Raw genomic sequence first — 141019 nt, forward strand, 5'->3', positions numbered from 1 at the left:
TCGCGATTTTATACATTTTTTTGCAAGCCCCAGCATTCACTTTTCCATTCTTAAAGTTAGGCGACTTCATTTATGACGTCACTAAGGTCACAGGAGATTTCACCAAAAAGTCCCGATCAAATTGAGCTAGCGAGTCGGGAAGCCACCAGTGGACTTGTAAGGACCTACCGCATCGAAGAAGCGATATGACCTCCTTGAGTCAGCCTCGTGGCCTGAGTGGCTCTGCCCTGACATGACCTGAGGTAAACACCTTAAATTGACCTCAACAAAAACAAAGCGTAAACTATTCGACGCGTTTGAGCATGCAAAACTCTTGGCTCTGTAACCACTTAAGGTGAAACTGTTTACCAAAAAACGATACCGCGACTTGAAGCACTTATACTGACCTCAGAGTTTATCGGTGGACCTGAGACATTCAACTCGGGTACCAGTTACTGCATCTCATACGACGCACGCGCTCAGTTTTATCCGCAAGGCGCTAGCTCAATTAGGGGCAAAAAGACGGAGAGGGGTCGTAATCGCCCCCCCCCCCTCGGCCGGGGTATATGCAGAAAACCCAAAATTCCGTTGAAGGTTAAGCACTGAAGTGATATATTATGATGCGAGAAGGTATAGGCAAAATCAATCATGCACACGAGCGGATGTGAATTAAACTGTGTTTGAGGTATGCCTTTTTTATTACACACTCGATTTGCTTTAGTTATTGGTAAGAACAGATACAACCAAGAAGAGCGCCCCTGAAGAAAAGGTGGCGCACCGGACGGGTGCGATTTTAAGGTCCAAGGTCAGTCGGGGACCTCTAAGTTCGGATCAAGCGCTGCATGTTAGGGTTAAAACTTAATAAAAAATGGGAGCAAACAAGCATCCCGATTTTGGCAGCATCGTCATGCTTTGTCACGGCACTCATCCACTCCCTCGGCCGAAATATTAGTTCCTTTTTGTATGAGTTCTGGCATAATCCCGCGCTGCATGTTGTTTGCCATGAAAAAAGCATGTTCAGCTACGTTCTACGCAGTACGCACTAACCTAACCAACATCCCATCATCCACCACTAGCCACCATCCCGTTCTGTGATCCGTTCCACCCCACACGAATCAGCCGAGATACTAGTCAGTCGGGCTAGCGCTATCCTCCCCTCCCTTCCTGACTGCACAGCGCTAAAACCCAGAGCCGAGACTTCCCGAGCGCGACCTCTGACCCCACGCGGTCCGAAGGGTCGGCCGATGCCTAAGGGCGCGCCGCGCACCGGCCACCCGGATAGCCTCTGCCGAGTCTCCCTTCCATACACCGTTTACTAACGCGCTCGATTCATTCATGATTCTGTGTTTCCGCGTCCCTCTCGCTAGGTGGCACCATGGATGTCATAGGCGATCCCAGGAAGATTGCGGCCAGAATACCCCAAACGGCAGAAAATGAGGTTTTTGGTGGATATCTCGGAAAGTATTTGGCATACAACGATGAAATTTCACAGTCTCGTGGTAAATGTGCATACACATAATCCGGGTTGATACTTATGCATTTAAACATTATATAGGACCAGATATGTCCGAAAAAGCAAAACCAACAAGACTTTTACTGGAGAGCCGTACGTCAATGCTGGGCGACCTAAATTTTTATCGAATAAACCAAGATTGCGCCTAAATGCTTTCTTGCATACGCGGAATAAAATCCACAGATTTGCAGCGGTCAAGGAAACGCATTTATTATCTCTCTGGTTGACCTTTTCTCGGCCTTTTCTACACCCACGACCGTACTACAGCAATATAGATCACGGCTTGTGTCCCCCCCCCCCAAATAATATAATTATTGAGTCATCTGTGTCGTGCGTATCTTAAATGCACCGTACATGTGTTTGATGCTGCCCCTAGATGGCAGCACAAGGGAGCTAGCTGTTGTTGGCTGGAGAGCGCCATGTTGTTGTTATTGTTTTGTTGTGTACTGAGCTGGTCGGAGTGACCGCTCCGTGTTTAGGAGATGAGCCTTGCCCTTATTCGTTCAACTTGAGTGCTCTGGTGGTGCCGATCATGGCAAAACCCCTGTGTGATGCCCCGCTGCGTCTTCAGCGGATGCTGCTTCAGCTCCAACGGTACGATTTTAAAATTGTGTATCGTCCCGGCTCACAGGTCCCTGTAGCCGATGCCCTGAGCCGAGCCCCAGTCAACGCAAAACTGATCGCCAGTAGTTCTTTTTCCAGCTGGGAGTACGCGATTTCACATGCCGTGAGTGAGCGGGAACAATATGTGACAGGCTGTCCCCCCTGAAGCAGGACGGCGCCGAGGCCATAGCTCGAGGCATCGCACTGGACGGTAGCCGGTGACCGCGGATCGTAGAATTTCAGAACTGGCGCGCTCGTCAGCAGCGTTTTGACCCGGTCAAATGCGCTTTGACACACGTGGGACCACGACCACTCGTTGCGCGACTGTGTCAGCGCGCGGAGCGGCGCCAGGAGGTGGGAGACGTTCGGAATATACGACGAGCCTGCGCCACCCGTCAGGCTTCGTACTACGACAGAAAGGCTCGACCTCTGCCTCCCCTGATTCCCGGCCAGTCGATTCGGATGCGTCTTCCCGGTCAGATTACGTGGTCCCCTGGCATATGCCTTCGCGACGCAGGCCCCCGCTCCTACTGGGTCCGGGTCGACGGCGTTACGTATCGCCGCAACCGCCGTCAGCTACTGAGCACCCGTGCCACCCCTCCGACGTGCCGGAGGCCCTCGCGCGTCAGAAGGCCCGTCAGGCTTCGTACTACGACAGAAAGGCTCGACCTCTGCCTCCCCTGATTCCCGGCCAGTCGATTCGGATGCGTCTTCCCGGTCAGATTACGTGGTCCCCTGGCATATGCCTTCGCGACGCAGGCCCCCGCTCCTACTGGGTCCGGGTCGACGGCGTTACGTATCGCCGCAACCGCCGTCAGCTACTGAGCACCAGTGACCCGCCTCCGCCGCCCCCGCTGGTGGTTGAGGAGCCGCCCGTTTCTCCGCCGGACCGGCCCGTCTCTGAGCCGCCTTCGTATATGCCCCGTGGGACCGATTCGCCGATGTCCTCACCGCCCTCTGCGCGGCGCAGCTCTCTGGGCTCCGACTCCCCGGCCCCAGTACCCCCGGCCCAGGCACTGGACCCCGGTGACTATCGCAGTTCCCTCCGCCGATCGGGGCGCGTCTCCCGGCCCCCGGCCTACTTGGCCGATTATGTGCCGCGATAGCCTCTGTCCGGTGAGATCGTGACTCGGCGCCCCTACATCTGACTTGTAGTATATGCGTGTGGTAACTTGTGTCCCCGTTTTGTCTAATACACCAGGTATTGGTGTTATTGGGCTCAATCGGTGTTATTGGTGTTATTGGATTGTTCTGATGAGAAGAGGAGATGCGTCGTGCGTATCTTAAATGCACCGTACATTGCGCGTGCCTCCGCTGAGTGCATCGTATGTTGCGCGCGTGCCGCGATATGGTGCAGTGTGATGTTGCTTCGAGTGTTGCCGCGATTGATTGTTCTGATGAGAAGAGGAGATGTGTCGTGCGTATCTTAAATGCACCGTACATGTGTTTGATGCTGCCCCTAGATGGCAGCACAAGGGAGCTAGCTGTTGTTGGCTGGAGAGCGCCATGTTGTTGTTATTGTTTTGTTGTGTACTGAGCTGGTCGGAGTGACCGCTCCGTGTTTAGGAGATGAGCCTTGCCCTTATTCGTTCAACTTGAGTGCTCTGCTGGAACTCAATACAGATACTCAATACCATTACGTTACCTTACGTTACATCATCCGTCCGCTTTTTAACCGTGGGGCAAATCCATGTTGAGACGTAAGGCGCTACGAATGTTGCTTACGGATTTGCCACAGCGCGCATCTGATCAGCGTGTTATCTGATCTGATCGTGTTGATAAGCAGTCGCCGTGGGGCCCCTTTGAGCTGACCTCCGGGCCCTTCTCGGCTGTCGCCCCTCCCTGAGCGAAATCCTGGATACGTGCCTGGTTTGCGGGCATAATACTAACCCATAGAGTGATTACACCGTTCCCTTATGGTAACTTCATGAATGCAGTGAAGCCGGTACACCTCCAGAAAATTACATAGGTATAGTCGCAATACCAGCACAACGAACCAAAATTCGACTCCAACGAAAAATCCACAAATCTCGTAAAACTCACAGACCTCGCAGCGAGGAAAATCGAAATTTGACTTAAAATCAACTTTTGGAATGCGATGCAAGGTCGCTCACAAGCTAAAAACGTGCAGACTCGCTTGTTAAATGGTAGTGTGGGTCACTCAGCTTAGACTGTGTTATTTAATTTTGAAGAAACCTGAAAACCCAAAAACTCGCAACCCGCATGCGAGGTCCAGTGTGGGGCGGCCTTTACATGTTATACTAGGCCTGTGTCATCGAGCACGTCAAGGAGAGTAGGATCATTAATGAGCTCACTGGGTGTGCAATAGCGTAGTTTATGTAGACTATCGGGCTACGGTTTTTGACGTACGCCTTCATGTCAGAATAACTATCTTTTTTCTCTTCGGTTTCAGATCGCTTCAACGAAACTCGACCGGCCAGTGTCCTTCATACCCAGGTATGTAGGATCTATTATATGTTACGCCGTTGAGCAGTACTTGCATGGCAAACGCTTTATTGTCATTTCCGTTGGAGGTCCCTATGAAGTCAATTTCTTATTGGGCTATGTTGAATGGGCCTAACTAAGATTTGAATAGGCCAGTAAAGAAGTGGTGATTCGAACACAATCAAGTGTAGAATTACCATGCGTGTTCGCACCAGCGTCCATTTTTGTTGTTGTTGTTGTTGTTGTTTTTTGTGTTTGTTTTTTGAAGGATTGATGAATGTTAACCCTCGTCGGCCGATGGGGGCGGGGGAGCGGGTGCCGCACAATCCATAAGTTTTTTTTTCGAGATAGCTCCGAACACACCGGCGATAAAGAGCTGAAACTTGGCATACCTGACCTTTGATCCAAGCCGCATCTTGTGACACCAACTGCATTTTCAGGTTAGGTCAGGTCACTGACCTATGTCGTCATAAGTGAATCTCTGTACGGACCTCAGATGTCGTAAATTCGCAACGCCCTCAGTGCCAGAGGAACTTTCACAGGGAGATGAAACTTAAAGGATGTAGTATCCTCCATAGGTCTCACAAGTTGTATATCTCGGATTTTCCTACAGGTGACATGGGGTCAGGTCGGTCACGTGACCTCACCATTAGGTATGAGCCAAAGGGGAAAAATGCTATTTTTATTAAACTGCTATTTTAGCGCTGGGAACGATCTCAAACTATTTCAAGCACACGGAATCATGAACCCATGCACCCTCCTTGCAAGGTCCGACGACTCACTTTTGCATTGTTGACCTTGCGTGACGTGTCATTTATGACGTCACTTGGGTCAGAAGTTTTTCGTCAATAACTCCCGATCAAAGTGAGCTAGCGAGTCGGAAAAGCCACCACTGGACTCTGGACTCAAGAAGACCTGCCGAATCGAATGATTTGCGACATGACCTCCTTCAACCAGCTTCGTGACCTAGAGTGCTCTGACCTGACCTTGACCCGAGGTCAACATCTCAACTCTCAAGTTGACCTCACCCAAACAAAAAAAGAAACTCGACCAGACCAAAACCTCCCGACGCACTTGAGCGAGGTGCGTCGAGAGCAAAACTAAACCCGTGCCTAGGGTCACTTGACCTGACCTCAGAGATTACCGGTTTACCTGAGACCTTATAATAGGAAACCAGTCGCTGCGTCTTGTAACGGCGCACACGCTCGTTTTTCCGCGACGCTCTAGCTTCATCAGGGGCGAAATGGCGAGGGAAGTGGTAGGGGAGACCCGGGAGGTATGGGCCGGTTTTGTGAAAAGGCAATTTTCTTCCAGTGGGCAGTGGCTAGACCCGGTTTTTCACTCTGTGTATGTGAAATTGCCTTTCGCCTGCAACGTGTGCCTGATATTAGGCATCTGGGATAAACTATTTTGTCTCGAGATAACTTTCAATAAATCATGTGCTTTTTCGATCCATCAAAATACACCGGGAGGCATGGGCCATGGCCCGGGAGGCACATGGGCCGGTGCCATGTTTCATATTCTTTTCTCGACAATGAGAAAAATACTCATAGCTGGTATCTACCTTGATCTCTCTTAGAGCCCAGGAACCGCATAAGCGGCCAACAGCTTGCTTCATGGAGGTGACTTGGGCCCATATGTATTTTGGTAAACTCAAGCATGCACCATAAAATAAGATCAATAATATTTTTCTGTTTGAATGAAATTTGAAGTTAAAATTTCGACCTTGCGCGACAAAAATTAAACTTATTGACGGGGACATTCAATGAAAGCATCTTTTTATTTATTTAGGATCAACGGCCGGTGGGTGGCCCGAACCTCCCGGTTAGGACGCCAAAATGTGCGTAGCATCTCAGCTCATAATCTTGCAAGAAAGCTTCAAATTGTCTATCCAGTCTTAATTTGCATGCTTTAAACTTTATGTTAGCGATGATCTGACATCCATAAAACGAGCCTGGTTCAAATTTATCACGAATTTTCTGCATGTACCGTATTTTACTCGACGAGGGCAAAAACGCTTTATCACCGCTCATTGCCAAAGAAGACTGAGGAAGATTTTGAAAATCACGTGGGATGTATAACGGAATGGCTCTACCAGTTAACGCCGTCAAATGTGTAAAAATACGCAACACTTCTCCAAAACTGCGATGGCCCATACCTTCAAGGGGCCCATACCTCCCGGGTCTCCCCTACCCCCCTCTTGGCCGGCGTAGGTATATGTAGAAAACCAATAGGTCCGGCGAAGGTTCAGCGTAGAATTACTGCGTGTCGGCATTGACTTTTGTTTGAATGATTGGTCGATGTTAAATGTGTATTAGGCAGATGGTACGCCTTTTAGTGTAGGGAAATGCACTATTTTATACTGCTAGTGCCGCTTGCTTTCAATCGACCAAATTGGATAATCCACTAATACGTAAAAAGATAATGGCCGTTTTCACGACGGGCTATATCCGGCGAGTGCACCTAATTTGACCAAATCTGCACCTAAGCTCTTTTACAGCAAATATCTGTATTTTATGAATTTATTTCAGTGTTTTCATCGATGATACTCTCTGATGATATGACAAAGCAGGCTTATAAGCAATTAGTGCAACCCTAGCTGATAGCTAGTAAGAGACACACTGAACCTGATTTGACCAAATCTGCACCTGATCTGAACAAAATGTGCACCAGATGGGTACCAGATGGCCGTCGTGAAAACGGCTAATTGCAACTATTTAACACAGGAATTTTTGAAAATGATTTTTGCAATGAAAGTCGTGAATACCAGGGAAATGGAAACAAGCATTTTTTCCCATGCAACTGAACACCGCAGCTACGTGGGCATCAGTGGCAAGTATGTGATAGGCCATTGTAATCATTACCATTGTAATGATACTCATATGTACTATGTATGAGTTTAGCGAAACCCTTCTCGTGATGCTGGTAGCTGCACATGCACCTATACATTATCCTTCTCATAGGCAGCGGAACGGGGAGGGCACCGCGGAGCACCGTGCCCCCCTCTGATTTTGGCATTTTAACTTTAGTCATATGGGCGTTGCATAGAAAGAATGGAACCAAAAGTCGGCGGTGCCCCCATAATTGAGGGTTTTCCGCCGCTACTGATCCTTCATAGATTTCAGCTATAAGAGCTTAATAGGAAACACTGATTAAATTTTGTTGTAACTCTAACCAAGCTATCCAGAAAATGTGTGAGATGCACATTACACAATGCTGAGCGGTTTTGATGTGCAACGTCCTAGAGAGAGCAGGGGGTGTTAAACCGCGTCCCGTATAGGGGGGGGGGGGCGAAACGGCTCCCCTGCCCTTTTCCGTGGATATCTCCTAAACGGCTGCCGATATCGCCACCAAACTTTCAGGACCTCTTTGGGTATCAATTTTACACATTTTGACCAAAACCTTCTCCAGAGGCTATGATAAGTTGGCCACAAATGACATCAGAATGACGTCATGTTCTGCCATTTTCGACCCAAAAAAAGGTTTCGCGAGAAGAGCTGTCAGGCCTACAGCTTTGAAGATACAGAAAAATGATCAAAAAATGATTAAAAAATGATCAATTCATAAAAGGCGTAGAATTGACAGGGCTACAAAATTACTATCTTGGATTTTTCGTATTTCTGGATGCTGACCCCCAAAATAAAAAAGTAATTTTTTTTAATAGTAGCCAAAAAATCCCAAAGGTTTTTGATTTTCGAAAAAAAAATTGGAATATATATGATAGTCATAGTTCCTTCCGTGTTCTATCTACATACCAAATTCTAGATCGATATCTCTTTGTTTTGGGCCAAGTTATAGCGAAAAAACTGTTCAAAAATGATGGCGTCAAATTTTCAAACTCAATTTTTGGCAATTCTAGACCACGTAGCGCAAAACAAAGACCACCATTATACCTACTCCCCGTGACGAGGTGCATCGAATCAATATACCCGCTTTATGCAAAATATCAACTTTGAAAATTGACCTAATTTGACCTGACCTTGACCTGACCTTCACTAGAACGTAACCTTAACTGGCCCCAAAGGCTGCCTGACCCACATTATCGCATTTGTTATGTAAAATGAACCATAAAACATGGATTACACGACACTTTCATATTGTGACCCCCAGTGACCTGACCTCTGTGAACTGACCTGTTTTCAGTGACCTCAGATAGCAAAGTATCTGTTTGACGAACAATTTACCATCGATGATTTTCAATAACTTACCAATTTACTCATTTCACAACACATTTCTTGAAATGCCTGTGAACGGTGAAAATCCGACCTTTGACCTGACCTGTGACGCCATCGGTTTGTTTGACAGCGATAAATGAAATTTGGTCACAAGGTAGTTCCCCGGTGGGGCTATCGAACGCCGTTTGAATTTTGAAAATCGGCCGGTAGCTTTCCAAGATCTTAGGGGGGGGGGCGAAACGCCCCCCCCCCCTACGGGTCCACCGATAACCCTACGGGGCGCGGGTTAAACGCCTCTAAGCCTCTACATATGCCTGAGTGAGATTGCATCGTCGTGGCGTTTCTTGTACGCTCGTCAGTTGTTTGTCTCCAAAACGGTGCGCCGCAGAGCGCCAAATTCAGCAGAGCTGCAATAAAATCAAACCGTACAACTGACAAGTTTGAAAGCTTAACCCGCGCCCCGCTGGGGGGGGGCAGAATCTGCCCCCTCCCGTTTTTCGCCAATAACTTCTAAACGCGTTACGCCAGCGACGTCAAACTTTCAGTACCTTATCATTCATCAATTTGACACGTTCCCTGAAAAATTGAGCGAAATCCGTCCGAAAATTATGAGGAAATGACGCTTTAGTGACGTCATGTTCGCCATTTTCGCCTCAAAAACGGCAAAATTTCAAGCGCCGCTAACATCTTCATTTTTAAAGGAATCAAGATGTAACAAAAAGGTTATACGTGATTTTACTTTGTCTATCAAATGGCTATCTCGGTTTTTTGAAAATTTTGGATTTTGACCCAAGTTTAAAAAAAAAATGATTTTTTGGGGGGGGAAAGAAAATTATAAAATCCAAAATTTTGAGTGCATCGAAAAAACGGAATATATGTCAGAGAAGTGGTCTATGTGCACCTAGGTACATACCAATTTTTAGAAGAATCGGTTCAAAAATGTGGGAGTTATTCAAATTTTTTTATGACGTCACAACACACAATATTTTCGAAAAATGAATTTTTTGGAAGTTATAGACCTCGTACGGAAACAAAAATAGCACCATTCAATTCGCCGTGAAAAACTGCATCAGATAGACACCTTTTTAGGCCTTAACAACCAACTTCAAAATTTGACCTCACTTGACCTGACCTTGACCTGACCTCGACCTGAAATCCATCCAGAGGTGGTCCATATCACTTATTGAGTGTGCCTATTGAATTCTATGCGTAAAATGACCCATAAAACATGTGTCGCACATGCCCTTTTCTATATTTTGTTTTTGGTGACCTGACCTGACCTGACCTGAACTTGACCTTGAACTTTGAATGATATTGTATGCAACGAAACTTGTCTTGGTAGCCTAAGAACACGTTTTGGGCAATCAGTCTCAGTCCATTCTTCGGCAACTACAGTGCAAGGCCGATACTGTAGAAGCTTGCATTTTGTACCCTTGACCTGACTTTGACCTGACCTCTGACCTACTTAAGCAAAAAAATAGTTTCTTAAGATCCGCCTTGTTGAGAGCGTTCGATTGCCGTTTTTCCCGTCTTTCTACGACCATCGGTTCGGAAGTTCGACAGGGGGGCAGAATCTGCCCCCCTCCCCCAGCAGGGCGCGTATGGCTGAATAGCCCAGTGGGGCGTGGGCTATTCAGCCCTCGCCGGCACAGGCCATTTTGCGTCCCTCGTCGGCACAAGGGGGGGGGGTTGGTACGACCCCCCCTCGCGTTTGGACCCTGATCGAGCTAGAGCTTCGCGGATAAAACGAGCGTGTTGCCCGTCACGAGACGAAGCCGATGATACCCAATTTTAAGGTCCTAGGTCATCGGGTGACCTTCCAAGTCAGGTCAATGACCCGAAAACCGGGAAAATCGGAACCTGTTAGAAAGTCGTAAAGTGTGGCTGTTATGTGGTTTTCCGGGGTACTGATCACGAATATCGTGTTAGTTTTGATCAGAGATGATGTCTTTAAGCATTTAGACCAGGTCGGGTCAGGTCAGGTCAGGTCAACCGGTAGGGGTTGTGACGGGTATTCGAAATACATGTCAACCGCCTCTGACAGCTTTGTAACATGTTACGAAGGCACCAAAACTACTTCGTAAATGTTCAAATGGTTGCTAAATTCGAATTCAGCTCCAAAAACTAGCCTAGAAACATGTAAAACTCGAAAAAGTGAACCGAGGTCACACGAGGTCACCAAAGGTTGATGACCTGACCTGACCTTCAGGTGACCTTGACAGTTGACACCCACCCAAATGTCTGGAAGCAACATCAAATCACATGTTTGAACGTTTGAAACCACGAAAAGCTTGCAAACGCGCGGCTAATGCGAGCCGACATACGCCGAATCGCGATTCCGGCCAAACATGGTCTCGGAAAAGAGGTCACAGGTCAAAGGTCATTTGGGTCAGGGTCATGAAATTTTCAGGGTAGGTGTAAAATTGATCAATGCTAGGGTACTGAAAGTTTCGTCGCGCTCGGCCGCTTTTTACGCGAGTTATTCGCGAAACACCTTAGGGGTTTTGCATACCCCCTCCTGTGCCGGCGAGGGTTAAACGACTATCTTTAGGTTTTAATTAAGTTATGGCGACACAGTTTTGGTTTGGACAACAATTTAAGCATGCTCCGCATAATATTTGTTAGGAATCATATTGCCGATAATGCAGGCATTTTATAACCGCGTTTCGTTACCGTTTGAAAATTAAAATCGCCAATTGTCTGTTCGAATGTCGCACATTTTCGAGGTTTTGTTCTCAGAATAACACTTTGTGGGACTAATTTCACTTTAGTTGTAAAAAGTTTAACTTACTTTAGAAGCCTCTCGAAGGAACAACAGTGTTGGTCATAATAGCTATATCTGTATCAAGATATCCTAATGCGCCTGGATAAGTCACAACAACTTTGCAAATAATTTCATATAATTTGATTACGGAACAACGCAGTGCTATTGGGAATCAAATGCGTCGCCCTGTGTTACCTCCACCGATAGTTTCCTATTGAATGATAAACTTGGTGAGAAAAGTAAACAATAGTCTGAGTTTTGGGATTAGGCCTGCATTAGGAAATGCAGCAGTCAGACACATTATAACATCTCTGAATGCGTCTTGGCGTTAATTGGCTAAACTTTTCTGCTCCCTGTTGACTGCATCCAGCGCTGTTTTCGTCTGACGATAGATAATGCCTCGGAAAGCCGACGCGGCCGATTCGCTTGATGCGGGCTCGCAGGGGGAGCGTGCCGTAATCGTGGGTAATTTGTTTGCCGCCGCTGCGCCGCGCCGCGTCTGTCGTCGCCGTCGCTCGCAGGGAAGCTGCGGCATTCATCCGACGCTCGGCCAGGATTATAGCGGCCCCCGGCGGTGCGTGGGCCCGCGGCGAGGGCCGACGGAGCCGTCCTGACGTGTGCCCGCCTGTCTGCGACGTCTCACAGCCGGGTGCCGCCGTCTCCGGGCGATATACAGCCGGGCGCCGCCGGCCGGCGCCTGCTCCCGGCGTCCGGCTCCGGGCTTCATTCAGGTCGGCCGGTCGATCGGCTCCTGGCGGCGCCAGCTCCCCTTCGCAGACGGCGCCGCGGCCGGCGATCAAATGGCCCGCCCGCCATTCGGCGACTCCTCCAAAGCGCCGTACGGCTGCCGTCGGTCCGGCCGGGCTGGGCCGGCAGCCGCGGGCGGCTGGGCCGGCAGCGTATGTACGCCGGCGGCGACGGTACCGACGCGCGTGCGCGGCCTGTCGTCGGTGCGCCGGCCGTATCGGCGGCCGAATCAGTGCAGTGTGGCAGGGGGATTTGTCGGGCGGCGCGGGCGGAGCGCCGGTTCCGGTCCTCCGGCCCTCATCACCGCCGGCAGACTGGGGCCAGCTGGAGCCGCTGCTTCTGCTGATAGCAGTGCGCTTTGACGTGAGCGTAAGCAATTGAGCATTCTTCAGTTGTGTTTTGGTCTGGTAGATTTGCTTCATTTTGTATTATTCGTCCATATGTGTTTATTTTTGTGCTTTCCTTGTTCTCGCTTATTTGCTATCCCTTATGATATGTTCACCGCTATGAGAGGAAATAGTTATGATTGCTGCGGTCATGATGCGGTCGTATTCTCTTCGTTAGGTACCGTACTTTCCGCATTCAGTCTCCAAATCCAAGCCGTTATAAAAACCAGCTTTACTTTTGCAAGATAAAGTAAGATTAAAGTACCTATTCAGGTATTCCTGTTTGGCCAAAAACATCAAAATTGCTGAATATCTTATTGTTTACTTTGTGCCTAAATCCCGGTGATATAAGCCCTAAGTTTTCAAATCCGAGAGAGCAACCATTGTTCATTTTTTTTAGTTTGACCAACTTTTTTTGCGCCAAAAACAAAATCAAACGACGCTAATCATGCCTTGCTTGATATCGCTTTGAACGACTTCATTTCAGGTACATAAATACAACATCAAAATACGTGTACGTGTTCGTGTACGTGTACATCTGCTGGCCCACGAAAGTAGGACCTAGCAGCCTACTTTCGTACGCATTTATGAAATAAAAGTAAAAGAGCGCACTGTCCATCGCTAGTTAAAATTCACGTGAGCGGCTATTATAAAAGAGATATGCAATTAGCGGATGACATTCTCAGAACTGGAGTGTCTCATTTGCACCCAGAGTAAAGCCATCAACGTTGGCGGAGCAGTCAGCTCTCCGGTAAATGAGACTCGATGCAGCGTTTGCACTGTATTTATTGGGCCGGTGCTGCAGCGCAATGCAAACACTTGCCTTTGTCGCCACAGGTCGCCCGTTGAACACACTGAGACGCCAGAGTACCATCTACGAGACCAGTGAGAGAGCTGGACCACCGAACAAGCCGTACAACGCTCCTAAAAGGTCAGTCCAGAGCACCAAGGTGATCTCTTGAATGGATTCAGCTCAGTTCAGTTCAGTACAGTATACACTACATATACAGTATATTTACAGGCCATTCCACATGGTGGGTTGATGTCATACCTGAGTCAAAATACATAAATGAGACATCGATTAACCCGCGCCCTGCTGGGGGTCCTGGATTTCCACGCCCTGCTGGGGGGGGGGGTGTTTGAACACCCCCCTTGTAACTCGGCTCCTGGGCCACGTAGCGATACGCGGAAGGCGGCGTTCGAAAGAGCGTAAAAAATAATGACGAAATCACTTCGGTCAATTTTTTGGTCAGGTCAAAGGTCAGGTCACCAGAGGTCATTGAAGGCAAAATTTCGCCGATTTCCAGGTCGAATGTCGAAAATTTCCAAGAAGCCAACGCATAACTCGGGAACCAATAGAGCTACAGCGCCGCGGAAAAGCGCATTCGATAGCCCTATTAACGCCCTTTCTGAGTAATTCTCTCAGATTTGACCTAACGTCAACGGTTTTGCCTGCAGGGGGCAAAAACTGCAAAAATAGCCGATTTTTTTGAAAACAGTTTTTCTGCAATAACTTTTGACCCAAGCCTTGTACGAGCTTACTTTTACCGGCATCGTGTTCCTCTCGTCAAGACGCATCGAATGAACTATAACTTGACCTTGAAAGGTCAACTTGAAAATTTGACCTCAGGTCAAGGTCATGACCTGACCGGAAAGGGTCATGTTGCATATCAGTCGATCCGTATCGTCGAGCTGAACACATCTAAGGCGTTTTCATCGCTCTAGCATGCCTCTATCAAAAGTTATTTGCGAAAAACTGTTAGATACCATTCGTGACCTAAGATGACCTCAGGGCATAAACAAGGGTCACGGACACCATTTTTAAGTTCAGTGTGTCTAAACCACTTGTAATTCGGTGTTTGGGAGTGTTTATAATGTCTTTCATCCAAAAGAGGCGCATTTCAATTTTCTCCCATTGACTTATAATGGGGAGGTCGCAAAATTGACCTGACCTTAGGTCATCGATATCAAAATTCTGAGATATACATTTTGTACATGCTATTGCTCTTAGCAATCGCTGAAGGTTTCAAAGCGATCGGTCACTCGGTGTAGCTATGACAGACATTGAAAGTTTTTATGAGGTGAGGTCACTTCAAGTGACTTGGTGACCTGACCTTGAATGACCTTGGTCTGAAATTTTCACAACATGTGTAGAATTGATGTATGATGGTCGCCGTTTTTGAGATATTCGCGAAAAACCACAAGGGGGGGTGTTCAAACACCCCCCCCCCCCCCAGCAGGGCGCGGGTTAAAAAAGAGTGTAAAAGAAACACGATGCACACTGCTGGGTAAACATAAAAATTAAAAGTACCTACGTTTCGAGATCGTTGCAGATTCGAAAAGCAGATTCGGGATCGTTCCTCTACTGGGCATTTAATTACGTGTCTTACCTTTCCAATTATAAGTTATTGAAGTTCAAAGCTTAATTATGTTATCACACTGACTACCTTTACTGGCTATCTTGGCTATCTTGACAATTTATTTTAGTGCATGTCCAGTGTATACGCGCGGCGTTGTCCCTTCTGGAGCGGACCACGTAATCAGCGCATTGATTGAAGCAAAACCTAGCAGGGAACTTCATTTAATACCCAATTCCTGGTGAAGCTCGCATTTAAGACAATTATTGGGAAATCGACCTCAGATGCGGATGTGGGTGTGATAATTTCCTGGCAGTCTGAGCGACAATGTAATTAAACAGAATGCAGTAGCATCTACCGAAGCGGATTATTTTCAGTAACAGTAGTACAAGGCGTAACAGTAGTTGCACATAGCAACTACTGTGTTTCGTAGAGTTCTTTTTTCGCCTATACCTATCATTTCGACGGAAATGTTTTTTTTGTCAAAACTTGCGTCACTTAAAGGTGCTTTTATCCAGTATCGGAAATGCTAAAACGAATTATCAGCTAAACTAAGAGCTAGGAGCATAACTATTAGCAATGAGCTACAGTGAAGGGTATAGGGCTTTTCACCACCTTGATGCATCACGAACCTTGATTATAGAATACGAATCCTATTTCTGTGCTTATGCTTAAGACTTTAATCTCCGCATCCAGCCGATTGCTCAGGGTTCTTCGCATATTGCACAGACAGTAAGATGCAGGAATTATATATCGCAAATCGTTGTATACCATTTTACATAGCGACCGCCAGTAGGCACCGACTGACATCCAAACCAGTTCACACGATGCATATATAGTTCTTCTCAACATGTCTCGTTTGACGTTGTCGCCTGGCGGTTCAACAACATCGACGCTGAAAATGCGTTTTTAAGTTTTATTTCAGTCTGCCTTTTCAGACGGATGTAACGCACTTTTGTTAGCAGTCACTATCTGGATGCAACTATATTTGTACCGAATTTGTCAAGGCGATGAACCCATTACCGGCAGCAGTTAAGACGATTAGACGGGCATAAATGCTTGTATTGATTGTTCAGTCTCATGCCTTTTCAGACGGATGTAACGCACTTTTGTTAGCAGTCACTATCTGGATGCAGCTTTATTTGTACCGAATTTGTCAAGGCGATGAACTCATTCCCGGCAGTAAGACGATTAGACGGGCATAAATGCTTGCCAAGCATTGACACTAAATGGCAGTTTGCGGTGGCCAACGTCAGCTTAGATTATCCTATCCAGTATCCTTCTTGACACCGCCTAGTTAACTTGGCGTTTTAGCTTCGCCGACACTTTCTCACGCTTATTTCAGTTGGTTATTTTCAGTAAAAGTGGGTTAGTTTTATGACCACCGACAGAGCGTTTGCGGCTCGCCAGCTAACCCGGCGAGCTTGAGTGGGTTCAACAGGACTCGCGGGCTGTTAAGAAGTAGACGCAGCAGGCTGCGAGGGCTCTGGAGGACATTTGGATGTTCAGGCGTTCACCCTTCCATCCGCGGTTCGGTGCGACCGATCAGACTATCCGCGAGTTGCCCCGGCCGCTGTTGTTCCTCGGTACACGACCCCGGTCCCCATGTCCGCATCTGACCGCGCCGATGACCGACGGGCGAGACACCGAGTCGTTACCGGCAGTAATCCGACGCCGCCGCAGCCTCGTTAGTGTCTGTCGGGCCACGGAAAATCAGCATCATCGCACAGCGAGCTGTAATGGCGCAGAGGGCTCTCACTGTGCCTATTGGACATGCAAACTATGCTGAAAATCAAGGTTAAAGTTTGCGCCTGTAGTCTTGCGTTGAAAAGCAGATAAACTATAACACAAATGTTTTTTATAATGCTAGAAAACGACCAAAAAATGTTAAAAAAGTAAAAAATGTTGAAAAATGAAAAATGTAATAGAAAATTATGAATGTTGAAAACATGAAAAAATAGTGTTAAAAAGCGTTGTGATATTTTTTGGTCTTATTTCACTCTCATTTCATTGTATCATGAGCATAAGGTAATTTTTTTAACACCATAATACCTATTCATAACAAAGCTCAAACTAGCCATAGCTCACATTCAACAAATGTTTTCAACTATAAGAGCTCAAAATATGTCCTGGTTCCATGAACCCGAGAGTCACACAAAGTTACCTAGCACTGAATCATCTAGTCATTTAGCACGAAGCCGGGTCCACGTATTGCAAGAGCACCAAGGCACGACACCGTTTGATCAATGAATCGACTCTAAAATCGCTTTACTTTCATGCTTTGGAGCAATCAATCACGTAATGTCACTATAAAACCTTGGAACGAGTATAAATTACGGCAGGCTTAAACCCGCTCTGTGATGTGCTTTTGTGTGGGTTTTATTTTATCCTTTTTCTAAGGTTAATGCACGCGAATAAAGGCACCATGCTGAAGTCTCAGCAGCGCAATGTGGTGGCTCGCGATAGTTTATTTTGTCGCTAGTCGCTAGTCGGACGTATGCACCATCTGGGCTAATGACCTGATTCAATCTTATAAAAGGGATGCGTTTCTACTCACGGCATTTGGTAACATTTACAGTGCAGATGCCAGGGTTGGCCAATGCGCATCCGAGGTAACGAAACCTTACCTCAGATACGCATTGGCCAACACTGGTTTCACTAAAAATTAAACTGTAAACGTTACCAGACGCCGTGAGTAGGTGGAATTCGTTGCATACAATATCATGCAAAGGTCAAGGTCAAGGTCAGGTCAGGTAACCAAAAACGAAATATAGAAAAGGGCATGTGCGACACATGTTTTATGGGTCATTTTATTCATAGAAATCAATAGGCACACGCACTCAATAAGTGATGTGAACCACATCCGGAGATGAATTTCAGGTCGAGGTCAGGTCAAGGTCAGGTCAAGTGAGGTCAAATTTTGAAGTTGATGTTTAAGACCTAAAAAGGCGGCTAGCTGATGCAGTTTTTCACGGCAATTCGAATGGTGCTATTTTTGTTTCCGTGCGAAGTCTAGAATTTCCCAAAAATTCATTTTTCAAAAAATTTGTGTGCCGTGACGTCATAAAAGTATGAATAACTCCCACATTTTGAACCTATTCTTCTAAACATTGGTATGTAGGTGCACATAAACCACCTCTCTGACATATGGTCCGGTTTTTTTTTGGTACTCAAAGTTTTGGATTTTATCATGGTTTTCCCAAAAAGTCAGTTTTTTAAACAATATTGGGCCAAAATCTAAAATTTTCAAAAACCGAGATAGCCATTTGATAGACAAAGTCGAATCACGTATTCCCTTTTTGGTACGTCTTTATTCCTTTAAAAATGAAGATGTTAGCGGCATTTGAAGTTTCGCCTTTTTTGAGGCAGAAAAGTCGTGACATGACGTCACTTAGGTAAACGTCATCTTCTCAAAAAAAAAAAACGACGAATTTCGCTCAAGTTTGTAGGGAACGTGTTCAATTGATGTATGATAAGGTACTGAATGTTTGACGTCGCTGGCATAACGCGTTTAGAAGTTATTGGCGAAAAACGGGAGGGGGCAGATTCTGACCCCCCCCCCCCCCAGCGGGGCGCGGGATAAGATTGGGTCAAACCATCACGCCATTCATTTTTTATAAGGCATGACCTGAAAGGACAAGGCTCGAGATTCAGTTTTTAGGTAGCATATGAAATACAAGTTGTCTCCTGGGTCGTTTCTTTTTCCGCGATCACTGCGCGCCAGTCTCAAAGCAGAAAGCTGTATTGATATTGAGAGGAGCCTTTCCAGTCCTTTTCTCAATTCTGAACTCTCTTTTACATCATCTCCTCATATAAGCGTTCGTGAATGTCGCGTAGTTCTCAGTCGCCACCCTTCCCGATTTAATATTAGCTGATACATACGACAGCGCGAGCGGCCCCTCCTCGAGCACTGCTCATGTCGTATTTCCGAGGTTGATTGCAAACGCCAGGGAACATCGTGCTTTCATGCATCCGGGAAGTTTCGTATTGCTTTAGTTGGTATTCAAGAAGTTGTGCCATTGTGCCACTTCTGTAGCGCAATCGAGAGGCTTGCCAGTTTAATTGTAGCTTTCGAGTTATAGCATCTCTAATTGTTAGCATATACCAACATTATACAATGTATGTAGGTGCTATGTACGTTGTAAAATTGCATATGCACGATGCATTGCGGCGTTTAATTACGAAATTCATGCTGCAATTGCTTTGAGGCAATACAATTTGTTACAATGGACTTGATATTGTGCAAAGTTATGTCCATCGTAAGTTGACAATAAGATAACGGTAGGTATTTATTTAACAGCGCAATTTTGATGACGGTGCTTTGTGAATTCCAAGACTGAGAAGCGGTATAAGACATCAGTGTATAGTGTATATATGCTCTGGAGTGTGTGCGAATGAGAAAAGATTATTTTCTGCATTCCCGATGCATTGCTGGCATAAACGCATATCGCTCGATAGTAATATTGCGGCGCCTTATTTCCTCAGATCTTTGTTTTTTTTTCAGATTATGGCTCTAATGTGTGCGTTCTTTTTCGCCTCCCGAAGATACCGAAGAAATGCGAACCAGCTATTCAGGTCTAAATATGATGGAATGTGATGCGATGTAGGAGCCTCACATCAAACTTTGCCGTCTATAATACAGAAAACTCCTATGGATAGAGACTTGGACAAATCAGAATCTCTATTTTAGGACAGGATATGACCGAATTGCGTCGCTCTATACGACGGCGACGTGCCTACCTGCGGCGATGGGTGGCAGCCCCCCCCCCCTCCCCCGTGGCTATAGTTCGCCTCGACTATCCACGGGGGGTGGCATCGATTCGTTCCGGCTCTGTCGCCGGCGGACGTGATTGGATAAGATAAGTTGATAGCGGCTGACGGCGGCCGGCGCTTGTGGTCAGAACAGACCGACCGACGCCTCGTCCCCCGCTCCCCACCAACGCTCCCTTCTGACCGGAAAGCCGCGGCTGCCTTCCTAAAACTGGCTTTTAAAATGATTGACGAACGTATTGTTACCTCATTGGGATTGATATGCTTCCTGATAACCTCGTCTACAATGCCCGATCGCTTCTGTGGGCGCAGTCAAGTTAAAGCTTGGCCGTTATCGGGTGTGATTTGTCTGATTCAGAAGTTGATAAACCCATTGTGCCGCCTCTGTTCTTGGGGCGCCATTATTCAGTAGCCAGAAGGATACTTACTCGTGTTCTGGTGGGGAGTGTGAGCGAGCACAGCGACCACAATGAATGTGGCCGAATCGCTAGGGCGGGGTCCGTTGGGGAGGTGCCCACCAGCAAGCCGGGGGCTGGTGTAACCAACTGTCCAGCAAGGGACAGACTAAAGAGGAAACTTGGACGGAGCAGCCCTGCTGCAGGCTGACCTTTCATTCTATTAATTTTCCGATTGGATTGGTGGCGCTTAAAGCGGCATCAATCTTCATATCGGCAGTTTCTGAACTCAATTATCTTGGTTGGCCGGTTCGTTAATTCCAGTGGAACAGTGCGCTCGTCAATCGCGATACGTCAAATCACCATACCCTTGAAATGTTTTGTATCCCGCTCTATTGCATCACTCAGTCTTCATCAACGTAGTAATGAAATCGAAACGTTTCTGAAGGCTTCATAAATTATTATTTGGACTCGGGAATACTATCAATAAGCACAACTCCAAGATATTTGGTGAAGTATTCGCTACAAACTATACGCAACTTTGTTTTTGTTTGCGAACTGTTTTTGAATCGCATTATTTTGCTTCAACTCGCGGCTTTCTTCATTCGGAAGTTAAACCCAAACTTATCTCATTAAGTAGTTTCGTCTCATTTGGTATTTGCTGATTTCTCCTTCGCCATCCCGTAGCTGTATCCCATTTGGTAGATGTGCCTCAGTCTCCCTGTTTCAGTAGTTGCATTTCTCCTTCTCTATCCAGTCAGTAGCTGCATCCCATTTGGTATAGTTGTGCCTCAACCTCCCTGTTTTAGTAGCTCGAACTCAGTAGTTTGAGCTATCCAGAGTGAATTTTACTATGCGGTACCATTCGCTCTGCTTCTTTGTGTCTACTTTTCCCTCTCATTTAAAGCTTATCTCTCCAACTTGAGCAAGACCAACCATTTCTTACTGAGAGGCTGCGTCCTGTCCTTTCATTCGTCCGGTCCGGTCCCGTCCCATCCCGTCCCATCCTTTCCCACAACACTGCCGGTCCCTCTGCACCGACTGACAATCTGATACAGGTCGAGCTAACGGTATGCGGTTACATACCCCGGCCGGCTAGACCGATATCCTCTGCCGGGCTGACCGATTCCGTCGGCCAAAGTGACCTTTGACGCTTACCTGACCGCTACTCTGGCTGCATTGACCGATTCCCGCGGCCGGGCTGACCGATGCCGAGCTGACCGATGCCGAGCCACTGCCTGGCTGACCGATTCTCTCTCTCGCGGTGGTGTTCGTCGTCGTCGCTCGCGAGGCACGCGACTCACCTTCGCCATTGATTTTCGGCCGCCCCTCGCGCCGTGTTTCACAGAGAGCACATTATTGGTAGGAGGGCCGGCCTTTGTTGCTCGGCGCGGCGCGCGACGGCGCTCTCTCATGGTGCGATATTGGACTCGAGGCAGGTGAACGAGCCGGCTTATGAGACCGTCGGGGCCCGCGCACCTCCACGAGAGAAGTCCAGTGGCTCCCAATAGCGACATAAAGTTGATATACTGTTGCGGTGCAGATGGACATGTTGCACATTACATGATTTTTAGATGCTTCACATTTTTGTTATACATTAGGCTATCACGTAATACCTGGGCATAGGTTGTTTAGTGATAAACACTATGCGCCGGTCGGTGACTCAGTAATGCATGTACCCATTCGAAGCTCAAAAGTTGAGATACATAAATCAAGAGTTGATTAGGGTGATTATAATCACATTTATTATCCATAGGCTGTTTTGTCGATCGAGGTTTGGCCTTGACCTTTAAGCCGAGTGACCCATTGGATGCCTGACGATTAACGATGACGTGACATTTGAGCTTGCAGCTAGGTGAATGTTAGTTTTATATCCGGCTTAAAAAATTGTCATGCGGAGACCGGCCTTACAAGTGTAGTAAAGTAATCTTGTTACAAGTATCATTTATCGATGATAGATAATAGTGCCGACTTATGGATTTATCTTGCTCTCCGTGCTGATGGCAGTTGAGTCCTTACTCTACTCCCATTGCTATGAAATCGATATTGGATATGCTGCAGGGCTTTTGTAAAGAAGTGATGCGTATCTACATAGGTTTGGAGTAGCCCGTGGCCCGTCTCAACCATGAAAAGTGTCGAGCAAAAAAAAAAGTCGTTAGCACTTGAATTAAACACGGAACTCTGCGCTTAGTTTCAATTAGCCAAATCTGCTCCCTCAAACAGGTGCTTTGTGTGCGCGTTATCGCCCGGTGGTCCGAAGGCTGCACCTAGTTGAACTGGCCGACTTTGCCAGCAGCCGGACGGACCGCCGGCCGGGCTCGCTCGGCGCCGACCGAATGAGCAGGCGCACCACTCCAATTAGTCCGACAGAGGTGTTCCCCTCGTTCGTCGGCGCCGGCATGAGGCACGAAAGGCCGGCGACAGGGCGCTAACTAGCTGCTGAGCGGCGCCGGCCGGCCGACTTCAAAGCGCGCCGGTATACGCTCTGGTTCCGGCGACGTCGCGGCGACGGGCGGAGGTATCAATAGCGGCCATCCACCGGTCGTGTCGTGTGTGTGTGGCAGTGTTTGGAAATGATGGCTCCAGAGTGAAGCTGGCGCTGAATGGAAATGTGACCTAGGAGCTGGGTCAATAAGATCCGGACGCAGTTGGACTAATAACTAGTTGTGAAAACCATGAGCCGACGCCACCAAGGCCATCTATAGAGACGCCACGGACTTCAAAGAAAATCTTGGCTGTAACCTATCTATTGTAGAAGCAGAAAGATACAAACTAATAAGCATAAAGCCTGGCAGTTAAGTGAGTGGATGTTGTTACAACGCTTAGACGAGTTTCCGTCCACCGTGTATCACCTCGCACGTGGATGGATGCCGCAATGGCCTGTCGCCCACCGGGCAGTCTCTCGTCCGGCAATTGGCGCGGATATTATCAAAAGTGGCGCACGTGTGACGATTCATATTGCACATTGCGACGCACGTCCCTGGATCCGGCCGGCGTATCCGGTTTGGCAACGGGAGGGGGGGGGGTCGATAGGAGGGGGGCTCGGGGGATGAACGTCAAGGTGAACACTGAACGATGAGCACTCACTGCTACACGAAAGACATCTAACGCACGCCACCGAGGGGCTAGTACGTTTTAGGTCTTGTATTGATCTGTCAGTCTGTCAGGTATAGCTCCCTGGAACGAAAACCGATGGACTGAGATAACAAGCGTAACTAGAACCAGCTTTTCCTGCTAAATGGCTTCAAAAGTACATACCTAATTTTGGTAAAAAGTTCACGAAGAACATTTGGTGCGCGGGCGATTCTTTGTAGACGTGTGCTCCATGGAGGAGTGACGGAGAGAGTCAAGATGTTGCCGCCTGTCTCCTACCTTAAGAAAATTTAAGAAGGTGTTGTTGTTCCCACTCGTAAGTTGCTGGAGGACAGTTGAGGTCTGCCTTTAAAAAGTGATTGGAAACATATTTTTGTGGTGATTGATCTTTATTACCAGTAAAACGCCTTTTGGGCGAAGAACGAGCGAGCGAGATAGTGAGCCATGCACGTGCAGAAGGGCGAGAGGGTGCTTCCAACGGGCTTGCGCAAGGCACCCTTCAAACCGGTCGCTAGCGGTGTGCCAAATTTGAACGCAATCGGCCCAGCCGTTCCTGAGATCTGGAAGCGGCATTCTGCACGTGCGCACGTGCAAACGGGGTCCAAAATGACTTTTGCACGGCACCCTACTAACTGGTCCCCAACCGTGTACCAAATTTGAGCGCAATCGGCTCAGCCGTTCTCGAGATCTGGAAACGCCCCCTGCACGTGCGCACGTGCAGTAGCACCCTAACCGCAACACATGGGAATGCATTGCCTGGTGGGTACCTACCTGTATGCCAAGTTTCAGCGAAATCGCCCCAGTAATTACCGAGTTACTGAAATGGGAACCAATTTGGCACCTCTTATTGTTGTATTTTGCACGCGCACTGGGGGTGACCCACATGCATCGAGACTATCCTATTTTGGGTAGAAGGGATGCTGCTACCCTACAAAAATTACCGCAAGTCAATCGCCCAAGCGGCTGCTGAGATATGAACCTCTCAAAATCACTACTTTTGCAAAACAGCTTGAACACCCTTGACTTTTCACGTGGCACGTGCCACGACGGTCACTGAGATGTATCAAAAGTAGTCAATTACGGGGTAGAAGGGATGGGGCTACCCAACAAAAAAGACCGCAGGCCAATCGGTCCAGCGGTTGCTGAGATATAAGCCTCTCAAAAGCGTTACAGGCCGGGCCGGGCCGGGCCGGGCCGGGCCGGGCCGGGCCGGGCCGGGCCGCTCATACTGAGATTTTTCCGTTATATTGAAAAGACTCACTTCGCTCGCTGCGCTCGCTCGCTCGTAATAAGACTATGACAGTGAACACCAACAGTCCAACACAAAGGACCCAACATGGCATCTGTTTCAACCTTGCTTCGATTTGCATGCCTACGCTTCTCGACGCTTCAACTTTTATGTCCAGAATCGCATTTTTTTTTTGCAGTGTGTAGCCTCATCGCTGAACCATTTGAGCCTTGCGCAATCTCTAGTCAATAAAATGCCTATAGCTCCAGCGTTACCTAATCACAATGCACGTCCATTGAGCTGTACGTTCATGAAAAAAGGAATAAGACTGAGTCAGCTTACTGCATATGCGTATATAAATTGTCCCACCTGCCGCCCTAGTGCCCTTCAGGTGAGCTGGCTGACGATCCAGTCGATGTAGGACGACACCTTGGTGTAGAGCCCGGGGAACTCGGGGTTGCCGCAGCCGACGCCCGTAGAGACCACGCCCACCAGCTGGTAGGTGTCGTCCGCCAGACGCACCATCAGCGGGCCGCCCGAGTCGCCGCGGCACGCGTCGCGCGGCTCGCCGTCCCGGCTCTCGGCGCACACCTTGGTGCCCTGGAAGCCGCCCGGGAAGCGCGACTCGAACTGCGGCACGCGCCGGTAGGCGGTCTCACAGACGGCCGGGTCGGCCACGCGCAGGGCCACCTCCTGCAGAATGTCCGAGGCGTTCCCACCAAACTCGAGCAGACCCCAGCCGGCCATCTCGACGTCTTGCCCGATGTGTTCAGCGCCAGCTGGTGGTAGACAGATGGGCGATACGTGCTCTGTCAGCTCCACAGGAGTCGCCAGCCGGACCACGGCGAGGTCGTTCTGTGATCCCAGGTACTGCGGGTGGCGCACGACCCTGGAGACGTTCCGCACCTGATGTTCCACCTCAAACTGGAGGTTAAGGTCGTTGTCGCCGATGTGGGTGCCGACGCTACCCGCCTCCTCCGGTCGCAGGCAGTGGGCGGCCGTCAGCACGTGCCGGTCGGTGATGAGGGTGCCTCCGCAGAACCAGTTTCCCAGGCCGTCGTCCGTCCACCGGCCGAACAGCACCATCCATGGCCACTTGCCGAGCTGGGCGTCCACTCCACCCACAGCTTGGACGGCAACGAATTCACCTTCGCCGCTCTCTCCGAGCGCCGCCTGGCGGCGCCTCCTGCCGCCCGTCGGCGGTCCCGGCAGCTGGCCACTTAGCTCAAAACTGGGCGGAGGACCAGTGCTGGGTCGGAAGAAAAACTCCTGGACCCGGGTGTGTCCGCAGGAGATCGGCAGCGGCGAGCGTGTGCCGGTGAGTCCACCGGTCCGGGCCACCGAACAGCACACCAGCGCTGTAGTGCCGATGAACCCGCAGGGCCGCGGCCGGAATCGCAGCACGTCGGCCCGCGTCTGGAACTGCGGGCAGCTAAGGATGCTGATGCACTGCTGGTCGGACTGATGACATCGCGCGTCCTGCTGCGGGAAGGTGAGCGCCCCGCTGATGCTGGCTGCGAAGGCGAGCAGGGCCAGGTAGATCCACCAGAGAGACATGGCGGGAATCCGCGCGGTATGACAACCACCGACCGACTAGCGAGGCTTGCTGATACTAATCTATTCACCGGCCAGGCGGGAAAAATGGCTGCGCGTCATCTACAAACCGGTTCGCATGAGGCCGTCTCTGCAAACGCCACAGAGAACTCGTCAGCTCAGGGCCCAGTTTCACCAAGTGGGGTAATTTCGGCATGGGGTAGATTTCCATTCTACCCCATGGGATAGAATCCAGTTTCACCAGCTCAAACTACCCCAATGGGGTAGTTTCGGCGTCTCTTGTGAATGTTTGCTAAGCAAGCAGCATCAGCGAAACAGCGGAACGTTTTGATTGGTCGAGATTCCGCTGTTGCATTGGGTATGCTTCGTAGAATACAATGTTTATTTTCTTCTTTTGTTTGTGGGCCTAGACAATACAGTGCACAGGTTTCTCATCAAAGGTGAGGCGTTATTCGTGTAATATGTAAATATTTGGATTGTTCTTGTTAATTATAACCTTAAGTTTTATCTTAGTAGTGGTTATTTTGAAGCTTTTTTATACGGTCTTTCTTGATTTTAATTGATTGGGTCTCCAGCCAGACCGAAATGCCTGCCTGTGGAGGAGCTCGCCAACGAAGAGAGGAAAACAAGCTGGAACTTTTCCGGTTCCTAGCTCAGAATAAGTCGGTAAGTAGGTACCAATATTGTAAAAAAGCTTTCTGTATTTTTTTCAATTGAGCTGAGGGACCCAAACCTAGATTGGTGTTTGATTCATCTGTGATTGAATCGATTGGATTGAAAAAATTTAAGTGAACGAATATAGTTCATTATCAACAAATATTAACAATACTGCCATTACACGACAACAAAAAGAACACAACAAATACAATACTATCCCTGATATTTTGTATATTTTATTTTTTAATTGAATCAAAAAAGAATCTTTCAAAAAAAAATTGGCTGAATCAAACATGAATCATTCCTTTTATTGTTTTTTGATTCTCTGAATCAAAAGGAAGCGATTCACCAAATTTGTTGAAGGAATCAAACGGTGATTGAATCAAACAAAAATCAAATGAAGCAATGATTGAATTGATCCAAAAAAGGTGAATCAAAAACCAGTCTGGACCCAAATAACTGAACACATGACTATGCAAATAACGAAGCATAAAGCAAATTTAGATTAGACAGTTAGTGGGGAATTGTGCAATTTTCACAAAGCTCTGGCCAGTGCAACTGTAACTACATTATCTTTAAACTGTATCCCCTAGTGGGGTAAAGCGGGGTTGCTAAGAAATGTCCCAAGCCTGCATGTAATTGGCCATAGCGCCCATAGGGATCTCCAAGTAAATGACAAATAGAAAGGTCCATGTATTAGCTCTAACTTTCCTTTGATGACTTGTCATTGTCTGGTATAAAGTGGTGAAATTTGACCATGATTTTAAAAAATTGTAGGGCAAAGTGAACCACTGTCCACTGTTGGTCCACTTTGCCCCATTTAACCAGAATAATGGTTGCCCTCCTAAATCACTGTATCTACATTGTTCTGAGGCTCGTAAACTATTAAGTGAAAATATTGACAGTGAGTCAATATTTTCATGCTGAAAAATATTGACTCACTGTCAATATTTTCCAGCAAATATAAAATATTGACAGTTAAATAGGCACTTCCAGCATTACAGTAATTAACATATGGTCAACTAAATCCTTTTTCAAATTTTTGCTTGACCACACATTGCTTAGATTATAGAACATGCGATAAATCATGATTGCTTACAGCAATTACAACCCAATTACAGCCATACAAATGCATGTCCAGAGCACAGACATTCATGAAGATAATGGCATATACCTATATGGTAATTATGATGACATTTTTATAACACTCAAATTAGCAGGAAAATTAGAAAAACATTTATGCTCAATAGCGAAGGAACTCGCCCGGATCAGGCTGCCGCTGATCCGGGAAGTGCGTGGATGGGAAACACTTCTAATGGCTATCTAAAAGAATGGACGGCGCTTCTAATGCGTACAACAGGGTGGGTGGTTCGCTTTGCCCCAGTGGTTCGCTTTTCCATATCAGCGTAACAGATATGGAAAGGTGGAGTGAACCTCTGACAATGTGACCCGTGGCGTCACTGGGGTCACAAGCGGTTAATCGACGTTTTCGCCAAACAACTTATACCAGATTGAGCAATGAGCAACAGAGCCGGGAGAGACTTAATGTCTTCGCAATGACCTACGACGAACTAGTGTCTTCTCAGTTATTTATAATACTATCCTCGATGATATAGCTTACATCACGGTGCGAACTGAGTCGGCGACCCTGTGGAACCGGAGGCCATGTTTCAGGCACCACCACCGCATCTTCAACTGGCCGAAGGCCTGCTCGACGCAAACTCGAGTCCTGCAGTGGGCCTTGTTGTACCTGCAACAGAAATGAAGCATTTTATAAATACATCCCAACGAGCAAGTAGCAGAGGCGTGACGCATCACATTTCATTGATAAGCTAGAATGTGGTCATGCTTCCGGTGCTCGACAATACGGTAATTGTTAGTGGGTCAAGGGGCGCCTGGCGGGTGTGCGTGGGGGGGGGGGGACAGTTATTCAGATTTTATGCAGACAACACTCTTTGTGGTGCATGTTTTTTCTCCAACGACTCTTGGTTGTCTCGCGCAATGACTGTATAATGGCGGAAACACTAGTGCTATCTACATTTCTACGCATACGGTAACAACGAACAGTGTTTATATCGAGGTTCATTTACGTTAAATCGATATTAATAATACCTCAATATCAACATTAATTGGCGACATGGTACATGATATGAAACGTGGAATCGTGCCAGCATAGCAAACACTTGCCTCTCCTCCGCTGCAGTCCCGGGATGGTTGATGGGAGTCAGCAAGTAACGCCGACTCGGATAGGCACTGTCCCCGAGCAGAACGCCTCCACCAACCGGCACCAGAGAGTCGGTCTCCAACCTGAAATATAAGTAATTGAAGGCGATTGTCACAAACTTTACTTGCAAGCTTATCTATCTACTCTTTTAGCTCGGTGATATGGTCACTAGAGGCCAGTTCACGTCCCTATGGGATCCGCGGATTTCGCTATACACGCACAAAACTGCCGAGGGTGGCCAAAATACCTAACCCAAAGCGAAGGTTAAGCAGTGCACGCCTCGTGAAAAATGTGCACGCCTGTGCACGCCTGTTGAAACCAAATTAACTGTTTGTTTTTGAATATATTTGATTTGTACTATTTGGTTTATTATTTACATCATTATCCTAACTTGCATGACTCTAATATAGTAGTGAAGCTGACGTGTTTCAATAATACACTTAGTTCATATTGGCTTACTTTTCAACAAGTCCAGAGGTCGCCAGCACCCTTGAGTCGTGTTGGCGACCTCCAGCATGGGCGCTCACGCACAGGAAGCGGCCATCTGCGCCAGCCACGGCCATGACATTTAGTGACGTCCTCTGGTGCCGGTTGATGTAGGCGTTCTCCACGTCAGTGGGGACCCGCAGGTCGATGTGGCAGCCATCGATGCAGCCTGTAGATCACACACCACACATGCACATACAGTTATCTCAATTATCTATTATTTATCTATTAGTTTTCTCAATCCATTACAATACTGTATGTTAGGACAATCAGCTACATAAAACCATGGAGCTTCTTTCCTTGCTGGCTTTGTTGAAATATGCAATGGTTTTATGTTAGTTTTTGTTGGCTTCAACATCTTTACAATGAAAGCATGCACAGCATGTTCTTTGACAAAAACTTAACACTAAATCTCATTTATCTGAATCCAGCACTGGGACATGGCACCTTCCTTTTAAAACGCTGTGCTCCTGTTAACACTGCGGACTTACCAATGACATTTGGCAGCCCTGCTTTCCCATGGAACTGTGCCTGGAGGGCACGGGTCGCCTCATGAGTGTTGGGGAAAGCTATAAGTCCCATCAACCGATTCACAATCGCTTCCACGGCCCTGTGCACTGCGCGGTACACCGTGGCTTTGCTTGGGCCGTGCGCATCACCCACTACGTGGTAGAAACTTCCTGTTGCCAGGAAGCTGAAAAAGACGGATGGGTTCCAATAGGATCAGTACCTAATGAAAAATTACCTTGCTCACAAGGCCATTTCCTACATAAGTTACATAATGTCCTTAGTCTCATGTCCTGAGATTTATTTTGCAACTGCATAATCAAGGCCATGGCTGAACTTGTTGAGAAAGCACAATATACCCTCAGATGCATGTTGGCACAAATTCTGTGTTTACTGTTGTCTTAACAAAAGTTGTCACTAGCACACATTCCATCACTTGCCATCTGGCAGCCACTATCACCTTAAGTGTTAAAAAGCAGGACAATGCTATTGCACCCACCGTAGTGTCAGGAGTAGTTGTTGTTTGGGAGTGAGGGCGTGATTTCTATCGGTGTCGTGCGCCAGGTCGTCACCGATGAAGTGGAGGATTTTCTCCACTACAGCTCGCTCCAGACGAAATCTCTCCCTGAAATTGATGACAGATTTTGAACAGCTCCATTGTTGCTATCAGGGCTCCTTATTGTAATAGCAACCTGAAATGCCGTCAATAATCTATGGCAGCTACAGGCATTCGCTCCAAGAGGACACTTTAAATAACTTCTTTCCAGAAATTCAGATTAGGTACAAGCTTACATTTCTGCAAGATCATGATATCTGTTATCAGTACAGTTCAAATATGAACTATCAATAATTTCAGGACCTATTAACCACTGTTGGCAGGGTCCTGCCACCTTTTACTATCTTCACCTCAGACAATCATTACACTTATGAATTATGATGTGTAGTAGCAAACAACAAAAAAAGCATGCAATCACATAGTGGCGGCAGAACACATTTAATTAGGAGGGGGGGGGACTGCTAACTTTTGGTGCCATTCTTACAATGCAACGCCCATAGGGCTTATGTTAAAATGCCAAAATCAAAGGGGGCACGGTGCCCCCGCCCCCATTCCGCCGCCTATGCAATCACATACAATTTACAAAGGTATCAGTGACAGTTCATGTGTAAATGAAATCCAAATGGTAGGCCTAGGCTGGTAGGTTGGTAGGCTGTAGGCATGTCAATGTATGTTATAGGCTGGTAGGCTGTAGTTTGGTAGGCAGGTCAAGTTAGATTGTTTTTTATCTTCCTCGGACCATTTGGACTTCATCTACACATTCACCGCAGTCAAACATGCACAAGAACATCACTGAAGAATACTTAGCTTTAGGAAGTCATGGGAGATCATTTCATGTGTGTAAGATTTAGTCACTCATTCTGTGATAATCCCCCAACTTTCCTCATATTGCAACAGAACAACTTCAACCAAATCAGACTGTATTATATATGCAACAACTCCCGGCATTCCAATTTGAACAGTTTGTTAAGGTACATAACTTAACTATAGCACCATAAAATGCATCAAAAGCATTTGATTTATAATTGTATTCTTCACTAACATTTCAGTGACATACTGATACATTCTAAACTAAATACTTCACTAACATTTCAGTGACATACTGATACATTCTAAACTAAATAATATAAAACCTACGACATGGTGGTAAGATCAGTATTAAACATGAAAGACACCCTGCGTCAGCCACCCATGTCTAAAAGCATTTCAGGAATTTGTACGAAAAAACCATAAGCATTTAGTATGCGCCATGCCCGATGCCACCGGATAATGAGCACGATGATCCAAAGTTCGAGCATTTGAGCATATTGACTGCTTGATACCACTTGCTCGGATGATATATTGAATCAAACATAGTTCATTCGAAGTGTTTAAACTGCACCGGGCATATTAATGCAAGCTGAGGCTCCGTAACTTCGGATTCGAATAGATCAAATGGCGACCAAACGAAACAGCCACGGCACTGGCCACTAGAATGAGCTTGAGTCTGACGTCTGTCTTATTTACATTTCAAGGTTTTAATAATCATCATCTAGTAGCCAAGGTCACTTTAAAGGAAAACCTTCAGTAGGTGAAAAGGCATTTTACTTTCAATTAAGAGCGACATCTACATAAAGTGGTTGGTACCTGGCCTATCGTAGGTGGCGCAAGCTTCGTACATAGGTGGCGTGGCGTAGGTACATTCATGCAAGAAAATTAGTGAAAATTTGCAGTATGCGGCAATATACTGAAATACTTACCTGAACTTAGTGGGTGAAAGGTCTTCGTCGCCATTTATTCTTGGTCGCACCACACGATTCATCACGAAACGTATCGCTCATCACAGATTACCCCACGAATGTCAGCCGTAATTTTGGTCGGATATTTGGGGTAGAACCCAAGGGCGGATCTAGGGGGTCGTTTTGGGGGGGGTCACCAGTCGGCCGACATACCAGGTCTGGTGAATGAATTCTGACGACCGGGGGGGGGGGGGGGGTAGGGAGCGAGTATGTCGAGATCAAAAAATGACATTTGATCTTCGTCGTTTATAAGATGAAGTTTTATCGTAAGTCACTCGGCTCAGTAGTTTTAGTTAGTGAAACCCACCTATATAGGAGCGTCGCCACGGAATTTTTACTGGGGGGGGGGGGGGAGGCGGGTCGACCGACTTAAAAACCCAGAAGTAGATATAGTTACCTCACTTTTAGCCTAATGCATTAGTAAATAGTAGCATACAGTCACGATCTCTCTTATTGACCTGTGTATGAATCGGCGGCGCGAAGCGCCGCAAAAATTTGCAAAAAAAAAGTTGTCAAAACACAGCTCTAAAACACAAATATTACAACCTTTTTAGCATGCTAGTACAAGCCGGAGTTCCTTCACAGTACACATATGAATTCCGATTCAATTTGACACGGTTGGTGTTATTACAGTCACTGTTATTTCTCTCTTATTGATTGGTGTATAAATCGGCGGCGCGAAGCGCCGAGAAAATTTGCAAAAGAATGTGTCGAAACACAGCTCCGAAACACAAATTTTACCACCCTTTTAGCATTGCAGTACAAGCCGGAGTTCCTTTACAGCACACATATGAATTCTGATTCAATTTGACACGGTTGGTTTATGTAATTACAGTCAAGATTTCGTATTGACCTGTACGTATGTACATAAATCGGCGGCGCGAAGCGCCGCGAAAAATTTGCAAAAACATTTGTCAAAACACAGAGGGGGCCTCCTCTCTACAGAGGACCACCGATCTCTACTGCGGGCCTCCTCTTTTCACAGGGCCTCTTAACTACAGAAGCTACAGGGCCTCCTCTCTACAGAGGGCTTCCTCTCTACTGAGGGTCTCTCCCTTTAAGAGGGCCTCCTTTACAGAGGGCCTCCTCTCTTCAAAGAGCCAGAGGACCTCATCTCTGCAAAGGGCCTCCTCTCTTCAGAGGGCCTCTTCTCTACAGAGGGCCTCCTTTCTTCAGAGGGCCTCTTCTCTACAGCGGGTCTCCACTCTTCAGAGGGCCTTCTGCATTCAGGCGGTCTCCTTTCCACAGAGGGCCTCCTCTCTACACAGGGCCTCCTCTCTACATAGAGCCTTCTCTCTACAGCAGGTCTCCTCTCTACAGAGGGCCTCCTCTTTAAAGGGGTCTCCTCTCTACAGGGGGCCTCCTCTCTACTGAGGGCCTCCTTTCTACAGAGGACCTCCTCTACAGAGGGCCTCCTACCTACTGAGGAGTCAGAGGGGCCCTAGCGGTCAGACACAGACACTAGCGGTTATTCACTGGAGGCCCCAGGAAGTAAGAAGGGCCCTAGCTGTCAGGCTGGTCAGAGGGCCCTGAATGTCCTGACGTGATTTTTGGGATTCCCGTGAATTTCTTTCGCCTCAGACGTGATTTTGACCTGCCAGGGCCCAGGGGCACTAAAAATAAAACAAACAAAATAAAAAATGAAAATAGGACATCACCAAAATTAAGTGACCGAAATCCGTTGAGTTTTTAATTTTGCGTATAGGTAGGGGCACCACGAATTAAATTCATGACCATCCCCTTGGAGTTTTCCTGGATCATCCCCTGGTGCTCGCACGGTTGAGACAAAAACGAGTAAGATTCTGGTCTTCAATACGCCTTTTCACGCAACACGATCCAGAAAAACAAAGGTATTAGCTCAGAAGTGTTTGACAGGTGATTTTGAGCATGCAAGACGGCGTCTATAGCGCATTTAGGTCTTCGGCTTTTGGGGGGGGTCAAATGACCCTCTCAGACCTTTTGGGGGGGGTCATGACCCCGTGGACCCCCCCCAGGATCCGCCAGTGGTAGAACCGACGATAATCAGCTGATTGATTGGCTTGTTCAGTTGCTCACGGACCGTGAGCATCTGTTTGCATGGCAAATTTGGGGTAAAATAAGAACTGCCCCATGGGGTAGTTTGGAAGTGGCCAATCAGAACCTACCCCATTTGGTGAAACTGGTTTGGGGTAGTTTCGCCGAAACTACCCCAAACAGAGCTTGGTGAAACTGGGCCCAGGAGACTCGTGTAGATTCTGAAGCGATTTCCAGTTTATGCAGGATATGATCTTTGCGCAAGATCCAGTGTTAAACCGCGCCCCGTTGAGGTCTAGCAGGGTCCAGGTCCTGTTCGGGAGGGGCGGGGGGGGGCAAAGGGCCCCGTCTTATCACCGGAACAAATTGTCTTGATTACAAAAATTCAGTCATCATTCAAAAGGGCTTAAAAAGATGCACAAGAAACGACATCGGTGACCTTGATATTTTCCCTGTAACGTCACAGGGAGGTCAAAAAAGGTTAAATTTGTAAAATTTACAATGAAGAGAATTCGGTCGTAAGAAAAGATATCTACCATCTAGGTCTCTAAAATGGGTCTAGATGCGATGTACATTGTACAGGGTGTCCTAAAAGTAAGGTCATGATTTAAAACTTAAATATCTCGAGAAGTAAGAGTCCGAATCACTTCCAATTTTAACACGTGCAAGGTACATCCATAAAATTATTTTCTTGCATGCTTAAACCATTTTTGATCATAACTACACCGAGCAAGAGGCATAAAACTGAGAAGGTCGAAATTCAACTCTTAGAGAGGGTACGTCATTAAAACAAAGGGTAAATACCGCCCAGTTTTCGGCCCTAAGCAGACCCTATCAGCTCGCCCTATCTCTGAACTTATGCATAGTTTCGCCTCAACCGGTAAAACGTCAGAAAAAAGGTAAAATGTACGCACAGGGCATGTATACTTAGCCACCTGTGCTTCGAGGTCCTGAGGACGACAGCGGGAATCGGGTGAAAATAAATCAAGAGAGGTGGCCGAGAGTCCTCCCAGTGGTTCTTCCGCTCGTCGCAACGCAGCTGTGTCGACACCATCAACCAGCAGTGGTTTCAGCAGGATGGAGACTATGCTTGCACCGTCCTGAAGATCATGCATTGTCTCCGAGGGTGGATGTGAGATCGCGTAATTTTCAGTCAGGGCAACGCCATTGAATGGCCTCCGCGGTCACCTGACGTTACACCCTCATATTTTTATTCTCTGGATACGCAACGGAAAGGTTGTCTTTAAGGACAACCCAACGAGCCGGGAAGAACTAAAGGATGATCCCTCCGAGCAAACATAAGCGGCATCTCACCAGAGAATCGCTCCAGAATAGTGGAGGAAGTAAAACGCAGTCTATTCGTGCACGCGGCCCGAAATGGTAGCCATGCAGAAAAGCAGCAAATGTGGGGCTACGAGCAAATGTATTGACTCATATGTATATCAGAATAAAATTTTATAAAATGCTCTTTCATATGATGTCTAATTTATATCTATCCATCGCGTATTTTTGGCGGTGTGGCCAAAACAAATGGTGACCTTACTTTTGGGACACCCTGTATATCATAGATCTGACATAAACAGCGTGTGGGACAGCCACGGTGCAACCTGGTCCAACGTTAACGTCTTGTGGGGGCATGGGACCTCCACAGAGGCGGCACCAGCCCGGCGGTCGCGGCCCATACAACTCGTCCACACTATGATGTCACAGGATTTAAAAGAGGTAAAATTGTACCGTTTTACGATGACAAACAATTTGTCACATAAAAGTGACTTTCATTAGGTACGTAAAAGACAGCGCTCATATTTAGTTAGGAAGAGATAGATAAGCACAATAGATATTGTCCTAGGCTGATTTTAACTGCAAATTCGAAAAAAAATGTGGCGTCATAAGAAGCCGCTATTATTTTTCGTCTTTCAAATGGCTATATCTCTGGCAGTCTTTGAGACAAGGCCTCGTCTAACATGTTTACTGGGGGGGCCAAACCCCCGCAGTCATCGACCTGGCCCCCCCAGTCAGGGCAAAAAGTCCCTACTGGGGGGGGGGGGGGGGGCCGGCAATAGTCAAAAGGCAAACGAATTTTTATTTCGAGGCGTGGGTGCACATAAAAGCAAATGCTTAAACGAAACGATGCAATGTGAGCACATTGAAATACCCCATTACCTAGGGCTGTTATGTGTTTATTTTGTTTACCTGAACCATTTTTTTTCGCTGAGCAATACGTTCCATTTCGTCTTTTCAGGCGCCCAACTCCGTGTCCCGGACATTCTTTTTTCATTAATTTAGTCCGAACCTTTTGAATGGAAGGATTGACAAGTACAGAGCCCCCGCTAAGCAGAGCTTTGCGTTGGCCCTGCCCTCTACCCTCCGATCGCGCAATTCGTGATCTATGACAGAATTTAGAGCCCAAAGGTTCGTATGCACATAGCCGCGCACGGCCGGTCCCCTCACTGACTTCGAATGGCTACGGCCTGCCACCAACCGTAACCATACTCGCCAGGAGGCTCATAAAGATCGAGCGATGTCGCGCTTTGAACCTGGACTGTTATAACCGGGACGCGTGCCCTCACCACGCGGAGTCCAAGGCTCCACCGGCAAAAATTTCTCCTTTATGTATCACTCTGTTGTTTCTGTCCTCGGGGCGTCAATCCCTTGTTTTTGCCTATCGTCGTCCTCGCTATGCAGCGTCCAACTTCTGGCTGGACGGTCACCGGTGTGCGGCTAGAGTAGCTCCTAATCGTAATGAAGCAGGCTCCCGTTCTGGGTGGTCGTACGTAGGCGCAGATGCCAGGTTGGTGGTCTGTCTGTGGGGACGGGAACTCTGACAGCTGGATTATCTAAAGAAGTCGGCATGGAGTCCTGGAGGGCAAATGCCAGCCACTTCAGGTCCCAACGGGCCTCAAAGCACTACTATCTTCATTTTTGTTTAGTTTATAGCCTCTGACGACCTTAAGGTTGTGTCGAAGATCCACGGCGATTACGGAGAATCCACCTGAGAAGCCATCAGTCTCCAAGTTGATACACAGGCATTACACTGGTCTGAGGGGCCCTAGTGGGAAAATACGGTCTCCACTCAGATTGACCCTTAAAGCCTGGTATGGATCATATAAAACCAGTGTGGGCTACCATAGAGGCCGACGTAGGTCCAGAAGCTGGCATTAGCCCTCAGAGATCGGCATCGAGCGCTCAGAGGGACCCATCAGAAACTGATGTGGTTCTAAAAAAAATGCGTATTGGCCCTCGACATAGGCTCGGCATGCAAATTCCTTAGACACGGCACTGCCACTCAAACACACGCTCAACAACGAGAAGTGTGATTATTATTGTCTGATGAGGCAATGTGAGGAGGCTATAAACTAATATACAAGAATGGGTCGGATGGCCTACTATTTTTTTTTTAGTAAAAAGAAATATTCATGGTGTCAGGGCTGTGATGAAAAATAAGTGGTCTAAATCCGGTGAGAAAACAGGATTTGCGGGTACCCTAGGTTTGGCTCCTTCAGTCTCTGGCCCCCCTAGTGAAAATTCCTTAGACGAGGCCCTGTACTGGAGACCAAAAGAGATTATGAGTTCAGAGTTGTGACAAATACCTAAAGCAACCACCACGTATGATGTATGCATTAACAGTTAACTATCAGATTGACGGCATATGTGTCAACAAATAACAATTATACCCTGATAGAAGACCGGAGGCTCTGGTTACCCATGTAAAAATGAATACTTCAGACGCGTACCGCGTAGGAATTCAGCCCAGTATCGTTGAACAGATAGTGCATCGGCCTGAAAAAGTACGGTAACGATACCTAATTTTGGGTTTTTAGTCCGCCGATCCGTCCCCCCTGTCGAAAATCTGTGGCGACACCCCTGGCACGTAGGACAAAAGTACGTATCGCAAATGTTAGTACAGTATAAAGTACGCATGGACAAAACTACGTCAAGGCAAAAGTACGCATGGCAAAAGTACGTACAGTATAAAGCACGAATGGATAAAAATACGTCAAGGACAAAAGTACGTATCGAAGAAGTACGTATAGGTGCATTATTAAGTACGCATGGACAAAAGTACGTCAAGGACAAAAGCACATATCGTTAAAGTGCGTACAGCATAAAGTACGTGTGGACAAGAGTACGTCAAGGGCAAAAGTACGTATCGCAAAAGTACGTCGAGTTTTAAGTACGTATGGAATAAGTACGTCAAGGACAGAAGTAGGCGTATCCAAAAGTACGTCAAAGAAGAAAATACGCATCGAAAAAGTACGTAAATTTTAAAGTACGTATATCGCTAAGGTACGTACCCTTGCTGACTTGCATAGCTGTCGCAATCGGTCGCAACTACAGCGAGACATGCAGTGCAAACGGTAGCAGACAGCAGTAGTTTCCCCTACCAAAGTGGTGGTTTTCTACCACAGACGCTCGTCGAGGTCGGAATTTCCAAATACGCCATAGAACCAGTTTTACGGCTCACCAAGATGCATGCACATCAATCTGTAACGCTTAAAAAAATAACTGTATTGAGTCAGAGCTTCCACTTATACCCCACCTGCCGCCCTAGTGCCCTTCAGATGAGCTGGCTGACGATCCAGTCGATATAGGACGACACCTTGGTGTAGAGCCCGGGGAACTCGGGGTTGCCGCAGCCGACGCCCGTAGAGACCACGCCCACCAGCTGGTAGGTGTCGTCCGCCAGACGCACCATCAGCGGGCCGCCCGAGTCGCCGCGGCACGCGTCGCGCGGCTCGCCGTCCCGGCTCTCGGCGCACACCTTGGTGCCCTGGAAGCCGCCCGGGAAGCGCGACTCGAACTGCGGCACGCGTCGGTAGGCGGTCTCACAGACGGCCGGGTCGGCCACGCGCAGGGCCACCTCCTGCAGAATGTCCGAGGCGCTCCCGCCGAACTCGAGCAGACCCCAGCCGGCCATCTCGACGTCTTGTCCGATGTGTTCGGCGCCAGCTGGTGGTAGACAGATGGGCGATACGTGCTCCGTCAGCTTCACTGGAGTCGCCAGCCGGACCACGGCGAGGTCGTTCTGTGATCCCAGGTACTGCGGGTGGCGCACGATCCTGGAGACGTTCCGCACCTGATGTTCCACCTCAAACTGGAGGTTAAGGTCGTTGTCGCCGATGTGGGTGCCGACGTTACCCGCCTCCTCCGGTCGCAGGCAGTGGGCGGCCGTGAGCACGTGCCGGTCGGTGATGAGGGTGCCGCCGCAGAACCAGTTTCCCAGGCCGTCGTCCGTCCACCGGCCGAACAGCACCATCCACGGCCACTTGCCGAGCTGGGCGTCCATCCCGCCTATGGCAAACATAATGTTTTTATCTTCGAGCTCTGGGCCCGGCATGAACGGCAAAGGTCGGAAGAAGACCTCCTGGACCCGGGTGCGTCCGCAAGAGGTCGGCAGCGGCGAGGGCGTGCCGGTGAGTCCACCGGTCCGGGCCACCGAACAGCACACCAGAGCTGTAGTGCCGATGAACCCGCAGGGTCGCGGTCGGAATCGCACCACGTCGGCCCGCGTCTGGAACTGCGGGCAGCTGAGAATGCTAATGCACTGCTGATCGGACTGAGGACATCGCGCGTCGTGCTGCGGGAAGGTGAGCGCCCCGCTGATGCTGGCTGTGAAGGCGAGCAGGGCCAGGTAGATCCACCAGAGAGACATGGCGGCGATCTGCGCGGGATGACAACCACCGACCGACTGGCGAGGCTTGCTGATGCTTAGATATTCACCGGTCAGACGGGAAAATAGCTCCGCGTCCTTTGCAAACCGGTTCACATGAGGCCGCCTCTGTGAACGCCACAGAGAATTCGTCAGCTCGGGAGACTCGTGAAGATGCTGAAGCGATTTCAATTTTGTGTAGAATATGGTATTGGCGCAAGATCCCATGTTAACGCCACGACCTACACCACTCATGGAAATTAAAATTATTTACTTGCAACGTTTAACAGAAACATGTGTAATGTGTATTTACCCGGGTGATAGATCTATATCTCTGCAGATCTGAAAACAAACAGTAAACTAAACAAGGATATATCATATATCTATTGCGAGTTGCAACAAGTAGTTCTTGAATATTTCTGAAGTACATATGTCGACGAAAAGTGAGTAGGGATCTTAGATCTTGCCCGATATCTGGACAGTGACTGGATTTGGATTTATGATCCCAATGGATTTCTCCAGAAAAATAAGTTGCGTATATGATCCATTGGATACGAAATCAATTCCCAGGGGATGATCTCAGATTTATTTTTTCAAATAATTGCACATGTTTGGAACACGCATCGCGAGTCGCGCATGCGGTAAGCTGAGATGTGATGCCCTTCCCGCCCTTCCGGAGAATGTGATGTCCTTATTGAATTTCATCATGCTAGCTCGTCAAAGAATGTTATATTGATCCGAACCAACTAGTTGCTAAGATGTTTCTATAACAGGTAATGTACACGGGAATGACTGGAACACCAACACAGGATAACAGAAAATGCATTTCTAATCAATTTTGTCGCGCATGGGTTATTCGCTCAAACGAATTAATCAGCCGTTTTAATGTCAACGACCGCAAGTATTACTGTCACTGGCAAGTACCTCATCACTGGCTCAGTGGAGCCCTGAGGTTTCTAGTCGATGGAATGCCCATTTTCGTAGATCCAGCTTTACCTCGCCACATGCACATCGATCTGCAACGCTTATGAAAAAGAAGTGTATTGAGTCAGAGCTTCCACTTATACCCCACCTGCCGCCCTAGTGCCCTTCAGATGAGCTGGCTGACGATCCAGTCGATATAGGACGACACCTTGGTGTAGAGCCCGGGGAACTCGGGGTTGCCGCAGCCGACGCCCGTAGAGACCACCCCCACCAGCTGGTAAGTGTCGTCCGCCAGACGCACCATCAGCGGACCGCCCGAGTCGCCGCGGCACGCGTCGCGCGGCTCGCCGTCCCGGCTCTCGGCGCACACCTTGGTGCCCTGGAAGCCGCCCGGGAAGCGCGTCTCGAACTGCGGAACGCGCCGGTAGGCGGTCTCACAGACTGCCGGGTCGGCCACGCGCAGGGCCACCTCCTGCAGAATGTCCGAGGCGTTCCCGCCGAACTCGAGCAGACCCCAGCCGGCCATCTCGACGTCTTGTCCGATGTGTTCGGCGCCAGCTGGTGGTAGACAGATGGGCGATACGTGCTCCGTCAGCTTCACTGGAGTCGCCAGCCGGACCACGGCGAGGTCGTTCTGTGATCCCAGGTACTGCGGGTGGCGCACGATCCTGGAGACGTTCCGCACCTGATGCTCCACCTCGAACTGGAGGTTGAGGTCGTTGTCGCCGATGTGGGTGCCGACGTTACCCGCCTCCTCCGGTCTCAGGCAGTGGGCGGCCGTGAGGACGTGCCGGTCGGTGATGAGGGTGCCGCCGCAGAACCAGTTGCCCAGGCTGGCGTCCGTCCACCGGCCGAACAGCACCATCCACGGCCACTTGCCAATCTGAGCGTTTTCCCCGCCAACGGCGAACGCACCTGCGCCGTCTCCTCCGAACTCAGACATGCTCGGAGTAAGAATCGTGGTCGGAGCACTGTGTGAACGGAAGAAGAACTCCTGGACTCTGGTGCGTCCGCAGGAGGTCGGCAGCGGCGAGGGCGTGCCGGTGAGCGGGCCGGCGCGGGCCACCGAACAGCACACCAGCGCTGTGGTGCCGGAGAACCCGCAGGGCCGCGGCTGTAGCCACAGCACGTCGGCTCTCGTCTGGAACTGCGGGCAACTGAGGATGCTGATGCACTGCTGGTCGCGCTGGGGACACCACCCGTCGTGCTGCGGGAACGTCAATGCCCCGAGGATGCTGGCTGCGAAGGCGAGCAGGGCCAGGTAATTCCACCAGAGAGACATGGCGACGATCCGCGCGAGATGAGTCACCAACTGACTGGCGACGTTTGATGCTGCTTATATATTTACCGGGCAGACGAAAAAAAGGTTCCGCGTCATCTGCAAACCGGTTCACATGAGGCTTTTATCGCAAACACCGCAAAGATCTCTCGTCATCTCGGGAGGCTCCTGTACGGGATGGGATGGTTAGATTGAGATAAACGGTGTTCTTCGATTCAAATGATGACTGTCGATGGACCAAACGAGTAGCCAAAATAATGTTAAAATGAGGACAACATCATCGTTTTCCAATATTCGCACACCTTGTACCCTCTTTTTGCCGTAACAACCTTCTCCAGCGAACTCCTGAACCTGACGCACAAATGCTTCACGACAGCTAAGTCTATATTTTCTTCATTGTGCCTCGTTCAGAGCCTTCTTATAGTGGTGAGGATATCCTCTCAACTTTGCTCCAGACAGAAGCGATCTTGTCTTGCCGATCTTGTCGGATATCCTCTCAACTTTGCTCCAGACAGAATAGTCGAGGGGGTTGAGATCTGGGGAGTTCAGCGGCCAGAACACCTTGGTCAACGTTCTGTGCATGTGCTGCTGGCACCACTCCTGCGTCTCTTCTGCTGCATGCGTGGGTGCCGAGTGTTGCTGGAAGACATATTTGCATCAAACCAACGTTGCAGGTACTTGGGCCACAGAGCGTACATACAACAAACATAACAAACGTATGGTACGGAGCTTCGCCCTTCCACCGAACTCGCCAAGGGGCGCACACGCTGCGCCGGGCGGCAAGTGCTTCAGAGACGATCCAGGAGAAACCTTGGCCTGCCGCTGACATGCGAGTGGTCAAGGCCCATTGTGCGGTGGTGGCTGGTGCCCCAAGCGTGGTGCTCCCCCAAGCCCATTGTGTGGTGCTGCGGCTATGATCGAGCTCCCCATTGATCTATTTCCTAAAGCCAGGGCAGCACCACAGTCTCCGTAAATCCCAAATAGACGTTTGTGTTTACTTTTCCTTTTCTTTAAGCAGCCCCATCGAGTTCTTCCTCGACCAGCTCCTGGAACTGTCGCAGGAGCGCTGGTGTTCCATTCTTTCCAGGTCCCGGTTCACAGGTCAGGGGTCACCTTTTCTTGATCTTTGGGATCATCAACACCCTGCTGTTCTCGCACACGCCTCGGTATGCACTACGCCGTGCTCCTTGGGACCTGCGGAAATTCGATTCTCTCCGCCGGATATCTTTCTGCGCTCAGCGCCTAGAGCAAGGTTGCTGGCGATGGTCGCATTCAGCTCCACGGCAAAACGTGAGTTGACCTAACAGCTGAAGTCAGTCCCGTTGCAATTACATTTAAATAATTTACGAGTGTTGCAACCAATCGAATTGGAATGATAGCTATGACACTATGGCAACTTCAAATTTGCTCCAATTTGTTCATCCCACCATGCTTATGCTGAAGCGATTTCCAGACAGGATGTTATTTGCGCAAGACCCAATGTTAACGTAAAATGCCGAAATTATTGCCAGGGTTTAGGCCTTATAAGGCAGATAAAATGAAAACGACACCCATGGGTGTGGTGGGTGGTCACATAACTACAGTGAGTGGCGCTTGCAATTGCATTGCATATGGTATATTGCATCGCATATTGTATACGTAGAAGTTATTTCACAACTACCTTGAACTCATATTACTACAAGCACAGGCTAGCGAGACGTAGTTTACTATTGCCCGTTCCACTGAAGTTAGGCGGTGCGGGTAATTTCCTGTAGTTGGGTGATTGCGTTGCCAATCTCTTTTTGTCCTGAACAGCCTCGTTTCTGGTGGATTTGTTAACACTGAAGGTGCCCAAGATTAATAGGTACATACAGTAAAAAAAGAACGAACAGGGACTCGGAAAACTCCCAGTCTAAAGCATTCCTGCACAGTATGTGCGCCTTTTTCTCTGAGACGCTTCCGTGGGACTTGGCGAGAGCCAAGGCCGCCAGAATAGCACTGCCACTACCGGCTATCCTCTGAAGTCTTTTTTGGGGAATATTTGTTTCTGGTCCCTAAAAAGCTGTTTCTGGCACCTAATTGCTGATCAGCCCCAAAATGCTTATTCGACCCTAATATCTGAATCTGGCACCTAATTGCTTCCACACAGCCTTAAGTTGCCAAATCGTCTAGTTGAACTCCGTAGTTGCTGTTTGCTGATTCAGCACCAAAACCAAAACATCCAGCACCTATTTTATTCCACGTTTGCCTACCTAATTCGCGTAATCTTCCTGATTTTATGTATCCTAACAACATGAACGTTGCATTCGGTGATGTCAAGTGCCATTTTCGCCAGTGGAGATAATGATTAATGCCATTTCTAGCCAAAAGAGAATCACTAGCCAGCTATGGTGCAGCATAGCAAGACGCTCCTATACCAGCCCGCTATGTAGAGACTAGAGATTATTGCACCCTCAGCCATTTTAACGTGAAAAGTTTGGATCCGTCACTTCCAGCCAGGCTCTCAGGTCATAAACTGGAGTAAAGCAAAATGTCAACTCTGAACAGACATGCCACGCAACCGGCCCTCTTTTCAATATTGTTAGTTTTCTGCAATCATCGTCTGACTCCATCTCGATCAAACGCATCATCCGGTTTCTACATGGGCGTTTGACTGACCGGCCACACAATAACCAAAAACAAAATCAAAGCTTCATGCACACATATGACATAAGTAAGAAACGGATGAAAAAGGCACAACCACGGCACAACTCTGCGCGGCAAACAACGGACAATGTCCCACGCAAGATCCCGCGTTTCTTCAGCGGTCTTGAACGGAATGAAAACATTACATTTCTTTTTTGGAGCTATTTGATGACGTCAAAAAATGCAATACCCGTTTTAATGGTCAAAATCGGGACAATTACTCACAAAAATGTTTCCCTTTAAGCATTACAAATAAATACTTTTAAATATTTAAATGACATTGTTTTTTCAAACAAATCAATATTATTTGCTTACTTAAACGTCATATACAATGCTGAGATCACTACGGGGCTGTCTTAGAGTGTAGCTGCACTGGCAACCTTTAGGCTAGACTCCAGGGGTCATTATACCAGAACAACATGATTCTACCAGCCAGTAGCTCATTTTTCTACTAGATTGGTGCTACGCTCAGCATTTAGGTGCCAGATTCAGAAAAAAGAGTAAGGCGTACCGATGAATAGGTGCCAGAAACAGCTAATTAAGGTCATTTTCCATGATTGGTGCTGGTATCCACCAAATAGGTGCTGAGGACCAATTTTGGGGCGAGTCAGCTTTTAGGTGCCAGAAATAGCTTTTCTGGGACGCAACTAAATGGCGTCCGTCTTTTTTTCTCCAATTAAGCGTTGATTCCATCGCGGGAAGCTAGGAAATAAATATACCAATTTATTTGTAAAGTAATACGACACATTTATGTGTGCACTACAATATTTATGCTCGATTCACTCTTTTGAGGAAAGTGATTAATTTTCTCACCGTGGCCTATAATCGGCAAACCCATAGCCTATCTCCTAGCATTCTTAATCATCGAATGCAACGACAGATACGATCAGATTATAAATTATAGTAACCTACCTTCTTGTCATACTGATGGGATTATAGGTAGCGCTCGAAGGCTTGGCGACGTTGGTCGCTCGCGGCCGTTTAGTTGCAGTGCCACTGGGGCGGGTCGCTGGGCCTGGCTCGCTCGCGACCGTGTGGCCCGGGCCGATAGCGTCGTCCGGTGCCACTGATCGCTCAGAGCCCGTCCTCGCCGCGTGACACACGGCTCCGCTAATTACTGTTTTGACAGCCGATTGGGGTAGGCAGAGTGGGTGGCAGGGAAGAGAGAGAGAGAGAGAGAGAGAGAGAGAGAGAGAGAGAGAGAGAGAGAGAGGGCAGAGGAAGAGGGTAGTGGATGGAAGATGGAGGGAGCGAGAGAGAAAAGGCAGATGGATGGGAGGGCAGAGACAGAGAGGATGGGAACTGGGAGGGCATAGACGGGGTGGGGCGTGGAAGAGCAGAGAGAAAGAGAGAGATAGAGGGGAGGGAGGGAAGGGAGAGAGAGAGAGGGAGAGAGAGAAGGGGGAAGAGAGACAAAGAGAGAGAGAGAGAGAGAGAGAGAGAGAGAGAGAGAGAGAGGGGGGATGGCATAGGAAGAAGGGACGAGTGAACGTAGAGACAAAGGAACCGGTAGCCGTATAGAAGGGTAGAGAATAGAGACACAGGGATAATGAGTAGGAACAGATGGACAAGAGGGCAGGGGAAGAGGGATAGTGGGTAGAGAATGCTGGGCGGTTGGTGAAGACAGAGTGACGGCAGACAGAGTCGGAGGGCGGCGGGCAAAGGCACATGGCGGCCGGTAAAGACGACAATGAGAGACAGAACAGTAATGACCACTTCGGCCTGTGCGAAACCTCTCACTCTGTCCTGCCCGTGCTCTGTGCCTCAAGCCCCCTGTGCCCGGGCAGGAGCAGAAGGTGATGAACGCTGGTAGTTTATGTGAGGCCTCTGTGCTGCCCGTGCTCTGTGCCCGGCGGCGTGGACCGGTCGATCGCACACCAGGAAGTGTTTAGGTGGAGCCGAGACACGGGGAACAGCGGCAAAGACGGACAGCCAGCCGTCGGAAGTCATACCTCACCGGACAGCCAGCCGTCGGAAGTTATACCTTACAGGACAGCCAGCCGTCAGCACTCATACCTCACCAGCCAGCCAGCCGTCGGAAGTCATACCTCACTTGTGAATGGAATTGAATTTTGCACACAAAAACAGTGAATGTGGTCTCTTGCGTGTGGAACGTAACCCGTATCGTATTGCTCAAGTTTGCGCTGCGTTTAGGTTTAATATTATTTTTCAGCCTAAACACCTTATTCATATTCATATTCACGTGTATTTGGGCAATCCCGAATAAGCTTCAGGCTATTCCTACCCATCGTCAACAGATTAAAAAGGGAATAAAAACAGGAGGACAAGCCTCACACACACGTCTCACACACTCTAAAATGCACTCACTCATCAGCCTCCGGACTTATCTCCGCAAAGGAGCTCGGCTCGCCCCAGCGTTTCTCCTAAGGTGACATTTCAACTGCCTTGAGAAGGGGGCACCTGGGAATCCTAACTGGTCTGTCACATCTGAGGCACAGCCTGCCAGCCGGTGTTCTAGCCACTCTAGTAAACGCTCTGGTCCTGTCTCAGATCCGCTACTGCCTGGCAGTGTACGGTAACGGCTCGCAGCTCAATACGTCTAGGATTAAAAAAATATTAAACTTCGCCGCTAAAGTCATTTTCGGCCGCAAAAAATACGACCATGTATCAGACTTACACCAACGGCTTGGCTGGCTGTCAGCTGCGGATCTAGGCAGGTTCCACACAATCACTCTCACTCACAAAGTTCTCCGTTCTGGCATATTTTTAAGGTATATTTTTATATACCTTAAAGTAGGTATATAAAAATATACTTCCCTTCAATATTAACTTTTAAACAAATAACCCTGATAAACAAGGAGATACGCGAAATATTAAATAATGAGACGCAACCAGTCGCGACCACGTCACCACATATCCAAAAGAAACTCTGGACTCCGAATTTAACATGTAACCACGCTGTAAACTGTTAAGCATAGGCTCGTCCTAATATTTGTGCAAATGAGCCAGACGCATCCAAACGAGCACTGGTTAGTTACAAGTTAGTGGCTAGGTACCCACCACTTTGCGATCCGCACACCTCACGGTGACTGTTCGGGAGAGGTAGCCTCGGGGCCCGCCGCGGCGCCCGTCACTGAATTACCGAAAATTTTGTAATACGAATTAAAAAAAAAATAATAGCCGACATAGTTTTATAATTAACACGCTTCAAAATTCAAAAATAACGATATGAAGAAGCGTCGCAATTTGTATTGAGATCTCCAGCTAAATATTCTCAGGCCACCTCCCCCGAACGTTCACCCACCTCACCTGCACGGCTTCCGATCCCGCCGGCTACACCACCGGACACGAACTGGCCAAACCGCAGTGGCCCCGTCCCTGTCACTGACCTGCACCCTGACCTCATCTGCGCGGCGCCTGCAGCAGTGCCAGGGCAGCGCTGGGTCACAATCAGCTGACGGTGACCGCGGGCCGGTCAGCCGGGAGAGATGCAAATTCGTGGACGAGGGCTGGGACACTCCACGCCCACCGGGCCTATCGGTTTTCTACATATTCCCCGGACCGACGCCAATAGTCAATCCTGACTGATGCATTGTTTAAAGAACCAAGAAAACAAAACACATATTCCAAGGCACTAGGTTGTAGGAGCGGGTACGACCCCCTCGCTGTTTCTCTGCTAGTTGAGCTAGATCTTTGCTAAAAAACGAGTTTATGCCCTGTTACGAGATACAGCGACTAGAACCCGATTTTGTGTGTCTCAGGTCAATTGGTGACCTTAACTTGGGGTCAGGTTGAAACACCCGAAGGAAAGGATTCGGTTTTTGGTTAGCAGCTTTGTCGAAAATGATTGGTTGCAGAGTCGCGCGCCAAAAATTGTTGCTAGCGGACACTTGACAAGATGATGTTTTTTGTTTTTTTTGGGTTAGGCCCTTTCGGTCGACAAGACCATTGCAGAGCCGGAAGGATGATAGGAATTAGGGGGAGACATTGGTCTGGGCAGGCACCCTAGTGAGTCGCCGGGGCTGAGCCCGTCCAGAGGACAGGCCACCCAGCCCCAAGGCACTCACTGCACCCGGCTACGGGGTGCGCTCCCTCAGGAGCAGCGGTGCCGCTCCAAGGGAGCAGCCCGCATGAGATAAAGTTGCCTGTCCAGTCCGGAGGGGGGTTGCGGCTTGGAGGAGAAGGATTTCAGTATCCTGAGGATAGAAGCACGGAAAGGTGACAAGATGATGGAGAGTGAACTCTCCTATCCCGAATTTCCTGTACCGTTCAGTACCGATATGTATGCTGTCCGCTCCGCTCGTGCTGCCTCCGAGACTGCAGCGACATTCTCTCGAACCTCTAGTTCCCAGCTCACCGTACAGATGGCGCGCAGGCCAACACTCCCCGGGATAAGAGCAACAAGTGCCGCTCGATCAATATGGAGGCTGGTCGGCGCGCCGGTGGGCCGCGGCCTGCTGCACGTGACCGGTCGGCGACGCGGCGACATCTGCCCAGGTGGAGCGGCAAGCTATCGACGCCAGCCGAAGGCCACCGTCGGCAGCGTCCCGTCGCCGACAGAAATAGCCCGGAAGTGCGGCGCCCCGCTGCTGTCCAGACGTCTGACCACGTCAGGGAGGGGTGCTGGGAGCTCCCGCTGCTGTCCAGACGGCTGACCATGTCAGGGAGGGGTGGTGGGAGCTCCCACTGCTGTCCAGACATCTGACCACGTCTGCTGGGGTGGGACATCAGGCTGGGAGGATGGTGAGACCGTGAGCGCCCTACATCCCGCGCCGGTCGAGGTTGTGGATGGGTGTCCTGATGTCCCAGGCTCGGGACTTGGCTGGTGTGGGACCCGATAGTTCATACCGAGCCCTGAAAGGCGCCCGGGGGTGGTGTGTGAGACGTATGTACCCTGAAGCTGGGTTCGGGTAGTGTCCGGGCGCCATGACGTGAAGTGTGGGCGCCCTGAAGCCGGGCTTTGGTATATAAGTGTTTGTGTTACTTACGGTGAGCTGGGACGGCGCATGGGTTCATTGATAGGAATTTTAGTTTGTTCTGTCTGGCGAGTCGTCTAACGGTCTAAGCACCTTAACGATGGCAGACCGCTCGCTGTGGCGAGCCTGAGCCGAGGCCGACCCAGTGCGACTCTTCTCCAACTGGAATGGCGTCGAGACCCTGGCGTCTTGTCCGGTCTGTCATTAGGGATAAATGCTACCACTCTGTGGTTATTTGCTCACAATGGAGGGGCTGGAACATCGGAACCCCGCACCTGTTAAAAACAGTGTAGGGCAAGGTATGGGTACAAAACAACGGTAGAGATTGATGATTGTCATAGCTCCACCGGAGCCGTTTTCTGATGCTGTGCTGTCGTATATCGTCAATCGCGTCGAAGAGAATGCTAGGGATGCAGGGCTGGAACGTTTCTCATGGTGCCGATTTGAGTTGGAGCGCTGTCGTTTCCAGGTCAGGGTTTTTCAGGAGGCTGCAAGTTGGGTCAGGGCTGGTCTAGGTCAGGTCAGATGCTGGCTCAGGTCAGGTCACTGGGACAGGTCCAGGTCAAGTCAGAGGCTGGTCTAAACCAGGGGCTGTTCTACGCCAGGGGCTAGTCCAGATCAGGCCAGGAGCTGGTCCAGGTCAGGTCAGGGGCTGGTCCAGGTTAGGTTAGGGGCTCTGGGCTGGTTCAGGTCAGATGCATGTCAGCTAGCTGACGAAAGCATTGAACTCTCGAATCGAACTAGCAAATGATATGCATCAGCTGACCCCTCGCCAGTTCAAGTTGAGTACAGACTTTGTTCGATCTAATATGAAACCTGACCCCGGTCACATGGGAGTAGTTTGAATTGATAACCACGGGCTAAGGCAAATTGCGACATTTGCAACTCGTATGGATCAAATTTAAACATTGAGCTTCCAGAGAGGACTTTATCGGGAAGCCTGCGATCCATGTATACTGGTATGAAGGCACTCCTGTCTTGTGCGCACGGCCTTTGAACATACCTCTTAGCACACCTACCTACATGTAGGTATTGTGTATCTAACTACATGTGGACACTTAACTAGGTTGTTACCTGTCAGTCGGGACGTCATTGATGCCTCTCTCATAATTGAATTGTTGTTATCGTGAAAGCGATGATCCGCATATCCATTGTTATTGCAGTAGGTAAACCACACTAAGGGTTATTACAAGGTCATACAGCTCAAAGCTCTCCAATACATCCCAGGGGTGACAGGCGATGGCACCCCAGGGCCACTGGACTAGTTTGTCGGACTCGGGTCCAGCTATGCTTTAGGGCCTTGGGTCCAGCAGCTCCAGAGACTCGCGGCGAAGCTACTCTGCTGTGAGCCGTCCGCTGCTCGATAATTCATCCCCCGACATCCTTGAGCGTTTGCCTAATTATATTTGTTATGGTAAAATGAAGATGTCAGTGAATTTTGATAGGGGAACATGTTTTCAGCGTATGTTAATCACTAAATGTGTGAAAAGTCTACTGAATAAGTAGATCAGTACGGAGAAAACAATCGTACAGAATTGCAGCCTGTAAGTTTTACCCGCATTTGCCACCGGCTCAAAAGCAATTAAATTCCGACTCCACTGAACTTTTCGGGGTCGTTTTCCTCAGATTTCTTCCAGTTGAGAACATGCTCAAAGTCGCGCCCAGCTCAGCTCAGTTACAGCTCCCCTTTCAGTTCCGTCCTTGTACAGAATTGATACGCTCAGCTCTCTTGTCCAAGATTCGAGCTCTTACAGAGCTCTGACCATCTGTGACATTCAGTTCAACTCGGCGCGCTGAGATCTGCTCAGCTGTTTCTTCCATCGGTTACAGTTTCTCCTCAACCGGCTTGTTTACTTTTAGAAACGCATTCGAAATGTCATAAATCTGGCTCGTTCAAATATTTTGGATGAAAAGTTTATCGCAAGTTTAGCTTCATGCGGCGACTCAGTTACCTACTCGAAGGTAACTCACCCTATCACCCAATGACTGCATAAACATATGCATGACTAGCATTAGCGGAAAAATGCAGCGCCGCTTTGCGACTCATCCTCACCGTTAGCGTGGAGCGGGTGCCGAGAAGGATCGAATTCGATCCTGAACTTCTGCTGATCAGCAGAAGTGATTACTTTGAGCAGAAGTGATTACTTTTTACTTTGAGCCGCCACGAGGAGTAATTGTTTGGCCATAGTTGATCGATTTACACATTTGAGCGAGCCTAATAGCGTGTTTGTGACGAAAGATGGTTATACGCACATAAGTACAAACGCAACGGTCACACCGTTTTCGAAGCGCATGTTCATTGCTCTTCCCAGTGCAAACTGTCGATGGCATGACGCAGCTGTTTTCTTTTTTTCTGTTTGGCAGCACCATGTCGGCCATCTGTTTCGTCTGCAACCTGCCGATCCTGAGCCACCAGGTCGGCCTCGTCTGGAAGGGCGGCAACGGCGCCGACGAGTTCGCCGCCTCGCAGCCGATCCCGATCCGCCGGCGCGACTCGTCCTCGCAGATCGCCACATTCGAGCCGCCCTCGCCGCCGGGCCGGCCGCGCCGCCGACGTCGCTCCTCCCTGGCGCAACTCACCGACCTCATCCGAGACTGGGGCCGCGGCGGCGGCGGAGAGCGCAAGAGGGCCGACCTCAGCCGCAGGGAGACCCTGGCTGACTTTGCGCGCTCACTGCCGTTCGGAAGGCGAGACTCGGATTCGCGCGAGGCGCCGCGCTCGAAGGCCGGGAGGCGTCAGTCGCTGGCCGACGCTCAGTTCAAATCGCGCCGCGCTGTGGAGCCGGGATCCGATCTGAAGACTGATATCTCAAAACTGCTGGCAGGCCGAGACAGCGTCACTGAGCTGTGGCGCAAACGGCGAGAGATCCAGGTGCACTCGGAGCGCGAGGAGCTGCGCTCGCGGCGCGAGTCCGCCGCGTCCGCGGGTCGTCGTGACTCCAAGCCTGCCGTCTCACCCGACGGCAAATACATTGAACCTCGCGCGCTGATCGAGGCTCGCCAGGCAGCGCTACTCGGACAGTCAGATGACGGCGCGTCGAAGCGAGACGGTGCAGTCACCCTGAGCGCGGCTAATGTATCAGAAGGCAGGCACAGTCCGACGGCGCCGACGTCGGCGATCCTCCACCGCACCTCGCTGCCCACCATCACGCCTCTGGCGCGGCGTGGCGACGCCCGGCCGCGAGCCTGCATCTCTCCAGAGCCGACACTCTCCTATCGGGGTCGAGATGGATCTCCCAAACAGGCGCTGCTGCGCCGGCAGGCCACCGCCTTCGACGAGGGCTGCTCGCTGGTGGTGGGTGGCCGGCGCGGCTCTCGGCCCTACCTGTCGCCGGACCCGGCAGAGGCGGACGGTGCCGGTACGGGCAGGGGAGGCGGTCGCCGGCGCGACTCGCTCTCCCCGGACAGCGCGGCCGAGGAGATGAACCAGGCCAGGAGGATGAAGAGCCGCCGCCAGTCCAGCGAGGACGCCACCGGCCGCGCCCGCAGGGGTAGCCACCACGCCCTGCACAGGTAAGCCAATCATTCCTTTCACAGAGCCAGGCTCAGCGGCCCACAGACCTTGCACAGGCCAGGCTGCGTCACAGACAGGCAAATCTACTCCACACACACAGCCCATAGATCAGACCAGTGATAACTGCACAGTATTGGCATTACACCCTGCACGTCAGGCCAAGGTATACGCACAGCCCATGCACCACACTTGCCTAGGTATTACTTCAATTTGTTTTGTTTCGTTGTATTTTTGCATGGATTTTGCAACGGAGTTTACTTGCAATTTCGTTCTTGAAATCGAATACCTTCCTGTTGGATGCAGCGTTTAAGAGGAAATATCCAACGTATGTCACTTTCATCTTCCTTAATGAACTTGCAGAATAGGTATATAATCCAAATACACGTATGATGACTACCGCAAGCTCACTTCTATAGGTACCCCGCGCCTGTCCCACGCAGAATAACGCAAATAGCAGCATTATTTCATTGTTACATTATCGAAATGCCGAGCGTTAGTTAATTAACACCTCCATTCGTCGGTGGTCGGAAGAATGGCCGGTAATTTGTCATAGATATTCCAAATAAGGGAAGATACCTGTTACCGTTAGAACCTTTTGGCAATCGGCGTATGATGCGCAGTATTTTTTTTTTTTTTTTTGAGGGGGGAGGATTGGCCCGTCAAAAAGTAAAACGTGACTGGTGGTTAAGCGGTACGATAAACGCACGTAAACGTATACAGCAATTAATCATTAGCCAAAGCGTTCTCTGTCGAATCCGTTTAGGATCTAGGGCATTATACTTACAGTTTCATTTCATGATAGGACCAAATCGAAAGGTAAGCTTCGCAGCATGGGGCTCTATAACGAATTAGATATGTCATGATAACTGAATATTTTCCATTGTCCATCAGTTAATTCGTGCTGATGATCAGAAGTTCATTCGATTCGAACATGCCACACTTACTAATTCAACGTGGTATTCAACGTGGTTCCATGCTTTCAAATGCCTTGTTCTCAATCAAGCATAAATAGTTGATAACTGAACGGTTCATTGCTTGTAATTCTGGCAAGCTAAGTACCTACGGTATAATGGAATTCAGTGCCAGTAGCGGTGACCAATCCGGCCAGCATTAGCTTGAGCATGAAAGGCTACTTTCCAACAGCACCTATTGATCTAAGGTGCTGCTCAAAATGAAAGCGAGAAGTCAATTGCATTTCTCGTACTTTCGTTTTACCCAATAGCAACACAATTGCCGTTCGCTCTGGTTAACTTCATCGAACTTGGAATTCCCATTTAGTTGAACCGCTGCCTAGTCAATTCTTATGGGATAAGCTGTGCAGGCTAATTTCTATTTCGACTGTGGACTGAAATCTGTTTCTCTGTTGTTCAGTATTCCGTCCCACAGGTCCCGGCTCGCTGATTGCCTTGGTGACAGTTCCCAGGCACAAACTAATGACGACACTGCCATTGCCACCTCCCCAGGTCACCAGAGGGCTCGAGCACAGGCAGCTCGCGGGAGCCGTCTCCCAACTCATCTGTGCGTCGACAGTCCACTACAGAGGAGATCCTTATAGCCAAGGTGAGTCAGGATTCCGGACGGGGGGGGGGAGTATTAAACACGGAACCACCTGTCGAAAGTGAGAGCTCTTCGCCGGGCCAACTCGCTAGTGACCAGTCCAGGCATGAGAGCCTGTTGTCCAGGCAGCTCACCTGACAAATAGCTAGGAATTATCTGTTGAGCCAGGCTACCTGTCAAATCCAGTAATGGATCTCTGGTGTAAATGTCTGATGCTAAGCGCACGGCTGATAAAATTAGCGTTATAACGTTATAACGCACTTTCGTGTGTAGCTGTCTTCCTGTATGCGTTGTATGGAGTGGCGATTGACTTGCATATGAATAAGCAATGTATTTAGAGGCACATATATGCACGTTGCAGTTGCACAATACACAAGATAACATTTGTTTGTATAGATTTCTGACTGATCTCTTTTAATTTGATGTCGGTTCGAATTAACGTTTAGGCCTGACCAATGACTTGATAACGAAGGGGATTCCCACAAATGGTTTCCGATGTTCCTCGACTAAAACGAATTCGATCAATGACCGATTTGGGAGCCATGGGCACCAGAAGTGGGTGTACCCCTGTGAGCCTGCTACATCAGCCCCGAATACTGATTGCGAGCCATGACGCAGGACCTGAGATGCCATGGGAACGGTGGTTGAGCATTTCTATGCAAACCTGCGGGTCGCAGGTCCGGCTCTTGGTTATGGGTTCTCTGGGTAACAGATTCAAATTCACAGCGGGTGGAATATTTCACACAGAAAATATCCGAGTAAGACTGGAAACATTAATGCCTGACACCGTTGGTGTTCCACGAGTGTATGCATCAGTGATGGTAGGGGTCACCGCGTACTCTCCAAGTCACTGCCAAACCATGTTGGTGTGTTCCAAGGCTCGGCCCTCGGGCCTTTGTTGTTCACTTGCTTTGCGAACGACATGAGCCTGCATGCCCTTGATGCGCGTATCGTTCAGTACGCTGACGATACGCAGGTGCTCGTCAGTGGCCGTAGGACAGCGATGAGCGACACAGTGACTAGAATGGAGACGACCCTGGCAGCCCTCAGTGACTGGTTTGCGGCCAATGGGTTGAAAGTCAATGCCACCAAGACTGAATTGATTGCGTTTGGCAGCCGGCAGAGCATGCGCAACCTGCCTGACATAAATGTAAGATTTAGAGACGCCGTCTTGAAACCGTGTCAAAAGGTCAAGAATCTGGGCGTGACCTTCGATTCTTACCTCACCTGGGATGACCATGTTGCTGCCATTGTTGGTAAATGTTTCGGAGCGCTGATAGGATTGAGCCAGGTGCGCCACTACATACCAGAGGAAACGATTGTGACGCTTGTGACTGCCCTTGTTCTCTCACATGTGCGGTACTGCCTGCCCGTTTACGGGAACTGCTCGAAAGGGAACCTCGCACGACTTGATAAGGTCATTAATTTTGCCGCAAGGGTTGTGTCTGGCCGTCGCAAATATGACCACGTGGCTGATGTAAGGGACGCGCTGGGGTGGCTCTCGGCTGGTGATCTATCGTCGTACGATACGCTGGTGCTACTGCACAAGGTTATCCGAACGGGCGAGCCAGCTGACATTGCCGCTATGTTTCGCCGAAATGAGGAGATGCGCGAGCGAGCGACTAGACGGGATAGCAGGCTGTGGCTACCTGGCATCCACACAGAGGCGGGGCGTCGAAGGTTCAGCTACCGTCGAAGGTACTCAAACGTCGCTTTCAACACTGATTTAGGCTTATGCATATGGGTTGCATGCATGTCAGCTGAAATCTATTCATGCATAGCCATGCGTTTTGGTGAGTTTTGTGTGATTTGAGTGTGATGTCATTTTGTTCCATTCTCATATGACGCGGGAGCGTAATAGCCACAACTACCTGTGGATGCCCCCCAGATGTTAAATACAAATACAAATACAAATACGATGCCACCAACCCTTTTTTGAGTCGTATAGCACGAACTTCCAGTTTCTTCATCATACGCCGCTCTGTGATCTTAGGAATAGCCACGCCAGGAAAGCAGCGCCGATCGAGCCGTGGGGCCGTGTCATCACCATCATCAGGTGATCAGGTCGTGTTTCTCGCGTGCAGGGTTTCCGTCGCCAATCGACCACCGAGGACATTATTCGGTGTCGCAACTTCCGGCGCCAGTCGACGCTGCTGGACGAGGCGGCGCGCTGTCGCGGTCGACGTGACTCGGCCACGCAGATACTGGACGGCACCGTCGCCACTATGACCGTGGAGTCGGCCGGCGTCGTCTACGACACGTCCACGCAGACAGGTGAGCTAGCTCTCCGCACAGTGCAGCTAGGTGAGGTCCTCGCCCACCGGACAGGTAACGTTCCTCTCATTGAACAGACGGGTGAGACTCCCACCGAACAGGTGAAGCTCTCTCACCGGACAAAGACATTTGAGCTTAGACAATCGAGGCCCCTCCCGCCCGGAGCATATGAGACCGGCCAACTATGGTCCTGACCACGGTCTAAACACTACATACATTGGATATGATTTGTCACGCATGTTCAGTGGTCTTTGATGTCACCGTCTATTATTGCACTGTTGGAAACGCATCGCCCATCGGTAACCAACATGGTAAACGAGATGACGGATTTAATAGACAACGTAGATTCTTCTCGATCATTCTGCAAATGCGGATAACGGTCCTCTCATTCTGCTCTAAGCTTGGTTAAAACGCCTCTAAAGGTAGTTTTGCAACATCGTTTGTTAGGAGACACCGGACCACTAAGTTGGTTTTGCCTGCTCGTTCGGCTGAGGTGAGTCCCCAATTGTCCGGATTGATATCCTGTTCGATATAGGCCGACCCATAATACTGATTGAGCTGCACTGGGACTCAGTGGAGCCGTGCGTCCGAGTCGATACGGTACGTCATACGACCACGAGGCTCTGCCGCTCTGCCCGTTTTGTCAATTGAATGGAAACTTGAACCTGCCGATTCAGTCGATACTCAGTTGTAATGGCCATATGTGGTCCATCGAGGTCGGTAGCGTTAAAAGGTGTTTTTTTTTTTTGGAGGGGGTGTCGCCTATTTATAGCGTAATCCTCCAGAGATGCTTTGATTGCGATGAGAAATTTCATGAAACTTTTTTACTTCATGTACTTAGACGGAAAACAAGCACATGGTTCGGCGAAGCTAAGCGATTCATAATTACTGTCCATTTACTATGTCGAAGATGTTCAATAAGCAAAACAGTATAAAGTAAATAATGCACCGATAACCGAAGGTTTGTGTTTCACTGTTAAAAGCACGATTCGTTAAAAATGTTTTTCTTTTTTTTCTATTGAAAAACATGCAGGAGTCCCGGATATTTTTGCATATTCATTGAAACATTAAAAGAAAAAGTCCAAGTTGATGGTTTTCCATTCCAGTGAGTTCGGCATTGACGTGGCCACGTGATCGATTCAGTTATGGTCCGCCCAGAAACTGAATTGGTGCTGAGTCGGTCTACCATCGATGTATGCACTGAAAAGGAACCCACCACATGGAGCTCGATCGTTTTATACGGGACTCCTCTGTCAAAAGCTGTTCAGCGCGCACTGAGTCGGTTGGGACCAGTTGGTAGGTGTTGGGCGGCTCCCACCAGCCGGGGTCCGCCTGGGAGCGCTCACACGGGGGCGCTCAGTGACCGCTGCACCTGCAGGGCCGGTCAGTGGACAGGGGGACCGGCAGTTGACACAACGAACCGGCAGTTGTGCGGCCACATCCAGTTGACACCGCGTTCCGCCGACGGGGTCGAACGGTTTACGCCCACCGAAGGCTGGCGCGCCGCTTCACGATACCTATCGACCGCTGCGCGCCGCTGCTGCGCCGCCAGTGCCGCGCCGCGCCGCCGCCCGCCGGCGACGACCAGTGGCGCGCTGGGGCCGGGCGTGACGCACCGCCTGGTCCCGACCTGACCTGACCTGCCACGGTCCGACCCGGTGGCACCCGCTACCATCAGCCCGGGCCCGGCTGGCGCGGCTGGCTCGGCTTCTCGTGATCTGTCCTCAATCGTACTCAGCCGACCCATAACATTACCGTAACGCCATGGTCTTTCAAAGCTAGACCTTGTGAATTCAAACTCTGAACTCTGTGCTCACTGTCCGATTAGTCACATTTCGAGTCGCTCGGGAGTGTCTGCCTGGTCGGCTGCAACCCGTACCGCCGTGCCGTGTGTGATCGGAGCTGGGCACGGAGAGCCGCGGCCAGGAGCCGCCACCGCGTGTTCCTCCGCCCGCCACCTGTACTGGAACAACAGGCACGCCATGAAGGCTCCAACGAGGTACGCGCCGGGGAGGGGGCTCATTGAATGGACCGGGGAGATACTCGCACTTGTTGGCGGCTCGTGGGGGCCGATTCCTCTCAGAGCGGTCGAGAGAGTCACGCAGCCCAGCTTAGGGCAGTAGGGACGGTCATTCGTAAGGAACAGCTGGTTAGGAGCACGCTATTCTTTAGAGCGCGTGCCTCGCTATTATCTTTGAAACCGAGGCTCGATGCTATAGCCTGGCAGGAAATGAATGGAGTGAATTACAGTTGTACAAAGGTAGGATGTCCATTGTGGGGAGCATTCATTCTGGCCAGGGTTCATAATGTCCAGGGTACGCTATGCCCAGTGTCAAAATGGCCAGTGCCTTGAATGGGCCAGAGTTCATAATGTCCAGGGATTGCATGGTCCAAATGTGGCCAACTGGCTGCAGATAGAGTATATTCAAAGAGGCCAGGGTTCATAATGTCCAGGGCACGATGTGTCCAGTGTTCAAAATGGCCAGGGTTCATAATGTCCAGGGCACGATGTGTCCAGTATTCGAAATGGCCAGGGTTCATAATGTCCAGGGCACGATGTGTCCAGTGTTCAAAATGGCCAGTACCTTGAATGGGCCAGAGTTCATAATGTCCAGGGATTACATAGTCACTGAAAGTGACGTCATTATGTAAAAAACGCGGAATCAGCTCAATGCAAAGCAGTGCAGTGCCGAAGGCAATGCCTTAGGAGAGATTACAGGCAATAGTAAATCAAATATTTTTAGGTTAAGTGGTTATGTATCTGGCTTCAGGCCGAAGGCCTGAAGCCTGATGCATAACCACTTAACCTAAAAATATTTGATTTACTATTGCTTGCAATCTATTCATGCGAGAAACTTTTTCCTTATCCCTGGTAGGCAAACATCATTACCTTAGGTTAGGTAAGGTTAGGTTAGGTTAGGTTAGGTTAGGTTAGGTTAGGTTAGGTTAGGTTTGGTTGGGTTGGGTTGGGTTGACTATGTAATCCCTGGACACTATGAACTCTGGCCCATTCAAGGCACTGGCCATTTTGAACACTGGACACATCGTGCCCTGGACATTATGAACCCTGGCCATTTCGAACACTGGACACATCGTGCCCTGGACATTATGAACCCTGGCCATTTTGAACACTGGACACATCGTGCCCTGGACATTATGAACCCTGGCCTCTTTGAATTTACCCTATCTGCAGCCAGTTGGCCACTTTTGGACCATGTAATCCCTGGACAATGTGAACACTGGCCAATTCAAGGCACTGGCCAATTCGAGCACTGGACACATTGTGCCCTGGACATTATGAACCCTGGCCTAAATAATACGCACCCGTCCATTGTCCATCTCTTAGAAGCAAATAAATGCGCCTATCATGCATCGTTTTGTTAACAGACGTCGAGTCGAGCTTGAACTGATAAATGCTTGATAAATGCTAAATAATTTCGTTGAATTCTAGACAAGGGAATGTGAACAGCAGGTATATATAAAAACTCTTGGCTTCAAAATTTGTGATCCATGTTAACATGAGGACTAAATTAACCTCGTTTCTTATCTGATGAGAAGTCCAATTACACTGTAACTCCGCACACCGATAAAACAAACACCATCGACCACTCGAATCGATGAATTGGTCATGGAATGGGCAAGCTTAATTCCGTAGGTGCTTGGTATACAATCGATGTTTTCAACCATTAACAAAGCTGGTTTCGATCGCTACCGGACGCCGCTAACAAAGTGAAAGGCGCGGCTGTGAAATTAAATGTTAACTATTTCATACACTATGCTAATTTGGACATCTGCCCTTCATCATATTTGAATCTGGTGTGATCTTTTACACATACTCATTCCGATTTTTTAGTTTGGGCATTGGTGCCTCTAAGCAAGCCCTAAAGACTTGCTTTTTACGTCAATTAAAAACTGCTGCACAAAAACAGCAAAAACGTTCTACGTAGACGGACATTTCCATTTTGTTTGTAGTGCAGTAAGTAGGGTGGCTGGAATCCCTATTCACGTCGGTGAGATGCCCACTTTGGTACATAATGATTTAGGTATGTAGCTATCTCAGATACATAACGTTCCGACACAAAAGTCATTCACAAAAAGTCATTTACGTGGCTCACCGTTGGGGATGGTATCTGAATAGTGTAGACTCTCGAACTACTCATCGCTTTATTGGACGCTGTTTGTTTATTGGTAATCCGGACCGGAATCATATGCCACAAACGGAGCCATACATTATGAAATGGTGAGCTACTGCACTAGAGTGTTCTGGGAATCAATTTGGTTTGATGAATAGCGCAACCATCTCTTCAGAGAAACAATCATTTGGATATAAATGCCTCTGCTGCATACCGCTGTATATTAATTATTGTCTACTGACGACGATTCGTGTTGTGTTTCAGAACAAAGCTCGCTGTATGACAACAACCAGTATCACGAGGAGTGCCTGCGCTGCAACTCATGCGGCCAGAACCTGACCGGCACCAACCAGAAGAGGGCGCGCCGACACCGCAATAATGTGAGTCTCGTCCGCCGCTCCTCAATCATTCCTAATTCAGTGACACTGGTCGTATTGATCCGGCTTGTTTAGCAGTGCTCACGCGTCTGATTCTGTTTCCTACATAATGCAGAAACACTTGGGTAGAGCTTCTTCCTGGAACGATCAAATGAATGCGTCTGAGGGGATTGGCATTGCGAGAGGCATGCACATAAACCGAAAAGGTTATGCTGCTCTTTTTAACGATCACTTTGCTTTAATCAGCCGTCTTTAGACAATTGCAATAACAAATTTCCAAACATTAGGGAAGTGCTACACAGTTGCCAGCAGCCCTTGCGTTTGTTACATCTCGTAACTACAAAACGGATGGATGGTTTTGCAGGCGCTCCTATAATAAAATGAAACTGTCCTCCAAAATTACAGCGCAAAGTTTCAGCACTGGCATTCATTGCAACATTTCACTCGAATGGAACAAATCAGTCCACTACACCATGGAGGTACTTTGTTGGTCACGTGTTGACACACGGCCACGTGAAATAGACCACGGTTCGCAATTAGTGCCGGCTTAATTGACCTGTTGCCGAGTATGACGCCCGGCGGTATCACAGCAACCCTATCCGGAGCAGAGCCGACGCCGAGCACCGCACTGGTCGGCGTGAGGAAATGACAATCAAACACCTGTGGAGGGTTATTGGAGGGCGAGACTCGATCTCCCACACCCCAGGCTCTCCACCCGGCTCGCTGCTCGCCACTAGCCACTCACTGATAGCAGCTCACGGCCAGCGGCTTACAGCTCACAGTTCACAGCTCACAGCTCATAGCTCACGGCCTCCAACCTGCTCACCGCGCCCGCTACCACTGCTGCTGTAACTCCCGCTGCCGCTCACTGCTGTGTTCACTGCTGGCTGCTCGCCGCTCACAGCTCGTAGCTCACGGCTCACCAGCCTGCTCACCGCTCCTATACTTGACGATCACGCTCTCACTGCCCGCTGCCGTTTTACCGCTGTCTGCTCACTAATGCCGCTGCTGCTCACTAATGCCGCTGCTGCTGCTGCTGCTCACCGCTCGCCGCTCACAGCTCACAGTTCATAGCTCACGGCTCACCAGCGTGCTCACCGCTGGGCCGCTGGCGTTACCACTGTCGCTCACCGCGGCTGTCGCTCGCCGGGTCCCGCTGGACGATCCCGCTGCCGCTGCCGCTGTCGCTCACCGCTGCCCGCCGAGCCCCGGGTCCCGCTGGACAATCCCGCTGCCGCTATACCGCTGCCACTGCCGCTATACCGCTGCCACTGCCGCTATACCGCTGCCACTGCCGCTATACCGCTATACCGCTGTTGCTCACCGCTCGTCGGCGAGCCGGGTCCCGGGTGATCTATCAGACGTCACTCGATAATGCCGGCTCTCCTGCAAAGTTCAGGACGTATTACGGCCGGACATTTGTTGTGGACTAGACGTTAGCTCGCGTATTTCTCGATCCATGGGGAATGTTTGGTTCTGATTAGTGGTGTGCTTTTGCTTTTAAGCTCCTTATCATTACCTATATTGAATTTCAGTGGGATTTTCATTAATCTCAGCAAAATAGTGAAATGTAACTATCGAGGTAGGGTAGGCTTATTGTTCACAGACAAGTGAAGTTATAACATTTGCATCATTTCAGCCACATTCCACCGACTTTATTACATAACAGAGTTAAAGCTATTCATAGAGTACCCGGAAGTCGGTTGCATTACATTGCATAATGTATTAATTCCTTTGATTCCTTCACTGTCTCATGCTGGTAATACCCTTGAAGCATATGCTAAAGGAGATCAAACATTCAACTCTGGCCAGTCATGGAAATACAAGGCTGAATGCCTAAAAGGATGTTAATTAACACTATGCTAAAACCATAAATTTAACATTCAAACGCCTCCGAGATGGATGCCTTTGGTCTAAAACGAGCTTATCTGCTTGGTTTTACGCACAGCCACGAACCAGTGCCCCATCGTGGTGACAAAACTATTCCTATGTGTCATCTTTTTCAAGTCATACGCAGTTACTGTGGGTACATACGTCAGTCACTTCGTGCACGGGCGTCACTTTATGGAATTTATTGGTAGGACTTAAATGGTTGATTTTAGGGATACCAAAGCCATTCTTACTATGCAACACCATAAGGCTAATGTCAAAATGTGGACATTGTTGGTAGGACTCGGGCCCTACCAAGTCTACCAAACGACAGCCATGCTTCGTGCCTTACGTTAATAACAGTCAATCACTGCACTCACATGCAATGCAAAGGAAGCTCGCTGGTAAATGTCGGCTTTTAACACTCTATTGGCATCGCAAATGTGAAACGAAATGAACAATGAAGATTGATTAAAATGATGAATGAATAAATGAATGAATGAACGAGTAAATTGATGAAAGAATGAATGAATAGATCGACGAATCAATTAATAGATAAATAAATTAATTAATTAATCGATGAATGAATACATAAATGCTTGAAGGGAAACAAGGAACATTTGAATAATATGGGTTTCACCGGACAAAACTGTTTTGTGACTGTTTGCCTATAAACAAATATTTGTCAATGGGTGTTGTTATCTATGCCTACCCGTACACGGTACAGCGCCTGTCAAATGGTGTCTACCAGTTACCGCGAAGTGCTGAAAGAACGATAAATATTAGCCTCAATCGAAGTGCTGACGTTCATCAATCATTTTGGCTGAGCTGGGATCTCACCCATTGACTTCAACTGACATCTCGGAAAGCGAAGGCCTGGGAAGCACGGTTGCATTCTGTCAAACATCGGTACAATCATGCTGCCATTCACGTATTTGGAGAAGATAAATTGCATTAACTTCTCTAATCTAACCCATTGACCTGTCATGGCTGACTCAGCGCAAGAAAGCCAATTTAGCTGGCCGCCTGCCTTGCGTACATGGTGGAGTGTTCCCAATTGTAACTTCACGATCTGAATGCTTGTTTGTGCAATACCTTGCGGAGGTTTTAATACGGGGTAACCAGTTACCACGCATTATGCGTATCATTCGGTCGCACTGTCTCTAGGGCATGATTGCATTTTTAACCATTGCTGCACACATTTCTGACCTGACCTCCGTCACTTCCAATCGGTCAGCTGCGACCGGCGATGGACATCGAACCCTGTTCAGGCTTCAGTAACAGTGCCCAACTTGAACTAAACACGGGAGTTCCATTTCATCCGATCACGTCCAATAAATGTCGCTGAGGCAGAATCGAAGCGTTTGCAATTGATTAGCCGATTTTGGCGTGCAAGTTCAGGTTATGCGTCTTTTAAATAGAGTCCCGGTTTTTAATAGTTCCGCTTAATTTTTCATTCTGTCGTTTGCTGCCTTTAAGTAAATGCCTGATGAAGCTGTGTAAAAGATGTGAGCAAATGCGATTCAAAGCCCCGTGATGCGACTAAATGAACGTTCCACCTGTATAGCTTTAAGTTTAGACCATTTCCAGCCACAGCCCAATCTATCTTCATGTGCCCTTCATTTCAGATCTACTGTGATCTCCATTTCGCTGACCTTGCCCTGATGGAGAGCTCGGACTTTATGAACCAGCTGCGCGCCTTCAAGCCTCAGAGTCTGGGCTGCGCCGTGGCCCGTCGCAAGAGCTCCACGACGCTCATCTTCCCGCTGCCGCCACAGGCCTGTTCAGGTAAAACTAGACAACACACCACAGCCCCAGGCCTGTTAAGGTAAAGATAGACCGCACATCACAGTATGTATATACCAGGCTTGTTCAAATCGCACGGCACAAATTTGACGACATGTGTGCCTGACGAGGAGCACAACGCATACCGTCCACAACTTTTTCGCCACTTCAACTGCGGAATGCAACGCTAACATGCATATGTGTGATGGTTGGTAATTTTCGTATCGATTCTGATAGACAGGAAATCAAACAAACTTCTAAACATTCATCTGGAACGAATAGGTAGCTTGGTTTTGAAGTGCGCGCCCGACACAAGCTCATTTTTTCTTTGTGGTGTCTGCGGCAGCCATTCCACGTCGAGGAGTGTCCGTGAAACTGCCTCTGTATGCTCGGCGAATGTGGTGATTGGAAATCATCGAGAGCGACACTCGGAAATGAAAGCTTTTCACCTTGTCATGATGGCGTGGCTGGCTTTGAGAAAGATGTGACTGAAAGGACTTTGGTCGATCTTTGAGATCAGAAGTATACAAATATAAAACGACTATAAGAAGTTATCAAGTTTGCATAAATTGGTCCTTTTAAAAATGACGCAAGACAGGATGAGAAAAACGTGAAACAGGATGGAATATGTTTATTCTTACATCTAAAACTGCGCATGAAGGCTAAGTTATCTTTCATTTAGTTTCAGTTATGTTCAATTTCGACTTCTCACACAAAATACCACCTATTTTTCGACATATAACGTTGCAACAGTTGACTGCTATTTCGACCTATGCTAGGGTTACGGCACCTGACTGCACTATTTCGACCCGTGATGACCTTACGGGGCCGCTGTTTCACCTGGTGATAGTGCTGCCAGCTCAGCCAGTTCCAGTAATATGACATATTGATCTGGTTATGAGCCGATGGTGGTGCGGCGCCGCCGGGCGTTGTAACCGGAATCGTAACGTTCTCCCGATCCCTGCCGTCCGGGCAGCAGCATCCTGAGAGTCAGTGCTGCCCGGCACTGGCTTGGCAGGGTCTACTGAGAGAAGCAGCGGTTGACGGTCGAAAAACACTGCTGTGAAGCAAACTGCTTATAACTGAGTTAGCCTGTCGTTTATTTTTTTTTTCAGAAGACCAACTGGGACCTGTTTTATTTAATTGGGTATTAAATAGCTTATTAAATTTATCTTTAACTCCGTCGGCCAGTTCAATTACCTATGCCATCATGCATAAAAATGGCATGTGAACAAATTAAGAAGACAAGTGCCGTTTTCGGCAGCATCACTGATCTAACTAAATACCGTTAACAGCATAAACGTATATACGTAAAGAAACACATACCAATGCGATCGAACCGACCGAAGTCTATGAGACAGTCGATGTCATCAACTGTCTACCGAGGCCTACCCTCGACCGGTCACCTCCACAAGAAGGAGTCCGCACTCGACCGACCTCCACCGCTAACATCCAGCAGACAGACGGTAAACTTCAGCACCGCCTCGCGACAAACTGAGAAACTTGTCAATTCATGCTTTTGGAAGCGCCAAACGAGGTGCATTTTCTACTGAAAGGCAAGCACCTCGATGGCGCCGTTCGACAGCTCTCAGAACTGAACTTGCGGCTTTAGAGGGCTGCTGGCCGCCATTTTATTCAACTTATGACGTCAGTCTGCTGATAAACGCACTGCTCATTTATTGATTTATCGTGTCATCTAACCGTCACCTCAGCGCAGATTTACCGTCAGCTCAGCGCAGATTTATTGGTTTACAATGCCGCTCGGTGTGCCTGCTTTTTTATTCAGTTAGAACATGCGTCATAGCTATGCATAACAGGCTTCAAATTGGTTTGAATTCAACGCATATGCTCAATGTCAAATGCTATGCAAATAGTCGGCTTATACCGAAGACCGATCCTATATTTGCATTGGATAGGCCGGACCGGCTGAGCTCGGCTGGCTGAAAGAAATAAGGAAAAGTTAAAAATGGAGTTTTATTACCGATCGTGGCTTCTTGCAATCCATTCACTCATCTAGATTAAGTTTTAACATTATTTGGCAGCCAGACGGCAATATTTTGCTGCTGAACAAAATTTATTCAGGCGGAAAGTTCGTTCAATGGAAAAAGCTATTCAAAGCCACGAAACGAAGGACATTTAGAAATGACTAAAACCAACTATCTTTCCCCCTCTCTCTCTCTCTCTCTCCCTCTCTCTCTCTCTCTCTCTCTCTCTCTCTCTCTCTCTCTCTCTCTCTCTCTCTCTCTCTCTCTCTCTCTCTCTCTCTCTCTCTCTCTCTCTCTCTCTCTCTCTCCCTCAGATGAATTCTGCCGTGGCTACCCGCACAATCTTCTACCCACGCCCGGCTACTGGATCGAGTGTGCCGGCCAGCCGCTGGACGAACACGTCATCTGGGACGCCGATGAGGGAGACGTCAGTGAAGACCAGGACGCCGACCTGGAGCCGCCGTCCGGAAAGTGTAACCAGACCGTACAGGTAGGTTTCGGCAGCGCGGGAGGAATTTTGGAGAGCGTGTCAGAAGGGCGCGGATAGACGGAGAGCGGATCTCTAGGTGTCTCGTTGGGATACCTGCCTCGTTTGGAGCTTTTAAATGAATGTTTTGTATAACATCAACCACACATTATTTCGAACCTGTGAAATAGATTGATACCGCAGCTTGTAAGCATTCACGCTGGTAGTCTAAAGATAACATCCTGGTTCAAAAGCTTTAATTAGTATTATCCTGTTCGTTGGATGACCTAGCGTGCCCTGTGCCGACCCAGGCCGGGTCGGAGGACGGTGACGACTACTCGCCCGCCTCCCACCGGCTGCTGCGCGTGCCCACCATACGCGCTCCCAACCGCGAGAAGACTCCCATCGAGGAGCACTTCGACAAGTACGGCACGTTCGAGCTCACATCGATCGAACAAGAGACGTTCGAGAAGTATTTCTACGGCACCGAGCACTGGAACTACTTCACTCAGGACGAGGACCTGGGGCCGATCATCCTGAGCTTGAAACAGGAGACCATCAACGGCAGGGACCAGTTCAGGTGAGACAATCCTACACTGCACTTATTTCAGCATGGAAGCAATGAAACATATTCAATTCATACAAAATTTTGCTCCAAGTCGTTAATCGACGCAGAGAACCCCATCCAGTATATTGGCTATTATATCTTGTGAGTGTGACAGGGAGGTATCTCGATAATATCATAAAGCAGTCAGGATCTTTTGACAGCTCCTTGCCGGTAAATCATGTAATGTAGCTCTGTCATCTGTGCCCGCAAGATCATGTATAAACATAGCTATGCGCCGAAAACATATGATATAACGTAAGTAATATCCATGAGATCGCGTCACGGAACGCTATGTCGGACGTCTATAGGATCCTTTGACAGAGCCTTGTGTTGCGTCGATAGGATCATGTTACAGGACGTTGTGTCAACAGGATCAAATGACAGTGTGCTGCTGCCGACAGGATCATGGTGCGGGCCATCAGCTACACGGTACACGGCCTCGTGCCGGCCTCGTGCGTGTTCGCCGACCGCTACAACCGCGAGGAGGTGGTGCGATCACTGGGCAACGAGATCAACCTGAACCCGCCGCTGCTGCTCAGCCAGCTGCCCGACATACCCGAGGAGCTGCTCAAACTCGACCAGGTGAGGGACTTCTGCTAGCTTCCCGACATACCAAAGCAGCTGCTCAAACTCGACCAGGTGAGTTGCTATACTAGCATGTCCACCGCCGTCGCTTCACGGAAGCACAGGCGCACAGGGTCGTTGGATAAGGGCAGGGGCCCGGGAACGATTTTCAAGTTGGGGGGGGCGAGCCTAAAATACCTGACATGATAGATATGAAACAATGGCGTAGCTAGGGGTCTAAGGGGACACATACCCCCCCCCCCCCCACCCCCGTTGGGTTCAAAGGGACCCTCGGGTCCGAGAGGCCCTGCGGCGCCATTTGGCCGCTGAGGGTTAACGATGGCCATATTTCTACTCAGAAGGGCCCCATGGGGCTCGTTAGAGCACCTCATGGGTCCTAAATAGCCACACTAAGATCTCCATAAGGTCCCCACGCCGACTCCTGAGGGCCTCTTGCGGCTTTTAAGGGCGCCTCGGTGGTCTCCAAAGGCCCGTTATTGGCCTCTGAGAGTTCTTACCGGCCTATGAGGGGCTAGTTCTAGGAGCGTTTCCCGCCTGTGATGGTCCCACACTTATTTTTCTGAGGGCCCCATAACGGCAAATGTGGGGCCCTCCGGCGCCTATGAGGGCCCACACCGGTGCCTCTGAGGGTTTCACACCCCCAACTCTGAGTGCCCACACCAGTGCCTATTAAAGCCCTATATCGGCGGCTGTGACTTTTGAGGGCCCCACACCAGTAACTCTGAGGGCCCCACCGGCGTCTGACAGTACCATGCCGGTCTCTAAGGACCCCACAGGACTTTTTCTGCCGGCCTAAGGACCCCTTGCCGGTCACTGAGACCCCCTGCCGGCTTGTAGAGAGTTCGCGTTAGCAGCTCTAAAGGCCCCTCACCCGTCTGTAACGGCTCCACCAGCGTCTATGAGGGCCCACAGCTACGCCTGTAAGGACCCTCATCGGCGCCTCTGAGAGAATCACACTAGCACCTCTGAGCGCCTACACCGGCACCTGCATGACGGCCCCACACCGGTGCCTCAAAGGCCCCTTACCGGCGGCTCTGAGGGCCCTACGCCGGTGACTCTGAGGGTGCTACCGATAACCGAAGGCACCACACAAGCCCTTAGTGTCGCTGAGCTTTCATCCCATACACGCCCTCCGAGGGCGCCACGTCAGTGCACTCATCGCCCCACACCCCTCCCTCACACCCGGAGAGGGTTAACTGTGTTATACCTACCTATAGCAACGATTTTACCACCGTTGTGCGTTATGTATTTCTCAAAGTTGACTCAAAATGGTCCAGTATAAAATCTGGCCTGCCAAACTTATGGCCAAAATCAGGTCCAAATCAAAGCGGGATGACAATAGCAGATGTTGTCAAATCGATACTGTATCAGCAGAAACCATACAGATGGCAAGGAAAATGCCGTGTGTTGATGTTTAGATGTGTAAAGAAACAAGAAGGAAAGAAGTCCGGAAAAGGAAGGCAAAGATCTTTTCTCGCTACCTCAATGTTGAGGGGGCGCCGCCCCCTCGGCTCCCAAGTTGGGGGGGCAAGCGCCCCCGCTGCCCCCCCTGTTCCCGGGTCTATGGATAAGGGTAGAGAGTAGAGACACTGCAGCATCGGATCAAGGTGTGGAGATGGATGGATTGTTAGTGCCCAAAGAAGTCACCTGGAAACATCGGTAAGAGCACGGCTGACGTGCCGTCCATGGACGGCTGTCGGCGGCACTGATGCGATTACGCGCCTCACCTGGTGCCCGCCGGCAGTCTGTGGTCTGCGGCGCACCGTCAGTCACACCGCGGCGACATCGATGGTGCCTGCCGGAGCGCGCCGCCGCGCGCTGTCTTTCACGTGCAGCGGCGGCCATTTCGGCCGCGGCCGATGTCTCTCTCGGCGCCAGTAATTGGCGGCTCGGGGTCGAATGGCTCCCGCGGGCCGGCAGATCGACAAATAATTGACCTAATGCCATCTGCGAGTGGACACCAATTGGTGCTGGTCACCACTCGGTCAGCGGCACCACTCAGTCCCCGCTGTGGTGAGTGGTGCTGAGACGACAGCCAGTGATGTCAGCTCCTGGAAAGACGTATGATAGAATCCACGCCACTCTCCCAACTTCTTAATGCTCGTGTGCTTTGCTCACTAGTGTCGCTGACGTCAGCTGCAAATACCTTCGTAAGGATATTCCCATACATATGATGGTATCACTGGATATTTTCTATTGAATTTGGTGAAAATAACAGGATGCACGAAACGTCTATCTCGACTTTTATATTGGTGATTTTAATTAGAGGTCAATTGGAGGAAAAATGAACTGATGAACAATGAATCAATGAATGTAGCTTTAAATGCAGCCCGGAATGCTCAAACCCAGACGTTCAAGACGACGTTATGTATCTGTCCATTGTGCCGAGCCGCTTGTTTGTGCTCAGGGAATTCGTTCCGAGAAGTCGGCCTCTATGTGGAGAGCGCTTCACAACCGGACCAACGGCTTGTCGGAGGCTGAGTCTCTGACAGAGTGACCCTAAGTGGCTGAGTGCGCCGTCCAGAGAGCCTCAGCGCAGGCTGATCCCCAAAAAGAGTCAATGGCTATAATTGACCATCCCAGCGGCTCAGTGGGGACAATGTCCGTCCGCGAGCCGAAAGGTGGTGAAAGGCCGGCTCGAGTCGCCCCGGCGCTCAATGTGCTACTGAATAGGATGGTCTGCAGTCGGTGGAAGTGGTTGCATTACCTACAGACCATGTTAAAGTCAGCCGGTGAATGTCTGACATATAACGTTAAACGTTCGAAATTCTGTCACCAGACTGCCGTTTGTCAAACAACTGGTGGAATCGGTGGCACAACGAAGAAACTCGACAGTGTGCAATGTGACTCGCACTTCTATAACTCGAGCGTTGAAATTAATTGTATTCTGTTTATGAGCGACCGTATATAACGAAAGCTTTATCTTTGTTTGCAGGTGTTTATCAAGTCAGAGCTCAAGGTGGGCGTTGTTTATGTAAAAGAAGGTCAATATACGGAGGAGGAGATTCTAGAAAACAACGAGAACAGCCGACTATTCGATGAATTTTTGTCGGTACTCGGCGACAAAGTACGACTAAAAGGTAAGCATAATTATTTGTGTGATGCCCATCCAGTGAATTCCCATTCCCACGTATGCCTCTCCAATCCTGTCAATTGGTCCTTCAATGTATTAGATACTTGGTGTCGGTGCTGATTGATATCCTCTGAGGAGCTTAGAGCTCAGCAGGGCTGATTAGACAAGGCAGACAAAAAAACTCCCTTTGAATGGATCATTCACGATTTAGGGCTCATATGCTGAAAGCTAAAATAAAACGGTCCCATCACTTGATTTCATTTGGCTACTGTCCAATTTGGTTCAATTCAGCAATTAAATATCGCTTCAGACTTTTGCAGTCTCAGCAAAACAATGGGCGGGACCATGCCTTCGTTCAGCGTTTAGGGCCGTTATCAGTGCGGTTCTGTGCGGTCGGAGCTCCCGGGAGTCAGTCTGTCCGGGTCGGCGGAGCCGGCGACCGACCGCGCGCCGCTCGCTCATCATTAGGTGAGCGGGAGCGGCCGACAGACACACTGCGCCAGATAGGCGCCTGGCACTCGCGATAAAACCGCACGTCGACGATAGAGTCGACTGCAGAGCACGTGGATCGCGCGCGACGCAACGGCCGCCATCTTGAATGGACTCTGAGAGCCTTGGCATGCGAGAATGAAAGAAGCGGCAGCAATAAACTAATATTGCGCTGCGGCTCAAAATGACTGCCGGATTTATGTATTTGCTTGGCGCTGGAAGCCGTATTCTGAAAGACGTGCTCAATGAGAGAGAGTGGAGCATTAATATGCGACCAGGGAACCCATTATTAGGCTTTCGATATCAAAGAAGACAACGAAGGTAGCCCTCGGGGAGTGATGATACTGAACCCTCGTTCGATTTAATCGATATAATAACGAATCGCCCCATGAGTCTTGTTCCTTCCGTCATATAATACAGTACGGGGTAGGAAAATGTTTTCAGCTATGTGAACGCTTTATCCCATATAGTATATTGATAGGTATGAAGCATTGGATCAGCCTTTAAGTCCAATAACAGATGAATCGATGCAAGTTATCAGATATCGTTTAGTGATTCAAGACGTACGAACCTACTCAGAATATTCAGATTGTTATGGCCACCTCTTTGATAGTGGCCGAAAATGGGAGAGGGGCTTATGCCGTGCCAGTTAGCCGATGTTTTATTTCAGGGTTTGATAAATACAAGGGAGGTCTGGACACGGTGCACGACCTCACCGGATTGACCTCCGTCTACACGCACTGGAGAGGCATCGAAATAATGTTCCACGTCTCCACGCTGCTGCCGTACGAGGAACACGACGCGCAGAAGGTGAGCCGGTCACAATCAACATCGTCTATGTAGATTTTATTTTGTGTAGGTAAAGGTTTGTGTTTACTGGTGCATGTTAATATTTTATTGATTCATTTACTTCTTAAATTCATTCTCGAGTAGCCCACCCATCAGTCACCACCCAATTACATACATGCTCGCATCCGTTCATACACCGTTTAGTTTTTTTTTGTGGTTAATCTGAGGGATGTATTTGATGTCCTTGCCGTTACTTCAATAGTCTTGCAAAAAAAAAAAAATTGTTGAGCATCGTGAACGGTAGGTACTATGCGTCTCATTTGTGACGATTTGACAAAACAACAACAACAACAACAACACCTGCTGCCTGCACAATGGACATGCAGGAACCGTGGCAAAAAGTTATTTTTTGTTGCATTTGTCTCCATTTCTAAGAAGTACAGCCGACTGATTCCAGTCCCGGAGATGATGTGAGAGTCTGAGACGCTCATATATACCTTAGGGCTGATATTTCCTTTTTACCAAGTGACATGCTAGTCTCGACATTCAACGAAGTCCATTAAACTGGGACGTAGAAGTGGATTATGGCCGCTTCAAGGCAGAAATGTCACGGTCGACACATATTGCACTATGTTCGTAAAAGACGGATGTTGTGGCTTGGTTATGATATTTCTCAGAAAACAAATGGATGCTGCGTCGCACCAAGAGCGATGTATTTACCAAAAGAGCGTCGCAAGGCACAGCACATCTGTTTTATTCACCCAGACTTAACTTATCCGTGGCTTCAGAGCAGCGTCGTGATAAACGTTTCTTCGGAATAACTCGATAGCGCGGTATAGTTACGCGTCATACCGCAGAGTATCGAGGTGTATCGGCCCGGACTCGCCGTTCCCGGGGGAGCGGTGAGGCTGATGCACCCGTCTCTGATGCCACCGGGACACGAGACACCCGGAGGAAATCAGAGCCGGACGCCCACAGGCGGGCGCCAGCCCGGGAGGCCATTCGATGATGACGCCGCCCACCAGGGTCAGTCGCGGTCGCGGAGGGACGACCGGGGCTGGTTGTGGTCGCAGAGGGATGACCAGGGTACGCCGGGTCGCACACGTCGATTGGATTGAGACCAGGGTTGACTGACTTGCTCAATGCTCAATGGTCAACCGACATAGGTAGTTCAAGTGCAGTCCGAGCAGCTTGCGGTGCTACTTCATCAGGCTGATAAGTCCGGCAGACTGAGTTGTCAGTCAACTATCAGTCATCTCCTTACCGTCTGAGATTGATCCTAGAGACGGCGCCGCCTCAGTCTGGTTCCCTCTGGTGCTAACTGCGCCGCTGTCGCAACTGCGCCGCTGTTATAACTGCGCGGCCCCAGTGCTGCTGTGTCGGCCCGTCTGAGCCTCTGACAGAGTTGTGTCGGTTCGTCCGACGGGCTGGCGCGCCCAGTCAGCCCCCTCCCTCCCCGGCAGCCCCGGCCCGTCCAGTCAGCGCCGACAGTTGGCACTAATCAGCCCCTCAGAGGCCGGTCGACCCGTCCAATCGCCGTCCCACAGACCAAACTCAGTTAGGACGATGACGGTCGCTTGGTGCAACAGTTCGGTCACGGCCCGCTAACGGGAGAGGCGTGGCTCGAGAGGCTTTACGAACGGGACGGGCGCAACGACGGCCGCTGCAACTGGCAAAGGCGCAGGGAGACGGGATGTTGGAGCCCTTCGCGTCGGTGGTGCTCCTCTTCACTGGGCTGTCCATCGAGTTTATGAGTCGAAATAGGCACCGATCACCACCTCACCCTTCAGCTTTCTTGGAATCTGACCTGACATTGACCTAAGATAAAGACACAAATTTACTTTTCCCATGGAAGGGCCATTCATTTAACGGTACGCCGGAAACGGACGGAACTCTCCCTGCTCAGCCGTCAGTGGCCTCAGTGACCGCGGCGTAGTAGGAAGCCGGACCTTCGAGCACCTGTCGGGTCGATGCACACAACACGAGGCGGTCTCCCATCTACATCGTCCGTGGGCTGCCTCGTGCCTAGCGCTCTGCCTCCATATGAATCATGTAACAAAGCAGAGAGGCAAAGCGATTCGATAAGGAAGTCATGTGAGTCATGAGACAAAACGCTGTTTAGGCCTGAATGTCTGACTTCTACTTCCTGTAGCTTATTGTTTATAAATTTAGATTACAGATAACCTTTAAGCGCTTTTGCGTCTCTGCGGTGTCCTGAGTAGAATTGACATCTAATTGACCCTTCACGCTGTAGGATTTCTGAATAAGTACTGGCCAGTGCGTATCGATGTTTCCTCAATCTCGGTGAGCATTACATCGGATGCGTCGCTCTGTTGTGCGTCCGCTCGCTATGGAGACAGCCCGTTATCGTTGGCCTCGGGAACTTCACAGAACGTTAGCGACGCCTCTTTTCTCGTTTACACACAAACAGGTGATGGCCAAAACCATATCAACGCGAAATATTGTGCTTGTTTCTTGCCGATTGAATAGTCACCCACTGCACACTCAGCACAGTACAAAAGAAATAGGTATCTTCTATCCAGATCGGGTATAATAGCATTTTATGTGTTGTCATGTTTTGACATGTAGGTATGTAGGATACTATCTACTATGTATGTAGGCATATGTTTTCTCCAAAGGCAGACTGCATCCGCGTGCGAACGACGGGATCAGATGTTCGTCGTCATCCTGCACGAAATACGCACACTTGTTGCACGGGACAGGAGAGAGGCGCCACGCCGAGTCCAATTTATGTTTCACAGACAAAGGGAGATGACCGATCTTTGCCTTGCACGGTGACGGTACTGCAGGATGATGTGCATTTCAAGCTGTTTTGCTTTTGGACATGGATACATGCAGATACATCATACATGGATATATGTTTTGCATTCATGGACATGGTACCTGGTATTCCATGTTTATTCAAATGTGACCTGTCACTTCCTGAAATGAGCGTCGCTGGCATTCCGCGTCTAACCAGGGAGTATTGTCGTGGACGTTTAGCTTCGAAAAGTTACAATTAGGTACCTCTCCACGGTTGTTCGGCCATCACCGCAGTACACCTACTAGGCTGACACATAACCGAATTAGACTTTAACTCTGATTCATTCAATACTGCATTTTGCTGGGACCCAGTAAACATGCCGACGTCGGCCCGACGTCGGTCCTCGGCACGACGTCGGCTGGATGGCGGATATGCCCGCATGTACCGACGTCCAGCCGAGGTCCAGCCGACGTCGGGCCGACGTCGGACCGAGATCAATTGCTGAGGTCCAGCCGACGTCGGGGCGACGTCGGACCGACATCGGCCGCTGTTTTGACCGTTAAAATAATATAAAATACATGTTTCATGTTTCATAAAGAGCTTCTGTATTCAAAATATCCTCAGGAAACTCAAATTTTCCTCCACGCCGCAACCCCCTGGGCCCTGATCCGGACTGGACGGGAAACTTAATCCCATTTGGGATTGCCCGTGAGCCGAGCTCGCCCGTAGCCGGGTGCGGTGAGTGCTTGGGGGCTGCTCGGCCTATCCTTTGGTCAGGCTCAGCCCCGGCAACTCGCCAGGGCCGGGCCCAGTTCATATAGAAAGGCGGAAGGCCAGTCGGCAAGTGTCACTTTGCCAAAGTGCCACTTATCAAAGGGACGCTTTGGGAAACGTTGGTGCAGGTGTGTAAGAGTGGCTATATGAATCCATTATGGGGTCGCCCTTTCCAATAAGTGTCACGTAACAGCAATGGGACCAGGGACTCTATATGAACTGGACCCAGGGTGCTCGCCAAGAAGACCAATGTCTCCATCCTATCATCCTTCCGGCTCTGAAATGGTCTTGTCAGACCGAAAGGGCATAGCCCAACAAAACAAACTTACTTTGTTATCTGGCTGTGTGGTGTAGTGGTTAGCGCACTAACCTCGCGTTCAAATGACACGTGGTTCGAATCCCATCGCCGGCTGATGCTTTTGGCGTGTTGTCCCAATAAACATGCCGACGTCGGCAACTGGGGGGCTCGAATCCCGCCGCCGGTTGATATTTTTGGCGCGTTGTCCCAATAAACATGCCGACGTCGGCCCCGTCGGTCCAACGACAAACGATCTCGTCAACCTCGGCAAACGACCTCGGCCCGACGTCGGCTCGACGTCGGCTGGACTTCGGCTGGACGTCGGAACATACGGGCATACCCGACGTCCAGCCGATGTCGGGCCGAGGTTGAACCGACGTCGGGCCGACGTCGGCATGCTTACTGGGGTGTTTGTGGATGGGGACATCGTTATTTTTTTATGCATACTTCCCTTTGTAATACATCTGATTAGCATAGTGTGCGCTAGTGCAGCTTATTTAACTAAGTTATCTGTTGTGTGTCCTAATTCACAGCTACAAAGGAAGCGACACATTGGCAACGACATTGTGTGTGTGGTGTTTCTGGAGGCGGACAACACGAGCTTCTCTCCCGCCTGCATCAAATCGCACTTCCTGCACACGTTTATCGTGGTCCGGACCAGCCCGAAAATCAAGTTCAAGCCCACCAGATATGAGGTGAGTCTTTGGTTTCATTAGCTTTTTGCCGGTAATGGCAGTTATAAAGGTTATAAATGTTTCATTATTTTTTTTTATTCCCAGAAGAAATTATTTCCGTCGGATAAAGCCCACAGACGTTTTCGGTACGCCTTTTATGTATGCGAAACATGACTATAATCATAGCACCATTATTTTTACGGTCGGCAGCTATGCGTCTCCCATGATTATTTAAACTATTTTCCTTTATATAGCCCTCCAGGCGCCCTCAAATGGGGTTTTGAAGGCTCAGTATTGAGCACAACTTTGTTCATTTGGGCTTTATTTCACGACGTCCCGCCGAGTTTGCGTATATTAACCGCGTCCGCAGCACGTTTCATCATGGCTATATACTGGCTATTCGGTTGTGTTACGAGCATGCGACGCCCACTGGATCGCTCATCGGCTTCGTGAAGTTTGGCCGAGGGGCGAGGTGCTCTCGTCGAGCCGCCTTTTCTGAAAGCTTCAGTCGTTGCCATTCTTAGGGCTGCCGGCCTAAGCTCTTGTCCTGTAGAGGACAGGTATACCTATTTTAAGCTCTTATTTATATCTCGAAGAAGATACGTAAGCACTCCTTTCTCGTAATTAATCCTGCAGGCAGCGATGCTGCTGACAGCTTGGTTTACCTAGGTACTTGCATACATAGTTACTAAAAACAATTGCTTCGATTCTAACATTAATAGTGTGATAACAGTGTGACAACTGACAATGTGTCAACGATTTTGCGCTGAAGTCTATTTTCTATTCTGGACGGACAAGCCATGCCAAGTATGACGCAGTTGTGCGCCTGTCAGGGGAGTAATTTCGTCACATCCTGACAGCATACGCTGCCTGGCACATACCAAACTCGCTCAGAGCATAAAGGCCAGAAGCATTATAGCCACGCGGCGTTCTTCACGTTGGCTGAGAATATCTGAGCTAATGAAGTCCCTCAGCGAAAGACACTCGTATTAATAACTTATCTTAGTTTTCATGTGTGACATATAACTTATGTCTAAATGTGTCAAGGACGTGATTTTATTAGGCTTCACAAGTCGGTGCCGTGCTTTCCATGATTAATGCGCCACTTTAGCAACAGCACATGACTGACCGACTGACCATACTCATATAGGTAAGTCCTTTATAGAGTCTAAAACAGCGCTTTTATGTATATGCAGACTGCACTGTGCGTGCACTGTGCAGGCTGTTGGAAGACAGAGGGTTTCCACATAAGTGGGTTAGGTACTTTTTAGTTACGTTAGGCTACTAAATAAAACCAAACACTGCTTACCAACATGGCACTAAAACAGTTGGCAACAAGGATAAGAGTTAGCACCATATTAATATTATATTTGAACAATTACACCTAACTTCCCACCACAAAGTCGTTATCGCGCACTGTGTATGTCAGGGATCGGCTCCTATGAAGCATGAAAAGCGATCTACCTGATAGATGGAGCAGGTCATTGGACCGGCGAGAGGACAGAGGTGCCGCTCTAGTTCACCTCGTTCGGCGTAATGGCTCAATGGCTGTAATTAAACACACCATTTCAAGGCAGCTCCACAGTGTGTGGAGAATTACACAGGCTTTGTAATGTTCGGAGCCAATCAGCTATCAATCAAATGAAGTAGGTACGTAGCCGGTAAATCAATACTTCCAGCAGCCAATGACGCAGCTATTACTTGGAAATATTTATGCAACGACCTCTAGTTGTCCGACCTTTTAACTTGCATTTGAACCTCCCTCCCCTCCCACAAAAAAACCTGGAGTACTTTCCGTCCAGAACGGTTTTGAAAAATGTTTAAACCTAGGTGTAGGTTGCCAATTGCCGCTTATTGCTACGTTTTACTATATGGCCCCGGGAGGCGAGCTAAGTCAAGAAATGTCACCAGGCACCTGTCACCCTCCAGGAAGCAGGCTGGAGGAGTGACAGGAAATTGCTCTTCCCGTCACTTTCTGTTCAGCAAAGTCTATCACCAATCCTATAGCGCGAAACAAATAAATATGCCTTTCTGAAAATAACAACGGAATACGACGGACCTGCGAGAACCGTATAAAAGCCGTGGATATGTCGCCACCCGCGGTATGTGACTCGCCTCTTCCTCCGACAGGTGTCTGTGGTGTCCAGGGACGAGGTGGGCGCCTACAAGCCCTACCTCTGGGAACAGTCCACCTTCGAGAAGGGCGCGCTCTTCAGAGAGTGGATCTGCACGAAAATCGTCAACGGCGAGCGGGCCAGCTACTCGGCACCCAAGTTCGCGCGCATGCAGGAGCGGACCCGCAGTCAGATGCTGGAGGACATAGTGACGAACGTGCAGAACCACGCCGAGACGGGACAGATCCCCAAACCGTACAGGTAATTACGTAGGTACTAGGTATCTTGACTTACGGCGCGGAAAAGCCACTAGTGTTTGTGGAGTGCCGGTGATGGTCAATACAATAGGTACAGCCATTGATGTCACAAGAGCCAAGTTTTTTTCGTATCCATATCTAAGCTTGGTTACAAACCCAAGTTTGCCCATTCATCTTATTTAGGATTGATAGTACAATATTGAAATACCTAATAGGTATACCTAGACACATATCACCTTTTGAATGAATTGGTCATGTCGTTAGATGGAGGCAAATATGCACGCAATTGCCACCAAAACATCTAAGCATGCTTTAAGCGATGACGTCATGTAACAGACGCCCTTTTCACTATTCCTTTTCCATGCTATTCCATACACGGTCAACATGTTTGACGTCGATGTTCGTGGATCGTGACTCGGACCTCTGACGTCATGTGTGCCCCAGACGCGGCTCGTGGCGACCCATCGGCCACATGCGGCCGTCCTCACCTCTGCTGGACTCGGTCCGTGACCTGTTCGAGGGCTACGACCAGCTGGCTAAGGACTTCACCAAGGCCTTCCACAACCCCGAGGAGGGCAACGTCCTGTACGACGTCACCTTCCTCGTCGGCCAGGGCAAACAGAAGACGCGGATGCACGGCGTTCGGGCCATCTTGGGAGTCAGGAGCAGGTGGGCGGCAGCTACAGACGACTATGCCTATACTATACATTGAAATAGGCTATCTTGTTTTCATAACACAGCTTACTGGCAGAGTATCGGTATTATAGTGGATCAGTTTTTTTCTACATTATTTTGCTCCAGGACTCATTGTTGGAGCGGCAGAGCTTTGATTCCCAAATCAATTTGTCTCGAACCCTGCCACTGCTTTTTATCCTTTAGCACACGGTCATGTCCGTTTCGTGTGTCTGCCTGCGGTGCTACTGGCCCGCCTTTCCCCGCTGACAGTCCGCGCCGTCCCGGCCCTCCCCGCGTCAGGGTGTTCCAGGAGATGCTGTACGGCTTCAGCACCGGCTTCGGCTCGCCACAGGTGTCCGTGGCAGACATCCTGGCGCGCGCAGTGCCCACCCTACACAGCCCCTCACACAAGCCGAAAAGCTCCAATTTCCTGCAGGTGCCCGACATTGAGTCGCCAAGGTGGGTGCCTTGTGATGGGTCATGTGACGGGTTGTCAAGTCTGTTCAGAGGTGCTGTGTGCTGTATCTTCTCCATGTTGTGTTATACATAGTGGAAGGGTGTAGGTGGGATCGGTGGGATGTAGAAACGAGATTTTGTCTTTCCACGTATTGCAGCAAGGCACTTGGTGATTTTCCCGTCCCCATCCGGCTCAGACGACGTTCGGAAAACTAATATCACCGTGGTAATGCATCTGCGGTATACTTATTTGCCGTGGAAAACTGAGTCATACCAAGCGGCAAGCATATCATTTATCAGAATTTATCTTGTGTTAGCTGATGTCGTCCGTAACCGCATTTTGTTTCCCACAAGACTGAATCAGTGTATATCACTGTGACTAGCGACGGACTAGGCAATTTAGCTTCTTCGGACTCACTAAATTGTGCTAAGATGAATCCAGAAGGCCCAGAAGGCGTGCACCTACCTTACATGGTGATTTTTTCATGTATTTCTTATCAGAAAGCAGTCTGAAACTCTGAGGATTTTCATTAGGGCGGGTAATTTATTCCGGAGATCTCCTATCAGCAGGCTAACATGACGTTATCTCTAATTTGTAGTTACTGAAGAAATACAATGCAGCGAACTAAAATCATGTCAGATTACCGGTGTTATTGGCCAGCTGAACTTAATACTCTCGTCTCAGCTTTGTAAGGAGCTTGTGAAGGCACTAATGCCCAAAGTGTAGCTTGTTTTGCGCTTGCACTGGACCTCATCTGATGACTTATTTAATAAGCGCTTCACCGAACAGCAATCACTGATATGAAGAGATGGCATTTGCTTCTTGCTGTCGGGTTGTGTTACATTACATGCTGGTCCATCATTCTGAAGTGTCCTCAGGTGAAGTACATACACGGGCATCACTCACAGGACTTTTGTTTTAAAGACTATCCGAGCCCGATGTTAAATGATTGATATTTTCCTTCCAAATCATGTCCCGATCGGCCTACTTTAGTAATTCCACTCTCGATAATGCGTTTACCTGCTAGTGGTTAGGGCGATGAATGGTCCGGTAGGTCGGTTTTTTTTAATCCTGCCTTTGTACTCTGCTGTATTTCACGCCGGGACGTTTTGTGTTTCTATTTGCGGCAGGCCCAAGAGCGTGCCGAACTCCCCGATGGTGATCCGGGCGTTCAACCGGCTGGGCAGCATCACCGCCGGGTGGGGACGCACCAGCAAGAAGCCGCCCGACGCCGGCCGCCTGTCTGTCGACGACAGGAAGAAGTGGGCCAGCAACCAGGACTGCTCAGGTCGGTGGATCGGTAATCATTAGCCAGGATCAATCGGATAAGTACTATGTTGGAGTAGTTAGGTCAAATTACAGGATTAATCGGATAAGTATTAAGTTGGAGTAGTTAGGTCAAATTAAACATTTTTTTGAGACATGTATGAAAAAGGTTTAGCATTAGGAAGGTTTATACCCGTGCTTCAAACATTCGCAAATGACCCGGACATTGGAGGAGGTCCATTTCTGCGCGGTTCACGGTGCCATTAGAGACCTCTGACAACACCTGCCTCGTACCGACAGATAAGACCAAGGTGGACCGGCCGGGCGGCGGCCACCTCTGCGCGCCGCCGACGCAGCAGCAGCCGCAACACCAGCTGGCCGTACCGCGACTGTCCGTCTGCGCTGACGAACAGAAGGTGGACCGCTCCAAACTCTGCCAGAGCGAGGTAAGAACGGTACCAAACTCTGTTAGATTACTAAACTCTGCAACTGCCAGAGCGAGGTAAGAACCGCTCCAAACTCTGCCAGAGCGACTACGGAACCCAAACTCTGCCGGACCGCTCCAAACTCTGCCAGAGCCAGGTAAGAGACCGCTCCAAACTCCGTCAGATAGAGGTGAGAACGATTATAAACTGTGCCAGACCGCTCCAGACTCTGCCAGAGCGAGGTAAGAAGTAAGAACCGATCCAAACTCTGCCGGACCGCTCCAAACTGTGCCAGAGCGAGGTGAGAGACGCTCCAAACTCTGCCAGAGCGAAGTAAGAACGGCTCCAAACTCTGCCGGACCGCTCCAAACTGCTAGAGCGAGGTAAGAACGGCAACGAACTCCGTCAGAGAGAGATAAGAACCACTTCAAACTGTGCCAGAGCGATCCAAACTCTGCTAGAGCGAGGTAAGAACGGCTCCAAACTCTGTCGGACCGCTCCAAACTCTGCCAGAGCGATGTGAGAACCGATCCAAACTCTGACGGACCACTCCAGACTCTGTCAGGGCGAGGTAAGAACGGCTCCAAAGTCCCGGACGCTCCCTGAACTCGAACGGAGGTGAGAACAGCTGCCAGAGCGAGGTGGGAACGGCAACGAACTCTACCTGAGCGAGGTAAGAACCGTTCCAAACTCCGTCAGCGAGAGTCGAGAACGACAACAAATTGTGCCAGAGCGATCCAAACTGCCAGGGCGAGGTGAGAGCCAAAACTAGCTCTGCCAGAGCGAGGTAAGAAAGGTAACTAATTTTCAGAGCGGGTTGAGAACTGCAACGAAGTCTGCCAGAACCAGGTTAGAGCTAAAACAAACTCAGGGCGAGGTGAGAAGGGCAACACACTCTGACAGAGCGAGGTAAGAGCCAAAACATACTGTGCCAGAGGACTACAAACTCTGGCAGAGCGAGGTACAGTCGTGTACAGGTTGATGGTCCCCTACTCTTTATCCACCGGGTTCCTATGGCTCAGCATTGGCAGCAGCCGCCTGGTACCGGTAGGCTGTGCCGCATGACCCGAGAGTGAAGCGGCACAGCCTACCCACACTGTATGACACCGGCTCGGGTCGCCTGGTAGAGCGATTTGACCGGACGCTGCGTTACACCGGCTGGGGGAGGGGGGGGGGGGGGGTAAGGGTCAGGCCTGTCTATTTGGCTCGGCTCGGTGGATGAGGCGGGCTGGAATGTGGTGTGGGGCGGGGGTGATGTGGGGAGGGAGTGAGCGGACCTGGGGCTGGGTGTGAGTGGTCACTTGTCGCGTAGAACCGATCGTAATCCACCCTCCAAAAATTCGCTTTAGAGATATTCACAAAACCCAGGGGGGTTCAAACACCCATCTCCCAAGTGGGGTGCGGAAGGACAGGTAAGGGTCCATACGGTCTCCTCATGAATTGCAGCAAAGAAAGAAAACAGACCTGTCACCAAATAATCTTTCTGAAAAGTGGACTAATCGCATAGCCTCGGACACAGAAATAAACATCCAGCACGCGAAGCGTCTCGAACCGGGCCTCTCACTACCGGTCAGTTTGACAGTCTAGCACTCCTACGCTGAGCTACACCGGATGGTGGCCACGGCCGGGGCAAAGTCTGGCCGGGCGGGCGGCGGGGCCGGGAGGTCGGCAGCAAAGTCAATGAATGTTTTTGTGGTTTCGGGTGCCGGTCGCTCTAGCTTGGTGGAATGATGATGGATCATTGGCAAAACTTTCAACGTGGAGTCCCGGTTCGAGCCTCATCGGGGCTCCGGTTACTTTTCCGAGTTAGGATCTGGTTTGATTTTAGTGGTTGCGAGCCATTTATACGGTTTTATATCTACATGTCGATTTTCGATTGATTGATTGATTCATTCATTCGTTCATTTAATACATGTCGACATTTAGCATACGAATTGACATCCAGGATCAATCCGATCAATCTACCATTTTCATAAGCGTATTGCCTAAATATCATGCAGTGGCGGATCCAGGGGGGGGGAGGCAAAATGGGCATTTGCCCCCCAAACGGCATAATTTTAACATTACGCGTCGCCTATGGACGATGCATGGAAAGAATCGATAAATTTTATGGTTTGCCCCCCCCCCCAAAAAAAAACTCTGAGCTGGATCCGCCTCTGATATCATGCATATATGTGGCACAAGACCTATGGTTGCCTCGATACCGTGCCAAATCACGTTTTGCACGATGCACAAGTAAATTATATTCGCTGGGTCTTCCGTGCATTGTGCTTAGCAAAAACAGGAAAGCAATGCAAATGCGAATGCGACGCAAAATGTGCAATGCAGCAAGTGACCACACACACCTGCCCAGCCCCCATGGTCCACCAACACGCCCCACACCACTCGCCAGCCCACGCCAACCACCGAGACGAGCCCCTCCCCCGCGCTGGTCTGACGCGACAGCTGGTCTACAAAGCGCTCCACCCGGCGACCCGAGCCGATGTCAAACAGCGTGGGTAGACTGTGCCGCTTCACTCTCGGGTCATGCGGCACAGCCTACCGGTATCAGGCGGCTGCTGCCAATGCTGAGCCATAGGAACCCGGTGGATAAAGAGTAGGGGACCATCAACCTGTACACGACTGTACGAACAGCAAGAACTCTGTTAGAGCGAGGAAAGAGCGGCAACAAACTGCGGCGAAGTATGTCACAGCGACCAGAACTCTGCCTAAGTGATCTAAGAACCGCTCCAGAGTTAGGTACGCACGACCCACGGCCGCGGACTCCATGCCCCGCCAGCGCGTCCGATGAGCACGCTTGCACAAGCTGTCCCAGGACGCGCTAATGCATTTAGCCCCATTCGGCGTGTTACGCGTACCCGTAATTCTCTGCATTTGCAATGAAAGGGCTTCGTATCGCGCGAATAACTTTTTATCACAGTAGTTCCCCGAAGATGGAGAGGCCTCATCACGCGCTGAATAGTCTACTTTGAATCAAGGGCCCATCCAATACTGATGGTGGTCTTTGGCTTCTCATTGACAAGTTTTCGCAGAACACATTTTTTTGCGCCGCTTCTCTTCTTGACTTCACTTACGTCACGCTAGCGTCATAATAGATGTCTGATGTTAGCGACCCCATTTCAGCCGTCACATCAGACGACATACCATGCTTTACATCACGCCATACGTCATACGCAAATGCTGCTACCAAGTTCTAAATCCCCCGTATTACGTTTCAGTTCATGATTATCGAGTTCGAGGCGGATACATTCGGTGTGTTGCTCGACTACCTCCATCACGGCTCGTGTCCGCTGACCTGCACCAACGTACCGGGCCTGATCTGCGCCGCCGAACACTACGACCTGCCCGAGCTACTGCAGGCCTGCTTCCACCACGCCAAACAGTTCCTCCGCGTACAGGTGGTGAGTTGGTGGGATGGTCGGTGGAGGCTGGAGAGGTTGGGACTGACTGACTGATGAGGGAGGCATCAGGCAAGCTATGCTGTTGTAACGGGCGAAAACGCTATCTATTTATTGACATAACTCTGTTTATTTATATGTTTCCTCCAAATGTCTGGCCTTTTACCAAAATTATCTATCAGGGGTTACACGGTAATCGGGTTATCGGGTTGACGGTCATAAGTCGGCAATTCACGTCCCACCGGGATATGACTGAGACGTGGCGATCTCCCGTCTGTCACAACTCTTGCCACACCCCTCCCGGAGCTAACTGACACTCGTACCCCGTCCCCATCAGGTGTGTGCCATGCTGGGAGCGCTGGAGAACTACTACTGGCGCTACACGTCCGCCTCCGAGCTGGTCAACATGATTCTGGCGTTCATCGAGACGCGCGCTGCTCAGGTCAGATTGGCAGACGGTCAGACTGATGGAGCAGGCTGGGGGTATGGTAGCTGGGTAAGACTGAAGGAGCCGTGGCACTGGGGTTGGGCCAGACTGACGGTTAGGTAGGGTCATGTCAGAAGAACCAGGACAGACTGAGCAACCCGCGGCAATAGGGCTGGGTCAGACTACCGGAGTACGCTGTGACAGAAGGGGAGGAGTCAGACTGACGGGGCCGTAGGACGAGGTCGAACTGATGACACCGCGGCAGTACCGTTCCAGCTCTAAGAATAGTGAACCTCGCGGCCCGGTGCAGCCAGCACTCTGCCAATTCCTACGACACCGGACGGTGTGGGTGATCGGGCGCTTTGACAGCATGTCACGGGTGGTATCAGAGCACCCACGACTGTCTAAAGATACCGCAGAAACCTGTCTTCCCGTACCAATGGCGCCACAGCCTGATTCCCAGAACAGGCCTGAAAATAGCGAGTCTGATCGACAGCACCAGTACTAGAAACGTGACTCTGGTGTCGGTACTGGTAACATACGTGGCCTCTGGCCTGATTCAGAACTGGTAATGACACCCTGACCCTGACCCTGATCCCGAATACGGATAATACCGGTACCCTGATTCCAGCACCGGGTAATTTCACAGTTACCCTGATCCCAGCATCGACTGGTAAAATATCCGTGATCCATGACCCTGATCCCAGCTTTGGTAAAAAACCACCGTGGCCCTGGTCCACTGTGCCGGTAATATCACCGTGACTCTGATCCCAGTACGTGTAATTATCATCGTGACCCCGTGATCCTCCGGGTTCACGGGATGCACCGATACCCTGATCCCAGTATGACTGATAGCGACTGATCTGAATACCGGTAATAACACAATGACTTTGTGAGCCAGTGCATACTGGTAATCTGCTATATGCGATTCGGTTGAAAAGCCATTGTTTGTGTGGGATGATACGGCTAATGGGAGAGGCAATCATATTTGATAGGCATAAGCTAGTGAAGCTAGGGGTTGTTTGGGACATTTCGCATCGCCGAACGGTTCAATGATCGTCTGAATGTCCCGGATGTTGAGTGTGGCGCAGTTGATGCGCACGATGGTTACATTCAGCCTACTGGAGCACGATCACTTCTGAGCCCCGATCCCTTCTTGATTATACAGACTTCCATTTCCCCTCTCTTGTTTAGCGACCTCACATACGCGCTGTTACACATTGTCCGTTCATTGCCAACGACTCGCACCTGTACCCCTCCCTGGGTCCCCGGATCGTTTGGAGAAGAGTTCTGTTATTCAAGTGACGTTTGCGTGTCTGTAACCTTAGCCTTGTATGTGTTACCTTGCTCTTCTGGCCTGTGCATGTAATCTGTGCGCTCTGAGTGCTGCCTTGCTCGACAGGTCTGTTCCTCTTTGTGACCTGTGTGCCCTGCCGCCGTGTCCCTCAGGTGTTCCAGTCCGCCGACTTCCTCGGTCTCTCCGAGTCCATGGTGCAGATGATCATGTCCCGCAACCTGGAGACACCCGAGATCCGCAAATTCGAGGTGATGCTTCAGTGGACCAAGCACAAAGTGCGCACCAAGGCGCCCAACCGGGTCGACGCCCGAATCGAGTTCAAGTGCACCATGGAGCGACTGACTCGGGACCTGAAACTGTACCGCATCTCGCCCCAGGAGCTCATCAAAATCGTCCTCCCCAGCAAGGCCATCAAGAACGAGCGTATCCTGGAAACGCTCATGTTCCAGGCCAACTCTGGCATGTACCGCATCCAGGACAGCTATCTGGAGGCCTGTCAGCAGAAGATGAGTCGACAGGACTCCAAGTTCAGCAGCGAGTGGGGCTCGTTCGATAACGGCTTGTAGCCGCGCTGGCCGGCCGGCCGCCGGTGCCTGATACGCTTACAGACTCAACTAGATGTAGCCACTGAATGTATTTTCGTAATGGCGCGGGTGCGCCGAGTGTCGCTTTTCGTGTGGCCAGTGTTGGGTGGCTGGCGAGGACCATGGGCTGTCTGTTGGCTGGCAGGGGTGGTCGCCGGTCAGTGGTGTCTGCTGTCCTAGCTGTGTGCGGCTGCAAGGTGGTCGCTTTGGCCGAATACTCGTATGTCGCCATTGACGGCCCAGTGTGCATACGTTGTTCTCGACAGCGACAAAGTGTCACCATTCCCCGACGCAGCACACCGTTTGACCTCAGTGTGTCGATACAGCTTACCCGATTCAGACCAACAGCAGTGCACGTTCAGCGGGAAACAGCAGAGAAGACTGACCGGCGACCCTCCTAGCCAGCCGACCCATGGTCCGATGCTGGTTCTTACCCGGTACACAGCTCCCAAAACGGAAAGCGCCAGTTTGTTGTTAGAGAGGTGTTCCATTCCTGTTGGCTGTTGTGTTGAGTGTTCGAGCTTGTTTTCTGCATATTGTTCTTATGTAGTTGTTGTATTTTTGGATGGATTTTATCGTTGTATACCGTGACTGCTACTCATTTGCTATGCGACAAACATTTATGTACTCTGACGATTCTATTGTACGCTCTGTATCTCCAATGTTAGGGATCGACCTACTTACGATGTTTCGAAAAGCGAAGTTCAAGATGTGTTGCACTTGAAGAAGAAAATTACTGTGACTACGCTTACTTAATGACAACAGTTATACATGGTACGACAATGCAGTCAACGGTTCGATGTATGTTGTCTCCTCACCTCCATGTAACTGGCTGCCACATACGACCATTCCATGCACTGAGTTGGCATTTTGCGCGCAGAATTTTTACGTTATATTGGTACAGTCACGTTATCTGTGTATGGTATGAGTGAGAAACCGGTAAGATGTGAGAACATGCTAGAGGTCAGAAGGATGGAGGGTGAGATTAGTTACACCGTTGTCCCTTGCATTGCTGTAAGCGTGCCTATATGTATATCGAACGTTGTGCATGGTGTAAGTGTCCAGATTGTTCAGTGTGGAGCGCAAGTAAATGGTTACTCAGAGTAAATGACTACCTTCAAACTGAGAGAGACTGGCGCAAGTGCAGGGATACTGGGACTAGAGGCAAACTTGGTTCGACTGACGAGACATGATGTGCAAATTGTGTGTCAGCGAGTACTGGATACGACTGTAACCGCGTGCGTGTGCTGAGAGAAAGCGTAGGAACCCAGGCAACCAGCGCACAGCAACTCACATGGTGTTATGTCTATTTTTGTAAATGCTGCTCGAAAATGATAATCGAACCAGAGATGCTGTCTTTTGCAAATACAAACACACTTGTTGGTGTAATGTGTTTATGTGGACCGATAAATGCAACAATTTTTGATGTAAAAAAAGTATTTACACTCCTATTAACTCCAAATTTCATCCTAACTCTTGTTATATCGCATCATGAATTATAGGGCTAATGAACGTATAGCTATCAGTGCCGGGTCAGTCAAGATTTCTCTCGACATTCGTGCCAGCCGAAACAGTTCTCAGAGCGCCACGTCAACATGTTTTTAGAACGGCAGTGTGCGGTTTGACCTTCTCGGTATTCCCTCTGTCTCCTTTTAGCAATCCTAAACGAGGACTGATGCTGAGGGCAAGCGCTGTGTGGGCGTTAGATAAGGCACCGAATGTTTCTAACCTGTGGCGAATGAAAGGTCAGATGAAATCACTGCGGTCGCGCAACAGGTTTTCGAGCCCCTCAATAATGTCCCTGAATTATATCGGAAACCAAAACTTCTGATTGGGTTCATGGCCATCAAAGGTCATGACCATAAAGACCGGAACGACCAGTATTGCATTGTACGTAAGTTGATTAACTGGGCGCAAATGAGCTGATTCTGAAGCACCGATGAAGGCACCCGTGCAATGAAGGCACGGAGACCGACCAGGTCAACCCACCCCCTTCCGTTAGCCCTCGCCCGCACATGGGGGGGGGGGTGGTTGCCACCCCCCCCCCCAGGTAGTCTTTCTGCTCTGCACTCAACATTTTTAGCGCTAGAACGCTGATTTTTCGTATAGCTGCTCCTCTATCCTTTCTTGATGTCCACTGAAAATTTCAAGTTTCTGTGATTTTTGGTTTCGGAGATATGACCTTGTTTTTCAGGTCATGTCATGACCCAAATGGCCAATTCTCAACATCTTGCGTTTGCCATGGGTCTTGCGAGCTTTTGACACCCTGATTTCGGCCTTTTTTGCCAGTATTACCTCCCACCTATCATGGAACATGTTGTTTGACGATGTACAGGGGTCAAGGTCAGGGTCAAGGTCAACCTAGGTCATCTAAGATAATTACGTTTTAGGCAAGCTGAATTTACTTTTTTTGAATTTTTTTGACTGCATTTTTGGTAAAAGCTTCTCAGAGCATGATTTCATGTAATATGGACCCGAAAACAATCGGTGCACACATCAGTATACACACAGACACACACAGACATACAAACACATATAATTGACCTTGACCTAACTTGACCTGAAATGACCTCAGCCGCAAAATTCTGGTCGGGTAGTGTGACAAAGAGGTTCTAGCTGGCCTGGCACCAGAAAACAGCATCGTCATCGGTATTTGATAAGCAGCGCACTTGATATCCAACGGTGACCCAAAACAGCAACATTTTTTAGTTTGACCTGACCTGGAAGGTCAATGACTGACCTGAGAAGATAAAACTGGGTATCATTGGATTCGTCTCTTCCCAAAGAATCTTTTTGGTCTTTACCGCTAAGCTCTATCTCCAACAGGAACGAAATGGCGCGGGGGGGGGGGTGGCAACCCCCCCCCCCATGTGCGTTCTAGGATGGCAAAATGGCATGTGCGGGCGAGGGTTAGGCTTCAGTAGCCCCCTACAACCACCACGGAGAGAGCTACCCGAGCCGACTGCGGCCGCCCGGTGACTTTCGCCCTCACCCACTCAGCACCCCCACGCAGGGACACACCAATGACTGCATGCCGAGCATCCGGTATGCCGCATAGGCCATTTGGGATGCCTTCGTGTCGCCCGATTACGCAATATCGGACGTATACGGCGCTAATACACCGTCATAGCGTCGGCCGGATGGAATGGTCAATGAGAGCTTACACCATGCTGCCTCATCTTTCTCAATGTGTGGTGAAACGATCATTTGCAGGTAGTGTGGATTTTTGGTCTTTTGATGGACCTAGCTAATTTTGCATTTTTAGTCACTGTCATTATTCAACCCTCGAGATGAAGACAAAGTCGATACACAAACCTTTTATCCCTTTTATACCATGTCAGAACAGAGTAAAACCAAAACAGAAATTTTCGTTTTCATTCAAACATTAAAACTGAAAAAAGCACTCAAACTATTCCTTTTCTGAGCTCATCTTCATGCAGGAGACACATTTCAAATTCAACTGCAATATTTTTAGCAAAATAAATGATTATGCTGCGTCGAAAAATGATATGGTTCTAAACTTATGCGAGTGGCTGGATTCCCTAGTTATCGCAGATCAAAGGACAGATGAATGTGCCAGTAACTGACGGTTTCCATCAGGCATCAGCCCAGATGTCACCGATGTTGCCACTTCAAAAGACTCGCATTCCCGCTGTCAAACACATCAAGAACGTCGGTCCACCCGGAACTGCCCCAGTTTCAATCAACGCTAGCGAATGTGTCAGTGCCAGAGCCAAATATAGTGCCACGAGGACATCCATTAGATCAAAATTTACCGTAGAGCACGAAAACAAAAAAGGGGGTAATCGAAGAACGGACCTTTATTCCAATCTCCAACACCGACCGACGCGAGCGAGACAGGACCCGAGTTTGGCCACCACAGGGACCGACAGCGGCCTACAGTTTCAGTTGGCTGAGCTTTTCGCTCACCTGGATCTGTGTCTTGGTCAGCTGAGACAGGTACACCACCATCAACAGGTCCTGTGGACGGAGAACGGGCGCGTGGAGCGGTCAGTCACACGCAACAGGTCGGAGCTGCGGACGGCCAACGGTTGGTCACGTGGTGAGTCCTCACATGGCGCTGTGCATGACATCCGCGACCACGTGACTTATGGGGTATCCGTAAACAGTTTGCTGTGGCAAATTACTCGGTAATTCACTCGTTCAGTGTGGACCTCCTATCTAATGAGGGATTAAACTTTACATGTCAGGTATAGCAGCTGCGGGCGATGGCACAAAGTCACAGAGGGCATCCCAGCACCGGATGCAAGCAACCCAACTTAAAATGTTAGGTACCCGAAACTTTGTGAACATATCCTAGCATATGATGTTTACGGGAAATGTTTCACTCAAGTGGTAGGGTGAAGTCGTATAAGAGTACGCACTTAGTGGATTTCTTGCTCTCATTTGTTTAATATTTGAAGGAAAGAAATCGCAAATAGGGAATATTAAAGTTCATTGAATTAGCCATCAACCCATGGGGCAGCGATCCTTCAGCGTAAATGGAAGTGGTCTAAAACTGACATTTTCTGAACCGTTGCACTTGCGTACTCTTACCATATGGGGTGTGTAAGAGTACGCACGCCAGGCGGGTGGAGTACGCAAGCATATGAACACACACCTATGCAGCTTGCACTGTCCAAATGCTTAACTTCAAACTCAGAAGGCATTTAAGTTAATTCTAGTATCCAAAAAGAAAAACATAAAATAAATCTTTCAAGTCTATAAATCAGGAAATAATCATGTCGTGTGTTTCTTAAAAAAAAAATGCACAATCAAAAAGGAGAATAACTGGTATTTGGAAGAATTTCGGGTACGCATCTGCATCACAGTGCTCCATTGATGATATACCTACAAAACAAACGTCATTGAGCGATAGATTAACAATTCTATATTTCTGTATATTCGATTTAATGTATAATTCTGCGTACTCTTACCCTCCTGAACAGTGCGTCCTCTTACCGTACATGCAATTCGCGCACAAAACAACCCCGAAACGTTGTGCAAAACTTCGCAAACAGAATATTGCACTGTACAGTATTTCCCCAGATAACCTCACAAGTTTCCCACAACAATCACGGAAATGTACCTTATCTCAACTGCCAAGTATCAAAATTATTGTACCATATCATAATAATATCATAACGCTCGAAAATAATATTCATCGCCCTAAACTCAACAGCGTCGCCGCTCAACGCCCGCGTTCCGTTGGTGACATGCACGCACTGGCGGCTTCATGTCACTTCATGAACTCGACAAACCCGCGTTGCTAAGTAACCGAAACAGCTGATGCGTACTCTTATCGCCCGCGTACTCTTACCCGCCCTTACCCTATATCGGCATTTTAATATAAAAATGGCATCAAAACATGCTAATTAACTTCAGGTATGCTGCAAAGCACGGATGCTGCTGTTTGGCTTGGCTGGCAATTTGATTACTCACCGCCTACACGACCTTTGCTTTTGCGGCACGGTGCGCCCATATACCACAATTAAATCGTAACACCCACGCGACATCAAGCAATGCATCACCGACTTAAATATCGGCAAAAATCAGCATTTACGAAAAAACTAAGCACATTGAACTACGGGCTGTGTCAGCTTTTCGAATTTCAAAGTCAGCTGATCTTGCTGAACATGTTCTCCACTTCCATGAGATAGCCAGGTTATAGGTGTAAAAACCCAGAAATATACGTTAGTGCAGCATTGGAGATGCATTTGCTGGATGTTGAGGAGTGCGGCTACTGAAACAATGCTTTTTAGGGTGGCTGTCACGGGGACAATTGTGGGCCAAATCAGATACCATCCGCTCCTGCCTAGTATAGTAGGTCGTACCTTGATGTTCGAGTTGAGCATCTCGTCGAACTGTTCCTGCGACATTTTCGGCACCGAGTGCACCATGTCGAGCAGCTGTCGGCCGACCGTGGCGTCCGGCTCGGTGGTCCCCGACAGTACCCCGTCCACGTACGCTGGCGGAGCGGGCAGGGCGGTATCGTCAGAGGTCGAGCACACGGGAGGTAGAACAGGAAAAAAAGAAAACGAGACAAACGGGGTATAGCGGAGAAGAGCATTCATAGGCAGTTTTCCAACAGTTTTCCAAACGACCAATAAGTACACCCCACATACGCTAAAACTACCAATGCCTGCAGTTCAAATCCACAAGGTGTTCAGTGTCCTGGGATCTGGGGCCCATGAAACAGCAACTTAAACGTTTCTCATTTCAATGCTTTTTTTTTACCTAATGACGATTGTGAAAACATGACGGCGAAAAAAAAGAGTGAACAAAATGGCGAGAAAGAAACAAAGCAAAATTAATATCGAATCAACATAACTATCGACGGAATATCTCATTCTGTTTTCTATGCTGGGTTGTGGGAATCCTTCATGATAAGTTCGCCCTTTCCAACCCAAACACAACTAGCCCCTGCCCCCCTGGCCCCTACTGACCTGTCAAGTGATCGATCATCTCCTCGATGTTGCGCACAGCGCCGGTGAACTGACTGAGGTCCGACTCCGGCTCGAACGTCTTTGTCTTGCTGTACTTGGTGTTTTGTGCGACGTTCATGCCGACCAGCTCTGCGCTGTGCGCCACCAGCTCGACGGGTACCGGGCTGAACATGGTGCCGCCCGTGCCGCCCGGCACGCCCATTGGGTTGCTGAAGATGGGGGGAGGACGACATTAGCCAGTGCAGGGACAGGCGAGAGAAATGCAGCATCGACAATCAAAGCAGCACCCATACCATGCCTCATTTTAGAACTACTGAGAATTGAGAACCACTGAGAAAATGCAAATAAAGTTTCCAAACATGTTCTGACCAGAGTCAGTTATGTAATATCAGTTTGCCTATTTAGAATACTGAAAAACTAGACAATTCAATCATCAGTCAGTCATTCATTTCATCATCACCACAAGTCACACAGAACCAGTGCTAGTCCTACCTGATGTAGGCCTTCCAGCTCATGCGTCCGTTGGCCATGATGGTGTCCAGGGTGAGGTGTATGGGGGTGGGGCACTTGGCCTGCTTGGAGTAGTACGTGTGGATGAGTACCGAGTGGTCGGTGACCTCGGGCCCGGTGGCGAACCAGCCGACCATCATCTCCAGCGGTGCCACCTGCTGGTGTAGCTCGTACATCTCGCTGGCAAAGTCCATCTTGATGAAGAGCTGGGGGAAGGAGGGAGGGGGAGTTACAGAGGGCACTAGTGATGACAGATAACACCCAGATGGCAATCTGGTGCTGTATCAGGTTGAGCTGTCAGCATTAGGCATGTTGTGGGAGCGAGAAAATGCTGCCTAACTCAGCTCATTTTACGAACTAGCTGGCCTTATTTTCATCAAGCATTGACAACTAAAACCCAGCTATACCCTAAAGCATTTTAGCTTGCTGTTGGTAACCAAGACAATGTCAGGCTTTTACCTCTTCCTGTGTCTCAGCATGGGGTACACAGAAGCAGTTTGTGACCTCCACTCCATTTTTCTCATACGTTCCTGAAACAAAAGAGACAATGTAAGCTGTTAACACTGTCAGATCCAGCCATTTTCAAGGGAGGACTAGCTTTACTGTCTAGCTTCTATAAATCTGGGTAGGTAGTCAACACGGTATCGGTAACCCTGGCGTCACCGGTAGCGTTTTCGTTCAAGGTTAAGGTTTCCTGTATTAGGCAGCATTAGGCCACCGTGCCAAGCCGAAGCATGCTGTGACGTCACTGGGTAAGAGAACGTACCACGCTATCAGTATCGACTGAGACTCAGATAGATTCAGAACGACTCAGGCAGACTCAAACTAACTCAGACCGACTCAACCGACTCAAATAGATTCCGATCGACTCATACCGACTCAGAACGACTCAAACTGACTCAGACCGACTCAACCGACTCAAATCGATTCCGATCGACTCAGACCGACTCGGAACGACTCAACCGACTCAAATAGATTCCGATCGACTCAGACCGACTCAGAACGACTCAAACTGACTCAGACCGACTCAACCGACTCAAATCGATTCCGATCGACTCAGACAGACTCAGAACGACTCAGGCAGACTCAAACTGACTCGACCGACTCAGAACTCAAACTGACTCAGACCGACTCAACCGACTCAAATCGATTCCGATCGACTCAGACAGACTCAGAACGACTCAAACTGACTCAGACTGACTCAACCGACTCAAATCGATTCCGCTCGACTCAGACCGACTCAGAACGACTCAAACTGACTCAGACCGACTCAACCGTCTCAAATCGATTCCGATCGACGCAGACAGACTCAGAACGACTCAGGCAAACTCAAACCGACTCAAGCAGACTCAAACTGACTCTATTTGAGTCGGTTGAGTCGGTTTGAATCCGCATGAGTCTGTCTGAGTCGTTCTGAGTCGTTCTGAGTCGCTCGGAATCGAGCTGAATCAGTCTGAGTCTGCCTGAGTCGGTTTGAGTCTGCCTGAGTCTATCTGAATCGGCCCGAGTCTGCCTGAGTCGGTTTGAGTCTGCCTGAGTCGTTCTGAGTCTTTCTGAGTCGCTCGGAATCGATTTTAGTTGGGTTGAGTCTGCCTGAGTCGTTCTGAGTCTGTTTGAGTCTGCCTGAGTCGCTCGGAATCGATTTGAGTCGGTTTGAGTCGGCCTGAGTCGTTCTGAGTCGGTCTGAGTCGATCGGAATCGATTTGAGTCGGTTGAGTCGGTCTGAGTCAGTTTGAGTCGGTCTGAGTCAGTTTGAGGCGGCCTGAGTCAGTTTGAGTCATTCTGAGTCGGTCAAATCAGTTTGAGTCTGCCTGAGTCGGTTTGAGTCTGCCTGAGTCGTTCTGAGTCTGTCTGAGTCTGCCTGAATCATTCTGAGTCTGCCTGAGTCGCTCGGAATCGATTTGAGTCGGTTTGAGTCCGCCTGAGTCGTTCTGAGTCGGTCTGAGTCGATCGGAATCGATTTGAGTCGGTTGAGTCGGCCTGAGTCAGTTTGAGTCGGTCTGAGTCAGTTTGAGTCGTCCTGAGTCGGTCGAGTCAGTTTGAGTCTGCCTGAGTCGGTTTGAGTCTGCCTGAGTCGTTCTGAGTCTGTCTGAGTCAATCGGAATCGATCGGAAACTATTTGAGTCGGTTGAGTCGTTTGGAGTCGGTCTGAGTCGATCGGAATCGATTTGAGTCGGTTGAGTCGGTCTGAGTCAGTTTGGGTCGTTCTGAGTCGATCTGAGTCGATCGGAATCTATTTGAGTCGGTTGAGTCGGTCTGAGTCAGTTTGAGTCTGCCTGAGTCAGTTCGAGTCTGACTGAGTCGTTCTGAGTCTATCTGAGTCTCAGTCGATACTGATAGCGTGGTACGTTCTCTTACCCAGTGACGTCACAGCATGCTACGGCTTGGCACGGTGGCCTAATGCTGCCTAATGCAGGAAACCTTAACCTTGAACGAAAACGCTACCGGTGACGCCAGGGTTACCGATACCGTCAACACAATATCACAATCATACCAACCTACGCAAACGATGGAATCACTCAAAAATGAAATTAGGCTTATCCAGAGGGCTGTTCACGGGCACCGCACACTGCTCAGTGCAGTGTGTGCAGCAGGGGTGGGGGTAGGGGAGGGGTAGTCTGTATAACATCAAACGGCTGCGTGCAGTGGGCCGCACACAGCCAACGCGCAGTCACAGTGTGCAGTGACAGAATGCTGACGTAGGGATGCAGTGAGCGGAGCTAAGAGCCTGTGTACATTCCTACTGTACATGGGGCTCATGAACAGCCCTCTGCAGTAGCATATGGTGGAGGCCCAAATCACCATTTACAGAACCGGATGAACATTGCAATAAATCTTAACAACAAGGCAACTAGTGATAAACCTTACCTAACAATGTACCGATGATTCTGGCTTTATCTTGACTTCTCCTTTCATAGGCATCAACAATTTGAAAAAGCACAGTGGGGTGCACTTTTACAGTTAGATCAAGGGACATTTTGTTCTTCTGGAAATCAGCAATAAAAAGGACTCCTTCAGTGAATGGCTTCCAAACGTTTTGTTTTCTGCCTAAGAATCATAAAAACTGCACGGCAAATGAGTTAAAACCAATCAGCGTCGCACACCTGCAACAAAAATGCACGGAAAAATTATCCCGAGATAACACTCATTCCCTTGACTCGAGCCAAATCACACTCAAGTCTCGAGGTTTTCAATATGTCAGAGTCGATATCGATTACCATACGATTCAAAAAGATAAATGACGTCATACATCAAAACAAAACGTCATAGATCAACAACAAGTAGATCAAAAACACCAAAAGAGACATTAACAAATTGTTTAAAAAATATGCTTCAATGCAAAAGATAATTTTTTACAGAGCTGGTGTATGGCCTGGGCTAACACAACATAACAAATGTCAAAAAGATTGATATTTTTTCATTGTCTTTAAGGTCATTGGTCTCGTGACGTAATTTTCCAGTGCACAACTCAGCCATCAATGTTGTCTAAGAATGGCACAAATGTATCAGGTTCGTCGTAAATGAATCGCGCACGATGGAAGCATGGCAGCAAGCAGTTACTAAATAATTAATGCCATATGATAATGTGCAGATATGTCAGTTCTCGAAGGCTCTTCATATGCTTGGGCTGATGTCACAAACTGCATTTTGATAATTGCAGATTGTTGGAATTCTGATTGTCTTGGGACTCGTGTCTGTAGCTCCCCATCTCTGGTACTTACGGCTCGGGAACACCTTCCGCAGACTTCTCGGCAACTACTATAGTTCTGTCGCACGCAAAGCCATCAAGGGCACCTCAAAGACAAACCTCGAGTGCTAATTATAATCACTGGCTGAGAACAACTGTCTCCTAGGCGCCACGCCATTACGGTCGGAGACTCGCAGCTCCAAATCAACGTGTATTAGCATCCAGTATGTGAAATGACCAGCGTTATACACCATTCTGTAGCGCTGCGCGGATGCTGCTACGACCGACGCGATACCGGTCCTCTGGACCCTGCGGGCGTCTGCTTCGACACACGGGCCACGCGTCTATTAAAGCGGCAGCACACATAGCGTACCGGGTATAACACACAATGTGAATGTCAGTCGACTCAAAGGGCGACAGGGCGCTGACGGTGAAGTGAAGAGGGATGACGCTCTCGGCACGGCGATGCCGCTCGACATCTCCGCTTCATATCAGATCGGCCACTGAAAACAGGGACGGAGACATTGTCAGACAACACGCACGTATGGCGCGACATAAAAAATATGTAAATCCGAGACACATCAGTCGAAAACGGAATGACGATACGAATATGCGGCAGAGACTGTCGCAGCGACATAGACAAGTAGAACACGGCACAAAATTGAAAGAAATTATGTAGACAATTAAACCAATTTGAATTTTATAAATAGAAAAATCAAACAGCATTTAATGACAATAGGCAGATATCTGAAACCATGCTAAGTGCCAGTCGCGATTGCCTACCGGTGTCTTTCAATTCCTTTGAAAGTCGAGACAGCTCCATACATTCGACTCATGAGTAGGCAATGCAGCAATGCAGCACACAGATAAACGGCCACCACCAGCACTCACCGTTCATGGGCATCTCGTCGATCTGTGTCGAGTAGTACTGCTCGATGTCGCGCAGGATGCGGATGTCGTCCGCCTTGACGAAGTTGATGGCGACACCCTTGCGTCCGAATCGTCCCGAGCGGCCGATCCGGTGGATGTAGAGCTCACGGTTGTTGGGCAGGTCGTAGTTGATGACCAGGGAGACCTGCTGCACGTCGATACCGCGAGCCCAGACATCCGTGGTTATGAGCACCCGGCTGTGACCTGGTGGAAAGGTTTGGGCGGTGAGAGCGAACGGTCAGTGCTCTGTGCAGGTCAGAAGGGGCGATAAAGATAATGTTTGGGTTTTAAGAGCACCCAAATCAGCTTAGTTATCGGTGCTTAAAGGGGACTCAGGTGGTAAAACTCGTCGTCTGTGACCCCTCAGAGCAATAAGATGAGCCAGAGAGGATGGGACCACTGTGGATCATATATGACAAAGGGAGGGTGAATGGAGGTCACAAACGATGAGGCTTGAGCACCAGTGAATATAGATATTTGATTCGTTGTTTATTGAGGCTTTAAGACGCCAGTACCAGAGGGATTAAGGAGGAAGTAACGCACCTGCCCTGAATTCTTTCATGATGGCCTCTCGCTCCTTCTGCGGCATGTCTCCGTGCATGGAGGTGACGGTGAAGTTGGCCTCGCGCATCTTCTCCGTCAGCCAGTCCACCTGCAGCAGAGCCAAGCGGCAGGGATACATCACACCAGGCACAGACCAACAGAGTGAACACCGTGGGTTCCCAAAAAAACAATCAACATGAAATAAATAAAATCACTGTTTTTAACTAGATAAAATGCCAATTTCACAATGCGTTGAGTTAAACACAGACCCACTAGCCCACTTCCTAGGCTTACACTAATTTACCTCGACCACGCAGATTACTGTCCGCGTTCTACCCATCTACGCCCGTGACGCTCTGCCAGCGGCCGCCGTGCTCACCTTCCTCTTCGTGTTGCAGAAGATGACGGCCTGTGTGATGGTGAGCGTGTCGTACAGGTCACACAGCGTGTCAAACTTCCACTCCTCGCGCTCCACGGCCACGAAGAACTGCTTGATGCCCTCCAGCGTCAACTCGTCACGTTTGACCAGGATGCGAATCGGGTCCGTCATGAACTTGCTGGTCATCTCGAGGATCTCGTGCGGCAGTGTGGCTGACAGCAGCACCACCTGTTGGCAGACGGCGGAGGTTGGAAGAGACGCAGACCGCCACGGACGCGGCATACATCGGAAAAGTGGCTGACATGAATACGCCAATATGCACTGGATAAGCATGAGTCATTGTCACAGTATCCAAATGACAAAGAGCAAGTGAATTAAGAAGCAGAATCATTGTTCACCGATTAGTCTCGTAAATTTCAAACAGCATATTTAGCATCAAAACTATAATTGCGATCAATGTCCGTGTCGCAGATGCAGACTGGCCGCAAAAAGCGCCATAGACTTCACCACGGTACGTCATTAGCTGCTGCATGCGCTTGCGTCTAACCTGTGTTGCCGGCGGTAGGTAGCGGTACACGTCATAGATCTGCTCCTTGAAGCCCTTGTTGAGCATCTCGTCCGACTCGTCCAGTACCAGCATCTTGATGGAGCGGGTGCGCAGTGTCCGGCGACGAATCATGTCTGGGGAGGCAGAGGACACGTCCAGTAACACGATCGGTATTTGGAGCGCTCCAACGCAGGTGACTGGTGAGTTAGCTCAACTGGCACTGACAAGACGAAACCTATGGTTGAACTTCGCAACCCCCCAATCCCTTGGTTTCCTAGGCACTGAATCAGCAGCCGCACTGGCACTTCCTGACTCATCATTTGACTCAATCGTGATTCGCGTTTCCATTGGCGACTCACCGAAGACGCGTCCCGGTGTGCCGGAGACCACGTGCTGTCCGTAGTCGAGTTTGCGGATGTCCTCTCCGAGACTGGTGCCTCCGATACACGAGTGGCACTGCACGTTCATGTAGTCTCCCAGAGCCAGAATCACCTGCAGAGGAGGGTAAAACAGAAGACTTTTTAGTTGTGGCGAACGGACAGTGATAGCTGCCGGTCATCAGACGACTTAAAAAAGCAGTCACTTGCGTAAAACTAAGGTGACCAATACTAACCAGCAATAGCGATTAGAGACGATGCATACGTGTATTTATATTTGAAGCAGTCGCCCACATTACAATAGCTCGACTGATTATCTATGCCAAATACCGACCCAACTGGGTTAGCAACGCACCGACCCAGCGCGCTAGTTAGGTACGGTCGTACCTAACGCTGCGGTGCGAGGCCCTACAAGTACCTAGTCTCTCGTTTTCCTCACCTTCTGAATCTGCACGGCCAGCTCGCGCGTGGGCGACAGGATCAGCACCTGGGTCTCGCGCAGCGTCGTGTCCAGGCTCTGCAGTACCGCGATGGAGAAGGTGGCCGTCTTACCGGTACCCGACTGCGCCTGCGCAATCACATCGCGACCTTTCTGGATCGGACGGATGGCACGCTGCTGTATGGCTGATGGACGCTCGAAACCTGCCGATACCAACCGGAGAAAAGTGTCAGTTTGGGCACAGAAGGCTGTCAGGTGATATTAGACGGAGCAAGTGGTAACGATTGATTCAGGGTCCGGTGCAGGTAACAGTAATGGTTAGATCGAGATACTGGCCGGTCGACCACAGTCGGTTCGGGTCCTGAACGGCCGATAGCGATCGGTTTGAGTCCTGACTGGTCGGTTACAGTCAGTCCCGTTCTGATCGGCCGGCAATGGATAGCTCGGGTCCCGGTTGGTCCCGGATGGTTGATTACTGTGATGAGTCCGAGTCCCAAACGGCCGATAATTGTCGGTTCGGGTCCCGGTAGGTCGGTAACTATCAATTCCGGACCCAGTAGGGTGATAGTGATTAGTTCGTGTTCCAATCGGCCCGCAAGGGTCAGAATGTGTCCCGGTTGGTCGATAGCGATCCATTCGGGTCCCGGTGGGTTGTAAGGGATAAGTTTGGGTCCTCGCTGGTCCGTAGTGACCAGTTTGGGTTCTGGCAGGCTTCACATAACTACTCAGGCTGGCAGGGGCACAGGTGCTAGCTCACCATATGCATATATTCCTCTGAGAAGATCTTCACGAAGGTTCATATTATCAAAAGTTGGCACAACCTCAACATCTTCACTTGTTTCAAATTCAACATTTGATAGATCTTCAAGATTTTGGTTCTTTCTTCCCACTCTTCCAGGCTCCATGACTAAAAAATGTGTTTTGAGCTTAAATATAAAGGTACCTCCAAACCTCTGTCACCTGAAAAAAGAAAAATATCTGATTTAAAAGGGAACCCACATCAAAAATGTTTCATGTTATTGTTGAATGAGCATATAATGCATAATAAATCAAGACCCATGAAAAAAAAATCTAGTACCTAATACACATTTAAATGCATTATCAAATCAGGTAGTTAAATGAACTAAAATGACACCAACCACCTCCATACATAGAGATGCATATAGCTGCCCAAGATCTTCCCAACAGCTGGTGCCTACAGAAATACCTTACTGGCAGGTGAGGATCAGAAAGGTACTTAACTTACTGGAAGATTATCCAAAAATGATAACATATTTCACAGTGCATACAGTCCACATTCATACAGTACAGTCCACTTTCATATCCTGCCATAACTACCAGTTGTTTAATATAGACAAACACTATTCATTAGAATTTTTTTGTATTTCAATACCTACCTGCATGTCTATCCTAAGGCCTACATGTAAGCTAGTGTAGGAATCAAAAGAATTGTGTCTGCTCTCGTGGTTGCTCCCACCTCCCCTAAGCTCCTCTAACCTTTTCTCATTCTGCAAACAGCTGATTTCCTCAGAGAATGAGAAATGTTCCTAGGGCAGGTCTAAAATGGCTTTCCTCAAAGTTCATGAAACCTCTTCCAAGATTTATATTGACATTTACCAAGCAACCAAAGGAGCAAACCTATTTATATGACAATTCCAATTCAGAATTTTGCTTTGACTTCCTTGCGCACATTAACAGCTAGTCTAGCAATGGCACAAGTAGGCATTTGAGATATTTTGAGACAAAAATGTACTTAAAACAGGTTTCACAGATGCAATGTTCGCAAATGCAACAAAATTTTCAGGAAAACTGGCTACCTAGTACCTATGTCCTATACTGACAAAACCCCAGAGCTTGAGTTGCACGCAAACTCATGTTACAATACTCATCTTGTTAACTCACCTTGTCTGGTCTAGCCTATTTAGCAGTCTGATAGGATATAGGCAAGTGAAAAGATAGATAAGGAACTCATATCACAAAAAGTGCACCAGTTTGATAACAATGTAGGTAACGGTGAACAGGCAGACAATAGTATTAACTGGAATTAGCGCTTGCAAACAAAATGGCAATAAAATTGTCACAATAGCAACAAAAACCAGCGAGGTAACATTATGATACAGAATAATTATCAGACATGAGCTCAGGAGGTCAAAATGTATAATGTGGTATGACTTCTATAGTGACATTGGTTCCTGATCGTACTCTTTCCGTAATAATACCAGCAAACATTTGGTTTGGGATGGCCGTGGCCATACCACGTTTAAACTGAAACAGATCAATGTTTCAGATGAGATGAATGTTTGGGGCAGTGACAGCTACAGTTGGGAGGCTATTCCGTAGTTTCATACTGATACATCGTTGGGAAAAGAAAAAGAAAAGCATATTTAATTCAAGCATGCAAAACACTTTTCATAATTATTTTGCACCTCCTGCACAAGAAAATAACATTGGGTCTAAGCGCCTATCCACAGTACAAGTAGGTAGACAGAGAACTCTCCTATCTAACCTAATACCTACCACATAAACTCAAAATAATCTCCCCAGTACCTAACCTCATGCGAATACCACGAGAGCCAATGGCAAATGGCCGACGCCAAAACCATCATTGCGGCTCATATGTCTGATGTCGGTCGTTTATGTTTCTATTCAAGAGTAAAAACAAACAGGCTAAAATGATCGAATTAATTTCATTTTATAGCCTTTGATTTCTTTTTTAGTAATCGTTCTTAAATTTTAATCATATGATATCAGTTTTGACAGTTTTTAAAGCACCTGAACCTTTTTTTGGACCGTAAATGATAAGAATATTTCACCTTCTACGAGCTATGAAAATTATGAGAGCAGAAAAAGCATCATGCACTGAACGTACTGAACATGCACTTTCGTGGCTCGATTGTTTTGGTGGTCGGCATGTTGACGTGGCGCGGAGCGGAGCGTGCGGAGCACGGTATATAGAGAACTAGGTAAAACCGGTTCGCCGCCACAACACTAAGGTATTTTGACCACTATTTTCAGCTGGCCTTTTCATTCCAAAAAAGGGAACTAGGCCTCATATTTTTATATGTTTTATTATTTACATATATATTATCCAGAAATGTATTCAGGGCAGGACTGGTGTATTTCTGTAAAGTATTTGCGAAGATAATTTTGAAGCCGGCCACGCCATTTCGAAAATAATCAATCTTAGGTTGTAGGGATTCTTTAGTAACGAAAATGTGTTTTCATCCTTAAAAATAAAAATTAATAGTGAAAAACTATTATCATAGCCTAATATTGGACATGCCTAAGAGCTGGACTTTTTGCACGCGTTCCCCGCCAGGGGGCGCCACTAAGGAAGCACCCTCTGACGTCACGATAAAACTGCGCGCACTGTGCGCACGGTTCTGTAAGCAAGTAACATAGTGGTGGTTTCACGGTGGAAATTGGAATAAGTATTTTGACGTTGTAAAATTTCAAGCCGTTTTTGTGAAATTAATTAGTAAATGCATTTCAAAAGTATTTATTTAAAGTGTGAAAGGAGAATGATTAGAAGAACATGCATATTTTTGTTCCAATAGCTTATTATGTGAGACATGATCGGTACTAACGGGTACTTCTAAGAAATAGTGAAGAAGTACCAAAGAGCCTGCTCGGCTACGATCGTCAGCTGTCCTTTGGAGCTGGACTTCAACGCTGTAAAAAAAATGTGTGCTGAATTAATTTATAGTTTTACCAAAATATAGGCAATTTATCATTTCCTTTTCACTTTTGTAATTTTTGTTGAGTAAAGAGATATGTTGCTAGTTCTGACAATATAAATTATTAATTAAAAAAACGAAATGCGACGGTAAGTATCTGCTACTAAATTATCACTTTCACCAAATACGTGGAAAATCTTGCTACCATTGCTTATAAAACGTGCTTATCAATACACAAATGTTTTATTTCAGACAAGAACGATTTATTTGCCTGAAGTCTTGCGTCATGTGCTACTGCTTTGATTCCAAAGACGCTCTCCGGGTCGGGGTAATTTAGTTCTTCATCGATCGATAAGAGATTTTGATTCCATTGATATCCAAATTGATAAGCTCGGCACCATGGAGTAAGGGCGTCCCCACAGGGGTGACGCAGGAAATATGAATGGCGTTTACACCGACAGCAGTTTCCCACAGCCGGCAATGGGAATCTCCTGTCGGTGTAAACGCTACTATAGTCCCATCCACCTCAAACACTGGGGAATATCCCCGCACTTTTGAGGACGGAAATCTACTGGACCTGCTCGAAAAATAGTGGATAAAATACGGCGAGCTTTCAGTTTTATGGTTGGGTCTCCCTTCCGAGGCACATATTTACGGGGGATATTGGGTCATATTCCCCCGGCGTCCTGATGATCGGCGCCCAGCTAAACGTCGAAGGCGCCCTGGCCCCTGATACGCGGCACTGCTATCTGTGAAGGTGCCCAGATTGCTGCCGCTCGAATTTTGGTCGCCTACTTAACAAACCTCCGTTGGTGCCATCTCAGTTTCCTCGAGGTCAGGCAACCTTCACACGCCGTTGGCTACCTTGGCTGGCCGGCGACTCGTTCCCCTCGTGGCGACGCTCTTGACATCCAGTCAAAAGTTGAGTGGCTGGGCGCTGGCGCCCCCAGTGGGGGCCGGGGAAGGGGCAGTGGGCCTCCACGTTGCTCTCTTCCCGAGCCTATGGTGACTTGGCTCAACTCTCCTCAATAGAATCTGGATTCTGCACGCTGTATGAACATGGGCGTATTGTATTGTATTGTATTGAACAATCATGAGCGATCCACATTCTGAAAGTGCGTGGCGATTACTGCTCAGACACCACTACGGACAATACGGACAGTGGGTGTGACAATCAGTAGTGCCATTCATATAGAGGGTGTCATATATGAGCGGAGAGGCAACAGTACAGCTGAGCGGAGAGACAACATTAAAGCAACAGTACAGCTGGCGTTGCATGGAGCTGCAGGCAACCGGGCAGCGGAGGCTTGCGAAAAATAAACAATTCGTCACTTCAACGTATAAACAATAGTATCAAAAGCAGCATAAACACATATTCTCATGGTCGAACCCATGCACTAGCGGCTCACGGCGGGCACAGGCACGCAGTGCGGTAGCGGTACCGGATCACACGTCATGGGCGTTGTCTCAGCATAGGTTGTTATGAGCGGAGAGGCAACAGCAGAGCTGAGCGGAGAGACAACATTAAAACAACAGTACAGCTAGCGTTGCATGGAGCTGCAGGCAACCGGACAGCGGAGGCTTGCGAAAAATAAACAATTCGTCACTTCAACGTATAAACAACAGTATCAAAAGCAGCATAAACACATATTCTCATGGTCGAACCCATGCACTAGCGGCTCACGGCGGGCACAGGCACGCAGTGCGGTAGCGGTACCGGATCACACGTCATGGGCGTTGTCTCAGCATAGGTTGTTATGAGCGGAGAGGCAACAGTAGAGCTGAGCGGAGAGACAACATTAAAACAACAGTACAGCTAGCGTTGCATGGAGCTGCAGGCAACCGGACAGCGGAGGCTTGCGAAAAATAAACAATTCGTCACTTCAACGTATAAACAATAGTAAAAGCAACATAAACACATATTCTCATGGTCGTCGGAACCCATGCACTAGCGGCTCACGGCGGGCACAGGCACGCAGTGCGGTAGCGGTACCGGATCACACGTCATGGGCGTTGTCTCAGCATAGGTTGTTCGCAATCTAGTTGAAGCCTAAGAAGACGGCCAGTGGGGTCTCACTGCTGCTGAGGCGACCTCGGAGACGATGCGTCGCCCCTCCTGTCGGCGACCTGCGGTGAGCAGGACTCCAGATAGCTGTCTGGCACGTTGCCGACACTGCCAGACGCTGTCAGCAGGCCTCACTGCTGCAAGTGATGTGCAGATGGACGTCAGGTGACTTCGTCTGCAGGCGATTCCGGAGACCGCGGCCTCACCAGGCAGCACCACCTGCATCGCCATGTCGGTGTTTCTAGAAATGGAAAAATAACAGTATCGGTGAAGGACAAGCAATACAATGTATTCTGTTTTCCTCTCTTGCAGGTATACGTAATCTACAATTATCATTGTTCCTATTTCATTCAACTCAACCTGAAAATTCCATATTGGCACATTGTTTGACTAAATTTGTGTAGTTGGGAACAGGGGCGACGCCACGGTGCGACAACTGGAGGGGACATTGACCATTTTGGAGGGGACAAGGACCATTTCAAGTCGATTCTTTCCATGCAACGCCATGGGCGTAATGTTAAAATTTTAAAAAGTGGAGGGGACGAGATCCCCTCTGTCCCCCCCCCCCTGTGGTGACGCCCTTGGTTGGGAAGCAGATTCTGATTGTTTGAAATACATGTTTGGCTGAACAGTGCGGAAAATATTTCATTGATCACTATAGCTGCAACAAAAATACTGAGACAGAAAACATTTGCGCTTACCTGGCTCCTTAGTCAGCCCCGCACAACGGAAGTGGTACCATTTATCGCAGCCGTCGCATCCGACCATCGGTGCTGCACTGATGCTGCTGCACTCCCCACATTCCCAGTACCTTAGTAGCGTCTTGGCTGTGAAAAGATTACATGAGTCATGGCGCATTCATGAATAGTAAGATGTTTTATATGTTTAACATTGCATAGCAAAGACACAACAGCTGGGAGTCAAGTGTAAGGACTTTTGACAAGGGTGTTTGAACTCAGTGGGGTGAGGTTTGGTTGGTCAAGAGTGGTCATTTTTAGCAATGCTGTTTTTGACTACAGCTTTGCTAAGTATGACTACGGTGATGATGTCATGGTAATCAAATTTGACCACCATTATACCAATTTTGCACCCTGGTGGAGAAAACACAAGTTTCAGGTTACGGGAAGTAAGATAGGAAAGTTATTCCGGCAGTTCTTAAAAGAAGACAAAGAATCTTGATTCTGGTTGTTGTAAATGGGGGTCCAAGGTTGAACAGAGCCAGCATTTGGCACTGAAATTCAAAGTTTGAACACAATGAAAAAGATGCTTGATATCACTATAAAAGTTTATTTCAGGGGGAAATGGATGCATTCACGTAAAAGCGCACAAAAGTACTCTAGCAAAGTGGATTACTAAGGTACTGAAAAAATCTTGCCAAACAGCTGTTCGGAATATCAAATCTGACATACAGAATTTTCAATGGCCATTAAAATAATATCATATCACCATTTTCCCAGTGAGTGTTGTCATTATAACTTTGAGGCAAGAAAAGCTTTGCTAAAAATGACGCTTGGCGAAGCCTCATCCTACTGGGCTGTCTGACATGTCTCCCTGTAAAAAACATGTGGTCCTTATATTGTATATATGATGAATATGTTAATAATGCAGAGAAAACACAGTATAAATTATACCCAACGTTTCATCTTAATCGACTTTGTCAAGGGTGTTTGAACAACTTGAGATGAGTGAAGTGTAAGAGTACCTAGGTACATCTGAAAATAAACTGAATCTGCGTCCAATAAACATTGATTTTCATAATACATTTCACAAATCAACTGCTAATAACAATCATACTAAAATAGCACGACAGATACCTAACTAACAATCGCATGAAGAACTTCTTGATTCGCCTTGACTATTGTCGTCCGAACGAATGTTGTCTAACGTGGTCTAAAGTTACACATTTGTCTTTTCTGCGCAGTATTTGTGTTTGCCATTTACCGCACCAATGTTCGCCAGCGGTGGTGACTTTTCCTTACCTGCTCACGAAACGTCACACACGACATGACGTCACCCGAAGACGTCATCAAAAAGTCCAGCTCTTAGGCGTGTCCCTAATATTGCTTCTTCGAATTTCGAAACCACCATGCTCCCAAAGTTGTCATCCCGCCGGACCTGCCAAAGTTATACCACGAATTCTCGAATAATACCAGTGGTGTGGGTTTCAAATCAGTAGCAGTCAATATCAAAATTGAATGGTTTTTCATATATTATGTGTTTTTTGCATTTACTAATGCTCAAAACTAGAATTAATCCATGTTGAATACATCACCACCATTGGTGTTCTTTGTCACCCTGTTCCACTAAATTTAATATTGTTTAAAAACAAGACCGAGTCGGCATCTAAATAAACCACCAAAATGTGCAAAAATGCACAGACTATAACATATAAAAGTGTTAAAGCTCAGCTAATTGGGGCTCATTGTCAATTTTCCTTCCAAAGTTGAAATTTAAAGTTTTGGGTACCAAACAGTCTTGAACAAAAACATTCATAGTTGGTAAACCTACCGCAGATGGGCTCATAAAAGGTGTTCATCATAATAAAAATTAAATTTTCTTTCCCGATAAGCATGTTTTATTGCAGTTTCGGTGTCATAAGATATATTTTTTTGGTCTAGAATGTGAGAGCTTCCTTGCTGCCAAAAGTCACACTGTAACAATCAATGGAATATTACTAAGAAATAAAACCGAGTCGGCATCTATTTATAGTACAATAATATACAAAATTAAATTTTCTATCTGCTGGTGTAAGGTTTTATACAAAATAAATTGGGGCTCAGTACGAAATTCGATGTTAAAAACTGCAGACCATGATTATCACCTGCAGCTGCGCACAGTTTACTGTACTGCTATCGCTAGCGAACGCCAGCGCTCTCATTTGATTGGTTTAACGGCATGTTCGCTGCTGACGGAGAACATCCCTGATTTTTGAATTTGTTTTGATTAGTCCGATTAGGCACATTGGAATTCGGTTAAAATTCAATTTAAAATTGTGCAGCTTGTTGATGGTAGAAGTTGTGAAGTGCATAACATAAAAGAGTTGTGTAGAGATTGTATGGGGTGTTGGCGTTTTTGTAGTTTCCTTTTTCTTGTGCTCTTTTGAGATCTTTGCAGGGGTTGGAAATTTGGAATCACAATGCCACCAGGAAACAGTGTTATTTTGTTTTCATGCCACAGTTATGGGCAACACGGCAGGGCAAAGTTTGCCTCAAGTCCTGGCTCGTTCGTAGCCTTGATTTGCATTCAAGAAAGCAGGTCTGTGTCCGAATGGATGCTGCACATTTTTTATATTCTTCAAAGCAATCGAGGTTCATTTGCCGATGCTGCATGGAGTATGCGAAGCAAAGCAGTGTCATGCTGACGCGGAGACGAAGACGTGGGTATGAAACAGACTACAATACTTGGCAAAAAGGCAAGCAAAATGCATCACTTAGTTCGACTAATCCGCATCATTCTATATCAACCAATCTGGAAATGTGTACCCTCCAGTGTACCAGTATGCCCTGCATAAATGTGGAAGAATTGAGCCAGAGCCATGCTAAGCGTGAATTGCTGTGTAGACCTACAAACCCCACCATGCACCAGGCATCCTTGAGCATGTGCTGTGTTGTGCAGGTGATTGTGCATTGGTGTTCATGTGCTCCTGGGTGCCTTTTTGGTGGGGGGGGGGGGGGGGAGCTCGAGCTGGTTTTAGACTAGCAACATTCTTCCAAAGGATGAAAAAACTAGCAACATTATTTCTAGACAAGTTATTTGTTGATTTTTTACATTTACTTAAAGGAAATAGTTCACTTTCACGAAATTATTTTTTTTGCAACGGATTTATGATTTTTTATGTTCAAAATAATCAGCAAAGAAAATAAAACCTTTTTATAACAAAATATTATTTTCTATATTTTGATATAGGAAGAACTTTTCAGTTTCTGTAAGGCACACGCGATCCAGTATGAAAAGAGCATGGGTCCCGAAAATTCTTCAGAAACAGAGAAATTATCGCAGCCACCGGCATTTGGGCGATCTGCTCGATCTGATAATGTTCCCCTGAATGTCCTAATTGATCAGTACGAGAATTTCTCTAGAGTTCTCGTAGATAATTTCTCTAGTTTCTGAAGAATTTTCGGGACCCATGCTCTTTTCATACTGGATGGAAATATATGCAAGGCACACATCCTCAACGCAAGACACCTTTTTCGGGACGAGAAATAGAATATCTTTGCCTAGGGTGATCGTTGGGCTGTAAAAGCTCCTGATTTATGCTCGTCTCAGCCCAAGCTACGGAACTGCTATTCCAGTTGAAAACCCATGTTAAAAAGTGAACTTTTCCTTTAAGTTACATTTGGAAAGTCTTACATTCAGAGTACAGCTAGGCACATCAGCCCACCATGGGAGTCTGACTAGTAAAATGTAGTGTTTGCAACCTGTGGTGACATTGAATAAGCCAAATGATATAAGATCGTCATCATGCGCTGCTGTCGCCTTTGTTTTCATTGTGTGTTGTGTGGTTCTTGAGTTATCATCCTATCCACCAGGTTGTATCTGGCGGTGGTTCTGGAGATAGCGCGGTTCGATTCAGCTGTGGGCCGGACGTCACCCAGCAGAAATGGCAGCGTGTTATCACCAGCTACGAGGCGCGCATACAGACATTGTCCAGAAACAATCACGTCATCTCCAGGTCAGTTGTGCATCCCACCGACTCTGTAGGGCAGTGATATAATGCCAATTGTGTTACCTGCCCCCTGATAGGTGATAATGGCGTCCCCTCGTCCTCGGTGAGTGGCGTGATGACTGTGACCGGTCACCGGTCGACCACAGGTCGATCGGGGCCGGTTGTCGCTGTGGTCCGAGAGCCGAGGCGGGCCCAGGGGCGACCTCCTTGGCCGTCTGATGGAGGCGTGGTCCCATACATGCATTTCCCATCAATATGTGAATTTATCAATATATAGGTAAATGGTTGTGACCAATCACTGTTCAACATCTGCCAATATAACCCGACCTGCGTCCTCCTCTGCCCTCCACCCTCAGGCAGTCAGCTGAGTCAGATCCAGGACCAGCTCCAGAGCCTGAACCTGTCATTGAAGGCCGTCAGGCACCACCTATCCTTCACTGTACAATCCTTCGGTGTTACAAGTTACAACCAGATTAATTGCTTTATGCTCCACTCAGTCTGCTGTTTGACCATAATGGGCTGTTTGAATGGCATGGCATATTGTGTCATAAGGAAAAAATATAGCATTGCAGTTAAAGGCCTACTTGCATTACTATGCTTCCAGTGAATGCTCTGAATATTTCTTGGTGAGTTAAATAGATTACCTTAGGGATATTCAGCATAGGACTTGAAAATAATATGGTCCCTAATGAGTCATTAACTCTTTACTGTGTTTCAGAGCGCCACGCGACCACGATGGGACTGCCAACGATGGCCTGCTCATCGACAGTGCTCCCCGCCAGCCGGCGGCGTTCCGCCAGCCAACGGGCTTCCGCCAGCCAACGGCGTTCTGCCCGCCGATGGTGGCCCGACGACCGACGGTCGCTCGCCGGCCGAAGGTGATCCGGTAGCCGAACGAGGCTCGCCGACCGACGCCGGCCCGCCCGCCGACGGCGCCCTGCCAGCCGACCGCGTCCCGTTCGCCGACGGCGTCGATACGCCGGCGCGCGTATCGACATTGATCAGAAACGATCACATTATGTCCAGGTCAGTAATTGTGTCAATCAACGCATCCACAGGTCAGCTGTGTCCCGCTTCGTTACTAGGTCAGTGACCCTAGGTGGGTTGCTTGGGGGAACTTTATGTGTTGCCGGGATGGGATGTCTGCTTATGCAGGTGCCGTTGCAAGTGTCGTGACGCTTGATGGTCTCAGGCTTGAGCTTCGAGTGAGTGAGAAATGCTGAGTGAGAAATGTGTAATGTGTATTATACAGGCGAATGTACTGTTATTATGGATGAGTGTGCGACAGGGAACGTTATGAGGTATGATTCGTGGTCGCCGTGGCTGGTAGTGGCATTTTACGCGACCGTCGTGACCTGTGACGGCAGCCGTGACTGCTATATGACAGTCGCCGTGACTGTTCTATAACGGCCTTCGTGACTGAAACGTGACGGTCGTCACTCGTCGTGACGTGCCGCGACTCGCTGTTTTGCAGGTCATTAGTCGCGGGCGCTCGAGCTGACGGTGTCGTCTGACGGCTCCACGGTGACCAGCGCCGCCTCCGCCGAGAACATCCGACTCCTGAAATGCTAATGGTCGTACACGAACAAGAGGCTCTAAACATCCAGGTGCAGGATAAGCGCCATGCTCAGAGGCGTCATCTGGAGAAGGCCGCACAGTGCACTTAAGGCTGAGCTCGGGTGTAGTGCGCGCAGACAGATATGATCAACTGACGGGCCGGCCATCAGATTTCAGTACGGAACTCAAGATGATTGGAGCCGACGTGGTTCGGTTGATGGTGTGTCAGGGTTGATTGAGAGTGGAGGCGAGACACCCGGATCTGTGAATGATACGCCGATACGGATCTCGACGTCGTCTCGCAATTTGTGCTATGTTATATGACGGCTATGCCGTGGTATCATTCACTCTCGATGCGCTAATAAATAATAAATAGGACAGAGATTGGAATTAAGATTATTATATTTGGATGTAAGGGGCAGGTTTTGGCCAGCGCTATATTAGAAATCGTGAGCGTGCTAGTTGCAATCAATCGCGCGCTTCTTGCTGAACATCTGTGAGCGAGAAAATACTTTCTCTGGAACGTTCGTCGTAAAATATGTGTATCTTTGGAATAAGTTGTCAGAACATGAATGCATTTTCGGTGTCCACTGCAGCTGCTGTTCTGGAACAGAAACATGCCGAGATCGGCTGTGTAGGTATGTACTATGTACGCTGTGGCAAAATCAAGCAGCCGTACCATGAATCAAAAGCGATATGTGAATTAAAGTGGATATATTTCACTATTTTTTCAGTTTTATCATACAGATCACAGAAATGCGTCAAATACTGATCACACCCGGTTCCAAACAACTAAACGCTTGCGATCACTGGAAAGTAAATAAACAATAGATACCCATGTGGCTGCCTGGCGTGATCCGAGACTCTCTCTCTCTCTCTCTCTCTCTCTCTCTCTCTCTCTCTCTCTCTCTCTCTCTCTCTCTCTCTCTCTCTCTCTCTCTCTCTCTCTCTCTCGCTCTCTGTTGTTGCTGACGCACACAGGACAACACAGCCGAATCGCGACGATGGAGAGCACGGAACGATGCTGGTGACTGGCGGACCAGCGAAAACAGGAAAGGAGATGAATAGCTCTAGCTCCCGTCTGCGCGCGGAAGGGCTCTGATTGGCGCGGCTCGCTGACTCCATTGGCTCATCAGACTGTTGTTGGTTTCCTCCTTCCCCCTCCCACAAGCGTAGCCACTAGCCAGGTAGCTAAGTTGTGCGTGGAAGCGAGCGGCCAGAGCGGCGCTAGGTGTCGCCCTCCCAGCGACCGGGCAGTGCAGCTGGACACTGGGCTGTGCAGCTGGACGTGCCCCGGATGGTCTCTGATCTCGGCACACTCGGCAGAGTGCGACCGGACACTCCATGGAGTTGCATAGCGTCGATAGGCCGTATGGTGTCGCTGTCGTAATTATAAAAGCGTAAGTAGAAGGCTGAAACAAGATATAGAATGCTTTTCTTTACATTTAATATCGCAAAGCACAGCTTTATGCGCTGGCTACGATATGTGCGTGTCGGTTGCGGCAGTAATCATCGAAGAAATGTATGATTTATGAACGTTTCTTGATCATAGAATGATAAAACATTGCAATGTTTGCCTGTTGTGAAGAAAACTCCTATACTGCCGCTCTATCGTCCGGAATTATTCGTGTTTGATTACGGCGATTCCGCCACTCTATCAGCTGATTTTTGTTTCCGAGTCACGTGACCAACCGGTGTCTCCCTGGTGCGGAGTCTGGGGCAAGTATCAGTTGGGGAAACTACGAGGAGCCAAACAAAAATTGGATTAGCCAATCAGCGGCTGGAGTGGGCGGGGCGATGACCATATATGGTCATAAAATCAGACAACTTCATCTTTTCAATGAATTTTAGCATTCAAATGAAAAAATAAGGCATAAGAATGTTTTTTAACCACACAAGACCTACACTCACCCGGTGCATAATTAAAGGAAACAGTTCACTTTCCTGAAATTAGTATTTTGCTATTGATTTATGATTTTTTATGCTCAAAATGATCATCAAATAAAATAAAACCTTTTTGTAAAAACAATTTTTTTCTATATTTTAATATAGAACGAACTATATTCTACGTAAAATAATGTTTGACGCGGAAGCTTATTACGCGTTGACCAATCATATCGCGTAGTTCAAACCTACGCATACTGCATTGGCTGTAAGCAGCATGCTGATTGGCTGACGATGACGTGGCTGCATTCCTGTGCAAGGCACACATTCCTCTGCAAGGCACTCTTTTTGGAACGAGAAATGGAATATCTTCGTCTAGGGTGATCATTGAGCCGTAAAAGCTCCTGATTTGTGCTAGTCTCAGCTCAAGCTACGAAACTGCTATTCCAGTTCAAAACCCCATGTTAAAAGTGAACTATTTCCTTTAACTGGCGGCTCTAAATCGCAGAGTTACAACGCAATGTCAAACCGTGATTGGCAAATATGGCGGATTGAAACAGACGCGCCAAGAAATGTAAGCAGTACTGTGGTTAAAAAATGCCATTATTTTTATTATTTTGTTTATGGTTTTTCTAATTGTAGTTAAGTTATTATTTAAGAATTAAATATTTCTGTTTATTGTAAAAAATTAAATCTTTTAACAATTTTCATTCATAAAACCAATCCATTTATTGAATGGCCAGCTGATTGTGACGCCCAGAACCTGCAGAAAAGCATATTTACGTCTGGACAACGAGTTGCGGGGAAAAGTGCTGATTGTGTTGCAGTTTTAGGAGCCGGTGATTAGGCTGGATTTTTGGGTTACTTTTTCGTTCTGATTCATGTATTTCATAGTGTTTGGCTTTTGAATATTTTAGTTCTTCCAGATAAATATTACTTGCCTTACAACTTTTGTAAAAACGTTTCATTTTTTTTTATAAGCCGACGTTCAGAGTCCTAAAAATACATCAGCACTACAATCATTGTAAACAAACAAATGGAGCACCACTTGGCTCTGTTCCAAGGCCATTTTTAGTTTATCTGGTGGTTTTCTTGCTCTTGTACGTCGTTTTGTTGGATGTTTTGAATCCCTTAAGATTGACTTATATCATATTTAAGAAGCATGTTGACTGAAAACAATCTGAAGTACCCAGGAGGCTGACAGAGGTCCTGACTACTGAGCAATATCAATATCAAGTTGAACAAGTTATTAAATTTTGGTTGATAAACGCAAGGTGATCGGGCTCATATATCAGCAAGAAAAAGTAAAATTAAAAGAGCTTATTGTCCAAAAACAAGCTACAATATTGCAGACCTTGGAGCAATACTGAAGAGCACGCTGAGCAGGATCATGCCAGAAAATGTTGACTGATGAGCGCATATTGATGTATTGGTATGAATATTGAATGATAACTTACAACAGCAAGATAAATTAGTGCTAACTATCAAGTTAAAATCTAGAATGAATGGACTTGGGCAGTTTTACTATGCTTAGATGCTATGCAGATTGTAATGTGCATCAGGTACTCAGTGTCTGGCAAATGAAACATGCGATCATTCCGTTGCTACTGGAGTAGAAAGCTTGGATCACTAAATCCACTTTATGTTTATTTTGATTTTTGATGTTAATCATCATCACTGTATTTCTTGAAAAAAGGATTGTAGTAAAATTGTCAATGTGACAATCCATGCAACGATGTGATCATATTATGTGTTCATAGTCATTCGTGATAGTCATTATTGGTCCAATATACAATGGCAAAGCTCTCAGTCTCAGCGTTTCTTCCTGTGGATGGTCGGCAGTGACTCAGAGCTTAGAAGCAGGTATTAGCTTTCTTCACAGGGCTGGGATAAAAAGTACTGAGGGTCATCTTCCACCAAGGAACTCTACTTTGACATGGTATGAGATGTAGGCACAAGTAGGTAGGTGCTCAGTTCCTATAGTCAGTAGTGTATGTTTAGTCGGGTTAGCTTAGATTAGATTGTTAGTTTTTTAATTTGCCAAATGTCCATAAAAATGTGACCTGAGCAATGAGCATACCTGAACCTGACTAACCTGACAGCTGACCTAACCTCAATCATCACACATATTTGCAGCCTACCCAAGACCTGCATGGCAGTAGCACCCAGTTATAGGTAGGTACTCGCCCTAACTCAATCTTACCTGCTAACCTTCAACTTGCCAAAAGTTAGCTCACATTGCCAAGCTGCGTCCAGGGAAACAGTCAACTGAGGAACTGGCTCATTGGGTGGCTGGTGTGAGTCTGTGCATTTAAAGTGTTTTTTTCTCTGAAGCTGCTCTGCACTGCTGTATGTCATGTTAGATGCTCAGAAAATGTGGGAAATGATTACTAAGCTACTTTAATGCTTTGTTAATGCTCGAGACATGAACAAGTACAGATCCTGCAGGGTACAGCTATGAGTTAGGTGCTAGGTGAGTATGTTATGTGAATGTGCTGTTCCCTGTTTGACTGTAAGTATAAAAACAAGCACAGAGTCACAGTTATATTTAATCTCCACATAAACATACAACAAAACCGGCCATATAGTCTAACTCCGAACACACCACAGATAACTTAAGCCTTTGTAGGCACAAAAATGTTTTGATTAACAGGACAGGTTTACAATATATCCTCTGTCCTTGGGGGATCTTGCTGCCAAGTTCAGGTATGAATTATGATGACTGAACTTCAGGATTGATCAACCTTTTCTTAGCCACTGCTTATATACGAGAAAGACCAAATGCTTGTTTGTTTTGATTTACAGGACATGTATACAATATATCCTCTGTCCTTGGGGGATCTTGCTGCCAAGTTGAGGTACGATGACTGAACTTCAGGATTGATCAACCTTTTCTTAGCCACTGCTTATAAACGAGAAAGACCAAATCAAAATGCTTGTTTGTAAACTGCGTTGAAAATTTAATGATCCACCTTCAATTCTGACATGAAGGCACAAATGAAATAGTTCCCTCTCCTTTTGGAATACACAAAGCAAAATAATTAATAAATTTTAGTGGATGGACAAGAGCAATTAGCATATCTTCCCCTCAAGTTAACTTCTGGCACTGTTGATGAATTATACTGACGCTTATTCGCTTCATATTTTGTAACAAACGCGCTAAAACTGCAATATAACAGCACTATATGCTTCTTGGCAAAATGCAATAGTATTAAAAATTTAGCCCTGATGGCATTCATTCTTGGTGGAAACGTAATCACAAAATATTTTGTAGTAACTATTAAATTCCGGCCGAAAACAGTGCACGGTTTAAAAAAGAATCACTCCAATGACGGTCCATTCTTGCGGTCCTGAAATCGCCACTATTTCCGGCCTCTCCAACGCAACTCGTTGTCCAGACGTAAATATGCTGCAGAAAAGCCGTTTTCCTATCGCCATTTTCGAGTCAATTCGCCGAATTTAATCAAATCACACTAATTCCTAGTGAAAAATGGAAGCCTTTCCTCTCCAATAAGTGGACGCGATACCGCAAGTACCGGCTTGTTATACCGTTTTTCACCCTTAGTTGCGGGGGCTGCATTTATGCCCATATATGGTCATCAAAAGTCCATTTATTGACCAATCCATTTTTTGACATTCGCCTCGTAGTTTCCCCAACTGGTATGGGGATTGTCTGGGGTTCTTATATGTAAGCGATTGGGATGAGTGGGATAGGAACGCTTTGTTCATAATAAATTTTAACACTCTGATGTAGATCGAGCTGAACGTCTTCGATTCCTGGGCGTAACTCAGTCGGGGGAGGTTTGGTCAATCGTTGTCATTTTTAGCACGTGCTATTTTTGTCACACGTGCTAAAAATGACAACGATTCTGCTATTTTTGACAACGATGAGGCCGATTTCACTCCTCAGCGAGGAAATGAAGATTTTGGAAAGATAAACACTGATTTTGGAAAAGAAGTGCTGCCACCTGGTGCAAGACGAAGAATCCAGCTTTAATATGCCTGTTATTTGTATGGTAGATTGTTTTGTGGCCTGAAGTTGGAACTTAAAATTGAAGCATCCGAAAATGATCGATATTGATCGAAAACATGATGTTGATGAAAAAAATAATATTTTTAGTTGAGAGAGGAGGCCATTTTATCCAGATGCAGTAGTTTACTTCTTGAAATTATTTTTGCTAATGACGGCTGCTAATTATCCCTCATTACATGGCAGTCATCGTAAGCAAAAATAATTTCAAGAAGTAAACCACCGCATCTGGATAAAATGGCCTCCTCTCTCAACTTAACATATTATTTTTTTTCATCAACATCATGATTTCGATCAATATCGATCATTTTCGGATGCTTCAATTTAAAGTTCCAACTTCGGGCCACAAAAAAGGGTATACTTCAACGTTGGGCTACCATACAAACAACGGCCATATTAAAGCTGGTTTCTTCTTCTTGCACCAGGTGGCAGCACTTCTTTTCCAAAATCAGTGCTTGTATTTCCAAAATCGTGATTTCCTCGCTGAGGAGTGAAATCGGCTTCATCGTTGCTAAAAATAGCTGATAGCGTTGTCATTTTTAGCACATGGTTGCCAAAAATGGCATGTGCTAAAAATGACAACCATTGACCAAACCTCCCCCAACTGAACTGTAACACAAACTACAGATCCAGGCGAGGGACAAAAAGTCGATTCAAAATTGAACCTGCTGGACAACAAATTAAAACCACGTCCAATCTGATCAAAATCGTTTTTTAATCAGCCTGGTCTATTGGAAAGTTCCTGGGTTAGGACAATTGGATTTTGACTAACAAAAAAAAATACCTTTGCTGACAAACATGCAGGCTTTCATTTTGATTTTGCGCTTGGGAGACACGAGTATGACACGAGTGCTGTTTGTTGTAAAAGGGCTTTGTGTTTTGCTCATGGTGATCTGACCAGGGCCCTGTTTCACCGGTGATAGCAGCAAGCTACTATCAAATTGCGCGAGCTGACGTAATGTGATGACGTCATACTGCTGACGTAAGGGGCAATTCTGGCGCACGATTGCCGCAATATTGTTTTACGTCATCAGCTAAATGTTCGAAGTTAATGTCAAAATTTTTCCTAAACCCAACTTCTTTTAAATACATTATATTGAAAAAATATATATCAAAAATATATATACTATCATGACTGCGTAAACTCTTACTTTTAGGCTCATACGTCACTTAATGCCGCCGCCAAGGTCGCGGCAATCGTGCGCCGGAACTACCCATTACGACAACAGTATGGCGTCACGACATGACGTCAGCTCGCGAAACGTGATAGCAGCTTGCTGCTATCACCGGTGAAACAGGGCCCAGATGGCAGATTCTAACACAGTGTCATTTCAGGACAATGTCTGAGCCAAACTCTGCCACGGCTGCTGCCCAGCAGCTGTACTGGTCAAGTGTTCACGACACTTGGGTTACCAGGCTATTCATCAACCTGCTTGGATACAGCTCCATTATCATACCAGGCTACCTGTTGATCAAGTACTTCAAAAGCAAGAACTATGAAGATAGGACAGGTATGTATTGAGCTCAGACATCAAGAGTTCAGATTTGGGAATACTTTTTAGCCCTATAAATCCTGCTGCTATCAAATGTCAGGTCATTTTTCACCCCCATAGTTACAAGGCAATGGGAGGGTGTGACATTGAGCCTTTTTTGGACTTAAGTTATGCCTAAAATTATCAGACATGGTTTCCTAGGCTTCCATTGAATGCTACCTTAGGTATGAAATTGTGCCAGTGACCCAACCTCTCTGGTCAAATAATCTGGTCATGTTGACCATTGGGTCATTTCATATGGCAGGCAAGGTCACAAACAGTTTTTGAATAGGTAGTGACTTTCATAGAGACATGCTAATGGGCTTAGATATTTTGATGGGTTCAGGTCAGCAAGGTTGATTGATAACAGATTGATATGCATATGACCTTTTCATGGTTCAATCAGGACCTTGGTTAAGTCAAGTTAACCTCTTAACCCTCGCATGTGTAGGGGGGGGGGGGTCGGATGGACCCCCCCCCCATGGTTTTTCGCGAATAACTCGCGTAAAAAGCGGCTGATCGCGACGAAACTTTCAGTACCCTCGCATTGATCAATTTGACACCTACCCTGAAAATTTCATGACCCTGACCCAAATGACCTTTGACCTGTGACCTCTTTTCCGAGACCATGTTTGGCCGGAATCGCGATTTCGCGTATGTCGGCTCGCACTAGCCGCGTGTTTGCAAGCTTTTCGTGGTTTCAAACGTTCAAACATGTGATTTGATGTTACTCCCGTGTGTGTCAAGGTCACCTGAAGGTCAGGTCAGGTCATTGACCTTTGGTGACCTCGGCTGACCTCGGGTCACTTTTTCGAGTTTTACATGTTTCTAGGCTAGTTTTTGGAGCTGAATTCGAATTTAGCAACCATTTGAACATTTACGAAGTAGTTTTGGTGACTTCGTAACATGTTACGAAGCTGTCAGAGGCGGTTGACACGTACTACGAATACCCGTCACGACGCCTACTGGTTGACCTGACCTGACCTGACCCGACCTGGTCTAAATGCTTCAAAACATCATCTGTGATCAAAACTAACACGATATTCGTGATCAGCACCCCGAAAAACCCCTTAGCAGCCACACTTTACGGCTTTCTAACAGGTCCCGATTTTCCCGACTTTGGGTCATTGACCTGACCTGGAAGGTCAACCAATGACCTAGGACCTTAAAATTGGGTATCATCGGCTTCCTCTCGTCACGGGCAACACGCTCGTTTTTTCCGCGAAGCTCTAGCTCGATCAGGGGCCGAACGGCAAGGGGGGGGGGGTCCAACCGACCCCCCCCCCCCCTACACATTAGAAGCTGGCAAACGCCGCACACATGCGAGGGTTAAGTTAAAATTGTAGTTCATTTGACACACCTGTCCTCAGCAAAAGAAACATGGTGCTGGATGCTCAATACCCTACAAGCTTTGTGTCAAAAGCTTTTGCATGATAACTTTTTTGTGACAAGTGCCATCAGCCTGCACTTTGATGCCTAACAGCCATGCTGATGAACTACCCTTCCAGCTTTAATAAGGTGGTTAGCTCAAGCCACTAGTATGGAGCAGCTTGACCCATGCCAGGTCTTCCAGGTCGTTTTTCACTATTTGACCTGACCGAGGTAGGGGGCGCGGGTGCCGCGATACTTCTCGCTATTCCGCCAATAAGTGAGTAAGGACTTCACAAATAAGCCAAAGATGTTGAACCCTACAGCATTTAATGAAGGAAACATCCTTCACTACACGATCTCCACGATCCCTCTCTCATGTCCCGTGCCTCCGCCGCGTGCAGGAGAGCGGGGCTGTATGGACGCGGCCGTGCGCTCGTGTGTGTTCGGGGCGGACGGCGCCTCCCTACTGCCCACCACGGAGCCCAGTGGCGCCGGCTCCGGGTCCTCCAGCGGCCCGCGCGAGCACCCGCCTCTGCGACAGGCCATGGTGCTTGTGTTCTGCGTGGTGGGTCTGCTCGGATCCTACCTCAGCTGGGGCGTGCTGCAGGAGAAAATCATGACCAAGGTGAGTGCTGGGGAGTACGGGTGACAACGGGTAACGAAACCCGAGGCAGGAGAGAATGCCACTAAGAGTAGAGAGATGATGATGTGATTTGTACCGCTCACATGTTTTCGCGTCGCAGCTGCGACTCGGGCGGCGTTGGTTACTGTATCCGACTGCCTGCACAGCGTCCGTCCCCACCGCCGGCAGGAGTACGATAATGGCACACCGGAGCGGGGCCGGTTCTCCGACTCGCAGTTCCTGGTGTTTGTGAACCGCGTGTTCGCGCTGCTGCTGTCGGCGGCGTACCTGGCGGTGGTGCGCCATCAGCGTCACCGCGCGCCGCTCTACAAGTACTCGTACTGCAGCTTCTCCAACATCATGTCCAGCTGGTGTCAGTACGAGGCGCTCAAGTTTGTCAGCTTCCCCACACAGGTGAGGCCTCGCCCGTTGTATTAGCTCAGGGAGGGCGACCAGAACGGCGCTCATTTATTTCTGGTTCATCATTAATCAGCCTGTGATCTACTCACATTAAATATGGACAGTAATGTGCGAGTATGTACTTCATTACTTGTGCGCGTTATAGTTTTGTCTTCATGGTCTGTACTTTCTTTTATTGTGACATGCGAGTGAGAGGGCAAATTGATAGTCGCATCAAATCTATGATGCTCCATAAGCTCTCGTGGCTCTCACTAAGTTTTAAATTCGTTCGTGTCTGGCATATAGCGCGGTTTCGGGGCCAATCTAAAAGACATTTGATACCTCATCGTGAGTGCTGTTTTCTACCGTTATTTTTACGTTTGCAGGTGTTGGCAAAAGCGTCGAAGATTATACCTGTGATGCTTATGGGTAAAATAGTGAGCAAGAACAAATATGAATATTACGAATATGTTGTTGCTATACTTATTTCTATTGGAATGACGTTCTTCCTAATGGGAGCAACTGAGGAAAAGAACAGTAAGTACAAAATGCAACGATGCTCAATCGGTTATTGACATGCCTGTTTTATAAACAATGTGGAGTATTTGTTCGTGTATCCCCTAAAGCTTAATCGGTTTATATCACAGTCGTATCCTTTTCCGAGAAACGATCGCCATGCATGAGGCACAAACAGTTTTACCCGTCCGGTGAAGGCTGCAATGTCGCTCCGATTTTCTCACAACAGCAGCTTAGGAATGCATTGGAAATCAACTCCCTCATGATTTTGTCATGACCTAGCTAGTTGGGCCCGCCCCAGCGAGTACTTAATGACGATGCCTGCACCTTCCCACATGTATCTACCTATTGGTAGTTCATGTATAACTCAAACTGAGATTTGCTGCGTTTAGGTTTTTGGGTGTCATGTTCTGGGCGCTAAACTCTGGTGCTTTTCCACTTACCTTAGCACATCAGCAACCCTATGTTGATTATTTCCCGAATCCCGTGTTTGATCACTGATTGCAGACCTTCGCTCTTTTTTATATGTACAACATTCCTGTTTGTTTTTCATCGAATCCCGGTGAATATGAGGCTGCGTGGTTACCTGATATGACTGGTAATGTTAGTGACACGTTGTACTGATGGGATTCGAGACTGGCCCGATATCCTCCTTAAATGTGACTGTTTCGGCGTCACGATGCGATCGAAATGACGATGTTTCACAGTGAACATTCAGAGATCAAAAGCACGTTCTGGGCTGAACTCTGGTGCACCGCGGATAGTCTGGCAGCTCGGCAGTGAATAACACTGGGTGGGTCCAGGGTTTCGGGCGCGGTGACGGCTGACGAATGATGTTGACTCCTTGGCCTCCAAACATACACAAACACGCACTGGAATGGCCAAAGTATGAACTCCCCACCCTTCCTTGACGCCGACCTCGCCTCCGCTTTTTCAGTGTGGCCACCTACTCGGGTACTCCTCCCTTTCTCAGGCTGCCAGGTCATGTTTCCCCCAGAGGGGAGAGTGACCCGTCCCCCGCTTTAAGTCTTTAACACCAGACATTGACCAGACATAAACCCATCCTGCCTTCCCCATACGCTGACCTCACCCTGGCCCGCCCTTCCGCAGAGGGCACGGTGACCACCTTCAGCGGAATCATCATCCTGATCGGCTACATGGTGTTCGACTCGTTCACCTCCAACTGGCAGAACGCCCTGTACAAGGAGTACAGCGTCTCCTCAGTGCAGATGATGTGCGGCGTCAACCTCTTCAGCTGCCTCTTCACCACCGTCTCGCTGCTGCAGCAGGGCGGCTTCGTCACCAGCGCCCACTTCATGATGAAGGTGCGTCTGGAAGTTCAGTGTTGCGCTGCTAGTGACAGTGTTCACCGCGGTGCGACACCTGCCGCGCACGGGCAAAGCTGATTACGATCCAAAGCTGAACGTCTACGCGAGTTCCTAAGCAGTCAGGCAAGGGGGTAATTTTGAGGTAATATGTGTAACTGGGTTCGTCCCTTCCCGCCGGTAAATGTATAGAATATAGTGCTGTTTGTTGCTATATTATTTTATAGCGTGTATCGCACTGCTACCGCTGAAGGAATGTTTTTTCTCTTCCGTCATTTATTATTATTTTTTGTAACGGAATAGTTTTCAGTAGTTTCAGTCAGAGGCATATACGGTGCAATTATCGTATCTGACTCGTAGTACAATCCTGAGACACTTGGTCAGCTGGAAAACCTGTTCTCCACCCGGTAAATTGTGTCTCTCCGTGGTGGAGGAGAAGTGGGCTGGTCACGCTGTCTGCCACAGTTTCCGGTATCGGCCAACGGTCAGTCACGCTTCTAAAGGGAAAAGTTTACACACGGTAGTCACCAAAAATACACTTTCCCTCTCTCATTGTGACTTTTTTGGCAATATTATGGGGCGCAATTGAGTGTTATGTTATAGAGGGACTCAAAATTATGATCAGCTGAAAGTGGATAATTGGCTTTCAGTTTCAAATTTATCTATTTAGGTAATATCGGAAACAGTCAACTGATTTATAAGCAGATTTCGGATTGATACTCCCTATAATGGGACTTTTGCATAAAACGTTCAATACCGTTTGCTACGTGTAAACTCGACAGAGCCCGCAAACATTTGCGGACAATCAGCGAACCGTCACTATCAGTATACTGCCACCCTGGCCGCTGCTCTGTCCCGTGTGACGGGCCGCATTGTTTTGCCCGGCCACTATCCGACATTTCTGATAGACCGCCTGATGCTGTCGGTGTCCTGTCTTACACTTTGCTCTGTGCTCCTGCCAGTACCCGACGTTTCTGGTAGACTGATGCTGTCGGTGTCCCTTATGACTAGCCTCTGTGTCCCGCCTGACTTTCCATCCTGTTCTCTCCGCCAGTACCCGACGTTTCTGGCCGACTGTCTGATGCTGTCGGTGTTCTGTCTTATAGTTTATTTTGTTATCTCTCCACCAGTACCCGACGTTTCTGGCCGACTGTCTGATGCTGTCGGTGTTCTCGGCCGCCGGCCAGATGTTCATCTACTACACCATCTCCCAGTTCGGAGCCGTCGTCTTTACAATCATTATGACCATGCGGCAGGTGCGTGTGATGATCCGAGGGATAGCGATGGATCTGTGGGGGACTAGAAAGTTGGAGGTCGATGTGGATCCTTGATAGTATTTACGAGTACTCATCGTGCATCGGTGTATTTCCGGCAGCCCCAGAAATATGCTGTGACTTTGATAATGAAAGACTCTGTTAGAGCAGATTGCTGTTCTTTGCCTCTTGTCGTGCCAGCGCGCTGCGGTTCGTTCTCATATCGTAAAATGAACGTGTGTAAAGTGCTCAGTCAGTCGTCATTGTATCCAGCAACTGCTTAATTGCTCGTTTGTCTCTGTTCCAGGGCCTGGCCATCCTGATCTCGTGCCTGCTCTACCACCACGCCATCTCTCCGACGGGCGTCATCGGCATATTCATCGTGTTCGCCGCCATCTTCTTCCGCATCTTCAGCTCGTTCCGGCACCGGCAGCTGAAGCGGGCCGGACAGCAGCCTGCCGCCGGCGTCGCCAAAGTATGATCCCCGGGTGGGGGCTGTCCCGACGGGCGGTGCTTGCAGTTCGGCCAGGCCTCGAGACGCCACGGCGCGGTTCACCAGGCTAGGAGACGCCAGGTGCTGAGGGGAGTGTTCCCTGTGAGCCCACCAGGTCATCACACAGGTTACTCGATGGCTGTTCTTCAGGCGCTCTCCTACCGCCCGATATGTGTGTTTGGAGTGTGTGAGAGATGGTCCGAATGTGTAGTTTGGAGTGAATGTCTGGTGTGTGCTGACAGGGGAGCAGTTGCAGTGTTGAGTCGAGTCTGCCGAGTGGTGTTTGGGGCAGTCATGGTGGCAGGGCTGGTGGGTTCGGTTTGGGAAGTGACCGGCTGGTGGCTCGCTTCTGGTAGAGGCTATTTTGAACTTTGAGTGTTGTGGGAGTTTTTGATGGTTTTGGAGGCTTATTGGTGTACCAGGATTCGGATTAGGCTCTATTTATTTAGATTTTTTGTTCGATCTCGTGCTTCAAGTTAGTAGGTTTTAACTAATGAGTAATTTATTTTTTAATTTATATTTATAACTATTATTTGGGGCCATTCTCAAATTTCATCCTTCAGTTTGTTGGTGACGTATAAACTATAAACCACCGTTAGTTATGTTGAAACCTTCAAAACGCGTATCCAACGCGCGTCGTTATATTGAGTCATGGTTGACAAGTTTTATCAGTATTTTTCACTGAGAGGCTTACGTTACTGTGGGTTATGAAAAGGTAACAAGAAGAATGTTTCCTGTCAATCTAGTCGATTCTATTCTAGACCGCCAGGATTCGGTACCACAGGGAAAAGTGTTGGAACTCGAAATGTTGAGGCTAGTGACTGCCGTTTCTGAAATCGCCTACCGATAATGGAAGAGAGGACCATATAATGTCCAATGTTTGTATTATATCTGTACATTGACCGGTAGGTGGTGGCTTTGCACCCAGCGCCAAATGTGTCTTTCCTCGTTACGTTCAGCTGCGACTAGGTGTCGCTCTAATCAGAGGAAGGCACTTTGCGTTTCGTCGCTATCACGACTTTCGGGACAGGATAACTATGAGATAGTTTCGAGTCTGCCTTCGACCGCTCAACTTATTGTTAGGTTGTTAAATTGTTTTTCCCTGTAGCCTTGGAGCCGCTGTTTGGAGGGTATCATGTGCAGTTAGCTGTAATAATTTGGACTGTCGACCGCTGCACGTCGAGTATACTCATGGGGCGCTGTCATATTAGCGCTGGGGCGGTGGCCCGAACGATAGAGTGGCTGGCGGGTGCTCCAATGGACGCGGACGGTGCTGGGGCGGCTTGGGGTAGGTAATGCCAACCCCTGGGACATTTGCTGTGGACTTGTGTGCTTTCTGGCTTTATCGCTAGATCTGTTGCTTGCTTCCAGGTGGCTGCGAGGAATCCAGGCCGCTGATTCCTTCGTAGGCGCTTTTTGCTTCTTGTTAGCCGATCTGCTTGTTATAATAGATTGTTATGCTTTTTTACCCTATTAGTTGCCTATGAACTCAACATTTGCCTTTATCGCTTCTGGCTTTTTGCGTACTTCGCTACCTTCTGCTGCTCACAAAAGTCCCTTATAAGTGCTGAAGGTATCTGTTCCTACCTAGAGGAATATTCAACGCCAGCGTAGCCTGCCCAAGTGCACAACTTTGCAATATTCCTGTGGACTAATAAGGGTCTGATTTCTTGTGTCGTGTGTCACAAATGGGTCCACTGGTTTTTTTGCATGGAACTTGGATTAAGGGAACCAGTCCTCTATAACACTGATGGTGCCATTTCGATCAACCATCATTAATCTACTCATAGTCTGCTTGATTATTTGCCGATTCCTTCGCAGTGTCGCACGTTGTTGCTTGCCATTGATAATCAACCGCGAGGGACACTTGACCTTCGCGGGCTTCCGCAGGATTTTAATGTTTAACTCCAGCTCTCGTCTGTACAGAAGTTTTATTTGTTTCTGTTGCTATTTTTGGGGTTCTTTTTACTGATAACCTGATAAGAGTGCACAATTCCGTGTGGCGTGTTCGCTTGTGTTCTTATTTTGTTTCTTTTTCAGACGCATCTTTCGGGCATTTCTATTCATTCTGCCAAAGAAGTAAAGCACTGCTAGCACAGTTTCCGCCATGGTCCGTCCGCTCTCACTGTCGTGTTTGTGTCACCGCGTGTTCGGAATCTCTGTGTTTGGTGGACGTACAACGACGTGTTCCGTGACCGTTTGTGTCTTTGTGTGCGCTGGAAACTTGTTTTAGGTGGGAGGTGCATTGTTAGTGCTAAGGAATATTTATTTTTGGCAAGATAAGTGGAAGATTGTGATGGCTTTTTGTACTTTTTGCGCAATGTGCTTCAATAAATGCGCAAATATTAAGATTGTTTATATGCACCTATTAGTTTTACAGTATCACGAGAACATATTTTGGTTAAAATCGAATGAAGCAGTGAAAAGAATTGCATGCCAATCAGAAACTCAAACCCAGATAATAAATCGAACCTGGCGACTCGCACCACAATATCAAGGCTTGAATGAACACAGGTTGACTAACATCCAAATCCGTCACTTAACCCGTCTCTCGCCCCACAGCACCTCGAACTGTACTCGCGTGGTTAGGCCGGCCCGGGGTCATTGTGAGACATTTGACTCGTCTAGCCAGGATTTAGCTGCCCCCCATGGCAGCAGAGTCCGTGAACCCAGCCGCCTCCGCGATGCTTATTGCATATCACATGAGCGGTTTCCGTGGATAACACCCATGAGTTGGATCCGGGAGGTCTTGACGGAGATGACCCGGCTGTTCTGCCACTACATACCAGCAATACTTTATTGTGCAACGCTCAGATTGACCTATGCAGTAGCAGTGACGGTGATGTGAGATTTACATCTTTCGCCATCGCTGCAGAAATGTGCAAGACATGATAACTGATGGATACAATACATAAGTCGATTTAATTTAGCAGTAGGTACACACTTCACAAATTGATCGCTCGTCCCTTACAGTTGTATGTAGAATCTGATTTCTGATGGAAATTATCAGACTATGGAACCGAGCTCAAATGCAGTGGCTGTGAGGGCGGGGCCGTGAAGCCGGGGATGAATCTCGCACGGTGCCACACAGATATCTTCAAGGAAGTGATGGCATATCATTTCCCGGCAGCAGTAGTAGTAGATAGCTACCGGCCGCATCTCTAAAACCGTGGGAAGGGCCCAAATGTCGCGGTCGTCCCTCCATATTCGTAATGTGACGGCCCACGGATCCCAGGGTAAGAACATCACCAAAACGGTGGCCCATCTTCTCGGGTCAGCCACGGGCACACGCAAGCCTCCCCATCTAGCTGTCCTTGGGAGTCGGGACTGACCTATCCCGGCACCGTGCCATCCAAGGCTATAGAACTCCCATCAGCGACGCCGGCGACGGGAACCATGACTGGCAAAACAGCCCGGGCGGGTCGCACGGGTCGCACGCGCCACTCCTCGCGCTGTAGTCGAACTCAAAGGTCGCTGGTGGGCAGACGTTCGGTGATCGGGCTTATAGTGTAGGTTCAGGTGAGTTGGACGCAGGTGATTGGTTCAGGTGATCCGTCATTTATGAGGTGATTACTGATAAGTTCTGTCGGCCGTATAAAGGCTTTTGCCATGTGTAGCTGCCGGTTTGGTGGATGCGTGTTCTAGTGAGCCCTGAGGTGAGGCTGGAATGGCACAAGTCACTCCTCGGATTGTATTGTTTGTAACACTGAGATGTCGGTCAAATATCGATCCATTTATTTTCCATTCGTCAGTAGACATCTTTGATACCTATTCAATATGTAGCCTGGGGCGTAATAAAGAGGCATCGTTTCTACATCAGTGAGGCAGCAGGCAGCTAATGATTTGTTTAGTGACCATTACCCGTGGCCTTTTATCGATGTAATTGCGGTCGGATATGACCAATTGCCATTTGCATATTTTTGTGTGGTCTCAACAAGGCAATCAATCAAGATATCGGACACTGTAAAGGTCCTACCATTTCCTCGATGCATGATCATGAGGCCTCCTGATAGCGAGCTGCATACTCGAGTGTGGTGTCATTAAACAAACACCGCCCCACTCGACGACAGGCGGACTGTTTTTGGAGGTCGCCGCACGGGGCTGGGTCTGACCCAGCTGCGGGACCGCCCGGGAGCGCTTCACGGCACCACACGACAGCGCGCGGCGACGGAGGAAGCTCAGACAGCAGCGCACCGGCTGGACGGCAGAAGACATGGGACTGACTGTGTTCGCCTTCGAGGCCAGCCCGCCGTGCCGGGGGGTGTTCATCACGCTCAAGGCTCTCGGACTCGAGTACGAGCTGAAGCAGATTGACACCAAGGCCGGGGACACGCGTACTCCCGAGTACCTGGAGAAGAACCCGCAGCACACGGTACCACTTCTGGAGGACGGCGACCTGTACCTGGCGGAAAGGTACGGTGGGGTGATCGGGAATATGGTGGTCTGATCTGGGGTACAGTGGGGTGATTGGGGTCTGTCTAATGTCAGGGTGGTAATATATAATACTGAACGAGGCCGGTGTAAATAAATTTTCAAGACCGAGGTCCTTACTGGATTTTTGAACGAGGCCGAAGGCCGAGTTCAAAAATCAGTAAGGACTGAGGTCTTGAAAATTTATCACCGGCCGAGTTTGGTATGTATTTTACTGTATGCCAACGATAAATTTATTTTCTGGACCGAAGCTCTTAGCCGACTTAGGAACGAGACCATCCCAAAATGTTGGCTTAAGTGCATTCTGGTAATGCATTTTTGACCGTGGTCAATTTGCTTACACCAGTTATTACCACACCCCTCTTGCTAATGTATTTGAATAGGCCAGGCATACAGTAATGGGACGGTGGAGTGGCACCACGGGTACGGTAGTGTGACACGGATATGAGCATTAAATGGTCTTCACCGAAATGTTCTAATCACAGCAAACTCCACTTCGACAGATGTGAATAGACGGTAGTGTGGCAGGTGGGGCGTTATCGTGACATGGGATACGGACGTCTGACAGGTCACATATCCGGGAGTCTAGTGCCTTTCCTTTTCATCGCCAGCCGGTGACGAGAAGTGGCGTTTTGCGTGATGCTGTGTTTCCGTTCGGACGTCTCTCGCCGTCCATCAAACTGCCAAACGTTATCCACCCGAGTGTTGTTTCAGCCGCACCCCTGTATCGGTATGTTTACAGCCGAGCCATCAGCACCTACCTGGTGAACAAGTACGCCCCGGACAGCGACCTCTACCCGAAGGACCCGAAGGCACGCGCCCTGGTCGACAGCCGACTCTTCTTCGATGTCGGACTCAACACCGCCCTGATGCACATTTTGGTATGTGGAACTCTGTTAAAGCCGCTTACATCGTATCACATGTCTGTTGGCTCAGTCGAGGTGTGCATTTGATTGTCTTATCCGTAATTCTGCTGTAGACCATTTAACTCAGCTTTAAATGACAAGGAGTTAAAAGTTTTGATAAGGAAAACATTCGGAAATTGATTTATTCGGATGCGTCCGTTTACTCATTCACTCGTTCATTCATTTAAATCTACACATATTTTTCATATCATTCATCAGTCTGTTCATCCATCCATTCATTCATTAATATTCGTTCATTCATTTTTTCACTGATACACTCATCCATTGCAATAAAGGCACCTGCCACTTCCGTTTTGTCCATGCGAAGATCGTTGGCAAAATCTTATAATTTGGGCCCAGCGATAATAAACGGTCTCGTACGCTCCTCTGCACTTGCAGTCTGGGTCCATGTCTTAACACTGGTGGTGGTACCAGTAGCGGCGGAACGAGGGGGGGGGGGGCACTGCCGACTTTTGGTCCCATTCTTTCCATGCAACGCCCATAGTGCTAATGTTAAAATGCCAAAACCAAAGGGGGCACAGTGCCCCGGTGCCCTCCCCGTTCCGCCGCCTATGGGTGGGACATAGGCCTTCAGTGGGCCTGTGAAATTCAGGCAGCTATATTGTTTTCTCTGTACTTTGCCAGGAAGTTAAATTCACACTATAATTTAGTTATAAGCGTCTTCCGTTCCGTTTCAGAAACCGCTCAAGTACGATGGCGACATCGTTCGTTCGGACGCCGCCATCCCGGCGCTGCTCGATCTTATAAACATCTTCGAGGCGATGTTGGCCAAATCCGAGTACGCCGCCGGCGACCACGTGACCCTGGCCGACCTGGCCATTGTGGCCAACGTGTCCACGGCAGAGGCTATGGGCCTCGACCTCTCCGGCGTGCCCAAGGTGCGCGCCTGGCTGGACAAGATCAAACAGCTGCCCTGCTACGAGGCTAATGTGCAGGGTGTCACCCAGCTGGGTGCTATGTATAAGGAAGGCTCGACGGCGCTCAGAGCTAAGGCGCAATGAAGGTGGCGTTGAGAAGCAAACCATTATCACTTTGCTGTTATGACTGTTAGCACAATACAATGTTCCAGCACTCGGCGATTTGTTACATAGTTCGTCTTTTGGTTACTGGCGCCGCCGTGGCATTAAAGGGACCCTCCCACCTTCAAAAAAGTTAATGAATTGGCATGAAAGTGATGTCCCTTGGTTCAGAAAGAGCGAAAACGAATATCTACCAAATTTCACCGAAAAATATTCACTGGTTTTCAAGATATTAGGCTTTTACTTTTATTTACTTTTTGGGATCTCCCCTGTTACTAGCGACTTTATTTGGAAGCAATAATTTGGCAGCCTTAAAGTGCGGCAGACGTTGCGCGCAAAGCAGCGTATACCACCACGTGTTAACGACGGTTTTAGTCTAAGATTTAAAAATCTTTAGATCTCCGCTGACGTCACAAATTCTAAGGGGGCATTCCAATGCATTAGCCCCTTAGAATCCGAAAACTGCAAGTTTGAAATTCCATATCTTCGAATTAAAGCATTTTTCGATGTTATGAGTGCCCAAACCGGTATTTGCAGGCCATGGCCACCAATTTGGCTATCTCAACTCAAAACTAATGTTAAGGTGGGAGTGTCCCTTTAACCTTGGTTGGGCTGTTTTGAAATACCAAAACGGATCCCCGTGTAAACGCCGCACTGGCGGTCGCAGGGGGGGGCCACGGGGGCCATGGCCCCCCCTTTGGTGCTGAAAGGTGGGGCCATACTATCTTTTGGCCCCACCTTTCAGATCGAACAAAAGTCCTAGAAAAGCTTTTCGTATGTTTCATTTTCTTTCTTGCGCCATCAAAGGACGTAAATTTCACTCATGAGTGGGCTCAGTTTCGCATTCTGTCATTTTGGCGGTCAGCGTCGCTGGCACCGGTTCACGAGTATGGCCGGATCTTATATGGAATATCAGCGTGGGTTTACTTAAAGGGACCATCCCACCTTAACATTAGTTTTGAGTTGAGATAGCCAAGTTTGCGGCCAGGCTCAGAAACCACCATTTATCCTGGTCGCAACCCCCGCAGCTTTATGGTGTTCAAGAAATTTCTTCCCTTTACTTGCAGGGTGGGACCAGCTTAGTCCCTATCTCTTAACCATTAGCGGTTTTTGGATGACGTCAGCAGTCATTTCAACGCCCGCCATTCCTTGAACCCGAGTTTTGCTGACCTTGAGCTCCCTTTCTTATCAACGTGAAATCCGTCGTCGGCGCTGAGAGAGCCTATTGCTTTTCATTTTAATTTGAATATTAGAAGATACCCACCACTGGAACTTGGACTGATATTATACCAAGGCCGAAGATGATCAAGCTGCCTGCTATATCTGGAGCTTGGTGTTCAACTTCAACATGGAATAAAAAACAAAATATCAAAGCAAACTGGATATGGTACTGCAAGTTAAAGTCCAAAGAAATTTGAAGAGCTGACAATTGACATTAATTCTTTTCCTGCAAGGTTTCCATATGGAGATCACAGTCACACCATGAAGAAATATTTTTGATGTTAACAGTTATAAGGGGATTTATCTTCCAGTTTTGACGAAAGACGCTGCTGACTGTCTTTGGAAAAGGATGTCGGCATGAGGTGCAATTGTGCTTGTGAAGTGGTTATAACTGGTCCTTTCACAGTATTAAATTAAATGTGCCATTGCAGCCAAGTGTGTTATCATGTAAGGTAAAATCAAGACTACAATGTTGGTTTTACGAGCATTGAGAAGGCTGGTAGGTAACACCTGCCTGTGCTCGTAAATCATGCTGCCAGAGTATTCTAAATTAATTTTATCATACACTTTTGTTGTCCATAATGGTTGCACTATTGTTTGGTATCATATTATTCCATGTAAATATGGTAGTGTAAAGTCCGACCAACATGTTACCAGATTTGAAGCTGTTACGTTACCTAAGTACCTGTTTTTTACTGGCGTGGTGAATGTCACCTGGATTTTGTTTTGAGGTGCAGACCTAGTAACTCTGACTACATGGGTTTGAAGCTATTATCTATTCTGTTTTTACTGGCCTGGTGAATGGCGACTGATGTTGTCCGTGGATGGCACTGAAACAAATTTTGAGTGTTTTGTACAGTGTTTTAATATAATGCTGAGGGCTGAAAGTTGTCTTGTTTAGAGTGGTGAAAGTTCAGGATATGCCAGTCACCATGGTGGGTCAGAGTTAGTGTGTTGCAGTCAGTTCGGCTTCGGCAAGCACACGTATGGGCATACGCATCAAGACCTGCTCTGCCATACTTTCAGCCAATTTTACCTAGGTAAGTCTTTTCTTTTTTCTGCCAAAAGCTATGACATTGTGAATTTCAGCACTGTGGCCTGTGTGTAGCTTTCAGGAAAGCAATTCTAAATAAAGCTCTGATAAAGTGCAAAATCAGCAATGCAGCCCTCTATTACATTTTCTACAACATCTTACTTGTTCCTTGCATGGAGAGAAAAATGCAATGTTATGAATTCGTTTATTCACATAATTTGACAAGCATGCAGTTGCCTGCTACTATCACTGCACAAAACAGAGCAGAAAACATCAGTTGATCAAACACAAGACATAACAGAAGTTTACAACATAGGGCTGCCGAACCTGCTTCCTCCCACCACAGTTGATGCCATTTCCTAGCCTGGCTTGATGTGAGCACTGAATAGCTGCTTTGTCTAATTACAGCTCACTACCATTCAACTTAAACTACTCTCTTTAAAGTAAGAGTGAGAGCGTTCAGTGTTCATAGCAGCTCGACAGACGACAGACAACAAACATCTTGACAAACCAACCAGTATTTGATTTGGCTAATGATTTATGTGCTTGTTGTATCATGGCCAAACTACTTTAACAGCAATAATCCCTGTTTCATCTTGATCTTGCTTTTATTTCCATTTGAACTCAGATCTTGAAACAATCATCTGAAGTGATATCAGATACTGGCTTCTGTTTCTCTTGAAAGCAAGTTAAAACAACAATGATAAACTAAGGCAGGAGATGTGAGTTGTGGCAGTAGATTTTTGATTCAACATATGTCAACCTTATATTGCTTGAGACCTCTGTGACAGACAAACAAATATTTATAGTTTTTTATAGTTTGGATTCTTGGCTTGATTTAGCAGATCAGCTGTGAGCCTGTGAACCTTGACTTTGAAATCACATAAATGTCATGGTACCCGAACGAATCCTCGCATGACATTTCTTCGTAGCACAATTTTTCGTCCGCATTTCTTCGTCTTGGTCTACAAATCTTCGTCGGTGCATGAACGACGAATGAATGAATGAATGCATTTATTTGTCCCTCAATGCTTACTCTTGCATATATTTGCGTTGAAGAAGAAATGTGAGCCGATTTTCATATACCCTGGTGCGAGACAAAGTAATGCGATAGGTACGAATAAATGCCCTGACGAAGATTTGCAGACGAAGAATTGCGATACGAAGAAATGCCATATGAATTGTCCTGGAATCCTTTATTGGCCATCCCTTGATAAGATAAACGCATCATTCGCGCAATATTTGTCGCACTTTGATACCAAACTATTGCTTCCAAATGCCGACGTAAAGAAAACCTTTATGTGACGTCATAGAAACAGCGGATTTCCCAAAAAGTAAACAAAAATAAAAGTCTTATATCTCGAAAACGGGTGAATATTTTCCGGTAAAATTTGGTAGATGTTCATTTTCGCTCTTTGTGATTCACGCTACATCACTTTTATGCCAATTCATTAACTTTTTTGAAGGTGGGAGGGTCCCTTTAAGGCTCTCGTAGGCCCAGCATTCAGCAATGGCTGGCATGAGACCCTCTTCGGCAGTGGCGGGTGGGCCCTGCTAAAGGAGATTGGCTCCAAGACACTAAAGTAAGACCTCAAGGGTTGGTGCTGTGCACCTCAGAAGCCCGGTGGTGATGCCGTATGCCGGCTTGGTTTCTTAAGGATTAGCGTGGGACCTTCGGGGCCTGCATAGAGTTTGCATGAGCTAGTATGTAATCTCAGAGGCATGTGTGTAATGTGTACACAGTGGCGGTCGGGGGGGCCGGGGGGGGGCATCAGGGCCATGCCCCCAAAGGTCAATAAAGGGGGCCATCATATCATTTGACCCCCCCCCCTCAAACAACCAATGGGCCCCCATATAGGTGTATGGGGCCCTGGCAATTATTCGATCGTCACGAGGCTAAAAAAATCCACGCCAAGCTATTAATATAGCTCCCACACCGGTCTTTGAGCGTCCTACACTGACCTCTGAGGGAACTTCAGTGGCGGTCAAGCGCCCACGTTGACCGCTAAGAGCCTACATCAACCTCTGAGGCCCCACATCTGGCCTATGAGGGCCCCTAACCGGCCTCAGGGGTCCCAACCGGCGTCTGAGGGTCTCACACAGGTCTCTGGTGGCCTTATTTCTGTCTCTGGTGTCCCAAGATGAACCTTTAGGTGCCAATAAGGGCCCCGCACTGGCTGCTGAAGACCCGATGCCGGCCTCTAAGGGTCTGCATTGGCCTCTGAGGAGGGCCCATCTTGGCCTTTGAGGGCCCTCTGCTGGCCTCTGGGGTCAAACGACGGCTCATGCCGGTCTTTTAGGGCCCCACGCTGACCTCTGAGGGCCCATGTTGGCCTGTAATGAGTAAGGACCCACATTAGCCTCTGAGAGCCCAACTTGGTCTCTGATGGTCTCAAACTACTGGCCTTTGTAGTTTGCAGGCCCTGTACTGGTCTCTGAGGGCCCTAAACTGGCCTCTACATGAAAACATACATGGTGGGTTTCTGAAGATCAGAGGGCTCACGCAGTCCCCGGCACAGCCTTACGTTGGTCCTGATCGAGATTGCTTTACGTCCTGATGGTCCCGCGCTGATTCCCTCATATTTCGACGTCGGGACCCCATGAGCCGGTGTGGGTCCTGGGGCTGGCAGAGACTGATGAAGTCCTTAGGGCTCAGGGCCAGTCTTTTTAGCAGTAGGACTACGCAGGTTGAGTGAGCCCCAACAGAGCCGCTGCGAAGCCCCGCAGGAGTCGCGCGTGGCCCTCAGATGCCAATTCTGAAAGCTCGGAACCTGTGGGGGTCTCCAGAGGTCGGTGTACCAGTACCTACTCTCTCCCGCCGCCACACAACTAGGTACCTATATGGGTAAATGTCATAGTCTAAAAATGCTCTCTGGGTTTCACATGCTTTTTCAAAGCAAGAGGTATCTGTACTTTTTAGCAAGAGGTACCTACCTATCTGTACTTTTCCGAATTGTTTTATAGTGGTAAGGTCATGAATCCGCGTGCCTGACCTTCCAGTATACCTATGCTACACCGATCCGTCGTCATGGTGCAGCGGCCCGACCGGTGGGCACACCGTGAGACGGTAAATGGAACTGGTGATTTTGCCTTAAATTGAGCTCAATGATTTCACGCAAGAATGAGATGGATGAAGCATAAGTAATGCCAACTGTGCGGCGCCTCGTGGACGTAAAAAATTAGCCGATCACCCCCCCCCCCTCCCGGTGACCAGTAGCGGCGGAACACCTTCAATTAAGGGGGGGGGGGCACTGCCGACTTTTGGTCCCATTCTTTCCATGCAACGCCCATAGGGCTAATGTTAAAATGCCAAAATCAAAGGGGGGCACGGTGCCCCGGTGCCCTCCCCGTTCCACCGCCTATGCCGGTGACGGATAAATGTTATGTCCCGCGAGTGTGACTTTGGCCCCCCCTTTTGCTAGCGGCTGCGACCGCCAGTGAAACGCCGTTTACGAAGCATTGTATTTCTCTTGGCACCTCTCCGACGTCATTCTGCGATCACTGACTGCGAGAGTTATGCTGAAGTGTTCAAACGATGCGGATATGGCGATGCATGATGCCACCCGGAGCAAGCAACAGCCAAGCAACCCGACATGGCCCCCTAGAGCTTTGGAATGGGACTATCCATACACCTCTACATACCTCTCTACATACATACCTACGTTGGACCTCTCTACATACGTATGTTGAGGTCTATGGACTATCATAGGCGCGCTCTGGATCTCAGTTGGTACAGCAAGACCTGAGTGTACTTATGCGTCCGTCCCATACTTCGAATTGATTCGTACTGTACGTCCTTCGAGTCTTATCAATTATGTGCTGGTTGTGCGTATGTGCGGACGATACTCTTTAAATTCGTCACTTTCTTATCAGATTTTGTATTTTCTTTTTACTTTTAGCCGTGACGAGATGTGAATCAAACAATCATGCAATGTGTCCGATCGTAGCCAGATTTATGATTTAATTATTTGCCGTTTGATTACAACTGGTGGGGGCGAACTTAGTATCGCCATATCGTCGCTGCGCTGTCATTTCGCAGATCAGAAATCTCGCTTGAGACCCGTAACCTGGCCGAATGGTCGGATTCCACACCGGGTCAACTCGGTTATGACTGTGAAATGGGTTCGTTACAGCCCGTCAAACGCCGCCCAGTCAGAAATATGAAGCCATTTCAATCCTTGATACAGCATGAAAGATGTGAGTGTCCATATATTTGATATGAGAGAAAATTCGCGCTGCGAGGAACTAAGAAGCATTGGGTCTCAGTGTATACTCGATACTCGATAGCTCTATCATTGGGCAAAGACATATTTGTACTGTAAACTATCCAGTCTATTGGTGACCGGCCGACGTCATGCCTGTCACCGCCCGAAGTCCGATCATTTTATTGAGGGCAGGGCTCCGATCCTGCTTTCAGTTCGTTCCGCGTTCACAGCACATCTACTTTCCTCCCAGCTCCTTCAGGGCCTTCTGGTACATAGCACCGAGCATCTGAGCTCCCTCACCGTTGGCCTGCTCGTAGTTGGGCAGCTCGGCTTTCAGC

At 48.3% G+C, this 141019-nt stretch overlaps 10 protein-coding genes across 19 annotated transcripts in view; 4 read left to right on the forward strand and 6 right to left on the reverse strand.

The window, feature by feature from the left end:
• The first annotated feature begins 13457 nt into the window (after window positions 1-13457).
• Window positions 13458-89983, forward strand: LOC122379222. The gene is made up of 20 exons (XM_043361228.1): window positions 13458-13543; window positions 52049-53197; window positions 54662-54758; window positions 56840-57029; window positions 61427-61542; window positions 65037-65196; window positions 67493-67668; window positions 67956-68224; window positions 68653-68833; window positions 71772-71916; window positions 73069-73208; window positions 77557-77718; window positions 79828-80072; window positions 80513-80737; window positions 81044-81202; window positions 82331-82488; window positions 82767-82912; window positions 86110-86292; window positions 86627-86731; window positions 88166-89983. The coding sequence occupies exons 2-20, from the start codon at window positions 52053-52055 to the stop codon at window positions 88577-88579; spliced, it is 4416 nt and encodes a 1471-aa protein (XP_043217163.1). The 5' UTR covers window positions 13458-13543; window positions 52049-52052; the 3' UTR covers window positions 88580-89983.
• On the reverse strand, window positions 24839-48126 carry LOC122379190 (venom protease-like). 3 transcript variants are annotated; one of them, XM_043361168.1, is made up of 2 exons: window positions 48018-48126; window positions 24839-26139 (listed from the first exon to the last, which is right to left on the reverse strand). In XM_043361168.1, the coding sequence occupies exon 2, from the start codon at window positions 26010-26012 to the stop codon at window positions 24843-24845; it is 1170 nt and encodes a 389-aa protein (XP_043217103.1). In that variant the 5' UTR covers window positions 26013-26139; window positions 48018-48126; the 3' UTR covers window positions 24839-24842. The 3 variants fall into 3 exon arrangements, with proteins under 3 accessions (XP_043217103.1, XP_043217104.1, XP_043217106.1); XM_043361169.1 differs by having other exon boundaries at window positions 48013-48093; XM_043361171.1 differs by lacking the exon at window positions 24839-26139 and adding an exon at window positions 38785-40009.
• On the reverse strand, window positions 28095-32308 carry LOC122379192 (putative nuclease HARBI1). Its single transcript, XM_043361173.1, has 6 exons — window positions 32179-32308; window positions 30383-30508; window positions 29868-30070; window positions 29350-29545; window positions 28854-28973; window positions 28095-28416 (listed from the first exon to the last, which is right to left on the reverse strand). The coding sequence occupies exons 1-6, from the start codon at window positions 32238-32240 to the stop codon at window positions 28284-28286; spliced, it is 840 nt and encodes a 279-aa protein (XP_043217108.1). The 5' UTR covers window positions 32241-32308; the 3' UTR covers window positions 28095-28283.
• On the reverse strand, window positions 40901-42459 carry LOC122379191 (venom protease-like). Its single transcript, XM_043361172.1, has one exon. It carries the CDS (start codon window positions 42084-42086, stop codon window positions 40971-40973), a length of 1116 nt encoding a protein of 371 aa, XP_043217107.1. The 5' UTR covers window positions 42087-42459; the 3' UTR covers window positions 40901-40970.
• Window positions 89984-92400: 2417 nt separating the features above from the next.
• On the reverse strand, window positions 92401-98748 carry LOC122379193 (eukaryotic translation initiation factor 3 subunit F-like). Its single transcript, XM_043361174.1, has 6 exons — window positions 98422-98748; window positions 96013-96083; window positions 95536-95759; window positions 95044-95252; window positions 94432-94565; window positions 92401-92578 (listed from the first exon to the last, which is right to left on the reverse strand). The coding sequence occupies exons 1-6, from the start codon at window positions 98528-98530 to the stop codon at window positions 92495-92497; spliced, it is 831 nt and encodes a 276-aa protein (XP_043217109.1). The 5' UTR covers window positions 98531-98748; the 3' UTR covers window positions 92401-92494.
• Window positions 98749-99439: 691 nt separating this feature from the next.
• Window positions 99440-105363, reverse strand: LOC122379194 (eukaryotic initiation factor 4A-III). 4 transcript variants are annotated; one of them, XM_043361177.1, is made up of 9 exons: window positions 105326-105363; window positions 103214-103416; window positions 102457-102659; window positions 102000-102132; window positions 101641-101774; window positions 101094-101321; window positions 100715-100823; window positions 100133-100375; window positions 99440-99744 (listed from the first exon to the last, which is right to left on the reverse strand). In XM_043361177.1, the coding sequence occupies exons 2-9, from the start codon at window positions 103359-103361 to the stop codon at window positions 99728-99730; spliced, it is 1215 nt and encodes a 404-aa protein (XP_043217112.1). In that variant the 5' UTR covers window positions 103362-103416; window positions 105326-105363; the 3' UTR covers window positions 99440-99727. The 4 variants fall into 4 exon arrangements, with proteins under 4 accessions (XP_043217112.1, XP_043217113.1, XP_043217111.1 ...); XM_043361178.1 differs by lacking the exon at window positions 105326-105363 and adding an exon at window positions 105009-105092; XM_043361176.1 differs by lacking the exon at window positions 105326-105363 and adding an exon at window positions 105022-105069.
• A 4879-nt stretch (window positions 105364-110242) lies between these two features.
• On the forward strand, window positions 110243-115259 carry LOC122379195 (cleavage and polyadenylation specificity factor subunit 6-like). 3 transcript variants are annotated; one of them, XR_006256142.1, is made up of 4 exons: window positions 110243-111574; window positions 112728-112870; window positions 113221-113890; window positions 114339-115259. XR_006256142.1 is itself a non-coding variant. In XM_043361180.1 (3 exons), the coding sequence occupies exons 1-3, from the start codon at window positions 112799-112801 to the stop codon at window positions 114376-114378; spliced, it is 420 nt and encodes a 139-aa protein (XP_043217115.1). In that variant the 5' UTR covers window positions 112537-112798; the 3' UTR covers window positions 114379-115259. The 3 variants fall into 3 exon arrangements, 1 of the variants encoding a protein (XP_043217115.1); XR_006256141.1 differs by having other exon boundaries at window positions 113583-113890; XM_043361180.1 differs by lacking the exon at window positions 110243-111574 and having other exon boundaries at window positions 112537-112870; window positions 113583-113890.
• A 4454-nt stretch (window positions 115260-119713) lies between these two features.
• LOC122379196 (adenosine 3'-phospho 5'-phosphosulfate transporter 1-like) lies at window positions 119714-130195 on the forward strand. 3 transcript variants are annotated; one of them, XM_043361181.1, is made up of 9 exons: window positions 119969-119993; window positions 121671-121846; window positions 123640-123863; window positions 124050-124274; window positions 124646-124796; window positions 125886-126100; window positions 127231-127356; window positions 127661-127828; window positions 129887-130195. In XM_043361181.1, coding segments are annotated over exons 1-9 (1341 nt in total). In that variant the 5' UTR covers window positions 119969-119991; the 3' UTR covers window positions 129941-130195. The 3 variants fall into 3 exon arrangements, with proteins under 3 accessions (XP_043217117.1, XP_043217116.1, XP_043217118.1); XM_043361182.1 differs by lacking the exon at window positions 119969-119993 and adding an exon at window positions 119714-119749 and having other exon boundaries at window positions 127661-130195; XM_043361183.1 differs by lacking the exon at window positions 119969-119993 and adding an exon at window positions 120672-120760 and having other exon boundaries at window positions 127661-130195.
• Window positions 130196-131293: 1098 nt separating this feature from the next.
• Window positions 131294-134278, forward strand: LOC122379197 (glutathione S-transferase 1-1-like). Its single transcript, XM_043361184.1, has 4 exons — window positions 131294-131365; window positions 131917-132259; window positions 133020-133158; window positions 133881-134278. The coding sequence occupies exons 2-4, from the start codon at window positions 132060-132062 to the stop codon at window positions 134202-134204; spliced, it is 663 nt and encodes a 220-aa protein (XP_043217119.1). The 5' UTR covers window positions 131294-131365; window positions 131917-132059; the 3' UTR covers window positions 134205-134278.
• Window positions 134279-140667: 6389 nt separating this feature from the next.
• Window positions 140668-141019, reverse strand: part of LOC122379223 (protein URE2-like) — an 8105-nt gene continuing 7753 nt past the window's right edge. The window contains exon 7 of the mRNA XM_043361230.1: window positions 140668-141019. This exon is cut by the window's right edge and continues 227 nt beyond it. Coding sequence (XP_043217165.1) covers window positions 140917-141019 — 103 coding nt within the window. The 3' untranslated portion in view covers window positions 140668-140916.

The sequence above is a fragment of the Amphibalanus amphitrite genome, unplaced genomic scaffold (assembly GCF_019059575.1).
Source record: "Amphibalanus amphitrite isolate SeventyFive unplaced genomic scaffold, NRLGWU_Aamphi_draft 000073F_arrow, whole genome shotgun sequence".
Lineage (NCBI taxonomy): Eukaryota > Metazoa > Arthropoda > Thecostraca > Balanomorpha > Balanidae > Amphibalanus > Amphibalanus amphitrite.

Bases quoted from the DNA above. Each gene is read 5' to 3' on its own strand.
- LOC122379190 (XM_043361168.1), bottom strand. From the start codon at position 26,012: ATGTCTCTCTGGTGGATCTACCTGGCCCTGCTCGCCTTCGCAGCCAGC.
- LOC122379197 (XM_043361184.1), top strand. From the start codon at position 132,060: ATGGGACTGACTGTGTTCGCCTTCGAGGCCAGCCCGCCGTGCCGGGGG. The intron at 132,260-133,019 runs GTACGGTGGGGT...GTATGTTTACAG, and splicing joins GACCTGTACCTGGCGGAAAG to CCGAGCCATCAGCACCTACC. The intron at 133,159-133,880 runs GTATGTGGAACT...GTTCCGTTTCAG, and splicing joins CCGCCCTGATGCACATTTTG to AAACCGCTCAAGTACGATGG.
- LOC122379195 (XM_043361180.1), top strand. From the start codon at position 112,799: ATGGCAGCGTGTTATCACCAGCTACGAGGCGCGCATACAGACATTGTC. The intron at 112,871-113,582 runs GTCAGTTGTGCA...ACTGTGTTTCAG, and splicing joins AACAATCACGTCATCTCCAG to AGCGCCACGCGACCACGATG. The intron at 113,891-114,338 runs GTCAGTAATTGT...GCTGTTTTGCAG, and splicing joins AACGATCACATTATGTCCAG to GTCATTAGTCGCGGGCGCTC.
- LOC122379196 (XM_043361181.1), top strand. The intron at 121,847-123,639 runs GTATGTATTGAG...CGCCGCGTGCAG, and splicing joins GAACTATGAAGATAGGACAG to GAGAGCGGGGCTGTATGGAC. The intron at 123,864-124,049 runs GTGAGTGCTGGG...CACCGCCGGCAG, and splicing joins AGGAGAAAATCATGACCAAG to GAGTACGATAATGGCACACC.
- LOC122379192 (XM_043361173.1), bottom strand. From the start codon at position 32,240: ATGAATCGTGTGGTGCGACCAAGAATAAATGGCGACGAAGACCTTTCA. The intron at 30,071-30,382 runs GTGGGTGCAATA...CGTCTTTTTCAG, and splicing joins CAACTACTCCTGACACTACG to CTTCCTGGCAACAGGAAGTT. The intron at 28,974-29,349 runs GTAAGCCAATAT...CTTATATTTCAG, and splicing joins ACCTCTGGACTTGTTGAAAA to GTTGGAGACCGACTCTCTGG.
- LOC122379193 (XM_043361174.1), bottom strand. From the start codon at position 98,530: ATGTCCCTTGATCTAACTGTAAAAGTGCACCCCACTGTGCTTTTTCAA. The intron at 95,253-95,535 runs GTAGGACTAGCA...CCCCATCTTCAG, and splicing joins AGCTGGAAGGCCTACATCAG to CAACCCAATGGGCGTGCCGG. The intron at 94,566-95,043 runs GTCAGTAGGGGC...CCGCTCCGCCAG, and splicing joins GATGATCGATCACTTGACAG to CGTACGTGGACGGGGTACTG.
- LOC122379194 (XM_043361177.1), bottom strand. From the start codon at position 103,361: ATGGAGCCTGGAAGAGTGGGAAGAAAGAACCAAAATCTTGAAGATCTA. The intron at 100,824-101,093 runs GTGAGCACGGCG...GCTCTGCTGCAG, and splicing joins TCTGCAACACGAAGAGGAAG to GTGGACTGGCTGACGGAGAA. The intron at 100,376-100,714 runs GTGCGTTACTTC...CCTTTCCACCAG, and splicing joins CATGAAAGAATTCAGGGCAG to GTCACAGCCGGGTGCTCATA.
- LOC122379222 (XM_043361228.1), top strand. From the start codon at position 52,053: ATGTCGGCCATCTGTTTCGTCTGCAACCTGCCGATCCTGAGCCACCAG. The intron at 67,669-67,955 runs GTAGGTTTCGGC...GTGCCGACCCAG, and splicing joins AGTGTAACCAGACCGTACAG to GCCGGGTCGGAGGACGGTGA. The intron at 68,834-71,771 runs GTGAGGGACTTC...CTTTGTTTGCAG, and splicing joins AGCTGCTCAAACTCGACCAG to GTGTTTATCAAGTCAGAGCT.
- LOC122379191 (XM_043361172.1), bottom strand. From the start codon at position 42,086: ATGTCTCTCTGGTGGAATTACCTGGCCCTGCTCGCCTTCGCAGCCAGC.